Source organism: Manacus candei, unplaced genomic scaffold (genome assembly GCF_025592945.1).
Source record: "Manacus candei isolate 608988 ecotype Guabito, Panama unplaced genomic scaffold, ASM2559294v1 h1tg000050l, whole genome shotgun sequence".
NCBI classification, from domain to species: Eukaryota; Metazoa; Chordata; class Aves; order Passeriformes; family Pipridae; genus Manacus; species Manacus candei.
Window position 1 is genome coordinate 34,722,990 of NW_026138098.1, and position 142,426 is coordinate 34,865,415.

Consider the following 142,426-nt stretch of genomic DNA (forward strand, 5'->3'; position numbering starts at 1 on the left):
GGAGGACCCCTCGCTTCCAGAGCCCCGCACTGACGCGCTGTGCATGAGGAATCCTTGGCCGGCGCAAGATCGGCTGAAGCTGATGACACGGTTTAATCCCAGGACTGTTCCAGCGTCCAGTTGTTGTTGATCTATATAACTGGTTTTAAGCTCCGTTTGCTGGATTCGCAGTGCTCCTGAAGGGACATAAAGCTCCAAGGGCTGGAGCCCCTCTGCTCTGGAGCCAGGCTGGGAGAGCTGGGGATGTTCACCTGGAGAAGGGAAGGATCCAGGGAGACCTGAGAGCCCCTTGCAGGGCCTAAAGGGGCTGCAGGAGAGCTGGAGAGGGACTGGGGACAAGGGAGGGAGGGACAGGACAACGGGGAATGGCTTCCTACTGCCAGAGGGCAGGGTTAGATGTGATATTGGGACAGAATTCTTAGCTGTGAGGGTGGGGAGGCCCTGGCACAGGTTGCCCAGAGAAGCTGTGGCTGCCCCTGGATCCCTGGAAGTGTCCAAGGCCGGGTCTTGGAGCAACCTGGGCTAGTGGAAGGTGTCCCTGCCCATGGCAGGGCGTGAAATGGGATAATTGTTAAGGTCCCTTCCAACCCAAACCATTCTCCAATTTTTTTTGAGGAGAGTTTTTGTTCTGTGCAAAATATAAGGCAGGAGCTACTGGTTGATATAGCATTAAACTCCAGTCTGTTAATCTGTGGATTAAAATCCACTCTGCTCTGGGTGGATCAGGTGGGACCCCATGAGACAAAGGCTGGGTGCCGGGTTTCAAACACAGTAGGCAAAATATTGTTTGGGACCAGCTGCCTACTAGCACAGTGATTTCCAGACATCCATGGGCAAACACCACCTGACAAATATCCAAAGGGCATTTTAGTGGTGGAAAGGAACATTTTGAAGCAATTGCGTTGCAGAACAGTTAGAGCTAGAAAGGAACCTACACCATCATCTAGTAGAACTGCCTGAGCACTTCAGGGCTGACTAAAAGTCGAAGCACGTTATTAAGAGTATTGTCCAGTAAGTGTGAATTCAACAAATACCTCAGCAGCATTTGGCTCATTTCCCAAAAATTAACACACACAGCAACTGCAGCTCACTGTGTTATGGGGTGCTGCCCCTGCCACCTGCCTGACACACTACCCGGAGCAACTGCCCATCTCCATATTAAGACATTATGTTCATTAAAACTAAAATCGAGTATTTCTGGTTAATCTACAGAACACATCCTGGCTTTAGAATTTATAAGTCTGTACATTCTTTTACACACATTCAGGTGTGGCGTTTAAAAATTTTCCTCTTAACCTCCCTCACTTTTGTTTTTACCCTGGTTTGAAGCAGATAGACAAGCATCAGCTCTTGGCACTCGTAGTTTGCTGTGCTACAAGCAGTAACTGTTTGTCTGCTGTCACTGTGCCATCCAAGCTGTCTCCTCACAGGAGATGGCATCTTGAACAAGTCTCCAGACAGAACTTTTATCTCAAGCAAACTGCCCTCGTGGGGTTGTTTTTAGAAGTTTTCCTAGATATCACATGTTCTTTTTAGCAGAAAAGGGAACAAACAGATCTGTTGGTAACCCGCTATCAGCCTCGCAAAATAGGTTTTCTTCCTGCATGTTTGCCAAGGCAGAAAACATCTCTTCAAGACAATCCCAAAAGAGCTGTGTTTTCTGATTATAAAAACCTCTGCAAACACCGAGGACCCCAGTCTTCCAGAAAAATGTTGCTGTTTGGGAAACATCCTTTAAAAACGCATTTATGTCTAAGTAACAACTTGCTCTCGAGAGGGTAAGAGGAAAACTTGTTTGTTCCTTCAACCCTGAAAAGAGCCTCTTTGGATGCATCATTGCAAGCTTTGCTAATCTTCACGTACACCTTCACATAATACCAGGAAACAGAGAGCTTGGTTTGTTTAATATGGCTAAAAACACAGGTAGAAGGGAATATCTTGGTGTAAATATGTGGGCGGGAGAGGAAGAGCCACACCGGGGGGGAGAGGAGCCATTTGAGTGAGAGGACAATGGTGGCATGAGAACAAATGGGTGCAGGTTGGCCCAGAACCCAGTTAGGCTGAGAACTGCAAGAGGGTTTGTAGCTGTGAGAGCAGTAACAGCCTACAAGCCTCAAAAGCCAGAGCCACCCTCCTCAAAACATGTTTTCATCCCAGAATACTTAAGGAGCTGGCTGATGTCATTGCAAGGCCTCTCTTGATTTTTGAGCTGTTTTGGGAATCTGGAGAGGTCCCAGCTGACTGGAAGCTGGAGAACACTGCCCTGATTTTCAAGGTGGGCAAGAAGGGTGACCCTGGAAACTACAGGCTACATCAGGCTGAAAATCCTCAAAAGCATCCATAACTGGTGTGGTGCAGATCAGACTAAGAAATTCGTCAGTCAAGCAGTTAATGTCCAAAACCTGGGGACATAATTACTGAATCATTTTCAGAAAATAATCTGACTGCTATCTAGGAACAAAAAGGAGCAGCAGCAAAACTAAGTAAGTTTAGTGTTTCCCACAAGTGATTCGTGAGGATCAAGACCTATATTTTCCATCCAACATGGGTTTACATAAAGAAACATTATGCCTGGTTAGCCCAAAATTTTCCAGTTGATTTGATTTGTAACTAAACAGCTCAAAAACAGTAGCTGTTTTCTACATGAGCAAGTTCTCTCCTGCAATCTCATCCATGCAACTTTATATTGTGCACGTAGGGGCTCAGCTCCTGAAACAACTGTACACTATTCCTACTTGGCAGGCAGCAGAAGTTCTTGTCTTACAGAAAATTGCCCTGAAATTGAGGGAATTAAAAGGAATCTGATTTCTTTTCTTGTTTCCAAGTTGTTCAGGACAGAAGCTACTCAAAGTGCTGAAATATGAGCCCTCAAAAATAAATATTTATGTTGTGCATCTTGTGTATGTATTAAAGAACTACAGAGATTTGGTTTTATATAAACTCTACAGAAGTTAAAGGACACAGCATAATACATTTTTAACATTTTCCTCCTAGAAACTTCAGAAGTGACTTAGCTTAATAACTGCAGCCCAAGACTGTAAAATGGCAAAACAGTCAAAAAAAAATGGAAGTTCTCTGGAAGAAAAACAGATACAGGGGATTATTTTTCCTCCTTCCTGTCCAGTTTTACTTCCTCATGTGTAGCTCCCCAGAAGAACTTTCAAAAAAAAAAAATGAGCTGTTTGTGTTAGACACCATCTACCACGAGCTGAAAACAGGAAGCTTTCAGCTCCTTGAACCACCCAGGATGCTGAGGAGCAGATTGCAACACTGACACTTCCTGGGCATCCTGAGGGCTTCCTGTCCGTGCTGACCCCACACCAGACATTTCTGACAATGTTTATGGCAAGAACACTTCAAGCTTTCCTTTCCAGGGAACAGTCCTGCTCAAAGGACCCTGAGCTCCATCTTGTCCCAGTTAGCACCCACAGGAGGTGCTTAAGGGCCAGCTGGGAGGTGCCACCTCCTTGCAGCATTCCAGATCTGTTCCAGTGCCACCCTCTGGTCCCCCCAGCCTGTCCCTCCCATCAACACTATTGCTCTGGGAGTCTGCCCTTGTTCCTGTGCAGGTTCTGTGTCTGCTTTCACACCCTTGTGATCTCCATAGGTCTGACAATTGCCATGCTCAAAACACACATTTCTTTCCAAAGTCAGTGGATTTATTAAAGACCAGTGACATAAAAGGACAAGATAGACCAAGCTGCACCAGTGTGAGCACTGTCTTCCCAGGGCATTTGTGTGCATGAGATTCCACCATCAAGTGCCATCTCAACTGCCCCAGGAAACCCTCTAGACATGCACAGAGAGGTACCAAACAAATGTAAGCATCATGTTGCTGCTGGGACGCAGGTCCTGGCATTCCCAGATGCCCTCAGGTGCCACACTGCTGCCCTTTTTATTGAGGATGCTCTGGGTGCAGCAAACTGACAGAGTCCTCACTCAAAGCAGGGGAGTTGTTTGTTTATTACTTTCTTAGTGCCACTCCTTTGAGGCAGCAACGGGACCTGAGACATCCATAGAACCAAAAGACACCTGGGAATCCAACCTAACAAACCCCCTCTTCTACTCCTCCCCTGGCTCACTGGTAGTTCTCAGGTCTCACTGGGGAGCAGGTTACAGGCACCCAGGAGCTGGCAGAGCTCAGATTTTGGGCCTGGACTTTCTTCTATAGCTGCAAGAGTTCAGAGGTCTGGGTTAAGACACCTGTGAGATGATTTCCAGCACCATGACCCTAAAACAGCTTAGGGAATCGAGTGGTTTGGATTCTGGTTTAGCTGCATAGCACATGCTACATGCAAAGGCACCTCAGAGGAGGTTTGAATGAGATCCTCACATTTGCAGCTTTCTTTTTGCTGCCTGCACAAGCATTTTGTCAGTGTTTCACCACCCTGAGCACTGGGATCCAGCCCACTTTGGAGCAATTCCATGTATTACCACATCCTGCTGCGTGCTGGTTTTGGTCAGCAACAGCAGACTAGCATCACTCCAGAATACATTGGGGTGGTTTGTTGTTTGGGGTTTGTTTTATTGCATCAGGTGATGCTCTTGGCAGTTGCAAAACAGACTTTAAAAATTAAGCCAGACTTGTAAAATCAAGAAGATGACAATTCCCAGTGTAATGGCAATGGTTCTACCATTGGACTGCATTAGCCCAATCCATATTAAAAGAGTTGGATACAAGCTTCTTACCACTCCATCAGCTCAGTCCAGTTTGGAAAGCAATGCAAGCTGTTACCAAACATTTAGACCACAACCCAGACAGCTCCTAACACCTTTCCAGCAGAAGCTGTTCAAACTCAAGAGAAAATCCTGCTTGCCAAGGACTAGGTAGAGGCACTGCTCCCTGCCAGAGGCACCTCTCCAACAGGATTTGGATTACTGCAACAAGTACCTCGTGGTGCTGCCTTCATAGTGGCTGTAGTGATGTTTGCAATTTCAACTCTCTCAGTGTTGCAATTGGTTTCCCACTGATTTCTTCAGAGCTGCTTGTCAGTGAAGAACTTTCTAGCTCCACTCTGGAGGCAGGAGAGAGAGGCAATAACCTCTCCCTTCAAAACAGAAACCCCACGGCACAGCAAGCAAGTAAGCAGAAATTAAAAGCCTTGCTTGTTACCAAAGATTGCTTGTTACCAAACAGGCCCCAAATCCTCCCCAATGTCACGTAAATGCCAGAGAATTTCCAGCTTTGTTTCTTTTTTCTTGCACGCTGACAACAAACATATTCACTAACAGAGCAATAAAATATTGGCTATCCCATATTGCACAGTAAATTGAGCCTCAGCATGGGAGAAACCCCCCGAGAAAGCTGATTGCAAGATGGGTGCCTGGAACACAGCTAAGCCCCATCTTGTAAAACCGTATTCTACCATCTTCTGCATGCCCTCACACATACCAGTTTACTGTCTCCAAGCCTCCCAGTGGACCTGGTCCTATAACACAGCCACAGGTGCCACCACTGTGTTGGTGTATGGACATGCAGAAGCACTGGTGGTCCCCTGACAAAGTCTGTTGACAACCAACTACTCTCCACAGCCCCATGGTGGGAATCAGCCTGAGACAACTGCATAATGCTTCTTGCTATCTGTGTGGCACAGAAACCACAGCATGGATTTATGCCACCTCCCTGAAGTGCCTGGGATCAGAGCAGTGATGGAAAAGGTTCAGCAGCAGGATCTTCCTGACCATGAATAGGCTGTGTGGCCTTTGGAGGTGTCCCTCTGCTGCTCCCAGCAGAGCAGCTCAGGGGTGACTGAGCTTCTGAGTGTTTCAATTTAAGCCCCCAAAGCAAGAGAGGAGGAGCTGCTGCCCATGTTACACCTCACAGCTCCGACAAGGAGCATCCAAACCCAGCTGTGCCCAGCAGGTGGGGATGCAAACCCAAAATCCCATCTCCACATCCCTCTGCACTCGGTGCTCTGATCTGGTTGACAAGGCGGGGATGGGTCACAGGTGGGACTCGATCTTGGCAGTCTTTTCCAGCCCAAATGATTGTGTGATTCTGACTGTTCAAAACTCATTTACAAACTCTTTCACATCTCCAGTCACACCTTAGCAGGTGTGTAGGCCCAGACTCATACACTTGAGAGATTTACCACCTCAAGTGGGACCTACACCGCAATTTTAGGAAGAGGCAAGACTTCAACTACTGAACAGAGAGCATCCTCTGTAAAGACATCCTGCAGGAAGGTGTCTCCCCCTCTTTTGACCACAGAGGGAGCTGAGTCTCCAGTGTTAACCCCTAAAAAAGAAAATAGAAAGCGCTCAAGCTCCAAATCTGACTCCCAGAAATTCTATTGGCCCCACTTCCCAGCATGGTACCAAGTCCTCCCACGCAGAGGAAAAAGGCAATGTAGATTAAATAATTAATGCTGCTGGATACTGTTTTCCCCTAAACTACAGATGATCACAGAGGAAAAAAACAAACCCTAAAGATGATTGATTGCTCTTGCTGGCACAATAAGAGAAGGAGAAATCAGACAGGACTGTCCTCCATCATTCTGTAGAGGCTCTGTCAAACACTCTACCTCCTGCATTTCGATGAATAATAAATTGCTTTTAAGAAGTAACTTTTATGTCAGTGAGCATGTTATTATTGATTAATCTCATGCTGGAAAACACTCTTCAACCGCTGCTGCTCTTTGCATCGCCCGAAGAGTTTAGAGGCTGCTGCCTAACAAGCTCTTGAGTCATATCTTCCTTGTCAATCTTATCAACCCCTTGTTTAATTGTAAAAATGTTAATAAAATGCAGCAAGCATTGGCCTAATGCCTCAGGACTCACATATCTCTTCCAAAGAGAGAAACAAGAGATTCTTCAGCTGTGCTTGAGGCTTGTAAAACATCATTCCAGTTCTAAGCAAGTGCTGGTTCTCTCAGAGCCACAACCAGTGGTTTGATGGATAACAAGACACACATGTCAGAGTCAGAAAAGCCTCCATGATTCCCTTATATCTGAGGAATATCAATTTTAATGCCAGTTAAAGAGCAAGACCCCCTGGGACCACTCATGACTTTGTTCTCTATCCTCACTATGAGAGACAGTGATGCTCTTGGTGGCAGCACAGATTAGGAGCAACTGGAAGATGATCCCAGCATTAACTTTTCTGGCCATTTTTGGTGTTTGTTCATGAAGCCTGTCCCCATTTCCAGCTGGCTTTGATCACGCTGGTAAGTGCAATATCTTGCTTTCAACATCAGGATGCTCAGCAAAGTAACAGGACAGCCAACACAGAGGGGAGCCTCTGAGCCAGAGAGGGGATGAGAGCCGGGTACAAGCTTGGGAATTGCCGGGAGGGTTTTTGAAATGAGTGCAGGGGAAAGGGACGTCTAAGAACAAGTCCCTTAGGAGAGGGAAGTGGAGAGGCTGAGTTTTGAGGCCAGCACTAGGGAGTGCAGGGCAGAGCAGAGAATATGCCCACTTAAGATTCTTTTGCGTCCACCTTTGCAGTTCTGACAGGCACTTCTTGTCACGGCCTGAGGAGGAACAAGGATCAGAACGGGAACGGTTTCAGGAATGGAAAAAGACATACAGCGACTGAAAGGACTTTATGATACGGACTTCACAGTTCTTATGTGTTTATAAATATATCGACTTTGCATGATACTTAGTCCACAGTTTTTGGCACTGGTGTCCTAAATGATGTCACCTAAGTGATGTCATCACCCTGTGATGACACGGATGTCCCCAGGAGTGGCACCCATGTCCTCAGTGACGTCACTGCTGTCCCTGTGATGATTTTGGAATATAAATACAGTGATACCTGAAAGACCTCCCCCCTTCACAAGCAATCCACAATTATGTCATGATTTGGGGGGGTCAAAGAGCATCTTGGATTTTATTCCTGGAGCAAGGCTGCCATCTAGCGTCCCTTTCTTCTGGGAGGAGCAGTCAGTTTTGCAGACTGGTCTTCTCACTTGACAGGCATCCCAGAATCTCTGATGGATCCATCTGAGCTCTAACCGCTAAACTAAATGTCCCAGGACCAGCTAAGACACATCTACTCATCGTTGGTTAAAGATAACTAGGACTTCCCATTAGCTTAAACAATATTTAAATGAATTTCTTCTTAACAGAATAATCTCTTATTGAACAAGTTTTCTGAGGCATGTAAGCTAATTTCTTGAAGGTGGGCATACAATACACTCTATTAGTTTCCATGTATCATCTACTTTCTACATCCTGAAACTAATTGTAGCCTTAAAAGAAAAGACCACTACTGTGCCAAGAAAGCAAATCCTTTTGTTGATTAGGATATAATTTTTATCTAAGCTAAAACTTCTGATTTATTGAGTCATTTAGAAAGGAGACCCGCTCCCATTTCAGTGCCTTTGTGACAATACAGGGCCTCATGTAACCAATGGAACACTGAACACTGCAGATTCCCATGGAATCAAGGGGCTATTGTGACACTCTGGGGCCTCATGGAAGAGGGAGGACATGCAGAGAGACCTCAAATGAGAGGTTTGGGCAATCATCAACCATAGGAAGCTCAATAAGGGGGAGAGCTGGATTCTGTCCCTGGGATGGGGCAACCCCAGATGTATGGACAGACTGGAATGACATGCTGCATAGCAGTGCTGGAAAATGGCCTCTGGGGTGCTGGTGGATGGCCAGTTGGCCAAGAGTCAGTGGTGCCCTGACAGGGGCTCACTGCTCGGTCACACAAGGGTTTTCAGGCACACGAGTCCTTCCCTTGCACACAGACACAGACAGTTCATGGCAGCAGGGGCAGTATCTCCTGGGGCTCCTGCTGCCACATCCAGAGCCTGGATGTACCTCAGCCCTGTGGGGTGCCACCTGCTCTGCCACTATCTGAGATGCCCCACGGCCTGAGGGACGGACACGGGGAGCTCTGTCCACAGAAGCACATCCCAGAGCTGCATCCAGGGCTTTGCCAGGGTTTAGTGCTGTAAATGCAAAGTGACACTGAGACACTCTCTGTCTCACATAACTTCAAGGCTCTCCCAGGAGGCTGATGGCATTTGTGCTTGCCCAGGGTCATCTCCCCACACCAACACCAGAGATGTGCTCAAGGCTTGTCTGTGCAATGCAAAGAGAGTCATCCTGTCTAGTCCTTCCATGTCTCTCCCAGGAAGGATAAAGAACCTCTGTGGGCTGGGTGAGAAGCCAGTGCTGAAGTAGTGGTTCTACTGTGAGTGCCAGCCAAGAGTGGTTGGCAGGTCTGTGATGAATGCCCTGGGGAGCTGACCTGGGTTTCCAGTGCACATGGGAATAGATCACACCCTGCCCTGGTGGTCCTTCATGTCTCTCCCAGGAGCCTGGAAGTGCACAGGCACTGCTGAGTTCTTTCCCCTAACACAGTGCCACTCTTGAGAGGTTCACTGGTGTTCTTCTCCTGAATATGTTCTTGAGAGGACTTACCAGAAGACCTAAACCTTCAGGCACTACCCTGAGGAGATCCCTTGGTAGGATGGACATGCTGTTGCAGAGGGCAGCTGTGCCACAGAAGTGCAATTCCCTGTCCCTGCCTGCAGGCCAGAGGCCTGACACCCTGCAGCCCTTAGACTGAACTTCCAGAGCACTCGGGTCTTACAAGGACAGCTCTGGAAAAACCAAATGCTGACGCTCCCTGGCAGTGCTGCTGTGCTGGGGCTCTTTTCCCTCCACCTCTGCACACAGATATTGCAACTGCAGCTCCAGAGGAGGTTTTAAAAGTGGGATACAAAACTTGCTGAAAAAGAGAGAACAGCTCCTCATTTGCACAGTCTGTGGGACACAGGATGGATATGAACTAAAAATGGCACAAATAACGATATTTCTTTGGGGCAGTATTAAATAAATTTAAAAAAGAAAAAGAAAATAAAAGCTCACAGTGATTCTCAGCACAACCCTGAAAATCTGCACCTGGGAAACAAAAATTAAACAAAACACCCAAATACTATACAGACATCAAACACAAGAAGCCCAAATTCCTCCAGGTGGTCGGATTCTGTGCCGGAGATCTTGTCTGGGAGATTTCACAGAAGAACCTGTCCAGGGCATTTCCTTGGCAGAAAGAGATGGAAAATGTACTTGCAGTGTGCAGAGCTGCATGAATTGACACACTGGCCTGTGGGCACAAGCTCTGCTGCCCTGTGGGCAAAAGCTCTGCTGCCCAGGAGGGTCCCATAGTGCAGGACTTTGCAGATGGCAACTCAGTGGTTGTAGGACATGATGGTGAGACAGAAATACTCTGCTGAAATAAAAAAACAAACAGGGGTAGAGCCCTTCCCAGCCATGATATTTCTTGTGCCTGTTATTGAAATGTAGAGCATTTGTCTTCACTACCAATACCACGGAGGGAATAAAACACAGCATCACTAACTCAGATTTCAGCTTTTATTTACAGATTTTAGATGGTAACATTGTAGAGTATTCTTTCTTTTATAAAAAAATATCTTATAAAAGCTGGTTGTTATCTACCATTACTGGAGGGCTGTGCTGATGTCAGTGAGTATCAGTATTCATAGCTTGATTAACTGATTTCTGTTCCAGTTCAGCTTATACCTGCAGTGATTATTTCAGTCAGTTCTGAGAGACAATGACTCCTCTCTTACCTGATCACCTTTCCACTGGACCCTTTCATGGGCTTTTAGGGCTTTCAAATTTCAGTGCTAACACTGACTGCAGCATTAACGTAACAGGACGGAGACATGACAACCAAAAGGGATTAAATATAAAATACTTAACCATTTTACTCTTCTGGTTTTTTCAGCTTTAATTTTGCCTTGGTACCCAAGGAAGTTCTGGCTGTCCCAGCTTGCTTTGCAGTCTCAGCAGGTTTCTTTTTTAGCCTTTTCTTTTTGGAACGCACCAGGTCTTCACGTCCCAGTTCCACCATTTTTGCTTCCCACGACTTCATTTCGTTCTCGTACCGAACCTTATCATCTTCAGCAAGCTGCAGGTATTGCTGGGGGAAAAGAAGGTTACAGAAGGGGCTTTGTCTGGAAAAGTGCCATGACACAAAGGTGACTTAGAACAACACCTGGGCACTGGCACAGCCCAAGTATTTGCGTTCGCCTCCAGATAATTAAAAAAAAATAAAAAAATCAAACTTGCAGAAAAATACAAAACTTTAGCACTAAATTACAGTTATGTCAAGAGCTGCCCACTACTGAAATGGAAGTTTATTCAGTATTGCTACTAGCAGCTAAGGCTTTTTGTCTGAGCACTAGTTTGAGAGAGGTGGATTATGTGATGAACAGGAACAGATATCGCTGCAGAATTATTCCAATTTTTTTCCTACAGTAAGATCATGAACCTAGGGTGTGTCCTAAGCACACTCAAAACTGATCTGGACAAAGGTCATTTGGGAGGAAGAACAGTAAGGTACAGAATACCTAAACTGTGACATTTTCAGATTAGATTTCAGTGTAGCAGCTCTCACTTTTCGTATGGCCACGTGCAGATTTGTATTTCAGTATACTGAGAAAGCTGGCAGAGAATTATCCCCCAGACAACCAAAGTTAATAAATTACCCTATGCACATCATTTGTAGATTTGTTGCTTTTCTCTGTCAAAAGTCTTTCTATGAGCAGCAAATTATTATGATAATGTTTAAAGATATCATGTATTATTAGAAAAAAATCAAATTGTTGCACATTATTTCACCTTTCCCTCTAGATGCTGCTCAGCATCCACTACCAGGCACACTGAGCTTCCATCCTATCCCACTGGCTTACATTTCAACAACACTGTGAATAAAATGGTCACTACTGCAATAAAGGTAACAATCTTTTTCGAGTTGCATGAAGATCTCACAGTATTTTCCTCAGTATTATGTTTTGAGCAACTTAAGTTCAAGATTTTGTATGAATATATCAACTTTGACTCAAGTTTGTCATTTTCTGATCACATCAGAGCCTCATCCAAATCCACTGACATACCTGCTTTTGAGAAGTGGAGAGTTTTTGCCATGCATCAAATAATTTCTTCAGCTTTGCCTACAGGATATAGAACATGCAACACAGGAGGGTTATTTTAGGAACAGACTGATCTCAGAGGGGTACAGATGAATGCCACACAAGTGAAAGTCAAACATAAACCAATGCAAAAAAGCACAAAGTCACACAGGTTTAATCCCCCACCCTTTTAATGTAGGCAAATAATACACTATATGGTTCAGAACAAGCTGCTGGGCATCATCTGAGCCATGTTTACAGCCCAGGCCTCAGCTGAGTGGAGAAGCCTGCCTTGTACATGGAAAACCAAGGAACCAACTAGATCCACCATCCCAATGCACTGATTAAATGTCTAGGGTAAGGAACATATCAGACACACAGGGGAGGTCTCCAACACTGCTGTAACCCACCAGTGTAGTTTACATCACCCCAAAGTGCAGTTTAGTGCAGAACTTGTGAGTCTGCTGAGGAACTCTGGCATATTCTGTAACACCACCCGAGCTAGAGGAGGTACAATGAACTCGTACTGCAGGAACAGGAGCAGACCACCACAACTCTTTGAAAAACTTGTGTATTTCTACACCAAAACAGAGAGAAGAATAATTCTCTCCTTAGAGAGGGAACAGATGAAGTCTGTAAAACTGAAGTGCAAAAAATACTGCAAATATTTAAAGTCTGTGTACCCACACAGCAGTTTATAAAGGCCATGCCAGCAGCAGTATACAGGCAGATCACTGCAGCCCAAAAAAGGTAACCTAAGCAAAGCAACGTGCAGATATTGAACTACTGAACAATTTATTTGAAAATGACAGACTCTAAATCAGATTTTTCTGAACACAGTGGATCTGTTTTAAAAAGCAATCTTTCCTGGCTTACCGCAGGTGAAATTCCCTCACTCTCTTGAAATTTTTCTGCCACAAAAATGTTAAGGCCACTACGAGGTCTTTTGGGTTTTCCAAGCGCAGTCAATTCCTTTAAAAAGAACAAGAAAAGTTATTCCATCTACCAGGCATGCATTTTTTCCAAAACTAAGCTTTCCGTCTGACTTCGTATTTTACACAAAAATCAAACACAAATTCTTTCTCTGGTGTTTTATTCTGTAAACTGGACTGTATGTCATGATGCTCTCTGTGCTTGTCAAGACTAATGCTAAACTAAACTAAGAAAAGCTAACAACTTGAGTTTTCACAGATATAGAAAAAGCATTTTAAGCTGATTCTTACTTCAGCTAAGTCTTCCAGAAACCAAAGACTGTTATTAAATTCCTCTGTAAGAAAATTATGATGACAGGTTTTCTATTATTCTTCATAAGGCTCCTGTTTTTGCTGTGAAATACAGCCTGCTTGCAGAGAGGAGGGCAGGTGGTGGACTGTGGGAGGTGAGAGGGTGGAACAGAACCAATTTCCAGGGAAACAGAACTGGGTTTCTGCTATCAGAACACTTTGCCTGCAGGGATGATGGCACGAGAAGGAAAGTACAGCAAGTTATGAATGCAATTAAACTTCTTGTTTCCTCCAGTCCTGACATTCCCACTGGAGCCTGGGTGCTGCAAATTAACATCTGCCTAGGCATTAAATATGCTAGCTAAATTCCTTGTGCTGCCACACTCTAAAAAAAAGGACCAACACAATCATTTGGATTAAAAACTTCCTCTAAGTAGAGGTCTTTTAAACCAAATTAATTTCACTTTTGCTAGTTAGGGCAATGTCACACCAGCAGTTTAATTCACAGAGATGAGCAAGCAATAGGTGATTTTGCTACTGGACCAACCACAATGTCATACCTTTATAGATGGTTCTGTCTCTCAGGATTTATATATAGACCAGCTAGAAGGGAATAGGGAAGGTGGTCCACTTGAATATGCTAGAAAAGGATACCAGCAAACAGATGCACCTCTGCAGCCCTAATTCACCATGGCAGCAGTGACACAGGTAGCAAAGCCACAGAGTCCAAAGAAAGGAAGGGAAAAAGGCTACTTCAAAGAGCTGCTATCTGGCAGGGGCCAATGAGGTAAGAGATACAAGGCCTTCGTGAAAAGCTATTTCTGGATGTCTTTCCATCCAAAGAAAGTGTTGCTGGTCCAACTGTCTTTTATTACCTATCCTTTCTCTGGCAGCTCGAGGAATGGGGAGAAGAAAAGCACAGAGAAGCCACCTTTAAGCATAAAGATATGTGCCAGTTCTGTGTTCTTCAAGTGCAGGAATGCCACAGCATCAGCAATTACATTTAGTCCATGGCATTTTGGGTTTTTTGTGTTTCTTGTGTGTTTTCTGTTATTCTGAGTTGGTTCTGTATTTCTAAAAACACGCTTCAACTCTGCTCTATATACTGGACAGACTTCAGCTTCCTTGAGAGAAAAGAAACTTGAATTTCAAAATGCTTACTCTTTTTGCCCGGAGCGATCTTCTCCTTGCCAGTTGTTTCCTCCTTTCCTCTTTCAGAGCTGCAGCCTGGGCTGGAGTTAGCTGGGCTTTGTATTTGGCCAGCTGCTCTCCATATCTTTGCCAATCTGTCTTTTTTGCTTCCTCGTAAACCTACAGCACAAACCATCACCAGCCTTAAACAGATGCTTTCAGTCCGAGCCACCTGACCATCAGACAAGCTAACACTTCTGATCTATGGGGGAAAAAATTAAGACTGGAAAAAATTACCCTGGAACATCTGATTTTCATCTGTTTGACTACCCCCTGTTATCCATTTCAGACACAAAAAAGGAAAAGCACACAGAGTGAGCAGTCCAAAAGGGATATGAGAGCACCTCAGTTCTACTGAAAAAAGGATACTACTTTAGCTGGAAAACTGCAATTAGTGACTAGCTGCATTTAATTGCTAACTGTAATCAAGGAAGAACAATCAAGGAAGAACGACCACTACTTTCCTACCAGTGGCACTTAAATTCAGCACTGATTAGCAAGTCCTAGAGTTATTTTACATTATCACATGGAACAGCCACTCTTAGAGAAACTTCACTACTTATGACTAAAAGTTAATTTGATGGCTCTTCAATAAATTTACACGTAGCAAAAGAGAGAGTTGGTCCTTCCATCAAAGTTAACTGAGGTTTCATTTATGCACACGAAATCACAGTAACTTTACAAAATTTATGTTATTATGCACGTAATGCACCGTGTACATAATTACCATTTAAAAAGGAAAAATAACCGGTTCCCAGCCCCACAGCCACGTGGAGTGAGAGCTGTGCCCTTTCTCTGGCAACAGACTAAAATTATGAAAACCCAGGTCGTGCACAAGTATCAAAGTATCTCCCTGTACTGGGTTTGCATGGCCAGCTGTTGGTGGTGAGGGGTACAGGGCTGGCTCCTGTGAGAAGCTGCTGTGTCCATGGAGCCAATGCCAGCCAGCTTCAGGAGGTCCCCACAGCTGGCCAAGGCTGAGCCCACCAGTGACAGTGGTGGTGCCTCTGGGATAAGAGCATTAAGAAGGGGAAAAAGAAAACTGCATAACTGCAGCCTGAGAGAGGAGTCAGATGTGAGACTGTGAGATTATTTCTACAGAGCAGTGGAGAAGGAGGGGAGGAGGTGCTCCAGGTCATGGAAAGGTTCCCCTGCAGCCTGTGGTGTGGCCTGTGGTGCAGCCCACGGTGAGGAAGCTGTGCCCCTGCAGCCATGGAGGTCCACAGGGAGCAGAGACCCACCTGCAGCCCAGGGAGGAATCCCACACTGGAGCAGGGGGATGCCTGAAGGGGGCTGGGACTCCGGGGGGTCCCACACTGGAACAGCCTATTCATGAGGGACTGCACCCCATGGAAAGGGACCAGTGCTGGAGCAGTTCCTGAAGAACTGCAGCGAGTGGGAAAGACTCACACTGGGAGCAGGTCATGGAGGACTGTTTCCTGTAGGAGGGCCCCAGCAGGGGCAGAGTGGGAAGAGCTCTCCCTCTGAGCAGGAAGGAGCAGCAGAGACAAGATGTGATGGACAGACCTTAGGCCCCATTCCCCACCCCCCTGTGCCACTGGAACTAGAGAAACAGAGAATGAAACTGAGTCTGGGAAGAACAGGAGGTGCAGGGAAGGTGTTTTAAGTTTTTATTTCTCATTAGCCTACTCTGATCTGATTGGTAATAAACTGATTTCCCCAGGTGGAGTTTGTTTTGCCCTGACAGTAACTGGTGAGGGTATATTTTCTGTCCTCTGCCCAGCTCAGAGTGGCTTTGCTGGGCACTCAGTGTCCAGACAGGGTCAACCCACCCCACTGTGGTGTACTGATGTCTGAACCTTTGTACACACACACACATGCTTTTAAAACTGTTGATTAAAAACAAACCAACCAATCAAAAAAAATCACCACGCTAAACAAAAAAATCCACAGGGGACACCAAACCAAAGAAAAGAACCACCAAGACTGTACAGAGTTCAAAGAACTCAGGGCAAAGATACACTCTTACCTGCTTCTGTGATGCTGGTAACTCCCTCCAAGCACCTGCTAATTTTTTAGCCAGCTCTATGCTGCTCGCTTCTGTACATTAAAACGAGAGAGCAGGAAAATAAAGATCAACATTGTATCTCTAGTAAGGTTCTTCAGTTTTCCCAAGGAAAGCTGTCACAAGTATCTTTTCCCTGTACAAACATTTTCATCCTTCCATAAAACTACCTTCCTGTGGCAGTTAAAGGGAACTGTAGTATTCTGGGGAGGGGAAAGAGTCACTGCTCTTGGTTCAACCTGGAATGAAACATGCAGTTATAAGACAAAGCACAATTTTAAGGCAGCCATTATCACTCCACAACAATTCAATTTTTTTTCCTTTTGAGATGGATCTTTTTCTATACAGTGCAAGATGGTCTGAATTTGGAGGGAAGAAATCAAAAGTAGAATTTCCAGTTCTCCTTTTTTAGCAAAGAGAGCCTGCTGAATTCTTCAAAGCAAGTATAATGTGACTTTATCCACCTGATATAGCACATATGTCCTTCTCCTGTTTTACAGTGATCCTTCTGGGTCCCTTCCAACTCAGCACATTCTGTGATTCTGTAATCTTTATTAAAGTCCTTCATTTACAATATTATTCAAAAGAAGTAAGGTTAAAAAAAAAGGTAATTTCCTTCTCCCACACACAAAATTGGTGACTTGAGTCTACTTTGTTTTTCAGCTGACTGCCTTTGACTCTGGCTCTTGTACCATGGTCATTTGATGAGGCCTTCAGCCAGACTTGGATTTGTGAAGGGGAAAAGAATAATAATTACATAACAAAACCAAACCAACCAACCAACCAAACCTCAACCAAACTTAAGGGTGGTGCAAAAATCATAAAAGGTGGTCTTTTCTTGAAAAATCCTTTACAGGCTTTTCCTCCACAATTAAGAAACCAAAAACAGATGAGCTTTTCTTCCACCTCAAATGTAAAGCTCAGCCACCTCAATGGTGGGAAAGCAGAACTAAGCTCTTCTCAGTAACCTGACTTCCAGAATTCTGGAAAAAGAAGACAGATGGAGAGGTTTTAGTCCAAGTAGATGAACCTTAAAACCTTTGAAAATATGATGCTTTGGCCAATGATAAAAGAGAACTAATAAATTATCAAGTTTTTTTGACTATTATCTCTACTGGAGCAAGAAACCCAAAATTTCTCAATTTGTATATAAGATCCAGTATATTTATTGGCAGATTATTCAAATTTTGAAAACGTGGAAAACACTGGTGTAGTATGTAACTACAGTAAGCTCTGATAGTTCAGTTCCCAGCCTTTCTGACTGTGGAACTGCTGAACTGCTGAGCGGGGTATCAAATGGTTTTCCCTACTTAAATTTACCTCAGGGCTTGCCCAATATGACCACAGTTTTTTAACCATTTTAACCTTCATTGCAACAGTACTTCAAAACCAGCACAGCTTTCCATTTTGCTGCTTTCTGGTAAGAGTGTCTGCATTGCCTGTAAATAAAGTTTTTTGATAGTAAATTAAACGTATTCACAGAAAACCATTTTCCTCTACATACATTTACTTCTTCTTCCACTTACAGTCAAGACAAGCCAGCACCTATAGTTTTTCAATTACTAAATATCAAAACAAAATCATATGCACCTTGTTATATCAGCAAAAGTATACTTCAAATGCATAGAGGCCCGAAAATAACTGAGAACCACAAATCACTGTTAACATGTATTGCCCAGGTGAGATCTTTCAGCAAACACATGTCATACACACGCTCGGTTTTTTCGAGTTGCGATGCACAGAAGAGGAAGATAACACACGTGCAGGCAGTAAGTACGGCCATGCTGGACTCGCCTGGGGCATGCTATGGATAAACAGATGGGTTGGGTCTCTAAATTCAGGGTAATGTCTAACTAATGACTTCAGTTCCTTCGCGCGGTCGGTTTTGCACACAGAGCTGCTCTGGCTCCCGGCTCAGCCCTGCTCGGGGGGCGCGGGCCGTGTGTGTCCCCGCTCCCGCACAGAGCAAACCGCGGGCCCCGCGGACTCGCCCCCCCTCGTACCTCGTACCTGGGTTCTTTTCCCTGAACGCCGAGCGGTTTTCCATCATAAAACGGAAATAGGCGGTGAGGGGCCGCTTCGGGCGCTGATCCGAGCTGATCCCCCGGGACAGGCACTGCTCCGCCGCGCCACCGGCCCTGCACACAACGGCACCGCCGGTCACCGCCACCCCACCGAGGCGGCCCCCGCTCCCGCAGCCCCGCTCCCCGCAGCCCCGCTCCCCTCCACCCCGCACCTGAGGAGCCGCCGCCCTGCCGTGACCAGGCCCAGCCCCAGGCCCAGGCCCAGCCCCAGCCCCAGCCCCGCGGCCCGGCCCAGCGCCCCCGCCGCCGCCGCCATGCCGGCCCGGCCCTGCCGCGCCTGCGCGGGACGGCCCGAGGGGCGGGGCCGCGGCCCCACACAAGGTGACCGTGAGCGCGGGGCCGGAGACGGGGCTGGGCCCGGGGCCTGCGGGGAAAAAACTAAAATACAGCCCGGCTAAGCGCTAATTCACTAATTCAGCTGATGAGCTGTGGCCAAAAACCGCACGGTCTCACTGGTTTCCTCGTAACTGCAAGCTTTTGGGTACAGGTGTTTCGAAAAACACACCAGAGCACCAACCAGTTCTCGGGGGGAAAAGTTACTTTTTTTTTTTTTCCCCACAGAAGGGAGTAATGTTTCAGCTCCGATTCCCCGCACCCCCCACCCCCTTAAAAGAGCGTTTCTATAAAAAGCATTAACGGAGTTCTGAAGGAGCAGTAGTGATGTTTATCTCCACATTAAACCCAAGGACCTCGCTGAACGAGTGAAGTTTTGAATCGTGTATTTATAATTTCATTCCTATAATCTCAAAAGCAGAAAGGCTGAACTGCTACAAGGATCATAACAATCAAAGACTTGTGATGATGCTGTTTTAGAGGTGTAAAGCTAAGATATTCCTTTTTTAATATCTACATATGCTTACCATGCCTTACCACACGGGTGTTGGGTTTCACATCCTTCTGCTGGTTTTATACTGTGAGGCAAAGTCATTCTCAGAACACATCAGAAATATTACCAATTAAAGTAAAAATGTTTTCAAACCACCCCTAACACAAACTGATAAACCAAAACAAAGTGAGGATCTCAAAACACAAGTCAAACTTCCAATTTTCATACAGTTCAGTACAGGTATTGCAAACATTTAAATAACTTCTAATACAAACAGCTTACTACTGACCTAGAAAAAATAAAAGCTCTGGGAACACACTGGGATAGTTGAAGCTTTTTACCACTATTTGAGTAAGAAGTGTAAACGATGGCTTTGCCTTCCTAGCTACATTGTCCTGGTTCACATATAATGAAGCACTTTATAACAAAAAAAATCCATTTATTCAGTTTGCAAACTGAACAGGGATATTTTAAGATTAATAGAGCCACTCTCGATCAATCTGTTGTTTCAAATGTCATTACATCATAGATAAAACTGTAGCACAGAAATTACATTTTCCCATATGTGACCATTTAGGTCAGTAAATTGGCAAACACAAAGATTAATATTCCACTGGTAGGGAAAAAAGCTCCTGCTGTGCACACTTACCACTCATACCCTAAATTCCAATTTAGCATATATTAGAATAATAAAAAAAACCCAAATCAAATATATTTCTCATCTTAAAAATATATTTTATGTTAACAAATTTCCCAGCTGGAAGTCAGTTTTCTTTCATGTGCAAGGTACAGAGAAAAACAGTTAGTCACCCATTTTTATTTTCGGATAACCAAGAAGAATGCACAGGAGGAAATCAAGAGTTTTTCTGCTCCTAATCTACCCTTTAAGAACAGATTGCCCCTCTCCAGCACTACTGGTTTTCCACATGCATACTCTGAAGCAACTGAAGTGCCAGTTAATGGAAAAGTTACCTTCAAGTGTGAGGAGTTTACTGTAACGTTCTGATATTGCAAATACATCACCTTAACTAAGTGGTTGATGTTGAGACACTTGTGATTACCTCCTCCATAGATGAATATAGGTGTAAAATGGCCTTAAACTACTTGAAATCCTATATTCAGCAATGGGCAGAGCATGCTAAATCCATTAGGCTAAAGCTAGCATAAAAATTAATTGCAACCCAGTTCTAAGCAGTACATGATGCATAGTTTTATTTGTCCTTCTCTTTATAAGACACATGCCCATATACTATTGGTGATTGTCTAATGTTAGAACAAGTACTTTAAAGATACACGAGTTAAAGTAAAATAAAAAAAACCCCAACACAAGAAAAGTAGTAGAAAATGCATTTTATTTATATGGAAAAGGCTACATTTGGATTTGTAAAAGGTCAAAAGGATAGTGTTACATCAAAAATCAGTTGTGAATAGCAACGAAATGGTTACATATCTCTCTACATAGCAGTGCAATTAGTTCTCATTGCAATAAAATTAAGTATGCAACAGAATCAAAACGAAGTGTTTCTCCATAATCAGCATACAAAGAATTACAGTGCAAAGATCATTTTAGGTTTTAAGAAATCTGCAGTCAATCTTTAGAATATCCTAATGTGTGGGATACTCCAATTAATTTCATTACTAGCAGTTGTATCTTGTCAATACTGTGCACACGCAAGTAAGTCTAAAATGAAATTACTGACATTGTAAATAAAATATTTAGTCTATACAGTAAAAAAATACAAATTATTAAGTGAACTAACAAAAAGAAATTTGAATACACTTATGAAACAACAACATACTTCAATGACAAACATACAGTATTCATCACATAAAACCAGCTACTTTTCCCAGCAAAAATAATTCAGTTGCTTTACAACTGCATTACAGATCTTGTAGCCTGAAGATGCAGGTGTCCAGCTCTTAAAAACCATAATAAATGTCTTCTGCAAAGCATACAAAGAGGATAAATATTCTTATCACAGTCATAAGGTTATTTTTGGAAGTTTATTCTCCCTTGCTCCAGAAACACACTTACATGGGTGAAAAAAAATTCAAGGGGAGTCATGTTACATCAAAACCATAAATTGTGCTCCATTTCCTTCTAATTTTGAAAAAAACCTAGAATTTACAGTACTCTGTGGTATATGAAAAAGTCTTCACAAGTTTACATTGCATATTTCTGAGTCCATTCTCTTGCATGTCTGTTGTATCTGTATGTGCAGAAAGAAGGCATTACAGTGAAGAACTGTTAGTGATACATTGACAATGGTCACCTATTTACTTAATACAGGTGTTATTGAGCTTTTCACCTCTGAGCACTGAGTCAAAGAAGTTAAAATAGTCTAAAAGCCAAAAAAAAATACCCACTCTATGTTCAGTTTCTGAGGTTACCTATTACAGCTATTCAGACTCAGAACCAATCTCACAGGTTTGCATTAAAATGCATATCATCGTGCCTACTTAATTTGCATTTCACAACTGGTTCCCTTATTTGTACCTTAACAGGAAATTGTTGTTAATTATTCCTAAATGCAAATGTTATTAACAGTCTGACAGAGTTCACGCATTTTAGTTGCATAAAATTCAGTATAATCAACTGGAGTTTTATTCTCCCTTCTGCCCTGCCATCATCATTTCAGAACTTGAAAGGAAAATTTTCTGAAAAGCATTTTTTACTAGATTTTAAGTCTTTTCCTTCTGGTATGAGGCTGCTTAGCAATCCCAAAGATAAACGACCTTAGAGAGTTCACAACTTCCCCTCTGATCTTTCTGTTTGCTACATTCTGCTTTTCAGACTAGATTCACTTTCTCCTGGGTCATCCAGAGAAAAATGCTGACAAAATTTTAAATCTGTTTCTTAAGATCAGTATAACAACTCATGAACTAACTGGTTTTCTTCTTAAGAACATGCTACCATACAAGTCTTAGGATCTTTACTTACACTGAAATATTCATAGATAAATGCTATGGGGTAACCAGCCATATAATTAATTTCCTAAATTCAAGATGAGATAAAAGTAATTTAATAGGTGATCAGCTATAGTCAAGACTACACATTGTCTCACTTTCTCTAGCAACGATTAAATTTTGAGTTTTGGAGAGAAAACACCTTCACGAACAGGAGGCACAATAGCTGAAATCACTAGTAAGCAGGTAGGTAGACAAAAGTTGAGACTCAAATGGGGAGAAGCTGATGCATAACATCCTCAATTTTAACACTGTCTGCTTTGCAGAACAAGCTACAGAGTTCAAGTGGTCCAAAAGTGAGTTACATGATTTGACTGTGCCAGACAGTGAACTGTCAGAAAGAGGCCATTTTAATAATTCTTACTCTAGGGAGAGAAATACTAGACCACAGACTTCCATGTAACTTCTACATCACTCTTTTTTTATCCACTGCTCAAGGTAAAAACAATACTTAGATCTTCCTGAACCTGTGACATGTGATGAGCCACAGGCCACTGGCATAACGCTGCAAGAAGTCTTCATGGCTCAGTACTGAAGACAATACAAAAAATAGGTACCAAAAAAACTCAGCTAACCAAAAAGTCAAAAATTCTTCTGTACAGGTTTTACAAACAGAGGATTGCAGTAGCAAGAAACAACTCATGTTTGGGAAATGTTTTTTCATGCAGTGAATATAAGATGACACACAGAAGTGTGATGGTTTTATGTAACTAAGTACAAAAAATTAGGTACTCAGCAACACCTATGTAGGCATACACAATACCTACAAGTTTTCTACTTGCCATAGCTATTTTCAAGATTTGAAAATCTAATCCTAATCCTGTAGAAATCTATGAAGAAAGTATTGCTAAAGTTAAGATAGAAGGAGCTTAGCAGGTAACCATCTGCAAGTACCACATTCACAATTATATATATGTTATACTCACTTTTCCTTGTCTGACTTGTAGATCTGTGCAATATCTGGTACTAAAGGATCATCTGGATTAGGATCACAAAGTAAGGAGCATATCGACAATAAAACTAAATAAAAGAGACACTAGATTAAACAAGTTAGTTTGCTTTATTCCTATAATACATTAATATATTCCAGCACACTGAAGGAAAGTGGTGGAAGATTGGAAAAAGAATGCATATTAGTATTAAGCTGTCATACAGCAATTCTGTTCAGAAATGTTTATACAGCATCATTTTTTTTATGGCCTAAGTAAACAACACCTGATACTAGCCTAGAGAATTTGCAACCCATGCACTTGCACCTTTTGTAATGATCTCTCTCCCACATTTTAACCTAGGAACATTAAACAAACTACAGACCACACAGTTGCATATAAATATTTGCTCAAACTAAGCATTTCATCTGCAGTTATTTAAGATAACTAATATTGTTAATATTACATTGTCATGCAGTACTCTATACGTGCACATGCTTCTCCACTCCTGTGCTGACAGTTGTTCTCTCAATCATATGAATACTTTACTTAAGTATGACTTCCATTTTGAGAAAGTGCTTAATCAGCATTATATGCAGGTATTCACTTACAATTCATATTCACTTCCTGGTATTGAACCAAGGATGTTTGATGTTTTTCAGGAAATTTCTATTTTTATACTCAGAACTAAAAGCATACAAGAGTACCCAGTTAAACCATTCTAAATGTGTTGTGAAAGGGAACTTAATGCTACCATAAGAACCTGCTGTAGAATATCTTTTTCCCCCCCCTGCTTTGTCTTGTTACCCAAGAGCCCATACCTATTTTCAGCAGTAGCAAGTTTGGCCACTTCAATACTGACATATTTATTAAGTGCCAGTAATATTAGAAAATCGGGTTAGAATACACAGTCACACCAATCAGAGGTGCTCTCAGTATGTTTTAAACCTTTCATTCAGTAAAACAAGGACTAGAAAGGAGAAACTTCCACGAGTCCCTGAAATTTTCAGTTTATAAAATATTAATTTTCAGTTAATAAAATATATAACATGGAAGCAGGTTAAAGGCATGTCACATCAGAACATGAGACCAGCAGACTGCTCCGCTTTATAACCGAAAGAAGTGCCCAACAAGATAGAAAGGTGCTGAAGATCTAAAAACTGAGAGTTTTCAGTTGTACATGCCAAGTGTTAAACCTGAACGCCAACTTTCACTTGCTAAATAATTAGAAGCAAGAAAATTTTTGCATATCTACAGAACAACTAATTTCTGTGAAAAGTTGATCCCAAGGACACACAAGAGTAACTCAGCAAGACACAAGAGTAATTGAGCAATGACTTCAGGAAACAGTGTTAGACTTGGATTTTATACAGCTTGTCAGATTACTGCACCAGGCTGTGTGCATGAGAAGTTGCTTTTCCAAGAAGGGATGGCAACTGGACTTGCACAGACCAATTTCCATTGGATAAAGACTAACATTTTTTTTTCTCTGCTTGTACACCCAATGCAATGACACTGTTCTAAAAAAAGACAGGGTTTGGAGAGCTCCCAAGCACAGAACAAGATGTGATACTGTTTAACCTTTTGAGTCACATGGGAAATTCTGTAATGACTTAAGTGTGCCTTAGCATTTTGAAGGTGGGTGAGAAAAAAACAACAGCACCCACATTTTAAGCAGCTTTTGAAGTGACACAAAATGCCTGCAACAAAAGAACTGCTTAACTATTAATTCAGTGTTCCAAAAAACTACAGTGTTTAACTAGAGAAAGTTTAACTACAGGACAAGAATATTTGAATAAATCTTTTACTGATGACTTTGAAAGGAGCTACATTTTAAAATATTCACCTTACGGAGGAACGCAAACCAGAACAATTTATCTCATTTTAAAATAAAGTGTAATTAAGACCTTAGCCCACACAAGGGTGCTCAGGCCACCCAAAGAGTCATCCCAGGCAATCACCTAAGCCCACACTTGTCACTATCAGGGTTTTCCATTTACATCCAAAATCATTTGACTTTGAAGCCCTGCTCACCAGTGTCTCCTCAGTTCTGTGTGACTGTCAGCTATAATACAGAAGTTGCATTTCAGGCTGATTGGACATTTATTACCTTACTCAACTTGTTTTAGAACATTTCTTTGCCATGCACATGTTTTTCTGTAATGTGACACTCCCAATAAGCTGTTCAAGATTTTGGATCATAAAAAGAATTCCAGTGGAATTTGCCCTTTCTGAAATGTGCAGGATAAACGAGTCCCCACTGCCACCTTTAAGACAGTGCAGTAATACAAGAAAAAAATGCCATGGCAATTTCATAAATGCATTATCAAATCAGTGAGCTTACCTTTAGATACAGTCAGAGCTGGTGACCATTGTGATCTCAGGATATCAAGACAAATACTCCCATTACTGTTTATGTTTGGGTGATATATTTTTGTTGTAAAAGCAATCTGTAATAAAAAAAATAAAACCAAACCAACTAACATAAAATTATGTTTGTTACATTTGGAATCCTTAACATCATCCCTCCCTTTCCAGTCATACTAGATCTGCCAACACAACTTTTTTACAGTCTTATCTGTCATCCACAATGAACATGTGGATTGCTCACCTTTCTGGTTTTAACTTCCAAAATTAAGCCTCAAAGAACTAAGACACAGAAACAAAGTTTTGATCAAAAAAACTGTGATAAGTTCAAAGAAAGGACTTACTTTTGGTGGTTTGAAAGGATAGTCTGTTGGAAAGTGTACTGTGAGAAAAAATACACCCCCTTGATATGCACTATCAGGCTGGGGAAAAAAACAAAACAAATAAAACACATTAACATATTTCAGCCATTTTAGAGCTTCCCTTTTCAATGCAGATAACCTTCCAGAGCAAATCTGGTTTTTCCCCAGTACACAGCCCACTGTGGGCCGTATCCTGGGAAGGCACTGAGGGAATGGAACCCTCCCACTGGCCTGCAGAGCTAAAGTAGAGCCAGTCGTGGCTACTACTGCAGAGGCACAACACAGCTCCTGAGCCCTGCCCTGCTGGGCAGAGAAAAGGAGGGAGCAGTGTTCCACTGGGGAAGCTACAAATCTGCAGAGCAATAGCTTCACTGCACTGAGGGGAACACAAAAACCACAGCAAGTCCTCCAAATCCTGTCGCTGTGCAAGAACCACAGCTGCTCCGATCCTCCTCCAGCCTTAAGCTACAAATATACTTACCTTAAGAAGTGGTTTCTCTTTGCAGAGGCAAAGAGTAGGATTTTCCAACATAATTCAGTTCATCATGATGACATCGGGGAGTTTTAAAACACACAACATCTTTGTGACCTGTACAAATCTGTGAACATGCATTTTGTTAGAAAACATGTGCACAGGTTTACGTCCAGGTTGCACAGAGCTAATACAATTAACTCAGTTGTAGTCATCTGGTGAAGAACTCTCATTTTTATTAACAAAAAAGAAAAAAAAAAGAGTGGGAAAGTCTTGATGCTGAATGATAGAGAGCAGTTCTGCCATTTCTGATTAAGGGAAAGAAGAAAACCACTCTCATTACATGGTAAGTTTAAAACAGCAACATAGGAAGTCAGTCTCAGGAAAGCTGCAGGAAGATTGAGGTTTGGGGTTCTCTTATGGAAACAAAGGCAGACTGTTTCTAAAAATCTTTACCTTGGAAATTAATGGTTTTAGAGATGACTATATGACTGTAAGAGGTAGAGCCACAAATGGTCCACTAAGACATGTTTTCTTACACCTTAAAGTGCAGACAGTGTTGCAGTGTAAGGCAGGTTATATATAGTCATGCTAAGTCAGCATTAGGTAACATCAGAAGAGGTTGCCACAGTAATTCCAATTAGGTTTGAAAGGACTGCTTGCTTGAATACTAAATGGATTTTTCAAAGTTAAAATAAGCTGAAGATGAGACAAGTTCAGTGTCAGAGAGGAGGCAAAGCGAAGTCACACTGTTTTATGAGCAAGGTATATACAACAAATTGATGACATCCATAGGCAGAAGAGGTTACCCTACTTCCACATAGAGGAAACGAATTCTGAAGGTAAGCTTTAGTCCTATGTTTCCATCAGGAAACATAGAGGATGCACATCCCTAATTTCCTTTTGTTATCACAATAAAGGATTAATATTTTGAGATATTCTCTTCCTGTATCTCTGCAGACAGGGCTGAGAAAGGTTGGCAAGAGATGCTCATTCTTATCCTTAACTAGAGACATCTGAGTAAACTGAAGCAAAGAAAAGAATACTTTCCACTACAGAATAGGAAAGGTAAACTGCAAGCTGGAGAAGAAAATAGAATTTAAGCCAAAATTTATGTTCTAGTATTTCCCCTCACTCATGTCATCAGAGTTATTCAGGACAGAGACATTACTGATGGCAATCAGCACATAAGCTTTATTAACTCTTCTTTGCTGCTTTGCTGTTGACCCTTTATCTCAGTGCAAAATGGCAAGGGTCAGAAGGATTTTATATGTGAAAGAACAAGGTTGTTCAAGAAAAATAGCAAAAGCATTAGTATAGTGCAGAAAAACAGTTGCTGCTGGGCCACTGACAAGTAGGACAACAGATTCCAGCACACCACTGGCAAATTAGTGACTGATCTTTCACTGCTTCAGAACAGCTGTGCTGAAAATGAAGAAATAGTCTTAAAGGAGACACAATTCAACTTTTCTACAGCATGCAATGCTGCATCTTAATGGATTAAGTATTATCTCAAAATTTCACCTCGCACAGCAACTCAGCTCAGCATCTGAAGCAGAGACATGTCTTTCCAAATGAGTAAGTCCAAAAGGAAAACACTAGGAATACAAATTCCTTACCAGGATATTGAGAAACACACCTTCTGTCCGATCATGTTGTTCTTTATTCTTTTTTTGCTAAAATTCTTTTCAATTTTCCTTTAAAACTTTCTGGGTTTAAGTTTTATTGTCCTTTCTTATGTCATTTCCTTGACAAGGGTCATAATTAGGGTCTTTACAGAGCTCCCTCAACCCAAGGAAAGCACCTTTCTCTCACAGAAACCAGCAAAAGCACCCACGACTGCTGGCCTGTAATTTGCAGAAGTCACCTGCTTTTGCCAGAGCCACATCACAGCCAATAATTAAAATAAGCTCTATCTAAAAGCCCCCAAATCACCCTGTGCAACTCCACTCTTGGGGTTACCAACTTTAATAGTGGATTTCACCTACTCTTTGTCCTTTCAGATGGATGAATCTCCCAGAATTGATCTGATCATCTTTGAAAAGCCAGCTCTTTGCTTTGTAGCCCCCCCTACAGAATCCACCACCACAGCACGGATTTCTGAAGGTACAGAAAGCAACTAGTACCAGACTACCACGAACAACATCACCCTAAATCTTCAATCTATACACAGCACTGCTGAATGTGACTGCTAGATTTATAGAAACCCAGGTGAATTCTTCCACAACAAAAAGAGAAGCAAGGTCTTACATTCTAAGGGGCACAAATTATATACTTACAGGACCCATAATAGTTGCTTGCCAATGAAACACTGAAAGTAAAAAAAGATAAAAAATTAGAGATTTTTCCAAGCTTTTTCATAACTGAAAAAAAAGGTAAAAATCTGACTATGTGCTATGAAAAGCTTACAGTCATCTCCAACAGGTCCAGCAGAACAGTGGGCTGGTGGGTCTCGCTGCAGGTCACTCAGTTCCTGTAAGAAACACAAAAATTTGAAAGACACCTGTGTGAAAATACACACACCTGGCAGCATCCCTTCAAAAGTAAGAACACAAACCCATTTTATTGAACCTGTGAGGTTTTTCTCGTGGCATTTTGATAAAACAATCAACACTTGAAATGCACATTGGGACTGAAAAAGTTCTTTTGCCAGATGGTCTGCAGCTAATGCTATGCTAGAAATTAATATCTGAAAGCATTCAAGAGCTGCAACCAGGTTCATAGTAAGGAGGATATACTTAAGTAGACAGAAAAAAAAGAAAAGGATTTATTAATTTGTCTGTAAATACACTGTTTAATTTAGAGTTATGTGCTAATCTGATTATTCCTTTATCTTTTGATTTTACAAAAGTTTCTGCATTGGCCTAGTCTATGTACATTAGCTAAGCCTGCCTGGAGATTATAACATAAAGGTCCTAACTAAACTAGAAACTAAAGGGAAAATATTAGTTCTTACAGCTTTTTTATTATACTTTGATTTAATTCCCTGAATGCCTTTTTTTTTTTAAATGACTACTAAATCACTCCAAAAGGAATTGGAAACTTAAGCACTCACAGAAGCTTTTGTGGGCCAACTGATTTATTTTTCTAGCAGGAGTCCACACAATGGACTAAATTCTTAGTGAATAATTTAAATTTAAAATTATTATTTGATTACAAAACCAGCTCAGTTTTTCATCTATCATTGCTATTATCAAATAGAAAACAAGCCATGCATTAATGTTAGTTCATTTTCCTTGTTTAATTCAATATACTACGTTTGATGTCTGAACTTTTACTGTACTAAGGATGAACAACTTTTTCCAATTCTAGGCTGACAGGAATTGTGCTGGGGTAAGTTAATGACTACGTGTAAATACTTCCTTTGAAATAAGTTAAAAGATAAGTGCTAAATCAGTGTTTGTAAGTAATTCAATTCATTACTCAAAACATATGCATTTAAGTCAACAGTGGACATAAGCAGACCTGCAAATACCTCGAATTTACTTTAAAGAGTAACAATTCCTACTCAAAAAAACATTAGTCAAGGCAACTATTAGTCAAGGCAACAAAATCAAGGTTTAAATTGAAACTACGTTTAACTCAAGTGTAGAATTTGTGTATTTAGTGCAATCGGACCTTACAAATAATTTGAGGCATTAAAAATCTGCACTTCTCAACTTCTGTGATATATTTTTACATTTATGACAGCTGGTAAATATTTTAACTCAGTCTGCCATGCATCTGGCACCTAAATTCAGCCAGACTTCACAAGTCCACTCTTGGCCATGAATTCAAAGAAAGGCACTGCACCATATCTTACTACGTCTCTGCAGTCACTTCTAAAATCTCTGTGATTTAAAACGAGAGACACTTCTTTCATATACTGAAATAGCTCAAGTTGCCAACTAGCATTACTTGTCTGCACTTTAACTTTATTCTCTTGGTGAAACTGTATGTTGGTCCAGAAACAACACTAGACTTTAACTAATAAAGGCAATAGAAAAATGTGCAGTTCCTGTTCTAATCAGAGGATTCAGATTTTGTTGAGGAGTGATCCAGAGCACCAGCCATCTGTGCAGAGCCAAGCCACTGCCAGTACACACAGGGAGTCAACCAGTGTCAAGTTTCCAGCAGTCACCAGTCCTCACAAACACGACCAGCAGCAGTGCTGTTACAGCCACTGTCTTCTCTAATTTGCAACTCAAGATATAACCTAACAAGAGAAGATGAAGTCTTGCATACACACTAAAAAAAAGGGTTAAAATAAATAAATAAATAAATAAAAATCAAACAGCTACATGAAACTGTCTGCCAAAACAGAGAACTCAGACTAAAAACCATGCATTTTATAATGGTCATTGTTGATTACTAGATTCAAGGCAATGATGGGGAAAAATATGTAGCTTAAACTCATCACAAATCCTCTAAAGTATATGCAAACATTCTCTATACAGATGCAAACATCCAGGCAAGCACTTTAAATTTAGAGTCCCAAGTCTGTAACAGCACTCTCATTTGCTAGATGTTCTCCTTGAGATCTTTACATACCCCAAAACCCACACAAATTGGCTTTCTTTCAGATATACGTGTGTACTTCAGAATTGGCAGAACTGGGGAAGGCTTCTCTGGTATACACTTTCAATTTGCTCAGGCTAAAGGCCTGATTTTGTTCATGATAAAAAACCCCCATCTTTAATCATACCTTGATGAGACCCAGAACTATCAACTCCTGTTATTAACATTTCCTAATAACAATGAAGAAAAGCCTCTCTTCAACCAACTTCACTAAATGAGAGCAATGTTCACAAACACATTCAGAGACCTTTTGCAGCTAGGAAGCAAAGCCAGAGCAAACTTCAAAACCTTCATAGTGAAAATTCAAGCCTTATTTTGCAACCATATGAAATTACATACTGAAGCTAATGTGGTTTAAAAATATAAGTGGTAATATGATCAAATTTGCAAATTGAAATGGACCGTATGAACAGTTTGAATCCTTACATTCAGAAATTCCAGATCAAGCTGTGATAAAAAAATAACTATTCAGCTTTACATTGTAAATAATGCTGTTTAAGCTTCAGAATCAAATCAAAATTATCTAAGATTTAGCCTTCGAGCTTCCCTACACCTTTTGAAATGATGCAAGGAGATAGAATGCCCCTGAACCAAACTGACTTGCCAGAGTTGAACACTGCAGAACAAGTGTGAGGACTCTCTGAAGTAGATGTAAAAAACTGCTTCACGACTTCACATATTCACAAAAGAATTATTTGTACAGGGAATTCTTGTATTCAGCGTCTCAAAAATGCTCTTCACGAGAACCCCAAAACTTTGCTTTGTCAAAGGACAAGGCTGAAGATTTACAAAGCTTCATGTGCTGAAACCTCACCAAGGAGGGCAAGAGAACTGCATGTGAGGCACTACACAGTCAACACTAGAGTGTAATTTTAAGTTAATTGCTTAGAGCAGCTTTGTCCATACTTTATGGATTATCATCATGTAGCTGCATGATGCAGGTCTTGTCGCTTCAAGGCCTGGTCTACATGAATATTTTTAGTCACTAGTATAGAAAATGCTGGTGCAAGACTTTGATGTACACATGCTAACAAAGGGGATCTATAGCTCAAAGATTCACCTTCAGAAGAGAAAGTCACCACTATAAATTACAGTGTACACTGGTGCAACATGTTTTGTCAGAATACACAAACCCGAAGTTCTGCCTGCAGGAGGTGCATCAGAAGTATCAGTTATTTTAAACACTGGTGAGTATCACAGCATAAAAGCATCTGTCAAGAGCTCCAACACAGGCTACACTGTCCCAGAACAGCCAGGATAAACTATACAGAGAAAAACAGCTAAGCTGGGAACTTGAAGGAATAAGTCTTCTGATCCTCTCAAACATACAAAATAATACACGGTAGAATAGAATACTGTTGGCTAGAATACTCCTGGGGATGGACACAGCAAAGCTTCCAAACTGTCACCTTTCCTTGCACCACACACACTCCAGAACACCCGTGTAGCAGCACGAGACAAAAGTTTAATATTCATGTTTAATAGCTGTGAAACACAGGCTACAGTACACGATAAATGCTGGAGACATTTCTGACTGTGCAGACCAGTGTTCATGGTCAAAGAATAATACAGGATGTATTTCATAACAGTATAAAGTTGAAGACTGCAAGGGCAATTTAACACTTACATTCTTGATTAGCAGCCAGGCTTCTCTCCCAAAAAGCTGCTAGAACAACATTGTGAAGGATACTTCGATAACAAGGAGATAAAGCTTTTCCACATAGTACTCAGGGATACTCAGTGACTATGAGCATGAGTAGTAAGAACAGCAAAAAAACCCCTAAAAGTGTCTTTTTTTCCAGTTTAAAATAATCAGAAAAAAGACTGCAGATTATCAGAGCCCAAAATAAACTGCACACAGCATCACTTGAAGTTGTTTTCATTCTCTAATCAACACAAAACCACAAGCAGAACCTTTTGCCACATCATTATTTAAAATATAGAGGTTTATCTTTGTCAGCTATGTTCTTCATTTCTTGCACAAAATGCACTGTAGAATGCACTGTAGACCACAGACTCATTTCCTACCAACTCCATGCATACACCACTGCTTGGAACCATTTGTTCCACAAAAAGTTCCACAGTGGTCATACTTAAGACTACTTTAAGAATTCTCTGCTCTTTATAAATTTGGTAACTGTAGAGCACATATTTATCAGAGCATTTATTGATATAATTGTTAGTCAGTAATAAAGTATGTATTCTATTTCCATACATGGTTTTAATGCAAAAAAAAAAAATTGCTGTGATATCACAGCTGATATTTTGAAAGCAAATTAAAACACGTTATGTTACAGCCAAAAAAACCTGTCTCAGTATGTTTATTACCATCTAAAGACAGCATGTTTAAAATAAAAATCTAAACCACAAATATCAATAAATTTTGAGTCAATTTACAATAGCAAAAGTTATTTGCAACATAAATTTTAAAGTCTCTATGTCCTGTTAGCCTACACATCTACGAAACACACGTTGAAGCAGATACATATAACTAAATGTTTGAGTGCTTCTGTTCTTACTGAGTTGTGGCAGAAAAACAATCAAGCAGTATGTACCAATAAGATAAAACAGCTATTTTTAAACCAGTCTTCGAATCTATGGTTTCTAACAGGTTTCAAAATCTCTTCCAAAATCTCCTTAAGTCCAATTTTTTCATGCCTGTGACAAAAGTACATACGTATTTGTTTTGTAAGTATTGCAAGCCAGCCTGAGCATTAACAAGCACAACATCAACTGCCCATTCACACTGGAACCCCAGAAAAATGGCTCTGCATAAGACAGATGGGCAGAACAGCCCTACACACTAACTTGCATAACCTGCCAGCCTGAATTATTTTCCACCTCACACAAAAGCCACGGCGTCTCAACTTCCAGAGGTGAGAAGAATAAAGGCTTCTTTGCACAATACCCCTTCTCAACTAAAGATGACACGATTTGTTTTGTTTTCAGCATTTGCAACACCTGGAATTTAAAATGCCCACAAAACCACGCATTATTCTTTCAGTGGTGCATCACAGACCACAGAGAAGCAACTCCTGCCCCAAGGAGCATCTATTCTACCCCACACAGAGCACAGCGTAGAAATACAGTGCCTCTGTAATGCAATGGCAAAGCAAAGCACTGTCAAGGTAAATGAATTCAGGTTCCTCAGCTTAAGATGAGTAAGAAGCCCCCAACCTAAGCTTCTCTGAGGGACTCCAAGATGAATCTGTCATGGAGGCAGCGCTGATGGCAGGGCCTGCAGAGCAAGGCTTCATGTCCTCATTGTTCTTCCACCCACAGGACTAAGATCAACACACTTCCATGTGCAGTTATCAGCTTGTTCATTGGTTACTCAGTTGCCCACTTTTTAAGGAAGCTCCCAAGTGAAATACATTGTTCTGTGACTAATGTATAGTCTTGAAGTCCATGTGCTGTCCTCCTTTGAGGAGTCACTCAAGGCCGATCAACCGATGGCAGGATGCAATGAAACACATCCCAGTGGCAAAAGACTCAGAAATCAGAATCCCAACCAGTAGGAGAAAAAATATGCTTACTAACATGTCTGCATATTATAGCCTTGCCTCCTCTGTAGGAGTTATCATACTGAACACACCAGTTATTAAAATTACTGTGAACAAACAATCAGGCTTGCCACCCAAATCCCTTAGTTGTGTTCAGGCACAATTCTGCACCACCCTAAATCCACCCAAGCTTAACTTCAGACAGTATGTCTAGACTGACAAGCTCCCAAGCAACACCACTGTTTTCTAACAGGACTTTGTTCTCCAAAGAATTCCTCTAGGCACTCTGTGAAACTATGAAGTTCTTACAGCATTTCCTCTACTCCAGATCTTATCCCTTCCTACCCCTTAGGATACAACATAGCTGTCAGCCTTTATAGCCAGTCTGAAACATCAGGAAGTCAGACAGGATAAACACACCATCATACAAATACATTTCATCTAGCATTAAACTTCCAGTTTCGTGATTTTCAGGAAAGCTCTATTTATTACAGGGACATCAAAACAGTTTGCCTTTTTGAACTTCTCCCCTTCATTTTAACTTTCTATTTGAAACAATCCTATTTCCTTGCCACTCTCTCTCCTCTTCTAGTATTCCAGAGACAGGCTGCTGGCCAAATCCCTGTAGTAGAATGTTTTTCTTCCCCTGGAAAGGCAGCAGAGAGTGATGAGGGTAGTTAATGAAAAAAAAAAAAAAAAAAAGAAAACCAGCAGTAGTCAATTCTGCAGCAAACTAGAAGTAAGTAGTAACTAGCTCTGAATTTAAATCTCTACTCTTCTGGGAGGTCCTTACCCGGTATCTCTTCATGTTCTGTGCAGAAGTTACTGCATAACCAGGACATTTCATACTACCTTGCAGTCAGCACGTTGGAAAGCATTGCTTCATTTGGAAAGAGTAGAAACAGAATCTAATAAGGCTAACAGGATGAAAGATACTTTCATAAACAGTGTAACCATAATGTCACATGTATCAAATGCAAAGTTCTTAAATGCCACACTAAAGAAAACTGTGGGTTTCCAAATCATATGGAAGTCTCTAAAGCAGAAAGAAAAGTTACACAGGGAACATCATAAAAGTATGAAGAACAATCCCATTCTAGCAGAACCTCATTTGGAAAGCCACAAACAACCACTCCAGCTCAAAAAATACCAGATGATCAGACTTTCTTTTGTCTGTTTACCTCAGAAGAACGGAACTGAACAAGAAGAGATGGTATTCAGAACAGAGGTGGGAAATTAAAATGGCAACAAATGGTAGGCCATTCCCATAATAACTAGAAGCATGACAGAGTTACTGCTAGAGAAAAATCACTGTAGTTATTTATTAATATTTGAGAAAATGGTCAAATGGAATGTTCTCAACAAGTGATATGAAGTAACAAAAATCTCCCTTAATTGCACTACCTGTAAAAGTGTAAGCTCTGTAGCTCGAGTCATGACTACCAACTTCTGGTAGAAATCCATCCAAGTAACTTGGTACCTATTGTAGGGTGTCCTAAATCTGCTTGCTGTGGGGTTAACCGGTCACTGTAGAATCCTACTTCTGCAATACCAATGGCTTCAGGAGCAAAAGGGAAGCCTGAACAGGAAACTGGAGGAATGTCACAGAGCCAGGACAGCACCAATGCCGACTAAACACGGCACGTCAACAGCAACCAAACACCGCAGATTCTTCATCAGGGCCACAGCACCAACCTTAACTCCACTGCTGTGCTGGCCACCCGCGGTGCTCTTTTTGTCTGCACTGTACAGCGACCAGCTCGGCCTTGCAAAACAAAAGGGAGCTAGGGACTTACTCCACAACTCGAACCTGGCCATTTTAAAATATCAGCCCGAAACACTACAGCCGAGATACATTCCAGCGTCACACCAAACACCGTGCTGACAGCACCGCTTAGCCTGGAACACAGCTCGGGCACAGGGCTGACCCAGCCGTGCACAAAGGGAGCCCGGAGTCCGGACGAGAGATACACCTGCACCTCTGCTGGAGACACCCCCTCAGCACCGCCCCGGCTCCCCCACTCCCCAGAACGGCAGGTTACAGCACCGACTCGGGGTGCGGGGCCTCTAAGGAGGGCGAAGAGCCCCGACACCGTGAGGAGGCCGCCGAGAGGCCTCACGCCCGCTCCCCCTCCCCGGCTGCCGGCGACGGAGAGGGAAGGACGGGTCCCGGCGGAGACCGTGCGGGACAGCTGAGCCGAGCCGAGCCCGGCCCTGCCCGGCCGCCGCCACCCCCGGCAACAACGGGACGGTTCGGACGGCTCCCCCAGGGCGGGGAGCCGCGACCTCCCGCAGCCTCCCGCGGCTCGGCCCCACTCACTTTCTGTATCCGCTTCAGCGCCATGGGAGCGCGCGGCGGGAGCGCGCGGCGGGAGCGCGCGGCCGGGGGAGGCGGGGAGGGGCGGGCGCGCTCTCGCCGAGCCCTTTGTGTCCGCCTGCGCCTGCGCAGCCCCGCCCGGCGCGGGGGGCGCCGGGAAGCGCAGTCCGCGGGGAGAGCGGGGCGCGCCCCCTGCCGGGCCGGCGGTGCGAGCGGCGGGGCCGCGGGGCGAGCGGGGAACAGCGGGGGTTTGCGGGGAACCGGGAGGGCTCTGCGAGCGGGGAACAGCGGGGCTTTGCGGGGAACCGGGAGGGCTCTGCGAGCGGGGAACAGCGGGGGTTTGCGGGGAACCGGGAGGGCTCTGCGAGCGGGGAACAGCGGGGGTTTGCGGGGAACCGGGAGGGCTCTGCGAGCGGGGAACAGCGGGGCTTTGCGGGGAACCGGGAGGGCTCTGCGAGCGGGGAACAGCGGGGCTTTGCGGGGAACCGGGAGGGCTCTGCGAGCGGGGAACAGCGGGGCTTTGCGGGGAACCGGGAGGGCTCTGCGAGCGGGGAACAGCGGGGCTTTGCGGGGAACCGGGAGGGCTCTGCGAGCGGCACGGCACAGGCAGGCACGCGGAGGAGTGAGGGAGAAGAAAGTAACCGTGTGGAGCTTCAGAACTGCATCCAAGGAAAAGCTGTGACGCGCGATGCTGTGCGAGAGCAGCAGGAAACGTGTGTTACCGTAAATCGGCAAATAAAACACCCCTAATGCTCGATTTGTGGGCGTTAGTGGGTAGGCATTCTTTTATTATCAGCGCTGGACACACAGGAGGATAGCTCCTCTAGTCGTGTGTGCCCCGTTCTCGGGTCAGCGCAGCTAATATTTACTTACGATTTTACATAGTTAGTAAATGTCTTACATACTCACTGCTTCTTATAAAGTCCATACATTTGTTATTAGTTCTTAGAAGTTCTTCGGAAGTCCTTATTTGGTCACTAAGGCGTCTTCTGGTGGTCTCTTGGTGGTCTCTGATGGTCGTTTGGAGCTTTAATTTCACTTGAACTTGCCCCGTTGAGCAGTGTATTTACAGCTGGTTATAGAAAGCCTTTTTCAGCATCTCCTATAAAAAAAACTGGATACTTATGTTACTGCTACTTTAAGTAAAGCATTCAGAAACCTGCTTATTCCACAACTGCCTTAACAGAAACTTACATTGTAAAGGCCAGTAGAAAATTACTGAACAGTGGAGAATTATTGCTCTCACGTTGCTCTCACTCTACTCATATTTTGAGTAGGTCATATAATCATGAAGGTTGGAAGAGACCTCTAAGATCGAGTCAAACCATAAACTAGTTCCCAGACCGGCAAGTCCCTAATCAGGTACAGTACTCCGATAACAATTTTTTAAAGTAAAGACCAGTAATTCTCACATCAGTACCCAAGCTTGCGAGGTTCGAGGTGGCTATTGCTGGGAGGAGATCACTCTTTAGGTCATCTCTCCACAACTACAGCGGAGAGGGCTCACAGAGCGATCTGTCTTAAGCGGTTCGCAGAGCTGCTGGGCCCTCACAGCATCAGCGGCAGAGGGAATGCGAGGCTGCGGGGAGCCTGTGTCTGCTCAGAACGCGCAGCGGTGCCCAACAGCCATTTCACAGCTGCCGAGGCCTCACTGGGGGCGCTGTTCTGAGCATGAGGCCAGCGATAACTCTCGTTCGCTCCTCCCTCCCTCTGTCCGCACCACTCGTAGCTGCCCTCCCCGACCTCCTCGTCTTTATGGGGCGGCCCCGCCGCCATCTTGGGGGAAGCTGCGCCTGCGCGGCGCGTGCGCGGTGTAGCGTGGGAGCAGGAGCGATGGGGCCGGGGCAGAACAGCATGGTGCGGGGTACGGCCGGCCGGGGGTGCGGGGAACAGCACAGCACAGCACGGCTGGGCTGGGCTGGGCTGGGCGCGCGGGATGGGGTCGGCCGGCGGTGCGGGGTACGGGCCGGTCGGGGGTGCGGGATTGAAGTAGGGCAGGACGGGGCCACCCCGCGGGGGTGGGGTGGGGTGGGGGGGGGGCGGCTCCGCCCCGCGTCTCGCGCCCCGCCGGACCCCCGGGACAAAATGGCGGCACCGCTTTTATCCCTGCCCGGCCCCCCCCGCGGGACGCGCTGCGCCCGGGCAGGGCTGGGAGCGGCCGGGCCATCCGCACAAACATAAAATGCCCTCTGCGGTGTGGGGGCCCGGCCCGCGGGCCTTGAGTAACCTCCCTGGCCCCTTGTGAGAGCCCGGACCCGCCGAGCTACTCGCCGGGCCCTTGCGGGCACTTAAGCCCTCGGAGCGGACCCGGCCGCTCGCCAGGTTTTATCTGTGCTAGAGACAGCCCGTTTCAGGCACCTTTGTTTTATTTCTGCCTTTCCACGCGTTTGAGTGTAAATGTCATGAAAACCTGTAAATTTCAGGAGGTTTGCCTGGCTCTCAAAGGCCGATACTGTACAACAGAGGTAACGGTGGCATTTGCGCTGCGTAATTATTGACCCGAACCGTGCCTGAGATAGCGTTACTTGTTTTAAATGCTGTTGCACAACCGAATGGGATGAAAGAGTTGGGGTGGTTGGAGGGCAGAATAGAGTCCCAATTACCTAATGTTTTCTAAGAAGTGAGCTTCACCTGCTTGACTGTGGTTTCCGCTTGCAAAGCTGCTCGTGGTTTATGTGCTTCATTCAGTGGGCCGATAGTTTTGGCTTGTTTTTCTTTTGGAGTGGAGGGCGTACGCTGCTGGTACAGAGGATGTTGGCAAAGGCATTAATCAAAAATGGGTTGTAGTGATGGAAGGCCGTGCTTATTAAAACAATGAAAGCACTGAGGATGACTTGGGTAATAGTTTGCATCCAGGTTGTGTTCCTAAGGGCAGCTTGCTGTCATTTATAAGCTTGCAAGAATTAGAACAGTTCCTATACATTAGGAATTGAGAAGAAAAACTTTGTGAGGATGGGAGAAGAGCATGCTCCTAATCAGACTGCAAATATCCTTCTTGTCTCAGGGAAGCAGGGGGAACAACTGATGGGAGCAGTCCTAGAAGCTTCTGTGTTTAGGAGGAGACAAGGTTAGGTTATTGTGATTTCTGACAAGATTAAACTTGAAAAGTGCCTGGTGACTGGCCGGTCACAGTTCTTTCTCCAATTTGCGTGTATCTCAGGCTGATGAAATTTTGAAATCGTTTATTCCACTACTAAAAACTAGACGCCAGAACTTTACTGTATTTTTGTGAGATTTAATTCCTGGTAGTAATTTTGGAGTTAATTACTTCTGTGCATTTGTGCCCCTTGGAAGGCAGTGAGTAGCGCAGCTAATGCTTTTTGTTGTGAGAGGTGTGGGTGGTTGCAGGTGTGACCCCACATCGACTATAGACCTGATCACAATGACTTGTCTTGTGCTGCTAACTGGCAAAATCCGACATTCTTTCTCCCTCAGGTGGCCTCTTTATGGCTTCAGTTAAGTTAAACTTGCCAGTCATAATCCCATGTTTTGTGGATGCTGTGGAGTGGTAGAAGTGATTTTTGTCAGCTTGACTGCTTGGCTTTTGCTGTTAGGCTTTTTGCACAGCCAGTTGTCCTGGATAACTCTTCAGCATGGCTTTTTGTTGTGGACAGTGACACTACTGGACTATCATAAACAACTCTTCTGCAATAGTATCCTCTTAATTGGCAGCAAAATGAGGAGAAAAATGCTTGAAAGTTACAAGCACTTCTGGAGACATAAAGCAGGGGTTTTCATGTTTGGAGTTATTACTCTGTCACTTTTGAATAATATAAATATTTTCTAAGCAGCAGAGGTAACGAGAAAATTGCTTCTTAAGACTGTCTTGGACTAACTTTTTGGGATGAAGCTCTCTCTCATATTGCCAGTTCCTGGAATGTAAATTGATCTGTGTCCTAACAAGGATCTTGTACTCCAGGTGGACGTAAGACCACCTCAGTTTCTTCTTGTGCTTCTCAGTGCAGATGGCAAATGCCTGTTCTTCCTGCAGATAAAATCTGTCTGAGCTCTCTGGCAGATCCAAAAACTACCTCTGTAACCTGGATCTGGAAACACCCAGAGCAGTGTTCTAGATGTTTAGAGAAGAGGGGAGAAACTGATCTAAATAAATCTCTTTTCCATTAGGATATATCCAAAGAATACAGAAGAGAAAAAATTTCTATCATTGGCTTGTTGCTGTTCTCATCTTCTGATTTTTTGTTTACTTCTGTGTGCTGCCTCCTGGGACTTCCCTTCTCTTCTCTTTGCCTGTTAATTTTCCTGGAGTTTTAGCCGAACTGTTTTCCATTGTTTAGTGATTATGACATGGAAACAATTTTTCTGTCATGTTACACAAGCCTGTAGTGTCTTGTTTTGTAGTCACTTGTATCACTGTGTTTTTGTATTATACTAGAATTGGGAATTCTTTAATAGTGACTCAAAAGTTGCTCCTACCGCTTTTTTTTTTAAAGAAATAAAAAAACCTTGACTTCCACACCAGTTTCACTCCGTTAACAGATGGCTTGTGCGTGACCTTGTGAGTTTGGCAGCAAACTGTTGAATTGGCACCAGAGATCTCTTGAAACAGCATTTAAAATCATCTGAAAAGTGTTCTCCTTCCAGGTGCATTTTATGGTTGACTTAGATGAAATGAGCATTCAGCTTTTCCAGATCTGTTTGTGAAACAAGAGAACAGTTGAGGACAAAACTTACTGCCTCTGAAACCCTGCAGATGATTTAAGGGAGAGTCTTTTGATTAAGTTAAAAAACTTCTCCTAAAATTTTATGATGTTTATTAAGGCAGTGCTAGAATTTAAAAAATAGACTGCTTTAAATGTATTATCAGTTGATATAATTTTCTACCCTGACACAGCTCCAGAGAAGCAGTGAAAAAAAGCTAATACAGTGGAGAAGACGTTGCTCTGTTATGAGAAAAAATACCTGAAGCTGTTTGTATGTATACAAGTTGCCCGAGTGTGTAACAGATGACTCTGGCCCTTGGCAGAAGAGGTAGAGGATCACAGCAATACAAGATAACAAATTAATCATCTCTGCTTGTTGTATTTCTATGTGAGGGCTGGCCCAAGGGATGGTCAGAAGGATCTGGGTTAGCTGCAGATGTGCAGAACAGCTCTTCTGACTGTGCTGCTGGATTTTAGTACAGACTTTTCCTACTTGCTGTGTGAGTCACAGAAATATCATCAAATGTGTTTTTTTTTTTCTCTTCTGGTTTGCTGAGTTGACCTGGACTTTTGGAGAGGTGCAAGAAAAGATCACCTTCCTTAAGGTGCAGCACCTTAAAAGGGTGCTTCAGTTTCAGGAGTCATCCTTGGTCTTCATTAAAGTCCCTCCCTCCCCTGAGATTCCATAGGGAAATGGATACAGTCTACACCGTCCCTTCAGCACTTATTTAAAGTTGTAGGTGAAGGTTTTTTCCATCGGCAGTGCATTGGCTAGCAGCCTGGGCAGTCCTTGTAATTGCTGCTTTCCTGAAAGCCCCAGAGTGGGCAGTGCCTTGGTTTTGCCTGCTGCTGTTGTAGCTGCATGTGACATTTCATCAGGGATCACTAAACTTGTCGGGCTCAGCTTGTCCCTGAGCTTGCTGAGTACCTCCTCCCTGCCACAGCCCTGCTCAGGTGAGACAGGCAAAGGGTGCTGCAGTGGCTTTCCTTGCTGCCTTGAATTTAAACTTCGGCTGTTTTTTTTGATTAGTTTGGGCTGTTGTGCTAAATTAAAGCAGATTTTCATAGAACCCCTTCTTTAATTTCACCTCCTCGCTTCTTTACCTTATTAAAAATCTGCATTACTCTGGCTAGTTTGTAAGGGGGAGATAAAGGGTGAGGACTCACTGGATGGGTATAAAACACAGAATTCGCCACATGATCTCTGGGGCTTTTATTGTTTTAGGGATTTTGGAAGCAGGGAAATATGCACAAAATTCTTCCATGTTAACGATGGTTTTCTGTATCTTAATATCACCTTGTTACAGGGAGGGTTTGTCACTCATTTGCAGGGGAAGTCTCAGTGTATGTTGGTCTCTTCTGCATCATTTACTAAAGAAAGGAACTCTGAAGAATTTCTGCATCTTTTACCCTTTAGTAAGACCCTAAAGGAATGCCTGCCTTCCCTGATCTTAAATGACTGCAGACACTGTGCAGATATTTGTCTGATTCCACATACTGCTACCTCCAGGCCCTTGGGGATCAGCATGGTGCCTATGAACTAACACAGTGTTTTAGCTGAGGAAGGGGCTTGGCATGGCTTCTAGAAAAGTCTATGGGCAGGGGCAGAAAACCTTGATCCTTTTAGACCAATCTCACCTTGGCAATACAGCAACTCAGTTGCTCATGGAAAGTAGCAAGAACTAACAAAGGGTTCTTGTCTCTAAAAAATAAATGTGTGCTATGATTCTTAAATATAATCTTCTTGGACCTTTGTTCTTTCCTCTCCACAACAGTAGGATTTAATCTAAGATGGCTTTTATTACTGGAAGCGATATATTTAATAATTTTTCTGTTGCCAAACAGCTGGTTTTAGTTGTTTTTAGTTACAAGATGCATTATATTAAAAGCTACTCGTTGCCTCTGCCTTGGGGGCATCCTGCTTGAGTTGTTGGTGCTGGCTGTTGTTCTTCAGTGACTTTCCTGCAACTCAAACAGACAATACAAGTTTTTTCCTGCTACAGAGTGTACTTACAGCTGGTTTAATATGCTGAACTTTGAAACAATATACTACCCATGTTGATATCAGTTTCCCAAATAAAAGGTTAAAAAAAAAACCCCAAAAACAACCAACCCAAAAAAAACCCCAAAACCCTGCCAAGCTAATCCTCACCCTTGTGTAGAAGGGACTTGGGTGAAGTAGAACTCTGATTGGTAGAAAGGAGTAGATTAACTAGGTGAGTGTCAAAGGAAAATATTCTTCTGAAGTACAGAGTTACTACTACAGAACAAAAACATTTATTGGAAAGTAAAGATGTTGCTGCAAGCATGAAGACTTTTACTATTGAGTAGTTTTAATAGGCCATTGTGGTCAAAAAATTGACAGTCTCTCGTTTTTTTTCTTTTATTCTAGTTGAATGGATTGCTGCAGTCTCCTTAGCTGCTGGAGCAGCTGCTGTTGGGTATCTAGCTTACAAAAAATTTCTCTCTAAAGACAAGTGCTGCAAAGCAATGGTGAATCCCCATATCCAGAAGGATAACCCCAAGGTAGTCCATGCTTTTGACATGGAAGATCTGGGAGACAAGGCTGTGTACTGTCGTTGTTGGAGGTCTAAGAAGGTAAGAGACGACTGAATGGTCCAATGTAGTTCATGTGCATGCATCTTTCAGCAAAACTATTTTTAAACTGCTTTATTTAGAGGAAACTAACTTCTTTTTCACCTAAACTATTCTGCAGTGAGATGTAGCAGTATTTTAATCCATAAAACTATGCAGATTTATGCTGGTGCTCAGAGTAAAGACTGCAGATCAGTGCTAATAGTGGAAGAATGTTTCTGTAGCTCTGCAGAAGAAGATCTCTTGAAAGGAGAGCCACTGTCTCGAGCACGATCATGAATGACAGATAACATTTCATGTGACATTTTGTGTGCTACCTGTGCTAATACTGTGGCTTATCCAAAACTATTGGCCTGTTGGCAGTAGGAGCTCAGGAACCACAGTCTGAGAGGACCTTAAATACCTTTTTTTTGGAGAAAGTTGGAAGCTTACTCAGTCATAAGGTACCTTGCTACTAGTACATAGTGCATGGCAGTGCAATCACAATGGCATAGTTTAAACTTCTGTTTTTAAGCAATTAAAACTCTGGCCTAGACACTGGTCCAGCTTACTTGCATTTGAAGTTGAATTGCCTCAGTTGCCTAAAATTATTGGTAACCTAGCCTTTCAATAACACTCCCTCAGATTTAAATCTGACCTTAGAGATGTGTGACTCTTGATGTAGCTGAGATGTGTACAGTTTATCTATAGTGGGAGTTCTGGGATGTGCAATGAGAGAAAGCGAATTGCACAATTAGCCCTGTCTGTTTATCTCTAGTGCATGTTTGAAAGGTTCCTTAGAATGTGCTAATGTGTGGAGACTGAAATCATACAGGCCTTCGAAGCCAGATAACTGCCTTGAAATTTAGCTCTCTGTACATCAGTGAACTGAATAATAGACTTGTCAAGTCTTAGACACTGGTCTAATCAGGCCATACTCGGCTGTTTTCCAGGTGCTATAACTTCTGGTTCTTGCTGTTGTCAGATCTGACTTCATTACCTTGTGGGTAACTCAGGAGCTTGCACATTTGTAGCAGGATTTGGTTTAACAGTAAAATACTGCTAAGAATTAAGCAGCATCATGACTCGATTCTGAAATAATCCTGTGGAGATGGTCTGGTCTTCTCTGTTCTGTCTAGGGTCTGAACTGAAAAACATACAAAACTAACTTGAACCTTGGCATTTGTGCTTTCTGCTTCCTACTCGATTTTCTGAACAGAAGTAGAAGATAGTGTCTGGTTATAGTGGTTGCATTGCAGCTCCTGCCAGTTATTTGCCATTGTTTGATATTATCTTTTTTTGTGTGAAATAAAAACCTTAAGAAGTACATTTTTGCACAGTTCAGGAACATATTGTCCTACTGAATTAGGGCTCTAATCACACAAAAGGAAGTAGATGGGGCTATAATGTGAGCGTTCTTAGAACTCTGATCTGAAAAGTCTTGTAAAGGCATTAAGGAAGTCAGTGAAAATTTTGGGAAGCATTTGTTTTCTTTTACTGGTGTTTAATGATGAGTATTTGAGTCAGAATGTTCTGTTCCAAAGAGAGCAGTTTACAGTTTTGCTGCCTTCCTCTTGCCCTGATGGCCTGACCTCGAAGGATGGGTAGCATAATCTTTAAGATGGTGTATGTGCTTCTTCTCATGTTCCAGTATTGCCAAGCAGTAATCAAATACATCATTCTCACATACTTGTCATCTTTGGAAATTGTCAGATAGCATTATCTGGTTCTTACAGTTCTCAAACTGTTAAAATTTGTAATAATATGGTGTCAAAATGTGGAATGTGTGTGCTTCCAGTGTGGGAAATCAAAATTATTTCAAATGCATGAAGTACCTGCTGTGTTTTTGTTACATAAGTGGTGTGTAAAATTTAGAAGAGATGTCCTTTTGTATCAAGGTGTGTACTTCTCATCAGATTTCACCTCACCTGAGGCATGAAGCTGTTAATAGAGCCACTAGTGTTAGGAACCATAGGCTACTCTGCTGCCCTTACACCTCAGAGTGTTCCTCCTCTACAGGGAATAACAAAACAGTTGGACTATACCAGGGTGTTTTGGAGTAACTCTTGAAAAAGAGCAGGATTATTTGCAGTTGGGATTTTTTGGTTTTGTTTTTTTTTTTTCCAAAATAGTGTACTTCAGAGGCTTTTGTGCTGGCCAGTGTCTTTGTGGAGTGTATGTGTTTAAAAAACCCCCACATATGGCATCGTCAAATAAATCTGTCTTGGGGTGTAATTATCTGTTAATAATAGGTTAATAAATGACCCTTTTCTGTTCAACGGAGTTGTCAAGTTTTGTGAAGAAACTCAGTGTTCAAATTTATCAGTGTAGAGGCAGTAGTTTTGTCTTGAAACTAAACTGTAATTAAAGTTAGAACACTTGTTTTCTTCCTTGTCTTCATTTTTAACTGTGTGAATTAGGGGAGGGGAGACTTAATTTCCTTTCTTTTACAATGACCTGCAGCCTCTGTGTCTTCCAGAGAAGTGTTAGTCCCCAGTCTGTGGGTTGAGGAATATTGCTGCAGACTATCAGCAGAAATAGAGGTAGAGAATCCAAGTCTGTTTGGTGTGAAGGGAAATCAGCTGAGCTGTCCAGATCAGTGCACAATTCCCTCAGGGTTTGAGCTTTGGCCACTATTGCTGGCCTGCTTTATGTTAATCAGGGATGAACACGTTGTGTCAGGCCAGGGATTCATCTATTCCGTACCTGGGCTTCAAGGTGACCACCAAGCAGGTGCTCCAGAAAAGGGTGTTTGGTTTGGTCTCTTTCCTGAGAAACTGAAATCTGGTGTTCCAGCCCCTGGGAGCCAGTGTTTCTGGGCCCAGCTGACCAGCAGGATGAATTCAGAGCAGTCAGCATTGGTAGCTGTTAAAGATGTCTTGATGCTATCTGAAGCCTATGAATCCTGCTATTTTTGTCACCTGCACAGTTGAAGTGATGATGTTGCTGTAGCTGGACCTTGGGCTTGCCTCCTTGGAGCTTGCAAATGTTAATGTCTGATGGAAGCTGTGTTGATGCTTCTGTGAAGACCAGTGTGCTGCAGTGTTGCATGGAAAAACAACTGGCCCAGGAACTTCTGGGTTGGAAGCTGGTCAGTGTCTCATGAACATAAATTCCTGTTTGCTCAGATTTTGTCCAAGTATCTGTCACTATTTACTCATTGAGTCACAAATGACTGATGGGATGATAAAGTTTCTGCATGGATCAGCTTACATGAGCATTCTCTGAATTCAAGGTTTCTTTATTCATAAACATCACCTGAGACTTTTGGTGTAGGTTTTAACATTTTGTAACTGAAAAAACAAAAAACCCCACCTGACCTCTCCTTCCCTTCCAACACTACCCTACAGAGCAGGTGAGGTTATTTTTAAAGCTCTGTATATTGTTTCATTATATTGGTTTTGTGCAGTACTTTGAAATTTTTTATTCTAAGCATGGGTGATAGGGTATTAATGTTTTAAAAGGCTGTGACTCAGGCATGAACATTGGGATTGGTGGAGCACTGAAGACCAACTGTGATGGTACTGCAAGGGAATACTGCTGTTGCAAAGGCAAAAATGAAGTAGTGCCCAACTTCGATTCCCATTGCTTCTAAGCAAACAAAATAGTAACTGAATGCAAAATATCAGTGTGTGATTTCTGTGATTGTCTCCAGAGTTTCCTATAAGAGGAGGCATAGCCCTGAAATACATCCTTGAGAAGTGATGGGATCTAACCTCATTCTTGCTACCTCACAGAATGTCTTTTGGCTCTTGTATGTGAAAAGGGCTGCCCAGAAACAGAGTGGTTGTCACCAGTCTGGGACTTGGGCAGTTACAGCTGGCTAGAGTTGTCCCTGTAGTTCTTGCTCTGACCAGCCTGTTCTAGGGTGGGGTTTGGCTTTTTTTTTTTTTTTTTAAAAGGAACAAACATTTCTTGAAATTACTTCCAACTGACATGGCTGTTCAGGGCAGCACTGAGGAAGTGCAGCTTATTTCCCTTAGCCAGTCAGAGTATAATGTGGAAGCCAGGGACGGTGCAAAGGGACGGTTGTGTGGATGAGATAAGCTGGGTCAGGATGGAGCAAAGCTGGCTCACCACTCCAGCTGGCTGGAGTCAGGACTAGTATGTACCTGTGTCTCTCATTTAAGAGGTGAACTAAGGAAACTGTCCTTTTTCTTATCATATGCTATGGAAAAACAGGGAAACAATGGAGCTAAGGATCTCTTCGTGTTTCTCTTTCTCACCCCACTTACCATCTGGTACTGCACTCAACTCTGGCTGTCACCTGGGAAAATGGAGTGTGGGGCAAGGTTGAGAGCAAGGTGCTCCAGGTAGGTTATAGTTGAAGGTCTGCTCAGGCTGCACTTTCCTTATGCTGGCCTGAGGCAGGAACACCAAACAGAGTACAGGTTAGTGGCTGCTTTTCTAGAATGAGCCTCTTGTCCACTCTGTAGTAACAAGGGTAAAACCAACATTCAGCCAAAACTCTGGGACACCTGAATTGCCAGCACAAAAGTTGCAGTCTGTGGTCACAGTGGATTTAATGAGAAAATGTCTAACAAACTTTCAGTCTAGGTTCTTAATTCTGTCTCTGGATGTACTTTAGATGTGTTTATATTTTCTTTTTTCAGTTCCCACTTTGTGATGGCTCTCACACAAAGCACAACGAGGAAACTGGCGACAACGTTGGGCCTCTGATCATCAAGAGGAAGGAGGCGTAGAGTGGACAGTAGAAGCTACAAAATGAATGTCTGACAAATCCTCTGCTCACTTGTAATTGGGGGAAAAAAAACCCCACAAATCCTTTGTCGTGTCACTGAAGACTTCCCAATGTAGTATATACATTAGGCTTCAGCATGTGTATTTTCTCTGGTGCTTGTTGTCCTTCAATCACTACAATGCATAATTTACTAAATAGTCATGGTTTAAATTTTTGGTCCTGTAAAGTGTGTGTACCCCTCTCACTGAGTATGAAACTAAAATGACGCACAGAATGTACTTCGTTGGGAAATGGGTATTAAATTATTTTCAAATACATGTATATCGAAAGGTAGATCCTAAAATCTTGGAGAGGATCTAAAGTCACAAAGGTGGGTAGAGTTCCATGTAAAATAGGGAAATAGGTATTAAATTATTATTGGGAAATAGGTATTAAATTATTTTCAAATACGTGTATATTGAAAGGTAGATCCTAAAATCTTGGAGAGGTTCTAAAGTCACAAAGCTGGGTAGATTTCCATGTAAAAGGCAGTGGCAGGGAAGAAATCATGGTCTCAAAATGCAGCTTAATCTCTGATTATGCTGCCTTTTCTGCAGGTGTCATGTTTGGCCTGTTACACTACTGTGCTGTGTGGCTTCCGTAGAAGAATGAATTCAAAATTGCTAGCTATGAACAGGCAACAGAAAAGGCTGATAGTAAGATTGGGTTAGAGGGCAACTTTACCTTTGATTTTACAGCAGTGTTGAAACTTGACCCTACTTCCATATGGTATCAAGAACATGTTATCCAAACCTGTATTTAGAATAGGATTAGGAAAATGGTCTCTGCGAGAGCTTTCTTAATAGACTAGGGAATGACACAAAGTGCACTAAGGGGGGTGGCAGGGTTGTCTTTGCTGCCAGAAAACCTTAGTTTCACCTGCAGTCTCAGAGTGAAGCCAACTTCCCCAGACCACAGGACACTTCTGTGGGGAGGCTATGCCAATTGAGTCCAGAATCTAAAAAAAAAACCTAAACCCCCACACATTATCACCAGAGCTGGAGAGCTCTTCCCGCTGTGGAGGGAGGAGGCATACCTTTCTTACTATGTGGCCTTAGGCTCTATGTGTCTTAAATAACTCCTGCCTCCTGGGCTGTTAATGTGGTTTAGCTGATTTTGCCAAAAAAAACCTGGCATGGACAAGGAAAGGCTTTGGGAACAGATAGAAACAGAAAAGGAAGGAAGGAAAAGACAGAGCTCTTACCCTCCTTTCCTATGGCACTTGTCTGCTTGTCTGGCAGGGTTGCATTAATGGCTGTCATGTTGGTTTCCTTAAATTAAATAGCTTTGATTAATTAACATGAAAATGACTACAAAGCAAAACCCAAAGAGTGGGGTGGCAGAATGCAGTTTTTTAATAAACCCAGTCTGTTTAACTGCGGCCTTTGCAAGATTGAGCACTTGATGTCCTGGGACAGAAACTACCTCAGGGCTGGATGAAAGGCCTTGCTAAGAAGCTGACATTTTAACCTGCACCCTTAAGGGTTCTTCAGATGATTGGAGCAGTAAAGGTGTTTTTTTTTTTTAAGGGTTGTTGGTATGACTGGTTAATACTGAGGATGATGTTTTGCATATTCTCGATGTGAAGCTTTCAGAGGCTCAGGTCTTGGCCAGCTGGTCTGCACTTGGGCAGAAGGCTCAAAAAGTAGAAAAGGTGGCATAGGTAGAGAAAGGATTTGTAGATGGAGTATTGTAGTAGGGGCACCTCTACTTGAAGTTGCAGTCAAATATGTTAGTTTGTCTTTTCTGCCTGTCTTGAGTGTAAAGGTACTGGATATTTTTTTTACTTGGCCAAGTACCAATGCGTATGGAGAGTTGTTTTAACCTTAAATTATTGAATACCTTGCTTTTATCCAAAGCAAAGTAACTTCTGTATTATTATGACACTGAATATTTCTGTATTTTTGTCAAATACACATTTGAGCTCATCTTAATCTCGAGGCTGTAATGTCTGTGTTCTCATGGGTGTCCATTCTTTCAACAGTTACACTGTGAGTAGTGCTGTACACCAGTGCTGCTGTAGTCATAAACCCATGTCTGGGGTGGGTTTTCCTTTTGAGACTCCTTTTTCTGTCAGCAGCAAAGCCTGGCTGCATCTGAAGGAATAGAAGTTCACTGAAAACTGCATTAATGGTCTGAGAGATGAAGTCTTGTAGTTTCAGATGAGTCTCCCGAGTCAAAACAATTTTCCTGGAGTTTGGGCATCAAGGAAGTGGGCCCCGTGGGAAGTTTTTATTCCTGGGAAGCAAAGTTGTAGAAGCTGAGTCTGTGTTGACTTACACCCTGGTGACTTTTGTTTTGGGTGTCACATTTTTGAATGTTGATTTGAAGTGGTCAGATCTTATTTTGAGGTATGTACTATTTCCTGTACTGTACCTAAAAATTCTCATTATGTATGTGATCTGTTTGAACATGATAATGGGAAGAGATACTTGGATTTGAGTAAACAAACTTGCCAGCAGTCTCGATGAGCATCACAGAGCACACTTCATTTTTTCCCTTAGTACCATAATAGGGTACCATGTTCTGATAGGCTGAGTGCTTGCCTGTTCTGGTGTTTTCTGAAATCTCTTTAGTGCTTTCCTCACATAATCTCTGGAGTATGAAGTGAGTTGGTTACATTTCTACAAAGTTTTAACCATTTAAAAAATTCTGCACATGTGCAATTTTGACCTTACATTGGAACTCCTACTGGAAATGTGGTACAAATCCTCTTGAAAACAGTGAAGAATTCCTCCCCCAGAGTAAAACTTTCTGTTCCTCAACATGTAAGTGGTTCTTGGGAAGGTGAACAAATTAAAATACCGATTCTTGAGTAACTGAGTGTGACTCATCAGTCTAAATGTCAAATATTTGAGTGCTTCTATAGTCAGCATCCTTAAAGAGGAGAGGCTGAGCATTGTTAACCTGAAGGCTAATGATGTGGTGGAGGCCAGCACTGCAGTCACACGCTGCTCTGCTGGGAGGAAAGAGATGCTGTGCAGTGGGGCCTCCATGAGGGCAGTGCTGCTTTAGGAGCTTTCCCTGCAGCCATATATTTAGGGGGTTTCAGCAGCAGTGCTGGCTGGCTGAGTCCAGGCATCTAGACGTGCTGCATAAGTGTGTTAGGGACTGAGCAGCTTTTCATGCACAGAGACTCCTGCACTTTGAGTCCAGGAGTTGTATCCCCAACAGCTGGCTTCAGAGCTGACTGCAGGCCTTGCTAAAGTCACCATACTGTTGCAGTTCTGGCACTGCTGGGGTCTGTAAAAACTTTGGGCAGTTGTGCAGCAGTTAGACTGGGATTTTCCTTTCAGTGCAACACTGCTAAAGACATGGAAACATGAGTTCAGTGCTGTATGACAGTTGCTCAGTCCAACAAATTGAAAAACATTGTATAATAGCAGGAAGGATAAGAACATAGGCATGAAACTAAACATTGGTGTTGCAAAGAAACTTTGTCAGCTGGCTTTTGTTTCAAGTCCTGAAGCTTCGAGGCTGACAAAACCCACCCTGAGCCCTGGCTGGATTAGACAGAGGAGTACAGTCTCCTGTCTGCATGTGGGCAGAGAGGGGATGTCCAACACCACTGCCAGCAGGCTGAGTTTATTGGTGGTCAACATCTCTATTTCATGCAGGCCTACTGAAAAGACTAAATGCCTTTTCCTTGTTGCTGACACACATTCAGCCCAGCAGGGTTAGATACCTGTTCCCTTAATTGCTTTCTGCACCCAGACTTGTCTGCTCCAGTTTTCCTGCATGGATGAGCAGCTTCTCTGCACTGTCAGGTGAATAATCATTTTCCTAGAGCCATGATTAATTTAGGATGGGTACCAGGGGCTGCTGTTTGAAGCTCTCAACTGCTTGTTTTCTGTAGCTGCGCTGCCAGCAGTGTGTGGTGCATTTCTAGGTACGCTGATTTCCAAGCTGCCTAATGCTGAGACTAATGCAGAGATCAGCTGAATAAACTCTAATAAACATATAAAGAAAGAAAGAAGAAGAGGAAAAATGAGAAAAAAAAAGGTGGCAGATGGGAGGAGAGCATAAGCTAGAAGATTTATCATGTACAAGCACTATGTGGTAGCAAAAAGGGCTAAATCAAGTGACAAAATGGTGTGTTGCATTTCATTATACACCTTACCAGAGCCAAGTGTAAGATGTACAAAGTGTCTATTCATTAGTGTCTGGCACTAGGCAGTTCTATTAGCCAAAATTCTTGCTCCTCAGAGTTGAAGGTGTTACGTGCTCCAGCAAACATCTGTGGTTTTTCTTTCTGAATTGTTTGTGAAATCCCACAGTACTGGACAGAAAGCAACACACACCTGTGCCATGAGTCCTGCTAATGGTCTAATGTTCCTCCACACCCCCCTTTGTAAACTGTTTAATTAGATATGCAATTAGAATAAATAGAAGGGAGTATTTAACAGTATGGTCACAGAAGTCAGTAAAATCACAGTAGGTTTACATGATGCAGTCCACCTTTGCCATGTACAGTTTGGACTCGTAAGAAAGGATTTATCAGGCTTCTCAAGCAACGTCTGTTTCCTTTGATACACAGAAGCTGAAGGTCTCACATAAGCACATAGAGATCATGTGTCTTGTTATGTTTTTCCCAGCTGAAGACTGAACAGTCTCTCCTGTCCAATTTGATACTGCACTGCCCTTAATCCACTCTGCTCTGCATCCTTTTTGTTATGCAGACTGCAGTTTTCTTTTGCTGTGGCCTTAATGTGTGGCACATTTATACAAAAAAAAAAGTGCCTTCTGCTCTCTGGGAGAAGCCTGTGCAAAAGAAAAAGGAGCTTTCTGAGTGTCCCAGAAATTACAACTTTTATGTGTGAAACATTCAAAATTCAGTGTACTGCAAGGGTCTGCTCAGTAACTGCAACGTTTGTTCCATTCAGTCAAGTCAGCTGGCAACAGAAAGGCAGTAAAATGAATTATAAGGTAACTGACTGCATAACTTTTCTCAAATTCATTCTGCAACTGGCAAATATCACCAGACATGGGTATGACACGGTCAAGATGCACTGTCTGTTCACCGCTGAGGCTCTTGCTCAAGACTCGGGTACCAAAACAGTGGTCAGTGCAGACTTTCACTGAAGTAATTAAATCTGTTGCTCTTCTCAAACAGTGTGATCTTGCTTTTTCAATCTCATTCTTGGGTCCAACAGCTGTGCGGGTTAAATTACTTTTTAAGGGTTGTGATTCTGTTGCTTTGCAGATAAATTTTGGCAGTAGAATGCCATTTAATAGAAGAGACTTTTAATGCCAGTGGGTTTAAACAATAAATAGGTGTTTAATTTTGCTGCACGGGGAGGCAATGTAAGTCCCCTCTAGGGAAAGACAAACAGGCATTTTAAATAAACCTCTTGGCCTGTTAATAACCTTAAATCAAGTCCTGGGGTTATCCTAAAGCGTTAGGATGTGACTCATAAAATATCATCATGCATTTGTAAACCCTGAGCCAACTCCCTGATAGTGATACAACACTACTTGGAAAATCTTTAGAAGGACAAAGGGAGTATCTGTACCTACCTGTAAGCCACAAAATCAGGAGATGGTACCAAAGACTTTGATCTAATGTCTCTGTTTCAGACAGAACCACAACTTCCTACTCAAGGATGTCAAAGCACACACATTTCTCATTGCCATTTTGTAGGGCTGGAGGCAGCTACAACATGTTGCATCTACATAGACTCCACAAATCATGTTTTAATTCCATCCTCCACCGATAATTAACGGTATATTCCTATTCACTGTGAGAGACCGAGTGTGGAAACTGGACTCATTTTGTGGCATGCTGAGGATACACAGAGCAACAAAATGCTGTCTTTTTCCCTCACCAACCTTCCTGCTGCTGCCCAATGTTTTGTTGGCTGCAGATGCACGCTGGGCCGATGATCTCAGACAACTGTTAACAGCGACTTCAGGATCTCTTTCTTGGGCCGTGACAGCCAGTTCCAGTGTCAGCATCAAAGAGCTTTGCTTTGGATTGTTTTCCTCCAAGTGCACTTTCCTCCAACCACTTAGAGGTTTATCCACACTAAAGCTCCTATGCCAATATTGTGCCTTTTGTTCAGTTTTTTGAGATCCTGCAGGACTTCACTGTCATTGGCATGGTATTTGACTGCCCCAAGGAGGTCAGGAATATCCACAGACCCTGAGACTTTGTGCACACTGCCTTCTGCGGGTTTTACGTGAAGATGTTGAATAAAAGCAGTCTCAGCAAACATCCACTGCAGCATCCTCTACCACAAAAGCCTTTCCATTTGCTTTACATCCCTTAACCTCCTCTCTTTTCAAAAATGAACCTTTCCTCCAAATACTCTGCTTAGTTTCTTCAAGAAAATAAAGAAAAAAAAAATAAACCCCAAGAAAATAAAATCCAAGGATTCTGAGGAAGAAAAGAACTATTGAAATGAGCTTCTCACTTTTATAGTCCTTTTATCTTTCTAATTCAAAACAGACATCCCAAAATTTACAGCTGCGGTTCTGATTGTAGAAAAGGTGATCCAGAAATTACACAACTGCCATGAGTTAACCTCACAGTAATTTTTAAAATGTACTATATTATTCCCAGAGAATGTAGGTTGGCTTTTGACAGCATCCTTTTGTTTCCATTCTGGAAAACCCCAGATGTACCAGTTGCCAGGGAGGACGGTAGTGTCAGTGAGTTTGCATCAGTTTGCCAAGTAAAATATTAATCATTGTGGGACCTGATGCTTAAGTGACAAGGCCATAACTAGGAAAGAAAGCAAGACAGCAACATTGAGTTTTACAGCCACAGAAGACAAGGGTAAGTTTAGATTTTCCTTTACTGAACAAGCACAAAACAGCACAGAACTTCTGTGAATTTACCAAAGGATTAAAAGCCCTGAGCGATTTTAAGAGGGCAACACTTCTGCTGTGAAAGGGCCAAGAAAAAAAACTGCAGCGCAGCTACAACTTCCACGCTGCTGTGACAGTGTCTGCCTTGAGCTGGATGAGTGGGACAGGCCCTCCTGCCTGCAGGAGCCCCACTGCAAATGCTCTTGCCTGTCCAGCTGTTTTTGCTGATGGACATTTGTTCTCAGGTCCACATGTATGGTCCAGGCCAGCTCTGTTACAATCTGATGGGCCAGCAGAAGCTGCACGGACGTGGCCGCCCACTGCAGGAAGTGGCTTTGTGGGGGCAGCAGGGTCGACCTCTCTGGCACAGACATTGCACAGAAAACACAAAAGCAGTTATTTTTGGTGAGGTGGGGATGAATTGGCTGTGAACCATGCGAAGGGACAGTGAAAAACCCAGCAGTGCTTGCTGTCAGCGTACCTCTGGAGTACCAATATTTTGGCCAAGACCCAGCCCCACTATTTTGTTTACCTAATGTCCTCCTGCACTTCCACTGAAGTATGAGCTTATTTCCTGTACTAAACGACTGTGCATCTTGCAGTTAGTTATTAACTAGCTGTTGTGTTTGAAAAAGGGCTTTATTTCAGCAGAAAGTGATTCTTTTGTAATCCTCGGTCAGTTCAGGGGAGCTGTGCAACCTGCCAGTGAGACATCCTCTGGCAGCACAAACACACACCTGGTATTTTTTAGGCATTGTTAATCTGCACGTTTTCATCAGACTGAGTGAGGCAACATTGATTTCCAGCAACAGTGAGAAAGAGTAATCCAGAATTAAACACAATTTTGCCAAATGCATTTTGGGGGGGGATGACTTGGAGGAGGTTCCCAATCAAATGCCCCTCCTTCAGGAGCTGTTTGCAGCCCCTCTTGCTTTCCCTTGGAGTGCAGTTGCACAGCCATGAGAAGTTTCTTTGGGAATCCTGCTGGTAGGTTCAGCTTTCAGTGCAAACTCTTACAGTATCACACTCAGTGGGGAAATGAGTTATTTGCCTTTTCTGGTATTCTCTCTGTTTCATTTAGGAGAAGTTCCCAGATAAGATTAGTGAACTCTGTGTGCTGAGCTGTGAGGGTGGAATGAGTGAGCAGAGGCTGGTCTCGCGTCACTTGATTTCTATATGCATGAATCTGACTAAAGCAAATATCAGGGGAAAGGAAAGAGTTAGTGTTTGCTTATTCCAATTACTCATGCTTTATTATTTCTTTTAATCCTCTCCAGGCCTACTTCTGTTAGCTGCAAGGATATCTAGCAGCTATCTGTTGAGGACTAGGTGCTTGAATAGTCTTTAAATTCCAATTTTATTGCCTTTTAATTCTGTTCTTTTTTCCATTAAGATTTTGAGTTCAGGTAGATTGCAGGTTTAGAGGGGCAAGTTTGAAATGCCATCTCTCTTTTTCTCTCTGAGTTTAGACCCAGATTAGCTGAAGTATCTTGCATCTCTGCAGGGGGAAATATCTTTCTGTAAGGCTCAGGTTGGCATCCAAACCTTGCAGCAGCTGTTGCCACCGAGACCAGGAGCCTTCCCTCTGCCAAATGCATGCTACTTGTGGGTTTTTTTCACTGTACTCCTCAGTAATTCTTGTGCAAGGGTTGGCCAGCTGTGCTATTTCTCTCCTGTGCCAGCAATCCCCTGGGAAAATTCAGTGTTGGGGATCTGAAGATAGGAGCTTACTCTTGCAGCCATCTGACGCCTAATCTTTAGAGCTGGACAGTAATGACTGACAAGAAGGGGATATTCATGAGGGAAAAACATTTCCTGATCAGCCTTGTTACTTCAGAAAGGATCTTGCTGAGTTGTTACCCGCCTCCCCCATCTTACCTAATTAAGAGTGTAAAACAAACTGTTTCATGAACAATGAACTAATATATTTTGATAGATTTATATATTTTGCTCCTTCCTCTCACTCTTCAATACTCTAATTTCCCCTGTGACCTTCCTGCTCCTGTGATACTTTAATTTCCCCACTAAATCCCTCAAATTGCCATCCACTTCTCCAGACCATGTGCCACGTCTCCCAACTATGGGATAGGGAAGAGGTGGTAAGTAATAGCTGAGCTCACCACATCATCATTTCTCTGATGTCAGCACCAATTCCTGAATATGCATCAGCCCATTTTATAAAACCTGGGCAAACAATATATATCTGCTGAAATTCATTTTCCTGTCTCTGGTCTTGTTTTCCTGTCCTGTGTCATACTAATGCTAAACACAACTTGATACTGGCAGATACCACAGCAAAAGTGCAGATCTAATGTTCACAGAGGTCTCCTAATTTTACAAAGGAATGAAACGGCAAAAAGAAAAGGCAGTAATTACAGGCTGATAAATAAAGCTGATATGTGCCATAGTGAAATGTTAATAAAACCTCCCTAGCCAGGCAGTGGGTTTTGGGGTCCTGAGAGTGAATGCAGGGCCATGCACACCTTCCTCTGCCCAAGGGGAGGTAAAATTCAGATTAGATATTAATCCCTTATCCAGTTTTGATCTGGCGTTGGGCCAAGTGCGCTAACCTTCTAATCCAAGACCAGCACCTACGCTGGTAAGGCGTGGTAAGGCTCTGGTTCGGGCTCCTGTAAATATTTATACTGTTCACATGCTTCGGCTGGCTCTCACTTGCAGTCCCTCCGATCTACCGGAGAGAAATTAAACCTCGGGGTGACGGCGAATTGCTAAAAAAACGTAGATGATTTGGGGGGTGTTTCAGGTTACCGAGAACCGCGGGAGGAAACGACCCCTGCCCACCACCGCACGGCTGCGGCCGCTGTCCCGCGGGGTTGGGGTGCCCGCGGGGTTGGGGGGTGCCGGTGGGGTTGGGGTGCCCGCGGGGTTGGGGGTGCCGGTGGGGTTGGGGTGCCCGCGGGGTTGGGGTGCCCGCGGGGCTGGGGGTGCCCGCGGGGTTGGCGTTCCCGGCCGCTCTGCGGGTCGGGGCCGGCTCGGCGGGCCGGCTCGGCTCCTGCTGCCTCCGCCGGCGGCCGCTGAACCGGCGCTGCTCGGCTCGGCCTCCGCCCGGAGCCGCGTCCGCTCGGCGCCGCCGCTGTCACCACAACGGCACAGAGCCCTCGCCGCGCCGCGGGCCGGGCCGGGCCGGGCCTGCCGGCGGAGGCGGAGCCCCGCCCGGGGCGGGGCGGCGGCGGTCGCTGCCCCGGCGCGGGGTGGGCGGGCGGCGCGGCGCGGAGCGGCGCGGGGTGATGGAGCCGCGGGCCCTCGCCGTCCGCTCCCCGGCTCGCAGCGCCTGCTGAGGCCCGGCCGGCCCCGCCGCCGCAGCGTGGCCGCCCCTCGCCCGCCGCCGCCGCCACCCTCCCACCGTCGGGACATGGCCACGGAGCCCCCGCGGCCGGCGGGGCGCCCCGAGGGCGGGTGCGGGCGTTGCGCGGGCGGCGGGCGCGGCGAGGCGGAGGAGGAGGAGGAGGAGGAGGCCGCGGCCCAGCCGGTGCTCGGCGCCTCCCCGGGCCCCGCTGCGGCGGGGGGCGGCCGGCGGCGGGCGCTGAACGGCTGCGTGCCGCTGTCGCACCAGGTGGCCGGGCACATGTACGGCAAGGATAAAGGCGGTGAGCGGCGGCGGGCGCGGGGAGCGGGCGGGGTCGGGGTCGGGCCACCTGTGAGGGGGTTCCCCCCCACCGCGCCCTCCGCTGATCTGAGCTCTCGCAGACCGGCCGTGCCAGGGCGGCGGGGCGAGGCTGGCTTCGATTCTCCTCACGCCCCGCCGGCGGGGCGGCAGCTTCGCAGCTGGCGGGGCGAGGGTCGGTGCGGGCGGGAGGGGCCCCGGCGGCGCCGGGCAGGGCAGGCAGGGCAGGCAGGGCTCGCCGCCGCCGGCTCCGCCGCACCTGTCCGCCCGCGGGTGCCGGGGTGTCTGTGCTGGGGCCCGGGGCCATCGCAGGGCCGAGGGGCCGAGGCCTCCCTGCGAGGGGAGGGAGTGGTAATTCAAGTAACCAGCATGCTAGCACCCCCAGAACATATATAATGGGAAACATATATAAAGGGAACCCCCAAACCTGTGGCCACCAGAAACTTCAGCTAAAATATTAGTAAGCAATTATTAGTTGCTGATTTGGCGATCAGTCTGAAGCAACGGATAGTAAGCAGTCTAATAATACAAATACCCTGAGGATAGAGCATTTTTGGGTATACCTCCACTAGCTTTAAATTTATATTTTAATTTATTTCCACCTTGAGGAATGAGGTGTTGGCCGTCCTCGTGAAGGGGCCTTTTGAAATAGGCAGTGGTCAGTGCCGAAGCGAGCAGTCAAGTTGATGTTGCCAAATGGCATTTCTCACCCTTCCAGGACATCACATTTGCTGTACTCTGAGCCGGGTGGAAGGTACACAATCATTCAACTCCCGGTGTGCACTTTGAGAGTAGCTGTAACGAGTACCTGCTGTCATATTGCCTTTGAACCCTGTCAGTAGGAACCACCCCTGCTGAATAGGCTAAGGGCTGAATTTCAGAACCCTTTCAACCATCAGTGGGTGATATTACAGCACTAATGGTACTGTGAGTTTGTCTTATCTACAGCCTGCATCCATGGTGTGTCTTGCTGCTGATAATCTGGACAGAAAAGTCATTCTTCTCCTTGACCCTGCCAAGGGCTGAACTTCAGAACCCTTTCAGTCATCAGTGAATGGAATTACAGCACTGAGGGCACTGTGAGTTTGTCTTATCTACAGCCCGTGCCCATGGCATGTCTTGCTGCTGATAACCTCCACAGAAAAGTAATTCTTTTACCTTGCCCCTGCTGCAGCTGGTGGATTAAAATGTTGATGGAAGTGCGTTGGGTCCTTGAAGCTGTATGTCTGTCTTATTCATATATCGTAACATGAGGTGGGATCAGGCAAAAAAGGCTCGCTTTCAGGGGGAGCTTTGTCTTTTGCACATCAGTTTTATCGCTGTTGGATTGAGCAGTGCAGGTGGTCATATCGCGAGTGCCAGCTCGAATGGGTTAGGTAAAGCTAACTCCACTACATCTCATGGCCAAGACCAAGATTTTCCTGCAGAGGTACCACCATGGTTGATGATCTCATCTTAGAAATTTTATGTTGGAGACCAGAGCTGCTCTGGTACTCACAGCTCTCTCATTTTTGTAACTTGACGTTCCCTTCTATCCCCGCACACAAACACTCAGAGGACTTAAAGGTATCCAAAGTATTTTTAACTGTTTTATTTATTTTTTTTTAGTTAAAGTACACTTTAATTATTTTTTTACCATAGGGTTTCCTCCTCCTGAATAACCTTTCCGTTTTTCCTTTGTTCTCTGTGAGTGTTACTGCCTTGCAAAGAAAGGCCTCTCACAGCCTCCCTGCATGCACATTTGGCTTTTGAGCACTCTGACTGGCCTTTTGTTGAATGCTGTGTGCAGTAGCACTTCCCCCAGATAAATTGTGTGTATTAAGTAAAGTAACCACCTTGGGTTGTGGCTTAATTCCATAGGTGAGTAGGAATTAAGAGCCAGCACCTGATGGGATATGCCACCTTACAGGACCTCCCACTGCGGTTTGGTGCCTGTAACTTCACAGTGCTGAGGGTTCCCAAGCCATTAGTGGGATTCTGTAGGTAAAGGAGCCATTCTCCTTCAGAGTTACTTGCTCATGCAGATCACAGACCTAACTCTGGCTGCTGTTTTCCTGATGCTCAGGTTAAGATGGCTCATACATACTGGTCTGCCCTTATTAGATACCCTTAGAGGACAGAGGATCTTCTCTAAAGTAAATGTTTGATGTATTTGTGCAAGCAGGTTTTGTCTATAGCTCAGTGAAGCAGGTGGATTGGATGAGATTGTTTTGTTTAGAAGAGTGCATACAACTGCACTGGTTATTTTTGCAGCAGCTTTGTGTTTCAGAATGGTAGCAAGCTTTGCAGGCACAGTCAAAGAGAAATGTTAGTGAGATATTTCAGGATTTTATTTTCTGTACAGTTCTGCTGCTTCTTTAGAAATGTTAAGTTGCTTATCCATGTACAATAGTACTTCCTATCTGTGCTGAAAAACCCCAGGAAGCCTACGACCAACCCATGGCCAGCATTGTTATGTTACTGTGATCTGTAGGTGATGGTATCTCTGCTTGTTGTTATTGTGGATCACAGGGAAGGTTATGGAGTTTACATCTTGGTGGTGAATGTTGTAATGTGACTCTGGTTTCTGGGCCTGCCCTGGTCACAGTGACTGAGTAGGTGCTCGAGTCTCTTAAGAAATGCAGAGAGTGAGGAAACTTTTACATCAGTTTATATTAAACTCTTCAAGTAATATGGATCAGTGCAATAGTGTATGGATTCTATTTCCAGGAATCTTTATCTGGTCTTTCTATCTTGTAAGTTGTCTGCTTGTCTTATCATCAAAGCCAAAACGCGGACTTTGAAGAGTATGTGTCATAAAACCTGTTTTAATGTTGTGATTGTTAGCAGTTTGCATGCACAACACGTGCCATTCAAGTACTTGGTGCACTTTGCAGAGTGGTTTCCAGCACATGCAAAAGGGTGGTGGTGGGGGGGACACAAACTTATTGTGTCTTGAAGATGTTGTGGTCCTCAGCACATTATTATGTGGCAGTATTTTTCTAGTTTTGGAAAGTGTACAAAATCCAGCTTTGAGCAAGAAACATGACTTGAGAGCTGTTTTATGCAAACTTTAAAAGCCAGTCTTAGGTATAGCCAGCTACTGAAACAATTATTCTACATCTGGTGGTTGTTTTAACGTAAATATCTTGGTCTCTGAAGATTTTATTTAGTTTCCAGGGCTGCACAACAAGAGCCCATTCATAGATAATGGTTTTTAAAAGATGAAAACACAATTGCTGTTACAACTGCAGACTCTGTTTGGGACACAAAGCTCCTGGCTCGTTTTTCTGTGTTTTCTCAAGCAGTAAGCTGAAAGTGCAACCTCTTTTGGATACGGATGACATTTTTGCTTCCCTTCTAAACAAAACAGATTACTGTCTGAAAAGCTCCAAATAAATCCTAGGAAAAAAAAAATTTCCAGAAGTGGCTTTTCCTTCTTCCCTTGCATGTTGATGATGTTGAAACTTGGGGCACATTTCAGAGGATTGTAGTTACTTTTCTCCATTCTTGCCTGCATCCATCTCTTCAGTACCCTTGGATCCTCAGTTGCATTTCTTATGAGCTACTTAGAAATACTGATGACTGGAAGGTCATTAAAGCTGTTCCAGGAGGATATTTTCGAGGGTTTTTTTGTGCAGGCATGATGAAGGTATTGCCTGGCTGAGGTGAAATTCTGTACTGTAATTATGGGTGATACAAATAGCATGGGGTGCTGTAGGGGCACTACTTCTAGTAATAAAGACATACTCTTTCCATGCCGCTAGTATAGATGTACATCAACACAACATTTATTTCTGTTTTAATAGTAAGAAATGCATTAAATGTGATACTCTCTTTAGCTTCCTGACATTGTTGGAAAAATAATTTATGAGTTATTTTAGAAGGGAGTGTTTATGCATTCTTAGTGGTGGGTTTTTGGGGGTGGAACTTTTAATGTCAAATTCCATTACTGTGTTGGCCTTGAGCGGAATAAGACCCAGAAAATCATCCAATGGCTAGAAATAGAGGAATGCAAGCAAACCTCTGCAAAGGGTCACCTGTAGGAACTGACAGTTTTGACTCTACTGTCTGTGCACTGGAAGCAGTACAGCTTTGCACATGGGCTGTCCTTGATGGTGAATTCACTATTCCTGGGGGAGGGGGGGGGAAGAAAGGCCTTACCTCTTGAAACTAAGCCCTGAAGGAAATGCTTCTCTTCTAGGCATACTGCAGCATCCAGATGGGACTGTCCTGAAGCAGTTGCAGCCTCCACCTCGTGGTCCCAGGGAACAGGAGTTCTACAATAAGGTGAGGGTCCTGCAGTGAAGAGGGGGGTGGCTTGCTGCAGGTGAAATGCTGGGTGTGCTTCCTGTACATCCTTATCATTGCAGTTGGGAAAGTGCAACCTAAATATTGGAATGGTATGCTACCAACAGCCCTGCCATGGTATCTGTGTGCTGTCTAGAGCTTTCTCCTCTTTGCATCTCAGTCCCCATGCCAGACCTACTTCACTCTCGGATTTAAGCTTGCTTATTTGTTCATGGGACAGCGGAGTTTTCACAGCATCTAAGATGTTATTGAAAAGCCTTGTCTTCCATCTGTGATTAAAGGGATGTATGTTTGATCTCAACTTTCTCGTATAGCTGAGTGTCTCAATTGCTGACATCTAAATTTAGATGTTTTCTACTTTTGTCTAGTCTGGCTTAACTGCTAGCAGTATTGTTCTCATCACTGCATTAAAACTGTTCACTGTGTTAAAGCTCAGCTCCTTCAAAATTAAATGAAAAGCAGAACTCTCCAGTTGTTTTAACTTTAGTTGTTGTGTTTTTCCTATTGCTCATCTTCAAGTTGCTTTATCAGTAACTTTAACAACACCAGACCAGGAAAGCTGTTGCTTGTTGTCTTGTGGAAGTAAACTATTTTTAGAACCTGTACTGTCCTACCTGCCTGTGATAGTCTGTCACATGTTTTTTTCTGTATCAGATTTATATGCCATCTCTCTCCATGGCTTACTAGGTATGAAGAACTGTAGAAATCTTCATGCAGGGTGAGAGAGGACCCTTGAGACCCTCTGTTTATTGCTGGTTTTGGTTTGGGTTTTGTTTGGGTTTTTTTTCTGTAAAAGGGTATTAATTTAAGTTATCAAAAGATCTTGCATATTCTGTGGAAATGAGAACAAACTAAGCAAGGTGCTTTAAGCAAACTGTGTGTTTGAGTTAGTAGGAGCCAGTTAAATCTAAATGTAAATATATTTCTGAGGTTTCTCAATGACTGTCATTGAGTTGAGGTTAAGAGAGATGCCGTCCAGCCTGAATGGTTACCCTTCAGTAAAAGGAGAAAGAAAGCTTGAACAAACTTCTTTGGGCACCAGGCTGTTCTCTGAAATCCTGAGGCACAGACAGTAATGTGCTAACCCTGTCTAAAGCCAGCAGGTGAGAGGGGTGAGCTCAGGCTTTGCTTGGACATACACCTTTCACAGCAGAGACTTTATCATTTTGCCTGTTTAAGCTTAGACTCACGTGACAAGCTGTGAGCAAGTCTTTGAGAAAGTGGTCTGTGTTAGTGCCCTTGTTACTGCTCTGTGAAGAAGTCAGGTCTCAATGCCTGTAACTTGCAAAGTTAACTTCAGTTCTTCTGAAGCTGGGTTGCTTCTAACACTGAATTTTTTTGGTTATAAGCCGTCTTGGAGAGGAGTTGGGCAACTCTTGAAAAGTAACAGAGAAAGGGATGATGAGCTTTGCATGGACTAGAATGCATTTTTGTGGGAGGAGGGAAGGAGAGCAGATGCATGTGTGTGTGTAGGTGTAGGTGAACACAGGAGAAAGGTCTTGGGGATTTGTTGCTTCTCAACGATTAACTGCAGTCATGTTTACTCTCAGACAAGAACCATGTGATGTGGGCTATAGACAGCTGATCACTACATGTGGTTGTTACAGGACGAGGTTAACTGTGGATTGGGAGGTTTAGGGTAAGGTACAGTTTCATATACAGCTTGAGCTGATCCACTGCCAAGATGGAAATGCCTTCCTTCCCATTCCTGCCGTTTAACCTTGTACTGTGATGGTGCTTTTTGGACATCGATGAACTGATCTGACCTATTTAAAAGATGGCAAACTTCCTTGTCTTGGTAGTCTTCTGCCAGTTTCTGTGACTAAACTGATAAGCAATGGGAACAATAGGGAGGCTGTCCTGCTTTGGTGACTGAGTTTCACCCAGTTGTGGGCTATAATCAAAAAGAGGTTATCACCTTGGAGTAGGCTGATGAGCCTCCAGAGAAGGGGAGAAGGAGAATATTACCACTGCTCGAGGCAGGGAGTTGTTTACAAGGTGGTCAGTTCAGGAGATGGTGAGAAACAGTGCAGAAATGAAGTAAGTGAAACAAGACTGAGTCCCAGGCTCTCACTTTGTCAGGGCTAGACAGCAGGTCAGTTGATAAGATCAAACTAGAAGGTTGTCCAGTAGTATATGTGGATTAATTGTGATTTTTTTTTTCTTTTTCCATTTCTGCCTCTGTTTTTTCATATGTCTTAGAACTGTTTTGTCTGTAGTGGTAGGTCGGTCACTGCTCCCTTTGTATGCCACCTCACACTGTCCTGAATGAAGATTAGACCCCCAATACCTGGGTCAGAAACAAGTGGGGTACCTTTACTTACAGTAAAGCAAACCTTGTCTGAAGTCACTGAGAAGCTCTGTAGTTTGTGGTAGCAAGAAGACGAGCGTGTCTCAGTTTCAGCTGCATGAGTCAGCTGGAGAGCAGCTATCACAGATCTGAAGCAGAAGTGTCTTCCAGGAACCAGGAAGTGGTATTTCAGTGCTTGTGAGCTGGAGGCTGCAGGGAATGTGTCATCAGAGAAGATAATGAGGCATTAAGAGACAGCTTTGACTAGAACTCTGATATATTTAATGTGATACCAGGTAGATATTATCTTCTGTTTGGACCAAGAAAATCTTCTCTTCTGAAACTGCTGGATTTGCTTGCAGCTGGACGTGTGAACATGACAGAGGTAAAAGTCTGCATCAGTGAATCAGCAGAAGTTTTTCCCATGGTTATTGATGGGTTATTTTCTGTTGAACATGAAGCTGAGTACTTACTGCTAGAGCCCAAACAAAATGGGCTTCCATTTGGAATGGAAACTTGAGCAAGACACTGTAGTGCAAATACTAATAGTGATCTGAAACCTGCTAAGAAGAGGGTGGCAGCTGGAAGTTTGAAAGAATTTCACAGGACTCTATCTATTTCTTGGGAAGTCTCTCAAGTAATTCCTACTCAGTCTGCTGCCAGGTTACCTTTCCGATTTTGTCATGGTATATTTTCAGTTTAGCAGTTAAAAAACCAAACCAAGTAACCAGCCCACCCTCTAAATACAGGTCTTTTTTCTTAAGAGATTAATTCCCTGAGTAAATCAAACTTTTACCTCTACTACAGCAGTTCTGTACTGATGGGGAAGGGGCTTGCCATGACTCTGTGTTATGAGGGAGGGGAAGAATGACAAGATTATTGTGAATACCTTCTATGATAAAATGTAGTAGAACAATGAGCTGTTTGTAGTTGTTGTTAATAACTTACTGTGCATTGCTTAATTTATCATTGGAGTGTGACTTTCTAGCCGCAATGTCCACTTGCTATTGAGTTCTGTAAATCTGAGTAATTATAAAATTATAAAAAAATTATTAAAAATTATATTATTATAATTTTAATTTTGTTCTTGCAAACTCCCTTCCTGTACCTGAGGGCATGAACCCCTTACAAACATTGCCTGCATAAACACAGAGTGTTTTACCAGGTATTCTAGTACCCTTATCTGGGTGAAAAAAAATTGCAGTTTTTTTAAGCTTGAATAGCTACAAAATGCTTTGTTTTCAATAGGTCTGAGCAGCAAGAGAACAAAACAAATTGAAGTAAAAGGGTTGTGGTTTGTTAAGGACTATCTACACTGCTGATCAGTTGTTTCTATCTAATGTCAGTGCCCTGTGAGAACATGTAGGTGGAGACAGTCCACCTTTGAAAGGGGCTTCAGGGGGGAGCAGTATACAGAGGTGTGGGAACAGGGAAATAGTGTTGTTTGAAAATGGAGTAGACACCCTTTTCAATTAAAGGGAATAAATTGGTAAAAGGCAGTTGTGTGTTTATGGTAGGCTGCCTACACAAGCGTGCAAAGAAATCCATGGAAGTGGGCTGCTCCTCAGTGTGTTTTGGGATTTGACTTCAGTGTGCTTTATGCCAGGGCCCATTTATCTGTGCTGAAATGGTCTGATTTAGTTCAGCAGTGCTGGGAGAGGGAGGAAGCCTATTGGGCCTCCTACAGCGATCTGGTGGCAGATGAGTTGGAACTGTGAGAACAGCATCCTTTGGAAAGGTTAGTACAAGTGAAGGAGGTAAACCCCCTGCCTAGCTGGGTATGGAGCTCCTGTCTCAGCCATGCTGGGCTGTGCCCAAGAGCACTCTGTGCTAGCACAGCTCTCCCTGTCTAAAAGGCTGTCCTCTTCAGCACAGGGCTCTCTCCTTAGTTTATGGTGTCAAAAATGTGGCATTGCAGAAACTGCTCTCCTGTTGGTGCTCTGCAGAGGGGGAGGAAGCTGGAATGTCAGGCTTTAGAGAGGGGCAGCTGCTTTTGTGGCACGAAAGGAAAGGGTTTGGGCTGCAAGGAGGGCTTGCCCTTCTGCCCTGCTCTGTTGAGACCCTGCCTGCAGTGCTGCATTCAACCCTGGAGTCCCCAGTGCAGGAAGGACCTGTTGGACCGAGGCCACCAAAATGATTAGAGGAGCACCTCTGCTATGAGGAAAGGCTTAGAGAATTGGGATTGTTCAACCTTTGGAGTCACCTTAGAGCCTCTTCCAGTGCTTAAAGAGGTTCCAAGAGAGCTGGAGAGGGACTTTGGATAAGGGCATGGAGTGACAGGACAAGGGGAATGGCTTCACACTGGCCGAGGGCAGGGTTAGATTCAATACTGGGAGGAAATTTTTCCCTGTGAGAGTGGTTATTCTGTGAAAACTGATGAAGGGGGAATTTACAGTGGTTGAGGTTACCTTTGTGACTACATTTTCCTACAAGCTGTTAAGCACTGCAAGATGGAGTGTTTCTTATGTTCAACAGAACAAGAGAAGGTGGCTGAAGTGTTTTGAAGTGGCAGCTCTTCTGATCCTGGCTTCGGTGGGGCTGTAAACCTTTTACTGTGTGTAGCTGATCTGAGCGTGGCCTACTGAAGTTTTCGAGGTTGCTAATGCAACAGCTAATAAACTGAGATTTAATGCTTCACAGATCCATAAATGTTCCTGTAAACTTTTATTTGAATTGCCCTTCTGCTCTCCTGTGGTGACTGTATGATACTTGGGGTATGAGTAGTACACCTTTCCCCCTTATGCTGCCTGCCAAAAACTGTCCTGAGAAAGCTCTTGCAGCATGGACAACTTCCAGTGCTTACCTTTTTCTTTCTTTCCCTGCCATCCCACAACCCCCAGCCCCCACCCCGCTCCTGTTTGCTGCCTGTCAGAATTGTCATAGCTGGTTTTAGTGGTGTTGCCATGTCATGGCTCCAAATAATGTATGGTTGCAATAGTGTAAGGTTTCCAAGGCTGTTGTAATGCAAGTCTTACCTGAATTCTCAGATACTCTTGTCCCAGGTGCAAGGGTAATTTTGGGGGATTGGAATAAAAAGGTGGACAGGGTTTTCCTAGTCCCAGCTCAACTCTGGCAACCTCCTGCCTCTGGCCAGTGCTTGTAAACCAAGGGAGCTGGTTGACCCCGTGTAGCATTGTGAAAAGATAATTGAGCTAATCACCTGGCCCTTCTGGATAACAGATCTTCCACCCTTTGCCATTAAGTAATGGATCTGTTAACTGCTGTAGTGGTATTCCAAGTTCAGGGTTTGAGCCCTGCTGACATGGAATGTGAATGCAAGGAAGCTGTTGCCACTGGAGATAACAGAAAATGTTTTTCACTTTTGTTACATGTCCTGAAAACAAAGCCAGGATGTAAGAGACACAAATAGCTCCAGCATGTAAAAGAGATTTACACTGGTTAGGTGAGAGTTAGGCACTTGAAAGCTAGGAACGAATGGTTTCGTGGTTGCCTGTGCAATTGTTCTGAACTTTTTTTGGATGCATTGTAATGCAGCTTTCAATAGGGCCACGGCCTGTCTTTCTGTTTTGCTTCCCCTAAAGAATGCACTAACTCATTTTACAGCCTGACATAAGGCAGAATGAATATTGTTTGTGAAACTTTTGCTGACTCCTTTGTAACAGTTAGTCTTTGAGTTTGTGACTGGAGACTAATGTGTTGGACCCAGTTATGTTAATGTTCCTGAAGCCACAGTTCCTTGTGCTCCTGTGGTTACAGAGAAGAAATGTTCTTTTCTACAGTGTCTAATTTTAATTAGTATTCCAGCAGCTTCAGGCAGTACAGAAGACTTGTGGTGACTTCCCTCCCCCTCCATGGCAAAAAATCAAGCCAGCAGCCTGAAAGATGGATTTTGGCCTAGAAGCTTTTGCACAGAGTTGCAGGAACTGACTCCTGAGGCTCAGCTCCCTTTCAGCCTACATAGCACAAATCACAATCAGGCAGCCTGTGTTCTGCTCTGCTAGTGACGGAAAAGGAAAGGGATTGGGGAGGAAAAATACATCTTGTGTCAGGTTGAGTTACCCTATTTTGTAAACTCAGTTAACTGATTTTATAGTCTTGATTTAGATGCTTATCCTTGGCTGAAAAAGGAGTGGATGATGGAATCATGCTGCTATTGTGTACTAAAATATCATTATCATGTGATCATGTCTCCAGCTAAGGTTCTGATTTTCAGTCTTGTATGGACAAAAAAATAGGATGCACGATTTTCTTACCATCTTATTTTGGAGATGCAGTGCCTCGCCCATGCCTTTTATTACTACCACATTCAGAGCTGTAGCTCAGGCTCCCAAAAGGTCATCTTCAGCCTTGCCTCATTCTGGTACATCCAGATCTGCCTCATTGTCAGCAGAGATAGTGGTGCTGAAGTGTACAAATTACCCATTGGCAAGCATAGCAAGCATGTCCTGATACAGTCCATTCCTGCACTTGGCATTGGTCCTCCTGCTGGGAAACTGTCTAGAAGTGATCCTGTTTTGCTGGGGAAATGGGCAACCTGAAATAGGCAACCTGAAGTTCCCAAATGAGCACGTGAAGTTGCCTCACACTCTAAACCATGAGCCTGGGCAGAAGTATTGTAGTAAAAGGAAGGGCACACAGTATTTCTTAACTAATGAGAAGAAAATGGCTTTTTGACCAAGTTGTGAAATACTACCAGCTGGTATTCAGATCTTTTTCATATGAGGAGTTGTCTAAGAGAGATGAAGCATGGGGTGTAACTGTAAGAATCTGCTGAGTTCGTACTATTGTCTTATAAACATGTTTTTTGTTCTTCACTATTAAGTGACTGAAAGCTGACTGTGCCAGGGCAGTAAGACTTAAAAAGTATGACATTTTTTTGATTCTTGCACTCTGCAGCAAAAACGATGCAGTAGAAGGTTAACCTAGAAGGGTATGGTGAGCTCCTTGAGGATTGTGTATCACAGAATAAACTACAACTTGCTTTAATATATCAAAGAAACCCTCATAAATGGAGACAGTAAAAGGCCATTATTGCAATTTGATGCTATTGATGGGTGGGGTTAGTAGCAGACTGAGTAACTTACAGTCCATGTCATTCAAGTAAGCAGGGAAGAAAATCCAGTTCTCTTACCAACCTCATTTTGAGGAAGATTTGTCATTCCTGAAAGTAGACCTGGCTGAAAGTTAAGCAAAAATGCAATTTTAAAGTGCACAATATGTTAAATTGAATTAAGATACAGTGCAGTGCTCCTGCTGTGCTGGAGGGTCATGTACATGTGCAAGTACTTTTTTGGACTGGATCAAATATCGTTTAGACTTCATTTATGAATGTGTCAGAATATGGATCCACTTACTAAATACACGTTAGTGTTACACAGAAAAAACTGTGTTCATTATAAGTTCATTTAAAGGTAAGATACAGTTGGTGAGCTGCCAGTATGGGATTGAGGAAAGTGTAGGTTGCCTCCTTGAAAGAAAAGCAAAATAAATTTAGTCTCCAAAAAGAGTTCTAGTTTCCAGATTTAAATAAAACCAAACCTAAAAACCCAGGCTTGTAATATGAGAATGTTGTCTGATGACATGCTGGAGGGAACAGATGCCATCCAGAGGGACCTCGACAGGCTTGAGAGGTAAAACCTCAGGAAGTTCAACAGAGCAAAGCACAGGGTCCTATGCCTGGATCATGGCAATCCCAGGCACACCTACAGGTTGGGTAGTGTAGTAACTGAGATCAGCCCTGCAGAGAAGGACTTGGGGGTGATGATGATGAAAAACTCACTGTGAGCCGGCAGTGTGCGCTCACAGCCCAGAAAGCCAAGGGAATCCTGGGCTGCATCCAAAGGAACGTGGCCAGCAGTCAAAGGAGGTGATTTTCCCCCTCTGCTCTTGTGAGAACCCCACCTGGAGCACTGCATACATTTCTGGTGTCCCCAACACAAGAAAGATATGGAACTGGTGGAGCAAGGCCAGAGGAGACCACCAAGTTACTAAGGGGACTGGAGCACTTCCCCTACAAAGACAGGCTTTGAGAGTTGGGGCTGTTCAGCCTGGAGAAGAGAAGGTTGCATGGAGACCTCAAAGCAACCTTCCAGTATCTGAAGGAGCCTGCAGGGAAGCTGGAGAGGGACTCTTCATTAGGAAGGGTGATAGGACAAGGAGTAATGGCTACAAGCTGAAAGAGGGAACATTAAGGTTAGATATTAAGAAGAAATTCTCTGCTGTGAAGGTGATGAGACACTGTAACAGGATGCTCAGGGAGGTTCCCCAACCCTGGCTGTGTTCAAGGCCAGGTTGGACATGGACAAGGCCTTGAGCAGCCTGGTCTAGTGGGAGGTGTTCCTGCCCATGGCATGGGAGGTTGGGACTAGGTGAGCTTTAAGGTCCCTTCCAACTCTTAACATTCTATGTTCTATAAATGGCAGTTTAAATGGAGTGCCTTGGCCTGGCACTTAGGCAGTGAGCCATCTTAAGGTGCTCAGCAGGCTGTGGGACCAGCTGTATGCTGGCATTGCTGCCAGGGAGGGGATGGAAATGTGTGTGGACTGTGATAGTGCTGTCTCTGAGTGACTGAACTTACCATCAGTCTGCACCAGCAGGGTAGTGCTACAGTGCATTCCTTCTGAGGGCTGCCTCTTACAGTCCTAGGAAAAACAACCCAACATATTTCTGTTAGGACTTGGATCCCATTTCTGTCTCTTTGAAATGTAAAATTAAATTTTGCTTTTCTGAGTGTAACTGCTTCAGGATTTCTCCCAACCCTTGTTCTCTCTCACTTCTATCTGGGAATCTTCAGCTGGGATCATGCTGCTTTCCAGAAACAAAGAGTAAGGCTGAATGTTCTCACAAAGTGAAACAGCCGTGTTGGCTTCTTTCCCCTTTTGTCCTAATGTTCTACCATTCCACTTTCAGTAATTTCAGTGATAATTTAAGCTTGAATAGTTGGAGTTGCTTAAAAAAATTATTCTTAGGGCAGAAAATTTGTATGAAAACACTCTGGCTGCTGGCTTTATTCAACTCGCTTTTGCATCTGTGAGCTCAGATGTGTCAAGGTAGCGGTTTCTGACCAGGTCCATGTCTTCCCTCAAAATCCTGAGCACTATTCATGCTGCACCACTTTGTGCATTGCAGTAACAATGTGCTTTTGGCGCAGTAGTTGTGAAGACAGATGAGAAAACTGGTTGAACTGTACTCCTGCGAGACCAAGTACTTGACTTTCTGCCTTGAAATTTGCTGGGTCTCTCTCTGGGTGCTGGTAGCTTGAGTTTTGCAGTGGGTAACTTCAGGTCAGCGTCTCTCCAGCTCTGTTGGGTAAGCATTATCAAAGAAGTAAGAAATAAGTAAGAATGGGAGAAGTATTTAGTATGTTAAAATTGAAAATTCCTTATCAGAAGACCAATGATAGTATGTCTTAACCATTTTTTTAGGCTATGTTCTCTTTTTTTAGGCCTCTAGTGGATAGTGCCATATGTGAACTCTACTCCAGTTTGCTGTATGTGCACGTTGGCATATCTGAAGAGAATTCTGATTAGATTGTGGAGCAGAGACTTTGATCTGCAATGTGCCATGTACTTTTGGACTATCCACCTAAAACTTTCATAACCTACTTAAGAGGCTGCGTAACCAGTGTTAGAGCTGGTAACATAAGTACAATCACCTACACTTTCCTGGGTATCATCTTTAAGACCTTTCTGTGTTTGTAAGAAAACAATCAGATAGTGCTACCTGAGGGATCAGACTTTGTTGAGCATCCTGAAAGAAGTATTGTCTTCGACTTCGGAGTGCTCTCAGGTTCATTGAGAGCTGAAGCTGACTGTAATATCTGATGGTGCTAGTGACTTGTAAACACAGGAGAGACTGAAGGGCAAGAGAAAGCCTGGTTCTGTGGCAAGAGATTGGTGATGAAACATGATCTTTAATTTTGCAATTTTGACCAAGAAGGCTGTAGCAGCCACTACCCCGCTCTGTGCTCAGCTGGGTGACTTGCAGCAATTGTAGGGAAATGTGGATAAAGTAAGCAATTAAAGCTTGCTTTGTTGTTAATATTTAGTTGCCCAGGAATCGTGTGGGATGAAAGATGAGATGGGAGTTTGTTGTCTTGCGAAGGGGGAAACAACACTTCTCTGCTTCTGATGGGGTAGGGCCAGATGTCTGCTTATGCCTTTCGAAGTCCTTTGCTTCCTTGCCTCTACAGTAAATGTTTATTGGAAAGAAAGAGGGCCTGGAGGATCTGTCTCTCCCCAGTTTACCCTGAGCCATTTGAAGGGACCTGCTGTGGGTGCTGGCTGCTGTTCTTCGCTCGTGGCTCACCCCGGAGTATTTGTTCAGCATTGTGGTGGTGGCTGTGCCTGACCCCAGCCTTTTGGGTGGTTCTTCTGACTGCTCTGCCACATCCTGAGAAATGGGTCAGGGTTTGCTTTGCCTCTTGTAAAGATGGTTCTGTGCCTGGGGCTTCAAATCTTGCTAGAGTCAGCCTAAATTTGACTATGTAAAATGTGAAAGTGGATGAAATGAGACCTGCTGGTTTTTTTGGCATTGTAGAGAATGAGTGGTTGATAAACATGATCAAATAAGTGTCTCTTTGGGAGATTTTTGAAGCTTATTTTCACAGCCTTCATTTTTTGGAAGGTAAGATGGCCAACCCCTTGCTATAATGTAGATTTTTTTCCTGACTCTTGGAAGAAGGGCATGGTTGTCACAAGTGTGTACCGTCTTTATTCGAAAATCCATTTATGTGGTCAGATTGTAGGAATAGATCCTGCTTTGTTCTAAACTTTCTTTCTTTCTGTAGGTATCTTCATTGAGAATGATTGCATTCTCATTAGTATACCTGTATATTGGATAGTAAAATAAGCAGTTTGGTATAATAGCATTTAATATGACATCACTCACAAATACTTAACTTTTGAAATTATTCTGGTGTCAGATATTTTCAATACAAGCAGAGCTGGCTCAATGCCAGTCGTATTTATGGAAACAAATACTGCTGACCATGATGGTACCACTTTGAAAAGAAGCCAGGGCTGTCTGAGCTGTAAAGCCAAGCAGATACGAATTGCTGAAGTCAGAGGTGCTGTTTCAACCTCAGTTTTTTGGCCCTTGCACTTGCTTGGTGTAACTGGGTGAGGTAGGAGTCCTGAGGGAAATGTGGTGTGCGCTCAAGTAATTAAAATCTGTGATATAATACATACCCAGGGGGAGAGGGAATTAAGCTTGCACTGTCACCTGTAAATCTTGCATTTGCTAATTTAAGCACATGACTGAGCTGCATTAACTGCTCATAAAACCCCGAAAAAACCACACTGGACACTGAACTGTCTGCCTGATGTTGGCAGCTGGTTGTGTATCCTGAGACTGCAGGCTGTAGTGCTGCTACCTTTTGGGATAGGTTATGATAGCTGGCAACAAAGGAAGGTGATGGTTCAGACTGATATGCCCACTCTGGCATTTAAAGTTTCCTACTCAAATAGCTTTACAATAAATGTGAGTTTAAAAAATATATATATTCTTTTAAATTAACTCCTGAATACTTTGGAAGATTCTCTACAGATTACTTTCCTGTCAAAGTGGTATTCTTTTCATCAGAACAATTTAAGACAGGTCTGTACTGCCAGAACTAGTTTCCTGCTGAAGTTTAAACATTTATTTTACCCTCCCTCTGTCGTTTATGTCATTAACTAGTCTTTAGAAAACAAAAAAAACCCCAAATGTCATGTTGCATTAAATAAGAGAAAAGAACATTCCCGTGGTCCCAAGCCGCCCCTGTTTGCATTAAAAAACAGATGAATCTGTTTGAAACACACCAAAACAGAGTGTATTTTGGATTAAAATCTTAGGGATGGTAAATTTGCCTCGGAATTAAAAACTCCTGAGTGACTGGAAATTATGACTTCATGAGGTCTGTTAGACTATCTGAGCTGCCACAGGACATGTGTGGGGTGTATTCTTCCCATGAGTTAGTGGCTGTAATTTGCAGTGGTGATGTTGTGAGCCCTCCAAATGTCAGCATCCTGTTTACTTGCTTTTAAGTCCAGCAGTTACTACATTTTCTGTCTCCAGCTTGTGCTATCAGAGGAATGTAGCCTATGATACATAGAAGGGATACCTCCCCAAGATGAGCTGGCAGAATTATTTTGCAGTTCTCAATTTGTCGAAGACATTATGTACTGGTAGTGGAGAAATTGCTTCTATTTGTCAGTATATGCTGGAGAAATGGAACTATTGTTGCATTAAAAAGAAAAAAAACATTATTGCTGAAAGTGAAATATTACTGAAAGTGGAATATTGCTGATGTGAGTAAAAATTTAATGGTTTATTTATAAAGGTTGTTGTGGGGTAAGTGATAACCTGCATTTTTCACGAGTCTTTCAACAGTATTGGTAGCAACTCCTTTTGGTGTATGAGGTACACTGTTTATTTCTCATGTGGTCTTAGGGATGATGTTGTTATGTATACATCTGTATTTGGCATTCTGATTGACATCTAAGTGTATAGCTTGCTGACAGGTTGTATGAACTGAGAAGAAAAGCCCATGACACGTGTGCTGCTTACAAGGCCCTGCTCTAATGTCCTGCATAATTCCTGAAATATCTGGTTTTATAGCTTTGCCTACACCAAGTGACTTCCTCTAATCTCTATTCAGAGTAAATGCTTATTCTTGTGTGACATGCCAATACATTACAGGGTAAGATTGAAGTTTATCTTAAGGTTCATATAATATAGAAGTCTCCATATTAGAAGTGCTTTGTGTACATTAGGTCAGACTTACGAAGGGAGTTTATTACTGGTTCTGGGAGTGAGGCAGCTTCTTGAGAGACAGAAGTAATGCACTTAGATCTGTTATATCAGAGTAACGATACTGAAAAATGCATTACTTGGGAGTTCTGTCTCCATTTAAAATGTCATATATCACTATATTAAGGAATGGACTACTTGGAAGACATGGCTTCTGGAGCTCTTTTCTTCATTTGGCCTTGACTTTGGGCTAAAAGACCCCATTATAAATTATCTGACTATCTGTGTTGTATCCTGATGTTTGGAATACACAGGAGTATACTCATAATTACTTGCTTAGTTGCTAAGTTCAATTGCCTAAAGTTGATGATAAAAAGTAAGTCAAGGGTACTGTCTCTTTAAAAAACAGAAGTGGTTTCCTGACATTTCACTTTCTCAGAATCTTTTGCCAATAGATTAAGTAATTGAGTTACTGTGTTTGCCTGTTTTTTCAGTTGCATTCAGTGTTTCTTCTCCTTGTCTGCTGCACTTTTGGTTTCCATCTCTCTCCTCTTGGTCATGACCTAAATATATGTACTTACTCACATGTAAGGGCTGTGACACTGCACGATGGACACTGCCTCTCAGATCTGCTTAAATTCACCTGGGAAAAGAGCATTTGTGCAGGGCCAACGCGGGTCCCTACCTTGGCTGTGAAGTGCTGTGATCATAGACTACCACAGTAAACAAAAATTGGGTTTGTACTATTGGTCTGAAAATGCTTACAGCATGAAGTAATGCCACCTGTCAGTGCTTGGAGTCGTGGCCCAGGAACAGCTGTCTCTACAGTGGGGAACACTAAACTGTTATAAAAGAGAGCAGTAGTCCGGGCTGTGCCTCAGCATCTCCCTGGTGCTAATCTTTCTGTCTGTTCTCTCCCACCCTTAACTTCTTTTTTCCTTACTTAAACTAGTAAGATCAAGCTAGATCTCTCTTCTGGAGAAAGCGCTGTCTTTGCTGGTGATACCCGAGGCTCGGTGAAGAAATGTTGCATAAATACACAGCAGGCACTGATCCTGGGAGCAGGCAAGGCTTTTTGCCTTAGAGCACAATATACCAGCGTGTCAGCTTGTGTTAACATGGAGGAAAACTGGGCCTAGATGTACAGTTATGTGTCATCCTCAGAGGTCATGCCAGCTTGTTGAATCATGACGTGTGAAGAGAGATCAGTGCCCTGTGAGGTGACTGTGACTTGTGAGATACGCACCCAGCAACTTCTGTATGCTTAAGATAGCAGCAGTAGTGGCAGAGGGTGCGGTGGGGGGTGTGCCAACGTTTTGCAACACGCTGTGCACATGTTCTTGTGGTCTGAGCTTTGAGGTTTCAGCCCCTTCCCTTAGGATCTTGAAAATGGGGCATATCCCGTGAACTAGTTAAAGGAACAGGTCAAATTCATTACCCTGGCGTGCAGTCGGCGTGGATTCGGGTTTATCGTGTTTTTGATCGCTGCCCAGTAATGCTGCTGGCATGAAGGTGTCAGAATTGTGGCTGGTGCAAGCCCAGGAGAACCCCGTGTTAGCTGTGGAGCAGCCCCTGTGTCAGAAACACACAGGTGATTTGAGTTTGATGTTTCTGCAATGAAACCTGAATTTAGCACAAACGCACATTAACTTATTTAGTTAATATTAACTTATTTAGTGTCCTGCTGCTGCATGAGGTTCTGTCTAGAGTTACCTGGCACTGGTGAGGATAGCCGAGGCTTGCCTTGATTCTCAAAAATTGCAGCTGGACTTCAGGTTTGTTTTTTTTCTCCCTAGTTGTATAAACATTGCAACAAACATAGGCATGTATTTTGCAATACCTCCCCACTGGAGTTGCCATCACAAGGTATTCCCCTACTGAGGTTAAATGTGGTCTGACACGGTGAGCTGAGCCAACTCTGCAGAGCTGTTAACACTTGACTTTTTTTGCCTTGCTTCTGACTTTGCAGTGGGCTCTGGCTGCACTGAAGTGAAAGCAGAACCTTTAGCATGGTTTGGTCACTGTGCAGCATCCATGGGTATTGCTGTGCAGCCACTGTGGGGCTGAGGGGCAGGACAGTACTCTGATGGCATCACAGCTAGGAGAACTGTAGGGGGATTGGGATGAGAGGGCTCCTAAATGCAGTAGCTGTCACTGTAACCTGTACTGGAGTGGATATAGATCATTTAGTCTGCAAAGCACATGGAAACCTATAGGCAATCCCCTGTGTCTGGAACTACATCTTTGGGTGGGATAGGAGTGAATGTGGGCAAGGGAATGGTTTTGAAACCACAAACTGGTGACAGTCGTGATTCCATAGGCTTTGTTTTCACTCTGCAGGGAATTGTTCCTTCAGGAATATAAACCAGCTGCTATTTCCAAACTGTTCGTGTTTTTCCTACAGAAGTTAAAAAAAAAGTTGAAAGCGTTAAATGAAAAGAAATATATTTGAATTGTGTATAATCTCTGTGATGTACCTACAGCATGAATTGTTTTGGAGGAGACAAGAAAATACTATCTAGTCTGAGCCTATGTACTTTACCTGATATAATTTAAAAAGCTTTGGATACATGATACAATGCAGTAATCCTCTACAGTCTCACATCCAGGATGCGAGAACACCCTTTTTACTAAATTGCCTTTGAAGTTAACAATTATAGTTTAGATTTTTATTCAAGTTAAACCATAAATTATTCTTGGAGTTGATGTATCTTTTCTACTTCAAAATTTGAAAGAAAGGATACTACTTCTTTATGTTGGACTGTGATAATTATCATCGTTGTCTTGTATGTTTTTTAAATGTACAGTAGAAATCTTAAACTTATGAAAACAAAGACTGTAAGAAAGTATATCTGTGGGACAATCGGAAGTATAAAATTGAGTGTTTTTAAAGTGATGATCTTTCCAACCCTCCCTAATTTATTTCAGGTTTATGACCCTGACTGTTGTGACAGCATTCTTCTGGAGCTGCGGAAATATCTGCCAAAATACTTCGGTGTCTGGTCACCACCTACTGCACCAAATGGTACTGTTCTAATTTTATCTGTTAATCCAGGCGTTCTGGAAATATTTTCTGGAGACTGATCTTTGGCAGTTGTGAGCTCCGTAGGTTTTTTTTATTGGTCTTGTTTTGTAACCCACTAATGTTCCCTCTGACAGCTGGTTTCAGTTTGCAGTCCTGGGGCTGGATTAGGTCTTTGGGGTCTTCCTCCCAGGGAAGATGGGGCGCGGCTGTTTGTACAGCAAAGGTTTCCTGAGTAGCTGGGCCTGATGCATGTTGCCTCAGAGCTGCTGGTCTGGTTTGTGTTGTGTTGGAGGAGTGGGCTGGTTTCATGGCTGTGTCCAGTCAGGCCATCAGAGCAAGAGGCAGGCACCTTGTGGGTGTGGAAGGAAGGAAAGGCTGGGGCTGAAACGGAAGCATTCAAACTGGAATCTGCTCCTGGATCTCCAGAGGCTGGATCCCATCATCATGCCTTTTCACACAAAGCAGTTATTCCAGCAGGTACCATGCTGGTGAGCTCCACTTGTCATCCTCTGTCGTTGGTTTGAATGGAACAAAGATCTAGTGTCTTAAATTCTGTGTTCATCTAACACTGGGAGTCAGGAAGAAAAAGGTATTTTGGTAGAGCAACTGGGAGATTGTCTCTTCAAGGGAAAATGGGTATTATTGTTGTATTTAAAACAGAAACTAGCTTTTCTCCTGGGGACTTTTCTTATTCACACTGGGGAAATAGAACTTCTGGAACATACCAAAGCAAAGGGCTGCTGTCGAGTCTATTTAAATACATGGGCACCAAAACTAGATGCTGTGCTCCTTTAAAATAACTCTGTCTTCTTTTGCTTATGCTGTCACTTGATAGACTTGTTTTCCAAAGACAGTAGTGAGACAGAGTCCAAAGACATGGTCTAATCTCTGCAAGAAAAAATCCAAGGAAGATTGTGGTAACACTGCCACTTTCTTGGCTCAGATTTGCTTTCATGCTTTCCTGTTTGGCACTAACTCAAATAGCTCTACCAGAGCTATATTTTTCCTTCCCTCACTATGTTCTGTGTGTCATGGAGCCCACTTAATATCCATCCCCTTCCAATTGCAAATAGTTTTTTTCTATTTGCAGTGTGATCTTAAGATGTAAAAATAAAAATAAAAATCTAGCCAAGATATAGTAATTCAACACAACCCTCATTTGCTTTGGGAATTCACTAGCACTCTGCACCATGGGACTGAATTTTGGCAGGTCTCCACCAGTCATCCAGACATAGGAATAATGGCTTAAAGGAAGAGTAACTTTTGATTTTGTTTGTTTTTCTTCTTGGAAAGACTGTGCACTAACAGGAGCCCTCTTCATAGAAAGCTATGGCAGTGGTTCAACCAAAACACTGCACTGCCAACTCTGTTATCTGTAGTATTAATGAGCTTTGTGTAGTCTTGATAGAAATCACAGATGCTGGAGATGATGAAGCTTAGCAGAATGCATGTGTATCTTGTTCTTAATTGTAGATTAAGGATATATTTGTAGGTTTTTTGCAGTCCTGACATTGGAAGCCTGACCTTTCCATTGGCTATTGCTGTTCTACAGGCTCTGGGGACACAGCTCTGTACAGCCTCTGAGCCATGAACCCAGTAATTCCCTGTTGTTGCTAATAGGGACATAGGTGACTTCTGAAAAAACAAAACTTAGTTTAGGACCACTCTGAACTTGATTTGTGACCCTCTCTCATGTGAGTTTCCACATGACAAGTAAGCAGGAACTGCAGTGGGTAGGGTGAAGAACACAAGGAATTTGTTTCCTTACAGAAATATTTAGGAAGAACTGTCAGTCTTCTATGCTGAAAAGGTAGATAAGTGGATTAAATAGCTATCTAAAAAGAGTGGAATGTATGAAATGTAGATGAAAATGTAGAAAGTATGATGGAAAAGATGAACTCCCAGTATCAATACAATTTGTAAAAACACTGTCCTGTTCTGCTGAAATCACATACCCAGTGCTACTGCAAAGGAAATGGAGGTAGAGGTGGGTGAAATTCTGTCTCCTTAAGCTCATCTAAAATTGGTTGGATTTGAACTTTATCTTCACTGGCATTGTGGGCTTTTGGAGTTTATTCACAAAGAAGTGGAAAAGTAGTTATAAAGATGTAGGAGCCATCTGCTGCTGAGTTTTCTGGGTTTGGCTACCTACTTGTTGCCCATGCTTTTATTTATATTTTTTTTAAGTGACTTTACTGCTTCATACCATTGTCTAATTTGGTTGCCTAACTTAAGAATAGGGTAGATAAATATAACCCAGTTTCAAATCTTTCTTCATTTGTTGCTGTGGGCAGTTGAGGCTTTTCTCTGCTTATTTCTATGTTTTGAGGGATGTCTTCTAAGTTATGAGAAGGAATCAGATGCCTGAAGTGATTTTATCACTTCTGTCTGCAGTGTGCACTGAATACACTGGCATGTTTTGGTGGTCTTTTGGTTTGTCTCCTTTGGAACTGTAATAAAATATGTAAATAATATGTCAAGGCACATCTTCCTACCACTAGTAAATAGAAGTGGGCAGGGCAAGTCTGTGATGAATGATTTATTTAAGTCCTCATAATGTATGGTCAGGACTACTGCTAGCAAAGCAAGGTACAGAAATCGTTATGAATTCTTCTCTCTTTGAGGTTTTTTAATTTCATCTGAATTTAGATGGCGAATGCATGACTTCCAGAAGTACACTGGGTTAGCAGGGCACTATGTAATAATTTAGAAAGTCTTAATTGCTTCAAAAATCTGCAGGTTGTTGTTTTAACAAAACAAGAAGAGGAGAGCACCCTAGTTCCTTGGGCTCACATTCAGACTCAGTGATGCTCTTGAGAAGGACACTTAGGGTTTGCCAACAAACCAATGTGAACTCTTGATCTGTTTTTCTGAAGCTGTGATGAGGGAAAAATAACTCGTTGTGATGCTTTATCCGGGGTGGCATTGCTCTGCCCACAAGGCCAGACAGCTTTGTGTGAGCAGAGATCTGTATTGAACGAATGTAAAAGTCCTGATTCTGAGCTAGCAGTTAACTAATGAGAAGGACTTAAATAACTCCAAAAAGTGCGAGAGAGATGAGTAATTTCTGGATAATTCACAGGCTTTGCCAAATAATTAGTATTTCCCAGGGTTAGCGTTAGCTATGGAGTTATTTTAATGCTTAATTTTTTAAAAATAGCTATTGTTACATTTTTAGGAGGTCTAGTTTAACAAATCTGAAATGAATAGGGAACTAAGTGGTGACAGATATTTAGGACTTTTAAATATTTGGGAGGTGCTGAATGTTGTATGGTTAAAAAGAGGGAATTGGACCAGTGGAGTAGTGGACAGCAGATACCCATGGGTGCTCATGGAAGTAGATGTTTTACACTACTGTCTATATGGTTATATTTTAGAGTTGATGAAAACATTTTATGTAAATCATTTGTATCATTTGTGGTAACTTGCAATTTGTATAATTTTGTATTTGTAACAGTTTGAGTCCAGAGTGCTCACAACACGATCCAAAGTATTTTGGGGTTGGTGTTGAAGGACTGCAGCCCTTTTTTGAGATATTTTTGTGTTTATTGTCTTTCTTCACCTCCCAAGGCAAACCTGTGGCTCTATGCTTTTTGAGAGCTAAGTACTGAAAACATTTGAACTTCATTTAGTTTTAGAATGGTGACACAAATCTGTCATTTTCAGTGATTTCTGTAGCATGCAAAAAGGATTGGTGTTAAGGATGACAGATTTTTACAGTTTTTAATAACAGGTAGCTAACAGGTTTTATGGACTCCCCAGGTTTTGGTGGTGGTTCCCCAAAGTCCCACAAAAGCTGTGCTGATATCTGACTGAATTAGATCTCTGTATGTCAAGTAGTAAAAGTGGCACCTGCCTGATACAGAATACACTGCCTGGTGTGGAGAGTATTTGTCCTGCTTCTTCCTTGGGGATATTCACTGAGCAAATACCAAGCATGTTTGCTGCCTGGGGCTCCTCAGAATTAACTACAAGTTATTTAAGCTTGGATGTATTCTGCAGTTGTTAGTGGGTGAGCTAGTCTAAAATGAAACTCCTTTTGCTGTAGATCCTGCAGCCCAATGCAAATTGAAAGCTGATACAGTGAGTTAGTAGAAAAGTGGATTCTTTTTTTTAAATAGTGTGTTGATTTGACAGGTTTTCCTGAGAATGACTTTCCCTTGACAAGATGCCTGGTCCCATTCATACATAAAGCAGGCATCTAAGGCTTGAATTAAACCTATTTCAGATCGATAAATACACACTTCGGGAAATTGGAACATTTCATGATGGTGTAAATTGGGACATTTCATGATGGTGATCATGATGGTGTCAAAATTGAAGCTCTCATAGGCCTTAAAGTAATAAAAGTCTGTGTAATTTCTTTTTCTTAAGAAAGTGTTTCTTCTTATTAGGGGAAATGAAACGTTGCTTGTTCACTTTGTCTTGACCCCGACTGGTTTTGTTACCTGTCTGTACAGCTTTCCAACAAAACACTTTGTGCCTTTGCTCTTTTTAAATTTGAACTGGTTTTGCTTTCTTTGGCAATTTCATTTTAGATCATGCTGCAGGAATGGGGAATAATGCAATGTTTATGTATTTGGGCTACATTAAGTCAAAGAAATACATGCATGGAATAGAAAACCAGACTTTAGGTTTGTGCCTGGTGACAGGTGGATTTGAAGAAGCAGATGTAAAGAATGAAACCTGTGTTCAGACTGTGTATTGTCTTGGTGCATGCCATGTCCTGGTGTCCTGGCAAGGGCTGGAGATGGGTGCAGGCATCTCCCAAGCAGAGTCGAGCCAGGGGGTTACTGAAGTTCATTTCCTTGTGTTCTGCCAGTCAGTGCTGGGGATCATGCTGGTAATAGCCTCTTACCTGCCCTGGAGGAAAGCATAAGCCATTTTCATGAGGTTTTAGATACTCCTTTAAATCTTCAGACACTCCAAGTACTTTTGGGGTTTTTTGGTCCAGCCACCCTCCCAAAGGGACTGTCGGAAATGGATGAAAGGCATTCATTTAAAGGATTTGAAGAGTTTTCTCCCCAAAAGATGTGCCATGAGAAATGAGTACAGATGGGAGTGGGATAAAAAGAAGCCAAATGAGCTGCACTTCAGCCCCTGAAGGGTAGGACTAAATGTTCACTTCGTTTTTAAAATGACAGTAAACACTGTCTGCATTGCAAAACCATTCCTGCAGTAACCTGCATTTGAATGTGCTCAGTAATGCTCTTTGAGATATGTTACTGAACTAATAAAAGCCACTCACTGATTTTTATCTGGGCAATAATTTGAATTTAAATGCTAGGTTAGCATAAGTTAATTGTATACAATTTTCTAAACAGTAAAGCCTTTAGAATTTCATACCAACAGAATTTGTGGGTGTCAGCGTTTGGAGACAAATTCGACTCTTAAAAAACTTATGTGATGTTAAGTCTTAAGCTGTTCAGCTTCCTCCAAAGGAGCTTGGCTAAAGCTATGCAATTATTTTGCTCTGACCCATCGTTTACAAAAGTTTTGGTTTTTTTGACAGATACGTATCTAAAACTGGAAGATGTGACCCGCAAGTTTAATAAGCCTTGCATAATGGATGTAAAAATAGGTCAGAAAAGTTATGATCCGTATGCTTCGGTGGAGAAGATACAGCAGCAGGTCAGCAAGTACCCGCTGATGGAAGAGATTGGCTTTTTGGTGCTCGGCATGAGGGTAAGAACTTGTTTTGTCTTCAGTTTCAGCTTGTGCTCAGGCATCTCGTTCCACACAGGTACAGGGGCTGGTTTTCCTTGCAAAGGACAGTCCTCCTGTGTTTTAGGTAAATGAAGCATTATCTGAATGTGTTGGGAATACTGGTATTAACTGCTGTGTGAAATCTGTTCCAAAACACTGCCCTGGTTCCCAACAAGTGTTTAACTTGGCCGGGTCCCTTACAGGAAGCTATTTACAGCCTGGGCACTGTATATGTGTACAAGAGAGGGGCTGGGTATTTAGAACTGAATATAGTTGCAATTAATACTTCACCACCACAGCAGGTATTTAAAATTATCAAGGGTTTTTTTGTGGTTTTGTTTTTTTTTTTTTCTTTTAGGCTTATTATTTACATACTGAACCAGTCATTCTAATAATTTAATAATGAACTGTAACCTCTCCACATTTTTCATCTTGATGTTCTTTCGTAAATATATTTTTTACATATTTTTTCTATTTAGGGAAGAGTAAGTAAGCTCTCAGAGGTGATGCATGTAGCTATAAACAGCTGCTTATGTTCTACATTTTAAAAAGCTTTCCATCAGGAGGAAACCTCTTTTGATGCTTACACACTCAAGGAACAGCTGTGAGGGAAGGTTAGCTGGGCATGGATGAGGCCATGCAGATGTCTACATTAATTCTTAATTACTCTTAGAAATACTAAGATTCAGTGTTTGTGTGTTGGCTACTTTAAAACTTTCTGTACAGAAAAGCTGTACAGAACATTTGTGGCTTAGTAACAGACGTGTGTTGATGTCAGTACTGAGTTCCTGATGCAATCCAAAAGTATTTTTTCCTACTGTGGTTGGTGCAGAAGTAATTTTCTTTTTGATGTGAGATTTTTGTCTTCCTTCTCACATACACAAAGCCAGGGGTCCTAAAGCTCTGCATCAAGATGCATAAATAGCTGAAGACTTTGATAAGCTTCCTCCTTGCTGTTCAATAGCACCCAGATTGCACCATTGTTTGAGCTAATTCTGATATCTCTGTAATGTTTTGTGTGGAATTGCCTAAGCTCCCAGCCTTAACTCTGCCTTGAGATAAGCTGCTACAGCTATAAATTATAGTGGTCATGTGTAGTAATTATGTAAGCCTGTGAGCAAGAACGTGGGAGTCGACTCAAAAACCAGCCAAACAGCTAGGATGGAAAAGGAAGGTTAGAGATTATAGCTTTGGATTTGATTTGTGTCATTACATAACCTTTCTTATCTCATGTGTAAAACAATGTACTTCATGTCCTTTGTTTTGTGACAGTGCAAAAGAAATGATTGATTGCTTCCGTGGTATGCTTGTGACCATTGTCCCTAACATGTCAGTTATTTTTATCTTTGTCCTGTTGCAGAAATTTTTTCAATCCCCTAATTCAGATTGGATGTATACTGATGATTCCCCCAAGCAGTGCAGTTTTCCATCCAGTGTTTAACTAGATGAGATTTGGTTTTGTGCCTCTGGCACCAAATTGCATGTTGGAAGTTGTTTTCCAAAGAGAATTGAAAAGGTTCCTCCTCCCCTCTTGCAACACTTGGCAAAGTCTGAATTCACAAGGCAGTTTCTCTGCCTCTTGATTATGGCCTGTCTGCTTGCTTTATTTTTGCAAGATTCCAGCCATAGTATAAAACATTTTCCTGAATGGATATGTACTGCCCAGAACAGCTCACATGGTGGATGAAGTTTGCTCATGTTTACTGGACAAAACACGGTGTAACATGATTCAGGAATTAGTCCATTCAGTGTTATTTTTAACATGGAAGGGGCTTGCCTCATAAGTTTCTATTTTAGAAGGGCAAGAAAGAGAGGGCTGGGAGAAACAGAATGTAGCTAATGTTTTTTCTAAAGCAGCTGTGCTCTAAGTTGTCATAAAGAGATAAAAACAACAAAAAGTGTTACAGGTGGGGGTTTTACCCCAAAACTTACTTTTAGAGTGTATTTTTATCTCAAAAGCTATTGATACAGCTTTTTTTGGTGCACTGGTAAATAAGCAATCATCTGTTCATATATCAACTATGTATGGTTTGCCCTTAAAAAGTGAGTCTCCTGTCTGGCACAGCATAGTACATAGTACACAGTTCTGGCATTTGACATGCTAACCTGTATTTATCTTACACACTGCATAGACAGAACAAATGCATGGAAATGCATTTAGAAGATAAAGTTACCGGAATAACATTGGCTAAAACCACAATCCCATGTTTAGTGGAGAGGTTCCTTTCTTTAACAGATGCCCCATCCCTGAAAATGTCCAGGGCCAGGTTGGACAGGGCAGCCTGGTCTAGTGGAAGGTGTCCCTGGCCATGGCAGGGGATTGGAACTGGATTGTCTTTAAGGTCCCTTCAAAACCAGACCATTCTGAGATTCTGTGAGATGGGACATGTTTTGTTATTGCAGTGGTGAGAGTTTAAATGTAAGCTGGATGCAATAGCAAAACCACAAATTGTAATATGGTTTCAGTAGTAGACACACATATAGATAAGAAATCTCTTCACAGCACGGGCAGTGTTAAATACAGAGCATTTTGCATGCTGTTGAGCAGAAGCAGAATGTGTGGGCTGTGCTCTCATTTCAGATTGGCAGTCCATTTGGAATCCACAGTTCCCAGTTTCTGCAGGTTTTCTTTTTTCCAGAAGATCCTGATTGCAATCTATTCCATAATATTTCCGAAACACTTTTTTGAAGCAGTATAACCCATCATTGACCCCTGTTGTTTGTACCTATGAACATGCAGGCAGTAAAGTTTAATAATCAAAGCTGGGTTTAGAAGTGAATTTCCTAATCTACAGCACATGTTTCTGCAGGGTGTTTTCAAACTGACTGTAGCTGAGTCTGCTTTATGAGTTCTTCATGAACTCTTTCTAGTATTGTGGTAAGTTTCATAAGCTCTGATCTGTGAATAGCAAGATTTAGGAAGGAAGGAGTAACAAAGTTAGTAAATACCAAATCTAGTGTTCAGATTCTTCCACAGTAAAAAATTACCAGAACTAGGGTTTTTTTACATTTTTAAGTCTCATTCAAGCTTTGATGTTTAAGAAAACAGGAAGACAAAGCAAACCAAAAACTAAAAGCCAAACAAACAAACCACCCCCCAACCAACAAACCACAAAAACCCCATAGCAATCGAAAGAAACTAGCCAAAAGCTCTGAAAAAAAACTCCTCCAAACCCCAGAGCAGATATTTTTTTATTATATGAAAAGGAGGCATGAAAGAAGTGTATTCTAATGAGATGCTTCATGGAAGTTCTGGGAGTCCAAAATTCTGTATTAAGCTATTTTTAATATGGTTCATGATTGAACTGCAGCATCGTTGTTTCTTTTATTTAGGAGATTATTAGTCTGCTTTTTCACTGAATAAATTTCGACATAATTTCAATTCTACAACTTACTTATGTAAGGACTTCACTAAAATGTTATATTGTCTGTCAGAGCATTTGGGGGTACACTTAGTCTTTGAAGCACTCTGATTTTGTTATGTGGTTTAACACAAGGACTCGGTATCTTGTATTTTTTTATAAGGATATATTTTTTCCTCTTGGTACTGATTGCCATTGAAATGGTGAAAGACATGTCACAATGGGCAGATTATTGTCTAAGCATAGTCTTGGAAACAGGGGAGCAGGGATGCATCCTTCCTGTGCTGAATTTTCAAGGCAGCAGCAATCAGGGATGGGATGTGTGTACTTTCATCACGTGTGGTCTAGCAACAACAACATAAGTTTAAAAAAACAAAAGTCAAAATTATGGGAGGTGTTGTTTAAATAAATAGTTTTGGATAACTGGGCATGCTCTCAGCAGCAGTGATAGTTGACAACATTACTGTAAAGCAGAGATATCAAATAAGAGAATGTATTTTTTTTTAAAAAAAATTTTCCTTTTGTTATTTTTTCTTTAAATCCTTGCTTTACTTCCGTTTTCGGAAAAGAAAAAATTAAGGCTTTTCGTTGAAGCTCTGTTCAAATCTTGCACTGTGGCAGGTTTATGGGCCTGCAGAGAACCTGGGGTCACTGAGGCGTGAAGGAAACCTGTGTATTTACATTTGGACAGGCAGAGGTACAGGCAGAAGGTGGCCAGGTGTGTGTGTGGGTCTGGGCCTGCTGCTGGAGGTGCCCCCTGCAGATGTGCCTGGGTAAGCCCTGCTTACCCCTTGCTTTCAGCTTGACTCCAGTTTTGGCAGCAGGCTGGGGACTGATGTTCAGATGCCAGTCAGGAGTGCAGTAAAGTAAAGTAAAAGTAGTTTCTTTGTTGTAAACAGAAACCTCTGTGTAATGTCAGAACATTGGCTCCCTCCTGCCTGTGTGTGTGTAACATAGGGGTGACTATCAGGTGTATTTATGGAAAAACCTGAGGGGTGGGCAGCTCTGAGGGTGCCCAGGGAAGGCTGGATGCCGTGGCATCAGAGCACGGATCTCTAATCTCCGTGTCCTTGCTTAGGACAGCAGATCCCAGGCTGCTGTTGGGGAGCAGGGATGGACATCAGGAGCTCTGCAGGAAGCTGCTTCCCGGGCACCAGCTGGGGCATGGCAATGTCAGCAGTGCACAGGTCCATGTCATGTGTGCCACTGAGGTGGCCTTCACTCCTGCAGGTGCCCTCTGTAGTGCTCTACAGGGCTGCTCAAAATAGGTTGGGGTTATTTTCCTGACTTTCAGTAACGTGGATTAGTAGATTATTTTTTGCGGATGTGAAACAGCTCTGCAAGTTACTGACTAGAGATTTTTATTTGTGCTAGCAGTATCTCCCCCAAACAGGAAATAATACTCTTAATGTGTATTTAAATTGTACTTTCTGAAAGTCAGGGAGTTGCCACAGTTAAGTGTTTGAACAGTGTGTATATTTTTCTGCCTCACCATGGAAGTTGGTTATCATAATTAACATTACATGACATTTGATACCTATTTTCCTCAGTTTAATATCCTAAAGCTGAAGTCACAAGGTTTCCAAACTGTGTATCTCTGCTGAGACCTCGCAAGGGTTGTACTTTTTTTAAAGACCTCACTGTACCAACTTTTTATTTTAACTCAAGGTTTTCATCAGTCCAGGAACATCAGATGAACTACCTGTAACTGAAAAAAAGGGTATAATAAGCTGCGTGGGCATGCAAGCAGCAATGACCCAACACCTCACAGGGAAACAAAAGCCAAGTGCAGGTTAAGAACATCCAAAGATAATTTCCCTCGACAGTTAATGGTCTGATTTTTTTGATGTGCTGCCCATACAGAGTCACTGCTACTGCCAGTTGAAATCCTGAACCTGTTAACATACTGGATTCCAGAGCTGTTTGTGCAGTGGGAGCTGCTTGTAGGCACAAGGAGGAGCCTTCACATTGTCAGCCAGAACAGCTCTGATCTTGCATACTAAGAATATATAAAAATGACTGATGAAGCAGGAGGCAGTGTTTTGCAACTCATAGAGTTTTCTTTGTCTTGCACTCTGCAATGAACCTCCCTGTGACTAGAGAGCAAACACATAACAAGCTGTGACATATGGATAAGAAATGAGATTTTCCTGTCTAATAATTTCTTAGCTGTTGGTAAGGATCTGACTTGTCATTGTTCTGACAGAAATGGGCTGGTACAGGCAGCAGCAACAACAGGGATACAGAAAAGGCTTGGTTCAAAGACAAATATCATTTTGGGAAGGGTTAGTAAAGCAGATTAGCAGTGGTGACAGCGTGAACAAAAGCACAGTGAAGCAAGAGGTCTGTCTAATAGGAAGTTGATATTAGTCTGCTGCTCCTTGTGTTTGAGGGGTAGGTGAGGGTGGAGCAAGAACTGATGAGAGATTATTTCTGTTTGAGCTCGGGTTTCTGTTCCCTTGCTTTCAGAATGGGGTTTAATGTATTTGTATTTGAGTGAGGTTTTCCAGAAATGTTTCTTCTAGACTCTTCCCTGCAGTTGAGCAAAGGCTCGAGGCAGTGTTAGCTCTTTAGCTCTTTTGTCCATATTGTACAAGCTTAAGAACTTAATTCAAAAATGTTTTATATGTAGACACATTTTCTCTCTAACTGAAATAATTTCCATAGCAGAAACATGCCAGGCAGATAGACCCAAGTATAATTTGTTTATGAGAGCTTTAGCTAACATGGAGAACACTTTTGTGATTCCCCAGATCTCTTGTCCTTTAATGCCACTGTCTGCAGCCAAGCCTGCTGGTGACTGAGAGTGTTCTGCGTGCATAAGGCAGTTACATACATACATAAATAAATACTCGTGGTGTGGGTGTGGGACATGGTATTTTATCACTGACCATTTTGTGTAGTTAAAAATGCACTGTTAGTGCCAAACATGCACATCTGCCTGGGTGTTTGTAAACTGTATAGAAAGACATTTGGGGGAATGGTTTTGTGCAAATTTTGAGGAGAGGTGGGGTGACTTCTTGGGAAACCCAGCTCAGAAGCCCAGGGGCTGAGGTACTGCTTCAGCATTCCTCTGGAAAACAAGATGAGTTTGCAGATCTTAATCAGCATTTTTGAGCTAGTGCCCATGTCGCAAAAACTGTAGCTCCTACGGGAAGAGATAAAGTTCTGGTCCTGGTAAACAAGATGATTTGGTCAGGAACTGCTGCAGTGCTGATGTCTGTGGGAAGCTGCCTCTGGGCTGACTACATGAAAATGTTTAATCTCATTTTACTCATTTTAATCTCAGGAAACAGCTAGTGAGAACTTAGATGTTGTCATCAGATTCTTTATTCTCTTTCTAAGCAATATTTTTTTTCTTCATTTTTTAATTTACCTGCCTTTGACTTGTAGCTCTTTAAAAGGTTTTTGAAACTTCTCATATGTTTCTGAAAGTTACTTTGGTATCTGAAGTGTTAACATAAGTAATCTTTGAGTTCCTGTGTAGTATGCTATACTTCTTCCATGGGCTTTGGAAAAAAAAACCCAGAAAAACCTAAGTGGAGAAAAATTAATGATTTTGTGAACCCAAAATCACATTGGTCAAATGCAGTTTTAGAATAATTATTCATCTCTGCTATGGCTTTCTGCAGTTCATACACGTCAAGGCCTCAGTTTCTCCAAATATCATAACACTGAAAATAGGGATCACAGCAGTGGGAAGTGTCTCTGCTACCAAGTGAGTTTAAACATTCAGGCTTACAGCTCTTATTTCTTTAGAATAACCAGAATTATTTACTGACCCTTTGCTTCATGGTTGGTGACTTAAATCAGTTTCCACAAACTATGGTTTAAGTTCTTTGGGGACTTTGAATTTAATTACTTCTGTCCTTTTGTCAAAATAAGAGCTGTTTGGGCTATTGAGAGTTCTTCCCAGCTACTTTGCAAAGCAGGAGGTGGGGACCTGTGTATTAATGGATTTGTTGTGGTTGGGACGGGGAGAGAGGTTTTGAGGTGAAGGGCTGCAATGAAAACAGGGAATTTTGTTTTCTTTATTGCTCCTGTACCACTTTGTGCTGCTGTTTCACTGTCCTGGGCTTCACTTGTTGGCTGCAGCAAGGACAAGCCCCCAAAGGAGGGATCAGGAGCAGGCACTTCACCAGTGTGCCCTGACTTGCTTTCCATGGGATCCTCTCTTTATGGGGGGTGAAGGGAATGGTGTGGCCGGGATGGGTGCCATGGAGTTGGGTGGTCTGAACAAGTGCCAAGCATGAAGTTCCTGCCAGAGAAAACTGCCTGCTTGGTAACACCATTATTTTGGCAAATAAGAATTGTCTACACTCTCATAAACAAATTATACTTGGGCCTATCTGCCTGGCATGTTTCTGCTATAGAAATTATTTCAGTCAGAGAGAAAATGTGTCTACACATAAAACATTTTTGAATTAAGTTCTTAAGCTTGTACAATATGGACAAAACTGTACCTGTGTGAGTTGCCTCCCTTTCAGATGAGAGCTGATGTACTGCTGTCAAGGCTGGAACCCAGCTTTTGCTCAGCTGCTGTCATTTATTCAGTGTGACCTCATTTGTGCTGACAATTACAATTTTGCATGGGTTTTGCAAGCTGGGCCTTGGTGGTAATTCTGTTTTGCTCTCATGCTAATAGTTTTATAGTTCTAAGAACTCAAAATAATTGCGTTGCAATTTTTGCTTGTTATGTCTTACTGATTTAACATCCACAGTTACACCTGTGGGAGTGTGATAGATTCAGGTCTCATCTTTGATTTGCAAGGCAGGGGCCATATAAAACAGTTCCCTGTGATGGTTACATTGCTGTACCTTGGAGCCCAAGGGCTGAAGAGAGGGTTTTGGAGAGCACTAGAGGGCAGTGCTGGCCACTGCAGGAAACTTAAAAACTGCGAGGGCTAAACGGTGCCCAGGGTTTTGTGGCCTGTCTGTGAGTCTCTCTTGCTCTGCAGAAATACTGATGTTTCAAAGTACCCATGGAGCCTCCTCCTTGCCTCTTTCAGGTGTACCATGTCTCCTCAGACAGCTACGAGACACAAAACCAACACTATGGAAGGAGCTTGACCAAGGAAACAGTAAAGGACGGTAAGGGAATTCAGATGTCAGAATTCAGTGCACTTGGGTATTTTTCATTTATTTACTTACTTATAGAACTCTATGGAAAAAGTAGTCTGTGCGTTCCCATTTTAGAAGTCCTTTTTTGTCCTCATGCCAGGTGGGTCTTTAGCTGTTCCCTGTGTAATTTGAGCTCCCTGTCAATCTGAAATTAAGAGTGCAGTTGGCTGTAACAGTAGTGCAGACTATAGGAATTTCCTCCTCACGTCTCTTTTACTACTAATAAGGAGGTGATAGTTGTAGAATTGAATTTTTTTTGCAGCTTTGAAACTGTAATGAAATAGAAACCTTTTAAAAGTATTAAATGCTTTTATAATATATTTTTTTTAATCTCTAGTTGTCTTCTGTGAATATCTAAGTGTCTTTTATATTAGAAAGCTGCTACCAGTGAATCTTTCAGTTCAAGGGACCTTCTCAGTGGAAGTCAATCCACATGTTGCTCTGCATTAACCATAAATAAAAATGCTGCCATCATATGGCTGTTTGGTGATAACTAATGCAAACTACTTATTAGTTGACACCTGTTCATCTGTCCCCCAGCAAAGGTCAGAAGGGTGCACACACCAACACACTCATGATAACAAGCTGCTTGAGACTGTTTATCTGTGGAAAATTTAATGGATTTAACATTTGCCAAAACTGTCCAGGCACTTACTAAATTACTTGGGGAGCAGGAACCATGTTCTTTTACTGTTTGCTTGATACATTTAGTTTTACTTACAATCCAAGCCCAAGCAGTAGTAGTATACAGCAGGTGAGGTGACTGATGGTGTCAGAATTCCTTGGTCCACTTTAGGTTTAGTTAATAATTGCCTGAAAGGGAACTACCTGAGTGCTGTCTGTTCCTTCAAATAAGAACTATGAAGATTGTTTGTTTTCCTTTCGGAGGTGAAAACAATCCCAAAATGTATCTTATTTCTTGCAGGCATCTCAAAGTTTTTCCACAGTGGGTACTGCTTGAGAAAAGACGTGGTAGCTGCCAGCATTCAGAAGATTGAAAAGATTTTGGAGTGGTTTGAGGGCCAGACACAACTCAACTTTTATGCAAGCTCGTTGCTTTTTGTCTACGAAGGTTTGTGTCAGGCAACAACTGTGCGGTTGAGTGATGTCACCTTGGTGGAGAAGAGAGGAATGCCCAAAGGCCTGTTATCAGGTGGAGATGTATTGGAGTGTAATAATAATATTCATGTAATAAATTCTACAGAGAATGGAAAAATTGAAGCCTCTGTAAGTAAAGGCTTGTCCAAATTTTATGCACTTCACAAAAAGTCGTGCTCAAAGAGGCACCACAGTCAGCTCTCACTAAAGGTTGAAAACTTGGAGCAAGACAACGTGTGGAAAAGCAGCACGTGCATTGCACAGGAGCACCTGAATGGAAATGTTCTACCCCAACTGGAAAAGGTTTTCTATCACATGCCAGCAGAGACCAAGGAAAGTGCAAACGTTGAGGTCCGAATGATCGATTTTGCTCACGTGTTTCCCAGCAACGCAAAGGATGAGGGCTACATTTATGGTCTGAAAAATCTAATCACAGTACTTCAGAGTATTTTGGATAACTAAATTCTTTGCTATGTTTTTTTTATCGGGGCCAATGATAAAGAGCAACAACATGAAGAATTTCTGCACTTGTAATGCTGTATACTGGGTTTGTATTGTTCTATATTTTATTTGTCTTTGTACTTTTGGTAGAAGGGTTTAACTTTTTATAATTTCACTCAGGAAAATAATTGATAGTTAATTAGGGAGTGTGAAAGGATGAAGATACTTGAGATATAAAGCAGGATAGGTAAATGAATAGAATGAAGTGTATGTGGTTGTCTTAAGTCCAAGGACAACCAGAAGCAAGGGTTATGTTAGTTCCTGTAATGACTTTAGCATAGGTGACATTTGCCCACTTAGCCTTGACACTGAGCCGCATCTCCATTAACAAATGTTTAGAAAATAGACTGAAAGCTGTAAGGTAGGTGCAGGATGGATGTCCTCAGCACTGCCTTTGTGTTTACTGTATTTGAATAACTGGAGTAACCCTGCTTGGAGAGAAATCCCATGCTGAGTCAGCAGTCTTGCTTGGAGCATCGAAAAGTGCTTTTCCGTGTCACGGGAAGACATTGCTGTTCTTTCAGCTCTCATGGGGGCCTTTTCTTCCCCCACTGTGGGTGTCTGTAGCCAATGTTCACCACTGATGATCAACCACATAATTTGTGTTGAGGTGCTAAGAAAATGCTGGAGTAAAATACCATAACAGGCTTAAACTGCACAATTTCTAGAGAAACTGTTAGTTCCTAAGAGAGAGCAAAAGTACGCAGATGCAAAATGTTCCAGCAAGTAATTTGGTTTAGGAGATTTAAGTCAGTCTGTTAACGGAGTGTCTGATGCTTTGATTAAGGGAAATGCCTCACTGTTGTTCTCATGGCCCTTCTCCAAAAACATTGCTTCAAGAAGCAAACTAATGGAGCAGAGGAACAGAGCGTTCTCAGTAAGCCCACAGAGATCTCTGCTGGCCACTGGCCGCCGGCGTTTCTGCAACAGGCATTTCACGCTTCTGCTGCTGGGGAGCACGGATTGGAGCCCTGAGCAGTACAGGCAAAGGACTCTCCTGTGGAGATCGTTGGGCCCTGGAGCCACCAGCTGAGCCACCACTTGTGCCAGTGGAGCTGGGGCTCTCCCACCCTGGGCTGCAGCTGCCACTGGTTTCTTCTAATGACACACAGGCAAGCTGCGCGATTTGAGAGCTGTCCCGTTTCTTTCTTCTTCATGGGAAAAAAAAATCGAGCTGTTTTATGGAATGCTTGAGGTCAGGATGATGTATCCAAAGCGTTTTTGGTGTGTCTCTTCCATATGCTGTGCTGCCATGTGTATACAGCGAGCTGTTTGAAAAGTGGAAACGGCCAAGCCTTGCCATCTGTAGAGCAAGATTTTAATGCTTAAAGCAAAGCCCCGGGACGAAAACGTTTTAGAGTGGTCCTTGGAAATGTATGTCTTTTCCACCTGGGCTTACCTGACCCTGTGACCTCGCTGCTCTCTCTGTACAACGTTCTGCAGTGTGCACTCAGCTGTGTACATGTCTTGGCAAGTTCTTCATTTCACACCTGTGATCTGTATGAGAAGGAAACACATAGTTTTTCAAGCAAATAAGCTGTTTTAGATAAAGCTGAAATTTTATCTGAGGACTTGGGTCGATTGAAGAAACAGGGTATTGCTGGGTGTGGAACTACATTGTTTTAACTTCAGAGTTCATTTTGGCCAAAGCATTCAAGAATGAAACCAACTGTTAGTAACAGTGTTTTTGAAGTGTGGGAAAAGGGGCTTGCAGAGGAGGGGCAGTACCATTTTGTTGACAATTTCATGTGAATTAAGGTGAAGGCTGAGGGGAAAGTACAAGAAACAAAGAGACTTTTTTTTTTTCTACCTGGTATTTCTCTTGCACCATATAGTTATAGTGTATTTCCAAATCTCTGTGAATTAATTTAAGCCATATTCTAGAAAGAGTTTGTGGGTTTGTTTGCTTTGATGCTGATTTCTCTGTTATGATTTTGTTGTTCTGTTCCATAACACTAGAGTACTCCAGGCTTAAGTGGCCTTGTATGATAAATTTACAAGGTTTTATAGAAAATATGGGCAACATCATAATTTTTTGTCCTCAGTAATTCATCTCTTCTGGATTTTAATCCATTTTGTGCCAGAGAAATCAGACATTTGCCTCAAAGAAGTCAGTTATTAGAAAATTATCTGTATGCTCTTGGTATGCATCACTCACTGTCCTGTCTCTGCTTTAAGATATACTTCCTCAGTGTTTGAATGCTCTTTAATTATGGATTGTTTTGTTGGCTATGGCAGTGTTTGTAATGCACCTGGAATATTGTCAACCTGTCAGAATATTTTGAATAAAAAAATAATTTTATCATGGTGTTTGTACCGGTAGTTATTATGAATGTATTTCTGTTAATTTAAAATGTAGCTTGAGAGACAGTAGTATTTTTTTGTTGGAAGTTCTGTAAATAAAGCTTACTGTAGAGGTGTTGGAGCATAGTACCAGCTGTGAGTCTTAAGCCTGCAAAGCCCTTATACTGACATTGTTGTCGCACCTTTTAGACTTGGTGGCTCTGGTGTCTTGTATCTGATCTGATTGTTTTCAGTTACAGCTGGAGATGTATTCACAGAAATCATTCAACAGAATATGGAATTAATCAGGAGATGAAGAGGGAGACACTGGTCACTGAGCTGGTACACTGCCATCAGTCTCCCTTCCTGACAGCAATGCCCCTTTTGTTCTCTGGCTGAAGTGTACAGGACAGGCAACCATTGTGTGGAAATCTTCATGGGAATGGTGACAAGGCTTGTAGGTATTTCTCTCCCAAAAAATGGAGGGTTGGTCCCTGCCCTGGACTGGTGTGGTGTAGCTGGGTGCTGGGGATGCTGAGGAAACCTGTCATTTGATTTTAAGCAATAAGACTTGGGTTTAGCAAAGCTGACTGTCAAAAGGGAAGACTCATGCAGCATTGTCACTCTTGGAACTCTGAGAATATATGCTTTTGAAGCCTTTCTACCTAGGTGACATGAGAAGTGTGTATAGGCTTACTTAAGGAGAGCTTGATTTGTATAAAATTTTATAAAAAAGTATATACATATATGGTATTTTTGGATATGGGTGAAATTTGTTGCATAAATTACATTGGAATTTATTATATCGCTATGAAATGTTTAAAATATTTTAATCAATTTGTTTTATGAACTAAACTGGAGACTTGGCTTGTGGTTGTGATTCTCATGAAACTTGTACTGTTTTTTTTTCTGCTGTAATGTGTAGCCAGTGTTCTTTTCCATAACCTCACAATTTTATGGAGGACTTTTAAAGTACTCAGTAGATTAGGAAATCACTAATTCCCCGTAATTTGATTAACAGAGTGCATACGTTCTTGAAATATTTCAGTGCACATGATATTTTAAGTGATGTTAACATGTTACACACCTAGAGACCCTGTAAAACTTCCTCCCCTGCATAGAGCTCCTGATTGTGCAGAGTTTAAAATGGGCCTTTTCAGGTGTAACAGCAGCAGCGGTGAAGGGAATGGAATTACTTGCTCACTTCATGATGTGAAGAACTGTCAAATGTAGGAAGCATCCACAAATCTGCTGTTTAAAGTTATGAATACCTGTTCATCCCTCCTCATTTCTTCTGGGTTTTTTTTTCCTCAAGTGAGCTTTCCTCCTGAGTGCCTTCTTTGCCCTTGCCCTTCTACCTTCTGTAGCATCAGGGTGGAATATTTTAATGGAAATTCTTATTTCCTGAAAAGCTCATGCCCCATAACTGCTCTTAAAGTGCCAATATTTCCAAACACCATTAAAATGCCTCAGATACTGCGTGAATGCACACTCCTGTGAAAGAGGAGGAGTGGGTGCTGGTGGGAGGTGACAGTGGGAGGTGGGAGTGGATGCTGGTGAGGGTGCTTGGAAACATCTTCACCTGGGGTTCGAAGAGGACATTTTGAGGGCAAGGTGAGTGACAGTGGAACTGCATGGAGTTTTCCTTCCCTTCCTGCAGGTGGTGTTGAGCTTTGGAGCGGGGAATGGGGAGAGTTCCTAAGGAGGACTGAGCAGGTGTCTTGCAGGGAGGATATGCTGTGATTATTGCTTGGGTTACAGTAGGATGTGATCTGGGAAGTGCATTTGTCTCTCCATAGCCACAGGCCAAACCCTGCCTATCCTTCACGTTCACAGCAGTGTGTAATGGGTGCTGCAGAAGAAGATTATCATCCAAAGGGCAAATGTGTTTGAAAGGGGAAAATTAACAAAGCTAAAGGTTGTACAGCAGAAAACATGTTTGAGTAAGTATCTTTTACTCTGGTCTCACTTAGTGGACGTGGGCCCTGTGGATTTGGAGTTTGTTACATGACATTTAGTAGCAGATGGTCAGAACAAAGGTGTTTCTAAACCACCTTAGTTTGAGTTGTGGACATTGGTTCAAATAGTTACTTTATTTTTTTTTTTTAAAAGTGACCTGTGAAGTAACTTCCAAATACAACATGTGTCACATCTGATTCTAAATGAAACTAGAGTGCACAAAGGCACTTTAATCCTCTGGGAACTGTACTGGAAAGTAGATGAAAGCATGTGAAACTGCACCTGATGCTGTGTTGTTAATTGTTTTTAAACTCTTAAAATTCTACATGCTTGATGGATGAATGTATCTAGTCTAGTCTGGTCTCAGTTTCTTTGATTCAAGTGTCTAAAGCCACCCTCAATCTTCTCTAATCTGTATATGTTTGTAATTTCATTTGCTGTTTTCTGCCATTCTTGGACCATAGGAGGTATTGTTAATATTACCTGTGTTTATTTTATAGAACATTGTACTATGCTATCTACCAACTTTTGTAACTTAAGAAGTGATATTTGGGGTCATTCTGATAGCTGTATATTTGGCAAATTATTAAAATTTTCTGCAAGTGACTTGCAAGTATAACTGGTTTCTTTTTAATACAGGAAGATTGTTGAGAAAAAGTTTTCCTGAATATATGTGCACTCTCTCTCCCTCTTTCTCTCCCTCTTTCTCTCCCTCTTTCTCTCCCTCTTTCTCTCCCTCTTTCTCTCCCTCTTTCTCTCCCTCTTTCTCTCCCTCTTTCTCTCCCTCTTTCTCTCCCTCTTTCTCTCCCTCTTTCTCTCCCTCTTTCTCTCCCTCTTTCTCTCCCTCTTTCTCTCCCTCTTTCTCTCCCTCTTTCTCTCCCTCTTTCTCTCCCTCTTTCTCTCCCTCTTTCTCTCCCTCTTTCTCTCCCTCTTTCTCTCCCTCTTTCTCTCCCTCTTTCTCTCCCTCTTTCTCTCCCTCTTTCTCTCCCTCTTTCTCTCCCTCTTTCTCTCCCTCTTTCTCTCCCTCTTTCTCTCCCTCTTTCTCTCCCTCTCTCTCTCCTTCTTTCTCTCCCTCTCTCTCCCTCTCTCTCTCCCTCTCTCTCTCCCTCTTTCTCTCCCTCTTTCTCTCCCTCTTTCTCTCCCTCTTTCTCTCCCTCCCTCTCTCCCTCCCTCTCTCCCTCCCTCCCTCTCTCCCTCTCTCCCTCTCTCCCTCTCTCCCTCTCTCCCTCTCTCCCTCTCTCCCTCTCTCCCTCTCTCCCTCTCTCCCTCTCTCCCTCTCTCCCTCCCTCCCTCTCTCCCTCCCTCTCTCTCTTTCTCCTCTTTTTTATGCACTCTATAATGGGTATTTCCATTGGATTTACCAGTTTTGCTTTACCATCATAGTTTTGTGACAGCATCCATTGCCATTTTTTGTTGAGAATGCCTGGTTGTATACAAGAGTCATCTCTATAAAATTAAAAAAAAAAATCTGTATACCATAAAAAAAAACCCCAGTACATAACTTGTTTTTTGAACAAAACCCCTCTCTCCTTGTAGGAGGTACTTCTCTGAATGAAAAGAGTATGGGAGAAGACAAAGCCATCCCTCTAATTGGGACACAGGGAAAAATAATCATAAATTTGAGACAAGTCAGGGCTCAATGAACACGTAGAAAATGGCAGTTTTCCTCCAGAAGGATCAAACCTGCAGGTTCTCTTTAATGTTTGATTGAAAGTCATGAAAACTGCAGCTTAAGGGTTTTGGGGCTGACTTGATTTTTCTCCTTGTCCTTTCACTTGTTGCTTTGCAGCTGTGAATGAAAATGAAATTAAACAACTGATGGGCATCATGGTTGTAATTACATTGGAACATTTGGTGACAATTAATAGTTATTTTCAGATAAGGGGTACTTAAGCACTATGCCTGCATTTACTTTGGAGTATAGAGCATAGCACTCATATTTTACATAAAGTTTTGAGTAAATGAATTAAATTCTCTATGCAGGGCATCTGTATCTAAAATTCCCATAATCCTTTAAATTTATCCTGGAAAACATTTAACAGGACCACTGGAGGCTGTGTGTGTTGTTGATTACAAGCTGTTTTGCATCCACCATCAGGTCCTGAATTCTGAAAGCCTGCAGGAATTGTCTTACTGCTTCATCGTAAGTTGGTTTGGAGGGGTAGGGTGGTTTTGGGGGGGGTTTTTTGATTTTTGAATGTGTTGTCTTGCTCATGTACCAAAAGCTTTATAAATGTGTTCAGTAGTCTTAAATACTGTCCCATGGCTCTGCATAGCCTTCCTTGTCATGCTCTGGAATTGAAGAAATATGGAAAACTGGGGGTGAGGCTGTGACTGGCAAAAAGCACAGTTTCGTGAGGATCTAGCTTTGAGTTTTAGAATTAAGAAATGAATAGTGTTATATATTGAAGAATCTTCTAAAAAAAAATCCCCATTTCCTTGGTTTAAAGTGAAGGAGGAATGGTGCTCCTTCACTGCTGTTTCCCATCACTTGTCAGCGGGGTGTCACCCAGCTGGGGTCACCCTGTTGTCAGGGGGTAACCCTGTCTCTCTGCTGTCTCCTTCCTTATGCACACATGCATGTTGGAATAGCTGCACAGTGAAACGTGTCAGGGGAGCTGATGTGGCTGAGAACTGCCTCAGACAAAAGAAAATACCATATGGGGAGGTGTGTTTCACTGGGATCCCATCTGATACATAAATTACTAATCTTCTGCTGTCCTGGCTTCCTCAACTTGGCTTGTTTTGAGGGAGATGAGTGCCTCTTTTGGGCAGTGGAGGCAGTAAAAGACTGGTGCTGTACAATGGGAATGGGTGTTAAAGAATCCATTCAGTGGATGGTTGAGCTCTGATGGGTCTGTAGCCCAAGGCAAGAGGCTGACTCTGTGCACAATAAAGGGCCTGGGGACCTTTTGGGCACTGGCCACAGGACCAGACACTCAGAGACACAGCAGGAGCTGACAACCCCCAGACTTTTCCCATGCTTAGACCATGAGGGGATAAAAGCCCAGGGGTTCCTTTGTTCCGGGTCCCTCCTTGGAGGAACCAGCTTGAACTGTTATTTTGTTATTTAGTTATTGCATCATTATTAAATTATCTTAAGGATATGGACATCCGAGGCTCTGCTCTGGGAAACCTGGGGTGGAGGTGGTGAGGAAACCTGGTCTGACTGTGTGAGTGTGGGGGGAGCAGCTGCAGAGGGGCCTGGGTTCCAGCTCAGGTGGTGTGAGAGTGACTGCCAGAGTGGCTCCTGGATGGTCAGACAGGGATGTTTCCTTAACAATGGGGTTGCTAGAGAGCCATTGAAGAGACTCGCCTTTAATATCAGACATTTCATCCCCTGTTACTGCTCTGCTGTCTTGGCTTGTACTTTTCATCCTTCTTGCCATCCCCAAATGTAGACTTCCTCTCAAAGTAACTTAGTGTAATTTGTGATTGAAGTCAGCACATGATTTGAGGGTAAATTTCATCTAGAATATGAAGTGTAAAATACCTGCTGTATATACACATTTTCCTCTGGCCATCTCTATGCTTACTTTGACCTTGAGCTGAGAAAATAAATCCACCTGTTTATTGTGCAGTCTATCTGAAAGGGCCTCCTGCCCTGGATGTCATTGCTGCCCTGGATGTGCCCGTTGCTGGTGGGGATTAGTGTCAGCACAAACTTTTTGGTTGATGAAATATAAGGAGAAACTGAGTGTAGCCCATTTTCCCACAGCTTTATAAGCTTTGCAGTGTGGCTAGCAATAAGAACTTGATTTTGTTGGCAGATTCAGTGGCTATAAATTGGGCCAGCAGATGGGAGCTGTCTAATAGGTACTGTGCCAAAGTACCAATTTTTGCAAAGTTACTTCTTAAAGGAAAAGCCAGAAACAAACCAGGAATAGCTACAAAGAAAATGCTGACAAGCTGGGCTTTGGACAATATGAACCTTTTGTTCTCAAATACTCTAATACCCAAATACTGGTGTCTTGTCTAGGATATGCCCTTGGGCTTCCCCAATACCTGTTCATGTATGTTTGTGGGTAGGAAGGATTAATTCCTGAAAAACATCACTTTCAGTAGCAATCAGAAACCTTTGGGATTTTGTATTGGATTTCTCTTCAAGCAGAAAACAGTGTTATGCTACAATGTAAGTCTGTAAAAGCAATGGTCCTTCATTGAATACAGTCGACTTCTAGTTTGAATACTTAAGTGTGGTTTCAAAATACGGATGGAAAGCAGAGCAGGCTGGGCCCTCATGGAGGATCAGACAGCCTTGTCATAGGTCTTGCTCTGTTTAAATCTCACTGTGGTCTCACCTGTGGATGGTGCATCTCCTGAGACACTTCTCAGGTCACCCAGGGTGCGTTTCATCTCCAGCTCAGGCTGCTGGAGCATCTGCCTCCTTCCTCCTCTGCCTATGCCACAAAATGCTGAGCTCAGGCACTCCCTGTCCTCTTTCCAAGTTTTATTCCAAGTTCTTTACTGTTGGTTTTTTTGTTTGTTTGTTTGTTTGTATGTTTGTATGTATGTTTCTTGGTTTTTGTTTTGTTTTCCTTTTAAATCCCATCTGGAAAATTCCCTCCACCCAAAAAAGCAGTATTTTTCACCTGTGCCATGTGATGCTCAGGAGTGTAGGCAGCTTTGCTTATCAAAGCCCAGCCCGCTTCCAGCAGCACACTGCTCTCCTTAGCATGTAACAAAAATCCAGAATAACCCATTACAGTACAGTTATTGCCATGGGCTGAAGTAATAGTTATTAATACTGAGTTGTACAACTTTCTTCATAAAGAAAAACAGTGTTCTTGTGAATAAACAGCATGGCCTCAGGCTGCCTGCTTTCTTCTCTTTTAAATCTGATTTTTTACTAAACTTGAGTATCAAACCCGTAATTTAAAAATTAAGTAAGAGACATATCATAATGGCTTTTTATCAGTTTTAACTGTTTAACTGTTTTGTGGTCTGTGTGAGGAAAATGACAGCAGTGTAAAGGTTATATGCACACAGGTACCCCCAAAATACCAGACAGTGGAAAGATTTTGGTGAATTTATTTCCAAAAGTTGAGAACACTTAATATCCTTGTACAAGAGCTGCACTGGACCTAAGAAAGGCACACCTTCTGTTCTTAGGGCTTTTATCATCCTCAGCCCCCTTGCTTCGGGGCCTTCAAACATACCTGCAAGAACTTACCTTCTCTTGTGTCAGCTCCTCTGGAATTCAGGAGGAGAAAACATCTAAAACTGTCTCTGGGAGAGAGACCTTCTTCCAGGCAGGAAAGCTGTCTTAAGTGAAAAGAACTCATCTCCTTGTAAAAACTCTTCTGGAAGGTTTTTCTGTATTTACAAGCAGTAAAATGGATAAAGAGCAATCCAGGCATCAAAGCAATAGTTACTGTTTGTCTGGGTCAAGGGCTGCATTTTGATGAGTTTGGAATTATCACTGGAGAGCTGGGCAGCTCTCACAAGCACTTCTCTTTCCTTTGTGGTGTTCAACAAATGAAACCAAAACCATGGCCCATACATATCTTTCGATTAAATTACAGTCATCCTTAAAACTAATCAAAAGGCATATAACAGGGTTTTTCAGTCTAATTAAAGCCCAGCAGCTCACACAGGCTGTGAGGTGCTTCTGAAACAACCTGAAGGTTTTCAGCATCTTTGCTCGAGCTGTCTCTGAAATCTTGGAGCTGACATAACACAAAGTTAGTGCTAATGGCAGTTTCTGAGTTTGACCCAAGCTTAGCATTTGCTTGCCCATACCTGAAAAGGAATATAACTGCAAAGCCTTAACTTGTGTTAGACCTTCATGCAGGCCCTGAAGGAGAGGTACCCTTGGGGAATGTAAAATATATCCCTTTTTGGGCCGGCTATCCTTTGTTCAGTGGCCTTTTCAGCTGAATTGTGCAGTGGGAGAGGTAGGCAAGTGTCCAGTGCTGCATTTCCCCTGCACTCCTCCTCAGTCAGGGCTCCTGCAGAATTCAGCCCATTGACTGGAACCACACACTGGCATTTAATTAGCTGGGATTGGCAACTTCTCCTTACCCTGCCTGAAAGCTTTTTAGGTCCATTTTCAACATTGGTACTCCAGCATTTGAAGCAAGGAGGCTCCAGGTCTCTCCCCCAGAGTGGTGGTGCCCTTTAGGAGGCTGTTAACCAGCCTGGCTTTGTCACAGCCTCAGCTTTCACATCCTCTTGGAGCATGACTGTTTTAACACTATTAAGCACCAGCGTTTTAACACCATTAAAACTCTGCCTGGAGAAGTAAAATGATTAATTGTTTGGTCCACGAAAGTTGGCGTGCCTCTAGGAAAACAGGAGAGACACAGATATCCTGAGTATGCCCTTGATTTTTGCTTCTTTGCTTCAAGCCTTTCTCCTCACCTGGTACTTACCAGTACCAAAGCAGCTGTGCTGCAGGTTGGAGCAGTCAGCAGGACAGCCACCAAGAAGAGAATCAAGAGGTGTTTATAATGCAAAACTTTTTTGCCAAGCAGGAAAGGAAGGTTCCACTTTTAGTCCTCAGTTATTCATAGCTTTGTCTAAATGGAAGTAGCTACCAGGGCATAGAACCCCAGGCAGAATAGACAATCAGTTAAAGAAAGGGCAGGGAGAGAGAACCAGGCTGAAGAAGAGGAATGCATTTGAAAGGAACTGGGAGTCCTCCCTTAAAGAAAAGTGCGTAGAAATAAAAGAAGTTTAACAAAAAGAAGAGTTTGTTGCTATGTAGAACACCAGAATAATGGGCTGGTAGTAGAAATTGCTGATTTCATCCCAGTAAAGTAGAGCCCAAGAATTGCAGAAGGGCTCCCTTAACATCACCTGTGTTATCCTTAAATCCCAATGCAGGATCTGTGCAAGGCCACTGCAGGTATCCCACGTGACTCTTAATGAAGTGGAAAACTGAATTCAGTTTTTTGCACTAAAGTGGCCTTATCATTTGGTACAGAAAACTCGAGCTGTTGCATTTTGGTTGGTATTGGTTTGGTCTGCTTTTCTTGGGACGTGAATTGGGGCTTTCCTCTTGGAGTACAGGTTGCACACCACCCCCCTTACTACAGAGTACTGCCAAATACCCTCACAGTCTGCAGTCTGGTACAGTGGTCTGTAGCATCTTATATTTCTTCCATACCTCAATAGGAGTATCCTGTTTGTTTGTGGCCAGTGTCCTGAATTCTGGTCCTATTTTGGCTCTGTGTCCCTCAGTTTGTCTGGTTCCAGTGACCTTTCCGAGATTCTTCTCTTGCTTCAGGGTTTTTTTTTTCTCTTTCCCTGCCTTTCCTTTAGCAGGAGCTAAAGTCACCACCAACAGACAGTGTTGAATTCTACCACTGGCACATTTTTTTTCCAAAACGTGTTAACAGCCATTCAGGTTTGTGCACCCCATCTGTCTCAAACGTGGCACATTTATCTTGCAGCTTTCTTAAACACACAGAATGACTGGGTTTTTTGGGCAGAGATAGTATCTGCTGTATTTTCCCTGCCTGCAGTGGGGAGGCCCTGGACCCTCCCAGGTCCCCTTGCACTTTCTGGCACTGTTGTACCAATGAGGGTGTTCATACCTCACCAGCATGGGGTGAGAAACCCTAGAATGGTTCTGGATGATGACCTGCAAAATTCATGGCAGAGATGGCTACTCCCCATGGGGCTTTTAGCTTTTGACCTGCAATTATTTTAATTAAAAATTATCAGAACATAATTTTTATTCCATGCTGGGATCATCTGTGGGCAGTGATTTCTCTTTTTTATTTTTTTTTCACTCAGATGCAAGGCAGCATGAGCTGGGCTCTGCATCCTCCAGGAGCTTTGTATTTGTGTTTCAGCTGTGGGATGTCTTTAGGTGCCAGGTGAGACGTTCTAAAGTCAGTGTTCCAGTTACCTGGGGAGGAAGTGACAACGCTTGTCAGTCCTTTTATAGCACTTAGGTTAAGGTGGAGATTTGGTAAAATAAGGCTAAAATTCTGTATTGTCAATAGTGAGAGTATTTTGTGGAGCTCCCATGGCACTGGAGATGCTTTGTGTCTTATATAGAGGCAGGTGAGGATAAGGGGAATTTACTGGGTGGGCTGCTGAAAACCTCCCTGAATAGACAACAATATTATAGACAACAACTGTTGAAAACCTCCCTGAATTTTGCTGCCCTGCTTGGAGATCTACAGCTATTTTCTTTGGAGGCAGCAGCTGAGATACTGCTGACAATAAAGAGAGCTGGTCTGCCTCAATAAAATGCTGGAGACAGTGCATTAAACCTGACCCTGACAGGTTTACTACTGCTTATCTGTTGGCTTTATAAATATCTATTAGAGAAACCAGTCCATACAGTGTTCTGAAAAATATATTTGTTTCTGTATTAAGAGCCTCAAAAATATCCAAGAGACAGAGGATACTTTTATTCGAATAAAAGGGAGAGTCCACTGGACAATCCCCAGTGAGGTCTCTCCACTTGATAGAGCTCACAGCCTCTTTTATCCCTTGCCTGAAATGCAGGTCCCTCCCCACTGGCTGAGCCACCCCGGGGTTACAGCCTTCCCAACATGCCTGCAGTGTGTCCCTCATTCTGTGCTCATTAGGGGGAAGGTCCCCAGCATTTTCAAAATGCAGGTTCCTGATCCTTTGCTGCTGACAGATCCTCTTGTTTCTTGGGCAAACTGCACTTTTCTGTAGCTGACAACTGAACAACCAGGAACTTGTCACTTCCCACCACCAAATGCAACCACACTACAAATTTTCCTATTTATTCCTAAATAACAGGAATGGGATTATCTCATAAGATGTGGCTAAGTCATAGAGCTCTTCCATCAGTGGAGTTGTGGTAGTCTTAGGACTAATTACTGAAAATAAGCAGGAGCATTTTCCCAAGGGAAGCTGTTGTACATGCTTAGTGCAATGTGTTACTGACAAATATGAAGAGGGGCTTGGATCCCAGCAGGGGTAATCTGGGCTGGTGAGAGTGTTACTGCCAGAGCAGCTGCTGGATGATCAGACAGGGAAGTTTACTTAGCACAGCAAAGCTGGGAATTGCTGGGAGAACTTTCTGCTACCTGGTGAAAAGTTAAGGGAGCCACTCAGCTCTGCCAGTCCTTGCAGCAGGGTTTCCAAGTTGGCCTCAGCAGCAGAAACTCTGGAGGGAACTGTAAGCTAAATGTTTCAGCACAGCTTTGGGTTGTGGTGGTTTTTTTTCTTTTTTTTTTGGTTGGTTGGCTTTTTGTTTGTTTGTTTTTTCCTCTCAGCCAAAATTGAGATTTAAAGAGGTGGCATGTTGGGCATTTGAATTTTGAGTGATAAGAAATTGCTTTACTTACCCCTGCATCTATAAGCTGCAAGTGTAGTTACTGGGGTCTTTGCAAACACTATTCACCTGTGCCTTTGCTGGTCAAATTTTGGTGGTTTTCATGAATGTATGAGGCCAGCTGTGTTTTCTGTACTGGCTATCAACTTCCTCTGGAATAGAGAAAGGGGTTGGTAAAACTACGAACTACATCCAGCAGGTGTGGATTTTTTTGGGGGGGGGGGAGTGTAAAGGATTTTCATGACTTTTGAGTGTTATTGCTGTTTTTGAGATAGTGATTAGAGAAGGGGATAGGGAAACTCAAAACCCTGAGATGTCAAAAACCAAAGCTGACCAAAGGCAGCACTTAGCTATGCAATGCTTTGCAGTGCTTATCAGTTAACTACTGGGAGGCCTTTTTTTTGCGAGAAAAAGACTGCTGAGAAGTTACTAACCTGAAAAAACATGGGTTGAGAAACACTAAAAAATGCCTTGTCAGAGGCTGACCTGGAGGTTGTGGAGCTCTCCTTGCCCATGGGGGCTGTTCCCAGCCCTGGGAACTGTTGGCTCTCCCTGCTGATGTTTTAGGTGTACTGTGAGGAGTGCCTGAGCAGCAACTCCTATTTTTTTTTGTTGATTTTGGGACAGTTGTTTCTTCCAAGGTGTCCTGTCCGCTCAGGAAGACTCTTCTTTCCTCGTGAGTGAAGGAATAATTTAGGTTTTTGGTCAGGCTTGAACCAGGGCTCAGGAGCCCTGGTCTGGAGCAGAAATCCCCCCTGGCAAGCCGTGTACCATTTCTCCTAGTGAAGTAGCACTTACTTTCATCAAAGACCATTGCAGTAAAAATGACAACCCTTTTTTTTTGAAGGAAAACCCACTTTTGCGGAATTTTTGGTCCCCCCTCCCTCCCCCCTCCCGCAGCGGTGCTTATGGCACCAATGCTGAGGTCCTTGTCTTCACCACGGCCTTGGGGCCTGGCTCATGAGGAGTTTATTTTCCCCCTTGGAGCCTTGCTCATGAGGAGTTTATTTTCCCCCTTGGGACCTGGCTCATGAGGAGTTTATTTTCCCCCTTGGGGCCTGGCTCACGGGGAGTTTATTTTCCCCCTTGGGACCTGGCTCATGAGGAGTTTATTTTCCCCCTTGGGGCCTGGCTCATGAGGAGTTTATTTTCCCCCTTGGAACCTGGCTCACAGGGCATTTGTTTTCTCCCAAGCTGAGGGGAGCTGTGGGCTGACAGGACTGGCTGTCTGCCAGTCACACATGCAGGGTTTTGGGGGTCAAACCACCATCAGGGTCCTGAGGGATCCCACTCTGGTGGCATCAGAAGGTGCAGATTGCTGTGTCAGTGTATTGCACGCTGTGTGCAGGTCATCTTGGCCCGTGTGGCAGAAAACTGGAAATGAAGTGGAAAGGGAACGTGCACCATTATATATGTAAGCTTTGGGATGCCTGATACCCTTGGGTCTGCAAAAGCTGAGGATGAGCCAATATCCACGCACAGGGAACCATCCCAAAGCCTTGTGTGCCATGTGAGCACTGCCTGCTGCAGAAAGGTGGCTCTGGCTCAGCTGCTGCTTGGGCAGGGAGCTGTTGAGTACCTGCACTCCTGATGCCACCTCCTGCTTCCCCTGGGGGTCCTTGGCATGGGCTCACTTTGGGAAGAAATGGTTTTTTATGTTCTTGGTCAAATCTAGTCAAACCAATGATATTTGGCAGGTGTCTTGAGGTGTCACGTCACACAAATTTAAAAAAAAAACAAACACACCAAAACCCCAACACAAAACCCCAAAAAGACAGCAGTCTGCACTACATGTATCATGTGTAGGAATGCAAAATCTGTAAGAAGAATAATCATCTCTCCTATGAGTCACTGTGAATAAAGTGATATTCATGTTCAAAGGAAAAATTAAAAAAACCCTGAACAGGACTTGTTGAGGTGTGGGGGAACCAAGTCTGACCCAGCTTCATTCCTAAACAACAGGTTTTCGAGGCTCTATTCAGTTGTTTTCGAGGATGTCAACCTTGATGGCAGGAGCCAGACAGCTCTAATTTGGTGTTTGTAAGTTGCCTGTTGTTATCCTATTGGGTAGAAAGCAGGAGCAGGGCAACAGCAAAGCTCTGGAGGATTCTGGAGGTGTAATACTGCTCTGCAAAAATAACCCTTGTCTCAAGGATGTAATTTTTTTTTACATCAAGGGTTTCTCTTTTTTTTTTGTGTGGGAGGGGGGTGTTACTTTTTTTTGATGTTTTCAAAGTGCAAAAAAGTGGAGCTCATCACATCAGTGTCCTGTTGGCAAAGCCAGCATTCATCCAAGCTCAGATCTGCTTTGAAGTCGTGTAGTGAAATCCTGTCCCACTGCTGCCAGTGGGAGTGATGCTATTGAATTAGGTAAGTTGAGGGCTCAATTCTTGGTGTTGATCAGGGAGACTTTGTCTGCACTTTGTCACCTCCTTCCCTGCTATCATCTGTTGCTGTAGACTGAGGAAGGTCAAACACAGGTAAAACTTGGGTTCACGACTATAAGCAAGCTGCTGCCTGCTGTCCTCCTGAGCTTTTGTGCTGAAACAATATCAGGTGAGACAACACCTTGCAGAAGCAAAGATTTCCAAATTCTAGTGGGTACTGCAACTCCTTTTAGTCCATGACTATGAAATGGTGCTTCAGGTCTTTGTCAAGACGGGGAAAGAAAAGTCCGAACCTGTTGTTCTTAAAAATCTTAACTATCAAAATGTTATTTTAGTGTTATCTCAAATGTAGCTTCGAGTTCTCTTTTTGGATTAGAAAGAAATAGGTGCTCCTGCAGAGCATCAGTTTAATGATGACAAGCTGTGGTGTAGCACTAGATGTCAGTAGTGCTTCACAAGTATCTGTGTCAGCCCTTGCACACTTTATTTGCTGCCAGCTTTTGGTACATGATGCCCTTTCCTTATTCCATATTTTCCAGAATAAGCACAGACAAGCATGCTGTCCTTCAAAACTATATTTTCTCTTACTTTGCTGTCCGTGGTGAATAACTATCTTAGGTCACTGACTTCCAAAAATAACATGTTTTGTGACATTTCCCTAGATCATGCTTTTTTATTCTTGTTTGCCAGTGTATAAAAGTTGTATCTGGCCTTGTAACTGGGCACTCTTCTGGCAGTTGCTCATTAAAATTCAGATGTGAAAGTTTCAAAAGTGGTTCAAACACTACCAAAACACTTTTATTTGTAAAAACATACCCCAGGTCTAAAAGGTCTGGTTCTTTATCACACTTAGGAAAGCAAACATAAACAGGTGACGGCATAATTGGCTGAAGGACTCAGATTTTTCTTCTGAAAATACTGTAAAGCAGAAAACACTTTTTCATGGTGATCCTGGCTGTTTCCTGATTCATAATACGTAATAAAAAAATACTGTGGCTAATGATGTGACAGAAGGCAGATAATACAGACACTTCCCATCTCTGGAAGTGTTCAAGCCCAGGCTGGACAGGGCTTGGAGCAACCTGGTCTAGTGGAAGATGTCCCTGCCCATTGCAGGGGAATTGGAATGGGATGGTGTTTAAGGTCCCTTCCAAACCAAGCCATTCTTGCTTCTCCTTCATAAGAAATATTAAATAGATTAACATAAAATTTCTGAAAACAAATTTCTGTTATTGGAAGAATTTCTGGAGATTGTGGTTATTTCTCAAGGATGTGCTGTTGTAAAAATTCAACCTGTGCCATATAGTTATGGTGTTTGACTTCAGAATGGAGTTAAAAATGTGGGTATGCCTCATGTTTACTCTTGTTTTGTTTTCTTTCTCTCAGTGTCACTGTAGCCTCTCAGAGCAGTTGCTGTCCTTGTGTAGTTGGATGCTGGGCAGTCTATTGGGTTCAGATCCCAGCCCTGCCTCTTGGATACAGCTCTTTCACAGTGTGGGGAGGAGAGAAAAGGGAAAAAGGAAGCTGTATGTAGAGGGAGTTTGCTAATTTTCCCAATATACCAAGAGCAGTAATTTTTACAATAATCTGTGCATGCATTGAATTTAATGAGATGGAAGGATATTACTCATTTTGCCTAATACAAGAGCTGGGAATATAACGTGAAATAGCTGTCAGGTTCAGGGTAAACAAAGTTCAGTGAAACTGCAGAGTTCATTCCTAGGGGGGACTGCAAAAGTTTATGTGCTGGAAAGGGGAATAAAATTGATGTTAAATCAAGACTGATCAGGGACAAGAAGTCCAGGTATGGAACAGGATGCAAAGTCATGCACAGCAGAGACTGTGCATGAGGATAAACAGATGCTTGTCTGGTATTTGGAGGGGTATCAAGCCTGGGAAATGAGGCAGCATGTCCCTCTGTCCCTACTACTAGTCTTGCTTTCTGTCTTCATGTAAAGTAACAACAAAAATTTTGTGAGAGTAAGCATCAGGAAAGATATTTCTACTGGGAAAAACAAGTTATTCCTTCCTTATTGGAGATCAGAGAAAAATAACAACCTCGGACACAAGTTCAGGGAAAGCTGTCCTGCATGGGGAACTTCTTATTTTTAATAGGGCTAGTAAATCCTTAATGCAAACATAAAAAGAAGAAATTAACAGTTCTGTGTAAGGCAATGCTACAGTTTAGAGAAGTGTTACCTGTGCAGTGTAGGTATGTGCATCTTATCTACTCTCCCTATACTATTGATTTTAAGATGGAAGATGAACTGTAATATTTGCCTTTGTGGCATCTCCTTGCCTTCCCTTTGGGAGCTGTTTTATTGTGGTTGGATACAGCTGTTACTCCATGAGTTTCCAGCCCAGAGAGCAAATTTCCTTCTACTGGAATACATGTGAGCAACATAAGATTTTTAATTCATTTATCCCTGTTCCTGAGATTTCTTTTTGAAATGTGTACTAGGCTTGCTTAGGTCTTTGAATTGTGTAGGCTAATGTCTTTCTGTTTATTCTGGGTTGATATCTGTTATGGTCTGAAAACCACTTGAATGTCTGGGTATAGTGTGCAGCCTCAGGTGAAAGAGTAATTAATCCAGGAATGGGTGTTTCCCCTTCCCCAAGCAGCTTTAGGCATCCTCAGAAAATATTTCTCTAAGGACAGAAATAATTCATGTGAATATAATGCAAAATGTCTGCAGAAGCCCCTTAACAGATTAACTTATTCTTTCAGCAACTTTAGTGCATAAAATGTTTTTTTGAGTACTTCATCACTAGGGTATGAGGCAGTTTCTTTTCCTTTTTCCTCTCCTCCCTTCCTGAAGAGGTCATGACTCTTCTGAGGTGTGTGGTCTCAGATCTGCAGGGGACTGACAAAACTATGTTTTAAGACTTTAGGATCTCCTTGCTGCCTGCTTGCCCCGTAGTTGTACAGCAGCTCTGTCAGTGACAAAAGGGAGACCGTGATTCTGCCCTGTGTAAATTTTGGGCCAGGATTTGCACCTCTTGTCAAAGACAGCTCTGTGGGTTGTTTGTAGCTGCTGTTGTGTTTAAGATCAACAAGAGCCTGTGATCTAGAAGAGAAGCTTTTAGCTTCTCTCTCTGTGCTGAAGCCCAATGCAAACTCAGTCTGTCTTCTGGGGAACAGGCAAGGTGATTTGTGATGTAAGCTGGGTGCAGTTCTTAGGAACTTGTTATTAACTTCTTCTCCTATTAAACACTTGCTCTGTTTATAGAAGTCTGCACACAGATTGATCATGCAAACAATACCAGAAGTGGTTTTTTGTAGTGGAAAAGGGCTGAGAAACAAACTACTAAGTACAAATAGTGTAAGGCAGCTGGAATAAACTAGTCATAAAATAACCTTAAATGAAATGTGAGGCCTGCAGTCCATTACAGACCAGGTGTATGTGACATGCAGAATACATGGGTATGTTTCTGTATGTTGTATGCACAGTCTATTGCAATTCAAATAGGAGTATGCAGGAGAAGTGGCTGCTACCCAGAGTCACTGTCCTCTGAACAGCTGTGACCATAAGCCTGCTAAAGGTTCAGGTTTACACCAGGGGAGCAGAAGCTGGAGAGATGTACTCTGTTATTGCCTGGCACCAAAGGTGGGTGCTCTTCATCCCTGAGGAGAAATATCCTGTCACTTTGAAAGACACCTCTGTTTGAGCGATGGGAACGCTTGTGCAATCTTAATGTCCAGTGACAGTGGACATTGCTGTCCAGCTGCTGTGAATTACTGTCAGATACCAACCCAAACTGAAGACAAAGGTTAGAAAAGCCTTTCCAAGAGTGAATCTGTGCAAAGCAATGTCCACTTTGGGATCACACTCTTTTAAATATAATCTGGTGTTGCTCTGTTTAAGGTGCTCTTATGCAAACCTGAGTGTGTTGTGTGGTTCTGCTTGGTGGTATCAGCTAAACCAAGACTACCCCTAAAACAAGTACAGTTGGCTTATTCTGTGTGATTATTTCCAGTGCTGGGAATTGGGTCAGGTGTTACTCTTAAACTAAGGCTTTTCAGCTTTTTATTCCTCCTAATGCAAAGGCTACTGACTCTCTCATCCTCGAAAATAAATAGTAGAATTTCCAGTTAAGAATAGTAAAAAGTTGTGAAGTGATAACATTGTCATGGGTTAAGATTGGCCCCCCTGAGAGTTGGGGGGCTCAGAGGTGATTGGGTGCCAGGGCAGTGTTCCCTGGAGGGCCAGTCACCATTCATCTTGTTTGCTTCTGCTGAAACAAAAATCATATATACACAGCCACTGGAAGCTGTTGGCTTATATATAATGATATATATATAGTTGCTTTTAGCTTGTATAGTATTTATTTGTGTAAAGTAAATGTAAATACTTCCCCTTTCCCCTACAGAAGCCTCTTGCCTGAAATTTTTCTCTTCGGTGTTGAGATAAATTGTGGGAAGGGGTGGGGGGAAGCCTGGAAATTGGATTTTGGGTTTATAATGTGGCTCAAACTGCCACAAACATATATGATATTGGTGTCAAAAGCTTATAAGGACAGACAAGCATTGCAGATACGAAGAAGATATATATACTTGAATTGATCTGTACAAACAGTTTTGTAATTAACTTGTGCAAAGTTATATTTTACAATAAGATATTGTTAGCTCTACAGGTTGCTAGTGTGAGTATCTGTTTGCCTGATGCTAATGAAGTAGATTCTATAAATGTAAGTATGTGAGTAAGGATTTAATGTACTTGAAAGTGATTTCAGTGAAGTTGTTCACTTATTCTTCTCACTTTTTTTTCTCGTGTCCCCATATATCAAACAGCAGACTGGAGCTGAAGCAACCAGACAGATGAATTTTTAAAACAGGAAATGAAAATAGAACTCCTGTATGATTTCTTAAATTGTTTTCTGAAAGCTGAGCTTCATTCTGTCCTCCAAAACAGGATTGTGAATTTTAAAGGGTTAAGTGATCTCGTTTCAAATCGCTTAGTGAGCTGAGGTTAGTTCGAGTTTATTTTTTTCTTGAGTCTTGCTAAATAACTGCAAAGGAAAGAATCTTTCTGATTTGTGATGGAAAGAATCTTTCTGATTTGTGATGGAAAGAATCTTTCTGATTTGTGATGGTAAAACCTTCTGATGGACTGGTCTGGCCATTATGGACCCATTGTGGTCCAAGCAGGTGCAGTCAATACCACTGGGGTCTCCCTGATGTTGCCATACTTTTGAGATCCCATCTCACCTGTTGCCATGGTGGATTATTTCCCACTGATAGCTGAAAGCTGATGGGTTGTATTTCACTGAACTGGTGCTTGGTGTTTGTTGGGTGATTTAGTGTAATGCTCCTCTTTGGTTGTTTGTTACTCCTGTAAAACTCTTTTCCCAAAACACTTACTTTCTCACTAAATTAAAATAAGCTCTCTTGGGGAAAAAATGTGTAGCTTTTTCTCTTTATTATGCAGTTCAAGGTATCAAAGAATTAAGACTTTGCAGAAGTTTTGCCTGGGCAGAGAACTGGGAGTCTAAATAAAACTCCTGGTAAAGCTTGAGGCTTTGGGACCTGGGCTTTACAGCTTTCTTAGAGCTACACCAGAAGGAGGACCAGGTCCTCAACTAATAGGACATTCCCCTGGCTCTACATAGGACCATTTTCAAGAAGGGCTAAAAAAATCTCTGTCATCACTTCTGCATCTAGGAGAGGTTGAGGGATCTTTGTCCCTGGAGGAGTCTTTCACCAGAGGGGGGCAATTTGCCAGTGACCTCCTGCACGTAGTTTCAGAGCTGAGTGTCTGATGGTGTCCTAGAAATAACCCCTCAGCACACACAGCTTGTCCCAGAAGGCTCTAGTGAACACTGAAACACTCTACAGCACAGCAAAAGGCTTGGTGGGATTTACACCAAGCACTGTTTAGTTGTTTGTGCAAACTTAATGCTTATGGAAGACTAAGCATGGTATCAGCACATAGGTATCACACACACAGTGTGTGCTCCTTTCCAAACCTGTATGAGTTTTGTTGGGAAGGGGCTAAAAGTTTCAGGCACCTTTTCCTGTGGCTGGTCTCAGGACAGTTTGCAAGTGTAGGTTCTCAAATCTGTAGAAATCCATAAGGTATCTGAAACTTTCCATTAGCCTTCAAACAGTGTTTACAAATTCTATTGTGAATTTTCCTTAACTTGGTCACAAAGTATTTCAGTATCTGATATGGAATTTAGTAAACTGCAATGTTAAAGTAAAATTGCTGGGATGGAAAAAACTAGATCCAGGTGCTCCTGAAGGAGGATAATCTGGCAGTACTGAGGGAGACAAGAGGTCTCATGGGAGACCTCATGGGAGGAAATTGGGTGGATTGAGGAGGAGGAGATTTTTGTAACATGAAACCAGTACTTGTTTTTGAAGTGAAGGGCAGGAAGAGGTTAGTGATATAAGAACTGTGGCAGAATGGAATGTAGAAAGAAGTAAGTGAATTCTCTGAGCAGTAGAACATGTGCAGTCCAGAGAGGCCTTTGATTCACGAGGCAAAGGAGGGCTGTGCTGATAAGGGCACTTGTGCCTGACTTAGGAGAGGTGGCTTTGTCCTCGATTTTGCTGTTGACCTCACACTTCTGTGTTTTCCTCCTTTCATCCTCTGCCTTGGGTATTTAGTCTGTATTTCTTTGGTTCGAATCCAGCCTGCTGGGGAGAGTGTGTTAATTCAAGGCCTTGGCTTGGGACAGCAGACACTTCTTTCACAGCAATAGATAATCTTTAAAATGCATAGGGAAGCTGCAGAGGATGTGATGGAGGTGACACCCTTTGGTGCCATTTTTGGTGAGCTGACAGGAGTGTTCTGCACATAAAGATTATGTTTTTGAAGAGCAGCCTGCTATGCAGTGGGGACATTGAGGGCAGCAGCAGTAGAGACTTGGAAAGGCTTGATGGTGTGGTGTCTTTTGGGAGAGGGTTGTGAACCAGCCTGAACGTTCCTGCAGCCAGGAGGACTACGAGACTGTGCTAAGTTTAAGTTTCTAAATTCACTCCTGTGGATGAATGCAAGTGTGGAAAGACTCACTCATAAACCGTGCTGTTTTAAGCAGGTTTAGATATGCTAATTGCTAGATATGAGTGAAGAAGGCTGGAGTCTTTGTTAGATTCAAGCCTACTTCTCTATTGTGATCTACTAACATAACTAAACTTGAAGACTTTTATTTATAGGTAAAAGAAAACTAGCTACCTCACCAGAAGTGGCTTTTGAAAAGAAAAATTTTAAAAGCTAGTTTGTTGTAACTTAAAATACCTGTGGGTAAGGAACGAAGCAAGTGTATTAAGATGTTATGAAAAGAAAAATGAAATCTGTATTCCTTGAAGAAGAGATTTTTAACTTGAAAAGAATGCTTTGTTTGGAACAGAAAAAGGAGAAGAGGATGAGCCTGGTGTGGGCAATCTCCTGCACTCAGAGGTATACCCACGTTCAGGTGGTCGTGTGGGCCAGGTGGAGCTTCCTTACCTGGGATGAACACATGTGGAGGATGTGGCTTTAGCAAGGGGCATGTGAGTGATTCCCCAGCCCCTGTGGAATTCGTGTTTTCCCAAGGAGAGAAAATGGGCACAGAAAAAAAATAATACAAGTTCTTGTATTAAGACTGAAAATGTTCACCCAGCAGCTAGTGGTCATCTGCTGGCTGTGACCAGCCCTTTCCTGCTGTGGGAGCCTGAGATTTTAAAGCCCTTTTACTGTTGGGGCTTTTTTGTACAGCAGAACAGGCTCTCCATAAAGCACAGAACAGGCTTTCTGACAGCTACTCTAGGAAATATCGCTAGGAAAAGTAGCCTGAGGGTCTGAGTGCTCTGGGAGTTTTTCATAACCGTGTTCTTCCCAGAATAAAGCCACGAATTTTGACTCTTGGCTCTGCTCATGTTCATTAGGCAGATTTTGTGCCTTGAAATGTGTGCTGTTGAGTAAAAGAAGAGTAGGAAATGTTGGTGGGGAAAAACCTGAGAGGACTGAAAAAAAGTGAAACAGGCAAAAGCAGAAAAGTAATGCTGAGGTGGGGGAGCTGGCTGCTGTTTTCCCAGCTGAGGTGGTCAGGCTGGACAGTGTGGAACAACTGGGCATCAGCAGTGAGTCAGCTGAGAATGGCAGTAGGCAAATCCCTCTGTGAAGTCCCTGACAGAGGGTGTGCAGGGGGTGACAGTGGTGGGAAATGTAACCTGCCTCGAGATGAAGGACTAAAAGCAAGTGTTTGGAGCTCTGTGAGCAGGCTAGGAAAACAACCTTTCCCCCCTACCTCCTGTGCCAGCTTTTGTCATTTCCAGCTTACTGTGGATGGTCTGAGAGATGTGAGTGTGCTGGAACTGTCAGAGCACCTTAGTAGAAAAATGCAGTTCCTCTCTGCCCTTGTGGGCTTTATCTATGGTTTGAGTCAGTCTGTGAGGCAGCCTGTTAAAGAGAGGCTGTGCACAACATTCTTTGCTTTTTCTTGTTTTCCTGACTTTTTTAATCCATATGGAAATGTGGACAGCAGACTTAAGAAAACAGTAACCCAAAGCAATTAAACTATTTTAAGGTTTGTGGCTTGAACTTCTCAGCCAGATTGTGTTGTCACTGACTGCATCAAGTTGTTTTTTTCATTTTAGTGGTGGGCACTTGGCTCTTCAGCCATTAATGCAAGGATGAAAGTTACTGGTATTGCTTTGTGGCCCTGTGGGGAATCGTAGAAAGTTCTCTGAAGGGGTGCTTTACAAGCATCAAGTCAAGCACTGCTGAATGTGTGCCATATGTCAATTATTTCTAAAGGATGCACATGTTGTTCACTTAAAAACACCATGATCTTAGCACAGAATAAATTTTTAGTGGTAGCCCCTTTCAGAAAGGTGTAGATGCCTAGTGTTTAATAACAGCTGTCACTGCTGTCCTTGGAGCTGGGTCCAAAACCAAGTTGCTGTGTGTGCTGTGTCTTATCTGGCACAGGGCAGTGTGGCCTTGCAATGCCCCTACCTGGTGTCCATTTTTTGTAATAATACTAGCAGGAAATAATATTTTTCATCATTTTATTGATTAAAAAAAAAAAAGCGTTCAGTCTTTGAGGGAAAAAAAAAAATCTAGAATTCTTGAAGAACTCCCTAGAAAGTTTTTGGTTCAAAGAACATGAAATCCTGAACTGGAACATATTAGACACAGGATGTTAGAAAAATTTATTAAGATTTCAGCAGTAAATACAAAATGAAAGGTATTAATCAGACTGTGACAGAAATATATTTATCAGAAACTCCTGCCTTATTTCATTAAAGCTTTCCCTAACATGCCATCCTGGTAGACTAGATACTGATTTCCTTTGATTAACAAATCTAGTTGAATTGGTATTCTAACTAGTTCTGAGTGAGCCACAGCACATATTCACCATTGCTCCTGGTAGTAATGTGGGATCCTGTTTGCACATAACGTGTGGGGAGATGATTCATTCCAAATTTATGGAGTGGCTGTTTAGAGAGAATCAGAATCGATGTTCCCCCTGACCAGTGTTTATTATAAATCTGGGTCTCTCAACGGCAGTAACAAGGTATTGGAAGCACTTCCTGAGCAGCTCTGTGTTAACTGTGTGTCTTGTGGGAGATGTTATATCACATTCCAGTCCCAAAACTGGGGACAGTTTTTCACTTTGTGGGATTCCCTGAATGCATCTCTCTCTCTGCTTCCAAAGCTGCGATGGTAATAGCTATGAGAAATAAAAATATGAGTTTATAGGCATATCTTTGGGCTAAGAACAAAGGAAGATCCATCACTTTTGACAGGGGATGGCCAGTGGCCAATTAAAAAGAAGGGAAAGCCCCTTTTCAGAGAAAAGAAACCCTTTTAGGTAAAAGTGAATATATTAAACTTATCTGAAAAAGGGGGGATTTTTGTAAAACTATAAAATGCAAGAAATTTAAACCCAAGGGGTCTTTTCTCCCCGAAGAACTCGGTGTGAGACTAGACCCAGTGTGCTGAATAAATTCTTTCTTTTTGTTTCATAAGTTTTTGCCATCCTTCTGTATTCAAGGGAGAAGGTTTTCTCACAATAGCATTCCCTGTGTCACAGGTCTGTGCCTACTAGTTATGTTGATAGCAGTAAAACAGAGGGGGGGTTTTTTTGACTTAAAGTTTTTGGAATATGTAAGTGTAGCTCACTGAGACTGTTTTCCACAAAGGTGCACATGTATTTCAGGTGCTTTTGTGTTTCACCAAAGTTTGTATTGTCCTAGAAGCTGTTTAGGTATGAAGAATCCCTAAATCCCACAAGTAAATCCTAGTGATTTTTGATGATTTGTGGCTGCTGGATATATTGACTATTGATATATCTGTTCCACAAACTACTCCAGCAAAAACCATGGTGAAAAACACTGCTGGAATGCAGCAGAGATGGTGAATATGTGTTTCAGAGCAATAGCACCTCAGGGCTGTCTCATCTGCAACACTTACCAGGTAAAAAGGGTGATTAGGTGACAGATACACCCTGTGCCCTTACATGTAAAGAAGAGGATGTTACAGAGCAAAGTTTTCCTTCTTGAGATATCAAATGAATTTCTTCTCAGCCCCCTCTGTACTATGCACGGGCATGATCAGGAATTTGATTAGTTCTTGGGGCATTGAACAACTCTGGGTGCTTGAGGAGCAAACTTATGCAGAGGAAAAAAGGGTCTGCAGTCTGGTGTACTCAGCCTTTGCCTGCCTCTGGGGACCTGTTGGGTTTGAATGTCTTACCTTTGGTGTCCTTTGGTTCTTAAAGGGGGCAGTGATGAATGTGAAGTGGCTGCTGTGGCTTTAGTGTTTAGAGGGAAACTGCTCGTTGGGAGAAAAAGAATTACAAGTCAGAACCTCGCAGAAAATCTTATGTCGTTCCTCAAAACCTGAGTACATATTATAGGTGCTTCTGGGTATGTGTGACACTGCTGTCTGTGTCTCAGTGCATTTCCTGTTAGCTAGTGAAAAGAATAATGTCAGAGAAACTGTGTTTGTTGCTCTTACAGAATTTCTTGCTGAAAGAAAAGTAACTAAAATTGAGTATTTAAAGGTAAGAATCAGTCCAGTGTTTGGAGAGATACATAAACCTGGGTAACTTTGTTAGGAAAAATACTGCTGTAATATCTTGAACAAGATAATATTGAGTATGGCTTCTCTAACAACCTTGTAGAGAGTTCCAAGAGCTACTTTGAAAAAAGTCAAACCGAAAAAACCATGAGAATGTCAAAGGAATAGGGACAGCATTGTTCTGGAAGTTCAGCTTTGGATAGTAGGATTTACAAGTGCAGTTCCATAAATGTTATATCTGTTTCTCCTCTGATCTGGAGCTTCAGTGGGTTTTATTCTCCATACCATAAGGGTTACTGAAGCACTTTTCTTTGCATTAGTGTTTCGTTTTTCATACATAGCCTAAAGTCTCACTGAGATTGGGTGGAAGCTGGGAAGTCTCCCTCCAACATGTTGAGGCTCTAAGTATGTTAAGAAGTGTCACTGCATGCAGCAGAGGCCATGCTCATACCAGAAAGCATAATTTTTATGTCAACAGAAAGATTTGTGATTCTGAGTACATGGTGGCAGTCTTAGAATAATGTGTGTCAGCAGAATCTGGCTTGAATTGTACTTTGCCTTACAAAGAACCATAAAAAAAAAAGAAACTAAGATGCTCAAAAAATACCTTTTCTCATGTGAATATTTTAAGTCATTTTATTACTAGGAAGCTAGTCCATGCCAGTGCTGGAAATGCACTGCTGTAAATGACTATCCCTCTGGACTGACCACCAGGAATTATTTTTTTTAGCAATCAATTCAGTGTCAATGGTAGGAGTTTGCAGACAAAACCATGTGTTTATTTCCCTTTTTCTCACCTGTCCTATAATAATGAGCAGGCATTGATTATCCTGCTATAAAGATGAAGGGAGCGTTTTATGCCTTTACTTTTTAATTTGGGAAAGGAAAAAAGACCACCACCAAAACACAACAAACAAACCCAAACCACTTAGAAAGGTACAAGTCCAGCTTGGTTACTTGGAGACACACTGCTATTCATGCTGATATAACTTCAAGAGATATCTGTCTTAATTGTCCATCTGTCAGCTGACCTTTGGCTCCCTGTGGACATCCCAAGGGAGATGAAATGGCCTTCAGGAGGCTCTCCTTGGACTGCACAGGGCACACTCAGAGCCATGTGCCAGCTCTGTGTCTTTTCAGCTGAGGATTAAAGCAGAATGAGCCAACCTGCTTCTTCCACATCACCTGCTGGGACCTGGCTTTCATCTCTCCCAAAGGGAGCTGCAGAACTTTCCCTGTGAAGGGCAGGCTTGTGTTCACAGCTGTGTTTTGCAGCTGGACAAGCCCGAAGAAGAGCAGCTTAGAGCTCAAAGTTGTGAGGAACTTACGTGAGGCATCTGCTTGTGGAAGAGATCTCAGAGGAAACACTTCTCACACCGTGTTTCAGAAAAGGTCTCTCATCTCTGAGCCAAGAATGAAACTACTTCATAGCAGGAGGCTCTGTGTTACTGTTCCTCAGGTAACCTGACACATGCATCTTTATTTCTGCATCACTTTGCTAGCTCTTTGCTTACACGTGCTTTCAGGACAGAGCATTGGTTATTTCTGCTCTGTTATGTGTCTACACCCAAAAAATAACAGGAAGCTCTAGAATCCAAATGGTCCATGTTCTTACAGCATAACATGGTGATTAGGTCAAGTGTGCTTTGAAGCAGTTAATGTGAATTGCCTGTTAACACTGCAAGGGGGACCCAGTATGAACCTTTTGGCTGTGCAGACTTCTGCTATTTTTGGCAACAATGGCATTTTCAGATATTCTGGTGGAATTGTGGCCGGCACTTGGTGTTTCTGTCAAAGACTAATTTTAAAAGAATATTGTCCTGCAATGCAAGATTTTACCCTCTTATTAGGCTAATATATCAGGTGTACCACTATGCCCAAGAACTCTATTTTAGTGTGAGGAGATCCAAGTGCTCCACTTAACAATTAAAAGGGGAAAACTGATACAGGCTAACTTCTGTGCATGTGTTGGATACTTTACCACACTCTTACAGACACTTTGTCTGCGAGCTCTAGTTTCCTTGTTACATTGCCATTGTACTAATACCCAAACTTTGTATTTCTGGAGTTGCAAATCTTCTTCAACACTTCTCATCCATTCCCGACTGCGACAAAAAGCATCTGGTTTCCAAAGGTTGCAAAGCTAGTGACTGTGAGCTGCTGCTTCTTGCTTTCTAAAGTTTGTGTTTTGTTGTTCACTTTTTGTGTGGGCAGGTTGGCTCGTTTCCACTCCTGGAAATAGGAAGTGTGGGTCCTGTGCAGCTGCCTGTTACTCTGAAGATTCGGACCTGCTTGAAAATTGACCCAAGCTGAAATTAGATTGGAAGGATTTGTTAGAGCTCATGCAAATGGGTGAGCTGCCTGGGTGCAAATAGGCTATTCTGTGAGCTACACCAGGGTTGCTGTCAGAAAGTTGTGGCCCTTGGACTGAAGCCCTGGCACATCTTGAACAATTTCCTATATTAAGACCATCGGAGAATTTTACTGCATGCATGGCTGTTTCAAGAAGAGAGCTGTGTACATCTACTTACTGCAGTGAGCATTCTGCATGTTTGTATGTTTGGAAAACACCCTGGAAGGGCTGTTACTGAGCTGCAGGTTTGCACTGGCTTCATGCTGCTCAGAAGCCACAGATGTCTGTTCTGTGCACAGTTATGTCCTTATTATGCCTTGCCTGAAGGATGCACAGCCTAGTTATGAATCTCTTGAAACACTAACTCCTGCTTATCTGCCTGGGACCTACCAAGCCCCAGTTGTAGCTACATAACTGGTAAGTTCTCAAGACAATGAACTTAATTTTTTCAGGAGTTAGTTTCTGGTAGTTTGGAACAAAGTTTTTTTTTGGTTGTTTTGCTTAAATTGCTGCTGCCCCTAAGACTCATCCCATCTGCTAGTGATGTTTTGGATGTTAGTGCACTTGTCCTTAGTACATCATTATTATGATAATGGTTGCAGTGCAAATCTGTTGATTCATTGTGATTTCACTAGAGAGGCTATGCCATCATTTAAAATAAATATCTTGCTGAGAAATTATTTTAATATAACTTTGGGGTTTGATCAGCACCAGAGGAGTTGAAGGCTGTGAGTTGCTATGGTGTTTGTAGGACTGTGTCAGTCTTGTGTGTAGCAGCCTTAAGTTCTTGGAGTTTCAAAACAATACTTTTATTTATATGTGTGTTAGTGCAATGCTGCAGTTGGAATTTGGGTTTTCTGCTCAGTCATTTGCCTCACAGGCATAATAAAATAGCATAGATGCCTGAGCTCAGCAGCAGAGCTGACCAGCCCTCCTCAACATGTGAGAAGGCAGGAGCACACGTTAAAGGCATGGAAATTGGCTTTAAGAGAGGAAAAAAGTGATGGGTTTGAGCTGCAGACAGAGCACTAAGGGTAGATGGGAAAAGAGCCTTGAGAACTGAGGACAGTGGAACTGATGCAGTGCAGCCTCTGCTGACCTCCAGGGCAGGTTTCTTTGCCCTTCTCTTTGTGTCTTGTCTGTTTTCTTCCACCAGTTTGTGGGAACAAGCTGAGTCAGTCTGCACCTGCATTCTGTTAACTGGAATCAAAAAAGAGGACCAACCTCTGTTTTGACAGAGAGAATGTTGTGTTTCTCAAAGTGGAAAACCACTTAATGGGCTGCATGATAGTGTGTGTTTTTGCTCAGCCACCACATGATGTGAGTGTGAATGTGTGGGATCAAAACACTGATTTAGGACTATCCTGAGAATTCCAGTTCACTAAAGGACACCACCAGGTGCTGTTTACAAGAGAATATGAATAAAAAAGGGGAACACCAAAAAAGATTGGTGGAGAAATCCTGAAATCGAATTCTCTGTGTGTGTGCAGCTTTGTCTTTTCAGCACCCATACCAGTTCATCCATTTCTGCCTCTGACACTTCTCCTTGGATATTCCTCTGTCAGATTAAATTTAACACGGATAAGGCTGACCACATGAACACCCCTCCTGCTCTCTGGCACAGGTGACATCATTGCTACTTTACCTGTCCTGTCATCAGGATGGCAAGCCATGGGTTACTTGTGTTCCTCCCTGTTGTGCTCTACAGATATTTAAACTATTTCTTAAACCTCTTCCTTTTTCTATAAACCTTCTGCAATCTGCCCCATTTTCTGCCCCTATGTGGCCAGAAATGTTGTGTTTTGGTAAGGTTAACTGGCTGCAGGAAACTTGCTTGAGACCTGCTGTCCTTCCTCCTCTGACACCTGCCTACCTCCCCATCCTTCTCCACCTTATTTCTTTTTCCCTTTGGCTTTTTTTGACTTCATTCAAAAACCTTCAGGTGACTTCTTTTAATGCTGCTATGAGCCTGTGACCACAAAGCAGCTAAACAGTACAAGTTGTCCAGGTTTTGTACCTTCTAGCCTCTGGAAAGGAAGCTGAATGTAAGAAAGTAGCTTGCCTCAAGCAGAAACTCATTTTCCTTTTGCTTTTGCTTTTTGATGTTTCATTTTTCGTTTGTAGTGTCTTTCTTTGAAGAAACAGGTGTGGACTGTCATAACAGCAGATTTATTCCATCTCAACTACATTTTTGCCTTCCTTCAAAAAATAAAGATAGCTGCTGCTGTCTCTTACTGTCTTAAAGATTATTGAGAGGGTCTGTTTCCATAAAAGAAGAAAGATATCCACGAAACAACATCATCTATTGCTATAGTAAAAAGAATGTTTCCATGAGAAATTTTTTCACTTTTCCTGCTTTTTTTTTATCTTTAAGTTTTTGTGTGGTTCTTCACCATTCCCCCCACCCCCCCAGGTCTCTGCCTGTAGTAAAATATAACTGCCATGAGGGTCAGTCTAAGATTTCTGACATCTGAAGGCCGTTTCTTCCATTAAAATTAAGGTGACACTTTTTGTATTTTAGTGTTAACACTCTTCCAAATGATATTATGGAATATCCAACACATTAACAACATTCCAGTCTCTTACAATGTGTGAAGCCTGGATAATGCAGGAATGGAATCACCAGGAATGAGATCTGAATGCACTGTCCTCTTGCCAAGGCAACCTTAGAGAGAAGGCACTATCTTGGCAATTTTGCTACTAATAATCTTGGAAGGGCAAATTTGGGATGGATGTGGTTTAAAAGAGAACAGAAAGGTGGCTGTTATACACAGGTTACTGTTGTGAAGTGCCTGAGCAGAAAAAGGACCCAAATGTCCCCTCATGTTGGAAACAGTTTTGGCAACTGTATTAGAGGAGAGGAGGAGGCTGTGGGGCAAGAGGATGGCTGCAGGCTCAGCCACTGCCAGTGTGAGAAATAAAACTATGGGTTTTATTAAAACAAAATTATAGGCTTATTGTGAAGTTGTAAGGTATCCAGTTCCCAACTGGGCCTTTTGCAGGGAAATATAAAATTCCCCAAAATGAAAACCTCTTTGGGCCATTTGGCCAACTTTGGACACAGGGTGTTTTGTTTTTTTTTTCTTTTTTTCTCCATGGGCTAAGAACCAAGGAAGATCCATCATTTTTGACAGAGGACAGCCAAAAAGGAAACAGAGACCCTTCCCCAGTGGAAGAAGGGCAGAAGGAAAAGCAGTTCACCCCCACAGGACTCACTTGAACCTTATCCTGGGTTGCAGCAGGTGGAGAAGCACTTCTCTCTGCTGAAGGGGACCAGACTGATGGCAGAGTTTGACATTGCCTGACCTATCACTGACCCCTCCTCAGGAAAATGTGTTCAGACATGGGCTGGTTTCAAGTTTGTGTTTCAGAAAGCAAATTGTGCTGCAATTTGCAGATGGCAGTAGGTAACAATTTGCAGAGAAACTGCAAAATAAGTGATTATTGCATTGCTGTGTGTTTGCTTTCGCTTGTATAAGAAGCACTAGGCTTGCTTAAAAAAGATGGAGAGATGGTTTAAATGATTTGGGATGGAGATGAGGTGGTGATTTTCTGAAAAAGTCTTCCAGATACTCAAAAACAAATAAACTTGAAAATTGGTGAAAGTAGTTTGACGTTTCACCCCTGATCAAGTGGCAAAATGCACGTCCTTTTGCTCTATACAAGCCTGTTCACCTGCAGAATGTACAATATTCCAATTAAGAGCTCAGTGAGGAACCTGACCTGCAGTTTGGAGGTGCTTATTAAATTCCTTTGGTTTCAGTCATTTGCTGTGATAACACAGGATAAAAATTTTACTCAGGGGCTAGTAAGAAACCATTCTTGTTGAGGGCTTTGATGCAATATCTTCAGAGCAGAGATGAAATTTCTAATTTAATGCATAATGAATAATCTAGTTTTTGTTTGAAACTTCAGACTTCCCCTCCATCTGTTTCATGCACTAGCTGCCTGTGGTGCCTCTCTTGGGGCAAATACAAAAACAAAGTCTATTGGTAGTTGAAGAAAACTAAGAAATGCCAGGGGGGGAAGGTCAGGGGAGTGCCAACATGGGTAATGAATAAAATCAAGAAGATGAGAGGGTAGGCAGAATATCAGATGTCTTAAGGCTGTATGGGGCCCTCTGAAGATGGCTGGTGGAGGCTGGTACCTCCATGGGGATGTGGGGAAGGATGGAAGTAGCTGAGGGCCAAAGAGGGAAACCCCTACAGGCAGGGTTGCCTGTGCTGTGTGTTAGCAGAATGTTGTGAATAAACTGGTATGCTGAGTTTAGCAAAAGAGGAGGAAACAAATCATAGGCAGAGTTAAGAATTAAGTGAAAAGGAGTAAAAAATATTTCTGCTTTCAAAGTGCTGGCACTTTCAGTTTTGAGGTGAGATGCGATTTAAAATGAAAGGGTTTTGTTTAGGCACACAGTTAGTTATTGGATACTTTTAGAAAAGAAAAAACATTTTATTTTTAATTCTCAAATTTTAAAACTCACAATGGGATTTCTTCTCAATTCAGTGAAATATAGAAGAGTACAATTGTGAATAATTTCAGTTGAGCTGATTCCTTCAGAAAGGATTTGATCAAAATGTTCTGCTCATCTGACTCAGTGAACCAGAACAAGTCAAATATCTTCATGTGCCTAAACGTGGACTTACCACGCTGTTTTGTCACACAATTATTGATGAAATCCTTTTAATATTTGTCATCTTGATGTTGTGTATCACCCAGTTTCTTCCACCCCCAGGGAAGGAAAGTGTCTGATTATTTTGAGCGGATTAATTAGAGCACCAGTAATAATTAGTTCTACCACCTCTGGACAGTACAAAGTGTTTGTTATTTTTCACATAGATAGGAAAAAAAGAGAAGAAATTTCTGGAAAATTATTTCTGAAATGAGCATGATAATGAGTCATTAACAGCTCAAATAGCAGTGTCAGGGATGCTTGTTCCAATTGGCTCGTAGTAAAATGAATTCTACACTTAAGAGAAGAATTAATGGTGTAAGCTGATGTTATGATGATGTTTTAATGACTGGAGCAAAATTTATTAGAAAACAACTATTTTACCAAGTGTGGTCCAAACCCAACAGGAGACTGAATATAGCCTATAAGACTGAATGTGTTATACAAAGCTGTTGCATTTAGCTTTTATTTTTTAACTAACATTTTAATTTATCATCACCAAGTATTTGATTAAGCTCCCTTACTGATACATTATCACTCTGGGTGAGCTGCATTGCAAAGTATAACCTTTAGTGACATGATCACTGGACTTTCAAGTTTGCTTATGAAAATGTAAGGCTCTTGTTGGGTTTTCTTTTAGGATCAGGAAAACTTTGCACAGCAAGTGGTTCACTTTGGGTTTTGTATGCTGCTGCTCAACTCTGCATAAAAGTGTGATTTGCTTGCTGAGAACTTGAGAAGCAAAGAGGTGTTTAAATCAGATAAATGGCATAATAGATATGCCCAGTTTTTTAGCTGCTTGTTATAGTCTTCAGATTAAATAGTACACATACACAGTTTAGAAAGAAACTGCTGACCAAGCACAGGAACTACTTACTGTGAAGTTTCTTGCTGCTACTATTGTTAATTTATAATGTGAAATCTAATGATGTAGAACCCTAACAGCATATTTACAGGTGAGTGGTACATGACAAGGCATGCACAGTTCTTCATAAGGAAACAGACTTCATATTTATTTAATCCTTTCTGTCACCAAAGTCTTTTATTTAACTGGGGGGGGGGGAGAGAGGTATGAACTAAGTACTTAAATTCTCATTAATGAGCAAATAAACTAAATCATCCCTAGAGTTTCACTTCAATAAGCTACTTACCCTCTGCACCTCATTCACATGGAGAGCAGTTGATAAAGTGACTCTGTGTCTCACCAGCTAGTGGTACTGTGGTTAGGAGGAGGATCCTGTTTGGAAGCAGTTCTGCCTCTTGATCCAGGTGTAATATGGCCTAATATAGGCTTCATTGCACCTAGTAAACTTGACCTGCTTTTTGAATGCTGATGTGATGTTACAGTTTAGATTTGCTTGTTGAATTTTTTCATGTCATTACGTGGGTTTGGAGATTGGGAAGGGCACCTCACCTCTTTTCCCCCCATGCAGGTTGTGGGGTGGGGCAGAGAGTGGGTGGAGATGGAGATCCCTGTGAAAGATACCGGGTGAAGAGATGCCACAGGAGTTTTAGAAAGGTTAAAAGTGGCTAGCAGGATGGGAAATGTCTCTCTTTGTCCTCGGGCTGCAGCTGGGAGGGCGTTGCCATCCTGTGTGCCCCTGGAGCCACCTCCCACCCCGGCTTTTTATTGCCATTTTTGTACTGGGCAGGAGCCAGGTGAGTCCCCTCATAATTTCAAAAAACCCTCGAAACTTAGGGGGAGGGGTTTCTGTTCCATCAGAGGTCCCTCCTCCCAGGACACATTGTCAGTAAACTAAGACATCTGAAAAGAAAAGGAATGAAAAAGGACTAAAGCTGAAGCCTGTGTCTTGTTTTTCTTCAAATGATATGAGGTGTTCGAGAATATGCACACAGTAAATTTTGAGATCATTTTAAGACCTTCAGTGGCTTACAGTTAGGATTTTATTACCCTGTGTTTAGAAGAGAGAGGGAAATGGTGTTCAACTGCCTCTAAAAGCGTTGCCACCACAAAATCATTAAATACCACTGTGTCTGACCTGATGTTGAAGTCAGTAACGTGCCAAACACATCAGTCCTGTGCAGAGTGCATCACCCATGTGAAGGGTGTTTGCTAATGCACTAGCTGGCACAGAACTTGACTTGAGATGGGAGCACGTGGTTTAATGATGAGGTGTTATGTCTCTGAGGAAAGCTGCATACTCTTTTGCATATGAGGAAATAAAAGGCGTGTCAGTAGAAGGGATGTAATCTGTCCTGACTCCTTAGTTTGACTCTAAAACAGCGTGTTAAGGAGAAATAAAAAGTGTTAAGAGCTTAGGCCTTCACCCCAAGGTATGAAAGGAGACCTGGGACCTGAATGTACCCTGATGAAAAGTGTGCAGAAAACAGGTTTGGGAGAATAATGCAGGAGAGAAAAGATTCAACTCTAAATTTGGCTTATTTCTCTTATTTAACAGGTCTGTTTTCTGCACACAGTTATAATGACACTGTCTGGTTTGCATGTTGTGAGTAAAGGTTTTTTGTTCATGTATAACTAACTCAATGAGATGATAAAGGTGATTTTTTTATTTTTTTTTTAGCAACTTCAGTATCAAGAAGACATTCTTCAACCCATGTGGTGATGAATCTGGAAACAGTGCCTGTGTTCCTCTCAGCTCACATCCATGGTAGTAGTGTCAGGTAATGCAGTGAAGTCCCTCCCCATATCAGAAGGGAAGGAGATGGTCTGGGAATAAAGCATAGAATCATTTAGGTGGGAAAATACCTTTAAGATCTAGTCCAACTGTTAACTTAGCATTCTACCTTTATTTAATGGATTTAAGATCTCTAACAGCTCTTCTTGTGTAGTTAATATGGTTCTGAAACATTTAATAAGGGTAAACAAAATCCACAAATGTCTGCAGCATCTTCTGTGTTGCTGTCTGCTAATGACTTATGATTCTATAGCCATGAGAGAGCTGTCAGGAAGTGAAGCCAGCCATTTCTGATGTTAATTGCAGATAATGGGGCTTTGGAGGGTTCTAACTTACTAAAGGAAGTGGCTGTCAGTGGCCCTCCTCTCCCAGGTTTCACTGTTCATCACTGGTAGAGGTGTTGTTGATAATTCTCTCTAGGAGCAGTGGGTGTCTGTCACTCCCAGAGTGTGGCCAGTTCATGTGCTGTGTTGATAACTGTTAACAGTGAGTTTACCCTAATGAATTGCTGTGCCCCTTTGGGGTTTCTGGTGCCCAAATCTGTTAATCAGCAAAAGGGGAAAAGATGGATTGTATTAATAGGGAGTGATAGTATTGTACCTTCTTGTTGTGGCACAGCAAGTAAAAGACTTTGAGGAGTCTGGTTTTGGAACATTTTCAAGTTTACCATAATACCAGATCAAAACTTTAGGTCCCAGAAATCTGGTGTTTAGAAGGCTGGTGCCAAGAGCTGCTATAATGAAGTGTGTGTTGATATTGTTTTGCTTTTAACTCTGTCAGAAAACTAAAACTTTATTGTGCATACAGCACATCTGAAGAGCTGATGGTGCCTTGCAAGCTGAGAACTTTCAGGCTTTCTATGTGTCCTGCTCTTCTGTCTGTCTCTTTTCTATATACCTTTTGAAAATAGAAAGAGAAAATAAGCATGTGCATGTTTAGGTTTCTTTTAATGGCACTAAACCAATTTGCTGTCTCTGCCTTCCACTTTCAATTGCACAGTGCTGGAAGCATCTGCTTTGATGTTGCTTCTTGGTGCTATGGAGTTTGGTATGTGTGTGCTGGGACTTTCTCCAGGATTGATCTCCATAAGGGCTTTTTTATCAGTGCCAAAACACTGCACAGAAGCATCCCTGTTCTACATCCCTTATCAGGAAGACTGCCTAGGCTGGGGAAGGCATTTCTGGATTAATGGGACAGGACTATGTTGGGGCCCAGGTTAGTCCCTCTGTTGCCCACTGAGGTAGTGACCTTCTTCGAGAGACGATGCAAAAAAGTTACTCAGAGGAAATTATTTCAAATGGGGAGGGAAGAAGATATTATTATTGAAGATACCCTACGGGTAGTAGAGTCCTCAAATAAAAAGGAAACTTGATGCTGTAGCTGTACCCACAGTTCTGTGAATAAGAAAGAAAGATAATCTTTTGCTGATTTTAATTCAGTATAAATACTCAAGTTTATTAATATATAGTTGGCATCTGGCAAAAAATGTGTATGGGGAAAGAAAAGAACTACTGGAATTATGTTTGTGTGTACAGGTGATAGTCAGTGAGTCACTAACAACAAATCTTGTGAGAAATGGTAAAGAAGAGGTGATTATTACTATTACAAGAGAGAAATCCTTGGCTCTAGTGAAAGGCTGTTGAAAAAAAAAAGAAACATGTAAATGGTGCCAGAGGATCACTAGCTGGTGGTGATAAATATAAGAGGAAGCATTAGTGCAGAAATAGCAACACTAGCTATTTGTATGTGTTAAATTTTTCACAAGGCCTGTCGTGGTTCAGTGAAAGGGAAAATGATGGCATGGGACCAGAAGACAATGCTATTCCTTGGTATGTGCAGTATAACTCCAACATCCCCTTATAATACCTTGGTTGGACCTCTAGTTAAAGTTTAGATGGAAATAGTTAGATGTTTTAAGTATGAAGACAACACTGTTAACAATAAGCTTGAAGAATAAAATTGCAGAGAAGTGTGGTAAAGGGGATCTGCAGAAAAATAGAGGATAGTGAAACATGGAAGAAAAATTTTCATGTAACAACAAGATGTAGCATGCTCATATTTGAGTCCTGATTTCAGCTACCTATATCATGAATGGATCTAGCAAAAATGGGCCTGTGTGCCAAACTAGATTAAATAGGTGTGCACACAAAGGAGGGAATGGACTTGTGTGCAAATAAGCTCCTCCATACACAGCCAAAGATCACTCTGCTAACAGATGAGCTTTTGTGTCCTGTCTAGTTACCTTTCCTTTGAAAGTGTCCTAGACAGAAAATCCCTCATTAGGAACCCATTCAGGGAAGGAGTTTTGCATACTCTTGGGGTTGGATATGTTAAATGAAACACCCCCTGTTTATATTATTATTTGGTACGACATTGCTTTTTGTTCCCTATATATTTTATATTGTGGGTTTTTTTCTGAAATAATGTTGATATACTTTGCAGCTCTGATGCAAATGGTAGTGCAATCTCACCTGGAGTTTTCTTAGCTGGGCTTTGGACTCTCACCTAATTTTAAGTGTGTTTCTTGCTTCTAAGTACAGAAAGGGTAAGATTTGCTTTTGGAAAGCAGAATATGAAGGTAAATGTAAGTGTGGGGAGGTCCTTAGGTTGCAGCCTCTGATGAAGACTTGAAATCATGGTGCTTTTCATAGGTGTGTTGAAATTGCTTCCAGCTCTTGCCAAGGTGGGACCTGCAGCTGCTGTCAGTTTTAGTCCTGCTGATTTTTCTAAGTGTCACCTTTGGGTTGTTCCTCAGCCCTCCTGTGTTAACCATCAGTTTTAGATTAAGTTACTGAGCCTCTGAGTTTGAAGGCAGTGGCAGGGACACAACGTCTCATGTTACATAACATAAAGTTATTCAAGTCAAAACTGCTTCAATTCTGCTAAATATGAATCTTGAAACAACAGGAGCAAGGTATATGTCAGATTTTTATCATTAGAAGCATTGTGACTGTCTTCAAGTTCAGTGTCAGATAATATGTTTAATAACATTTATTGATGGAAGATAATAGTCTTTTCTGTGTTCCTTCCTATTTTGAAAAATGTCCTTTATTTCTTTCGAGTTTGGCTTTCTCCTAGAAATCAAAGACACACGAATGAGTTTTCTGACAGAAACACAACAAGGTTGTAGTCAGAATCACTGTCTAATCTATTCTAGCAAGACAAAAAGTTATTATTTTTTTACCATTATTTTACATTAACGAGGATAACAAATGTAAGTTGTAGCATGAACTTACAGAGACAGTATATTTCAGACAGCCCATTTTACACTTTTATTACAGTGATTTTAATATTCATATATTTTTTGAGGCATTTGAAAGGAGCACAAGCTCTGCATTCAAGAATAACATTGCAACTAAATTGCTGAGTATGTTCATTGGACTTGAATTTTCTGCACAATACCTGGGTAAAATTTTGTAAATCAAGAATATTTATGGTGTGAGATTATAAGTCATGATCCAGTTGAAGAATTTTGCTTGCAGTGAGAAGAAAAAGTCCATCCATATAACATGTGATGAAATATTCTGCACTTACTGAAGTCTGTGGAAACAGAAGAGAGGAGTAAGTAGAAGTTTTGATGTATGATAGCCATTTTAACATCTTCAGTGTTATGCTTTATTGTAAGCTACAGGGACTGTGACTGTTTTTAGGTTTGGTCGTTTTTGTCAAAGTTTTGTTGTAGTTGTAGTGGTAGTTGTTGTTGGTTTAGGGTTCATTTGGTTGGTGAATTTTTGGTGTTTGGAGTAGCAGTTTTAATGGATAACAAAAGTGTGTTGGTTGAAGGAAGCATGATGGAGTAGGTGTTGGTGGGCTAGCGAGGTTAATATTAAAGGTGTGGGGAGAAGCTCAGTTGTTGTATTGGGTTAGGGTATTTGTTGAAGTTGAAGGTTCTCGTAGTTAAAAATACAACGGTGGTTTTTCAGACCATAGGTTTTGGCTAGAAACCAAGCAGGAATTATTATGACATACTTCATACTTTTTTTAAGTGTTTGCTTTATTTTGGGGGGGCTAGCAGTTGCTTCTAACCCTTCTCCTTATTATGCAGTGGTAGGGCTGGTGTTAGCACCTATTGTAGGGTGTGGGTGGTTAATGAGTTTGGGGGTGTCTTTTGTGTCATTGGTATTATTTTTGGTGTATTTAGGTGGGATGTTGGTGGTTTTTGTATATTTGGTATCACTAGCAGCAGACCCTTTTCCTGAGGCTTGAGACCGATGAGTTGTTGGGTATGGTGTTGGGCTGGTTTTAGTGTTGGGTGGAGGGGTGTTTGTTGTAGGGTTGTCTGAGTCTCTGTGGTTGGGGATGGATAGGGCAGATAGTGGGGACGTGTCTTCTGTCTGGTTAGATTTTGAGGGTGCAGCTATGTTTTATTCTTGGGGAGTGGGGCAAGTTTTAGTTGCAGGTTGGGGTTTGTTGTTGGCGTTTGTCGTGCTAGAGCTTGTACGAGGGTTGTCTCGGGGGGCAATTCGGGCAGTTTAAGTTCAGAAAGTAGTTTAATAAAAATACCAGCTTTGGGAGCTGGTGATAAAGGTTTGATTCCTTTTTTTCTGAGGGCTAGGGGGAAAAGGTTTGAGGTTTATTGATTGGTAGGGTATATTTCAGAAGAGTTGAAATATTTGAGGTTGCAAAAAGGGAAAATCGGGTCAGGTTGTCTTAACTGTAGGGTGGAATTAGGAAGATAAAGAATGGCTGTGTAGAAGGTCAGTTTGAGTTGGTTGTTGTTTTAGGGTTTTTGTAGTTTATATAAATTCCAATCTGGAAAGGAATCTGACTTTCAAAGTCTTTTCTAAGAAAGCAAGTTCTGAAGGACCAAATATGAAAGGTAGTCTTTTGGATCAGGTGAAACATTTTCTTTCAGTTTTAACTCTGTCAACTACAAATGTTATGAATACTACACTTTATAGCTTGAACAGAACCATTTTGGTTCTTGTTAGCTCTGCCTCAACCCTGCCTTTAGAATCCAGCATATAAAAGGGAATTGTACTGCTGACAAGGATCTCATGATAGATAAGGTAAAAAGAAGTCAAGTCTGGAGCAGCTTCCTGTGTGAAATGCTGAGTATCACAGATGTTAATTACATCTCAAATATAAAAGTGCACAGCAAATGGCAAAGGATGTGCTCCATGCTCTCTGGAAGCAGGGCTGTCCCTTGAGTCAGGAGTCTCTAGATACAACATCTGTATGATGCATTGTTGGAGACCTTCTACTCCCTCTGTGACTAGAAGCACCAGTGAGGTCAAAATTCCGTGGTTGCTGTATGTGAGTAGAGGGAGTCCATCCCAAAGGGAGAGCTGAATGTGTGTGACATGCTGTCTGATTTTCTTGGTGTACTCGGGTGACACAAAGTGCAGGAATCATCTGGCATCAGTTGCTGTTCTTTATAGTTTCCTCCTCTGTATGACTTTGAGAAAACTGCCTTTTCCCCCTTCATTTAACAATCAACACTGCTGAGAACGATCTTTCTCCTGCACAGACCAGTCAGTTTGCTTGCCTTGTTCGTTTTCACTTGTCATTTCTTGATTCCCCATGAAATGAGCCTTTTCCAGCCCTTCTTCTGGCTGCTGCTGGAGGAGAAAGAGACCATTCCCATGACCATCTCCTGGAGAGGCTGGTATCTCCATCTTCTGGTTTTTTCTCTTCCCTGAAAGACGTTTATAAGTGCTTCCTCAGCTGCTTGGTAGTCTCCTGCTTCTCTAAAAAGCACATGAAACTTAAGGGAGTGTTTGCCCATAGAGCCAGATCACATATTCCTTTCTGGAGCTGACCTGTGAAGTCTGACATGCTGCCTGCTTACCTCCCACTGCTTGGTGGCTCTTGTTTCCATGCCAGGCACAGAGCCCATCAGTCCACTGCCTTTTGAACCCAGCTTCAAGGTAATCGATGACCAGTTTGCTGTGACTGATAATCCATTTATTGTGCTCTGCTGGGTGGTGCTCTGGCCTCACGGTGCCATGAGGGGGCACACTAGGGACAGAGGATGCTTTACTGTGCCTGAGCACACCTTGGCATCCCATGGCCTGTTTCACTGTCTGTGTGTGTGTCTCTCTCTCTGTTCTACGCCATGCACTGACATGGACACAGTGGACTGACATATTGTAACAAACTTCAGGGGTTGTTCTTCACTGATTCTGAGCCGTGCAACTCTTCCTGCCTCAGGTGCTTTTTCGAAAAATCTTAATTTTTCAGCTGGGTCTCTGTTACCATGGTGTTGAACAGCTTCCATTAGCAGCCTGTCTTTGGAGAGATTTCCACTGTAAGCCAATCTTGAAATCCCTTGTCAGTGGCAATTTAGATGCTCCTCTGTACCATCTTCTTCTTCAGTTGTTTTCTTTTCCTTCTCAGAGAAAAGAACATGTAAAGATGTAAAGTCAAACACAATTTGCACATTCCTAATAGCTATTTTTCATGTAATGTAAGATTTCAGATGACAGTACTGCTGTTAGTGATTTTTGTGTACTGTGGGAGCCAAAAAAAAATACAAGAAGTCTATCCATCTCTGTTATATTTAGCTCCTGGGTATCTGGTTTTATCTGTAAAAGTTTTATTGGGGAAAAAAAAAGAGAAAAAACCTAGAGTACCATCACTCCTGTGACTCTATCTAGACTTTCTTATCTTTGTTACAAGAGCTACTTCTGCTACAGTGCTGAGAGACAGGAATGGTGGGCACTGGTTTAATTTCCAGAACTCAATCCAAACATTTAATGTTAATTGTTATTAGTGTGATGCCAGGCCCATCTTGGGCATCTGTGCTGTGGAGGTATTGAGTCATCACCTTCCTTTGCAGCACCAGGAAGTACTTGGAGATAGCAGGAAACTACTTATGTTTAAGTAGTGCACTAGAAAGCATCTGCAGCTAAAAATGTCTTTAGTATAGAGGGTAATGCTTCTATTTTTAGTACTGAGTCAAAAGAGAAATCACTTAATTGTGTGCCAGAACAAATAGAAAGAAGATAAAATTCTGTTATGCTGGAAATTTTTTTTTTTTTTGACTGGAATGTTGGAAGACTGTGTTGTCACAGGTGCTAAATAGGGGAGGGGGTTTAGTTGTAAACTGGGCAGATGAAAGGGCTGTGAACCTAGTACACTCTGCCAACCTCTTGGTTTTTTTTTCTCTTGAAAGCGTACTTTGATATTTTGAAAAGCATGTGGGAGGATTTTGTGATTTGAAATCATAAGTCCCAGTTAAAGAGCTCTGATTTATGCAGTTAAGTAACTCTTTCCGTGCTCCTTTTTGGTAAGGAATACCCTGCCCTGCCTGCTGTGTTGCCACTCCCAGTGAGTACTGGCTGGGAATTTTCTGGTTGACTTCTGCCCTGCTTGACTTCTGGATCTTCACACAGGCAGGTGCTGGGTGTGTTACAGCTCTCCAAAGGTGATTGCTGAGCTGATGCTCACCTGTTTGGCCTGGCAAAGGCTCTTAGTAGGGGCTTTTGCTGTCAAGTCAGGGAATACTTGGGTTTTCAGCCTGTGCATGTGCTGAAACTTGTGTTTCTCTGCCTCAGACTTAAGCAAAACTCTGTAGGTCTGCTGATGCTGTTAATCACACCTTTGATCTGCAGTGTCAGACTCCTCCTGCAGTACTCTGGATAAAGCCCCTTTAGTAGCTGCTACCTTTCAAGAGAGATTTAAATGGCTGATTTCCTCCCAGCCATGGTTTCTTTTGTATTTTGTGTTGGAATTTTCTTAGTGGGCTGATAGGAGATCCTAAGGGACTGCAGCTTGATGATGCCAGTATGACTGGTTTTGGAGACAAATGTAGAGACCCATAGTGGCAAAAATAGATGCCATCTTTTGTCTCCCTTCCAGGATCAGCTGCACCTGAGTCCCTCTGTGATAAATTTTTGCCCTGCTCTGCTTCTTCACAGCATCTCCCAAGTCAGAGATTTCAAGGTTTGCTTAGGAAGCCTAACCCAGTACTACCCTGACCTTAATTTTTAAAAGTTTCACTTCTTACCTGACTGAGATTTTCTTTGCCCCAGTTGAAGTGGGTTATCTCTGTCTCTATCCACAAGGACACAGAACAGATTATTCCTTGCCTTTGTGCAACAACCTTTTTTTGTAGTTTGTCCTTTTGTTCCACTTTCATCTCCTTTTCTTGGGGCTAAGCAATGCCAAATTATTCAGTCTCTACTCCTGTGTGATCTTTTAAACATCTCCAAAGGGAAAAAGTACATTTCAGTTGAATTATCTCAAATAATATTTCACGTATAGCTTATTAAATAAAAGTTTATATAAACTTTTCTCTGCATAGTGGTATTTTGCAAATTATACTTGCAGTGAAGATTTATATGGAGTATTTTTGTATGTATTTTTTATTTAGCATCAAATTGGAAAGTGATTTGAAGCTTAATGGGCTTAATGGGATATACTTTGAAAATCCATTATGGAAACTTATAACTCAGGTGGGTTATTAAATCCACTTATGTACCAGGTAGTCCAAAGAACTGTCATCAGCCACTTCTGCAGTGCTTGCTTTATCCTGCATTTCAAATTGCTTTTTTTAAAAGCTGGCTTATTAAAAAAACCCAAAAAACTCCTAAGTGATCTTCCTAAAATATTCTTACCTTGTTGTACTGCATGAGCAGGAGCTTGCCATGAAGTTTAGAGCAGTTTGGATTAAGGGTTTGGAGGAGGGGAAAAAAGTTTGAAGTACTCTTAGAGAAATCACTCAAATACATGCAGGGAAGATGTTGAAGAGATGATCTTACAACCATCAGTCTTCACTGCCTTTAGTCCTCCATCTGTGTGTCACAGAAGGACTTCCACCCCTCCTGCTGTTGTGACTGGGGCCACACACCTGAGCCTTTCCCAGTGCTGCTTTCATAAGTAATCCCTAATTAGGTACATGCTGGGCTTGATTATTTTTTTGATAATGAAATATTTCATTCTGTCTTCCAAATGGAATTATCTCTTGCAGTTCCATGGTAATTTATTCAAATAACTTGCATTAAACGGAAACCCAGAAATTGAGGTTTTTTCTATGTCGTTTTTCAAAACCTTTATTAGCAATGTCTTCATTTTCAGTCTAATGCAGTGCTGCTTATAAATGCATTTGGGAAGGCTAACATTCAAAAATAATGAGTCTTTCTTCATTTATAGCAGTGACCAGGAGATTGTGTAGTAATAATGGCTCCTACTGCAATAAAAAATTCTTTTGTTTTGAGGGCCTTTGTAATTCAAGGTTAAAGAAGCTAAGTCAAACTAGACTTAGTGATTTTTAGTATTATAAGAAGAGGTCCTTGTAGTTTGGAAAAGCCATTGGTTCAAAGTGATGTGTCTTTCTTCGTCAGCTGATCAGCTTGTTAGATGAAGGATTAATGAGAAAACAAGCGTTTCTAATGATTTCTGTTGTATTTTTTGATTGGCAGAAGTAGTATCTACTCATTAGGATCAAATTACTAATGTTCTGTACTCCAGTCCAAATTCATTCTTGTATTATCCCCGTTAGAGGAAATATTGTACTGTTACACTCCATGCATCATAGAAGTGACAGAAGTGGAGATAGACCAGGTCACCAGGGATGTTCCCCACCCCAGGGCTCAGTTTTGGGGCCAGTCCTGTTTAACATCTTTATTGATGAAGTGCATGAGGCGATCGAGTGCACCCTCAGTAATTTTACATGACACCAGGCTGGGTGGGAGTGTTGATCTGCTGGAGGGCAGGAAGGCTCTGCAGAGGGATCTGCAGAGGGATCTGGATCAATGGGCCAAGGACAGTTGTATGAGGTTTGATAAGGCCAAGTGCCAGGTCCTGCACTTGGGTCACAACAACCCCCTGCTCCAGGCTGGGGGAGGAGTGGCTTGAGAACTGTTTGGCAGAAAGGGACTTGGGGGTGCTGGTTGACAGCAGCTGAACACGAGCCAGAGTGTGCCCAGGTGGCCCAGAAGGCCAAGGGCATCCTGGCCTGGATCAGGAACAGGGTGGCAGCAGGACCAGGGCAGAGATCATCCCCCTGTACTCGGCACTGGTGAGGCCACACCTCGAGTGCTGTGTCCAGTTCTGGGCCCCTCAATTTAAAAAGGACATTGAGGTCCTGGAGGGTGTCCAGTGAAGGGCAACAAGGTGGGTGAAGGGTCTAGAGAACATGTCTTATGAGGAAGGACTGAGGGAGATGGGTTTGTTTAGTCTGGAGAGGAGGAGGCTCAGGCAGGACCTCATTGCTCTCTACAATTCCCTGACAGGAGGGTGCAGTGAGGAGAGGACTGGTCTCTTCTGCCAAGCCTACAGTGAGAGGAAATGGCCTTAATCTGAGACGGGGAGATTCAGAGTAGATATTAGATATTAGACTGTTAGGGTTGTCAGGCATTGGAATAGCTTGTCAAGGCAGGTGATGGAGTCACCATCCCTGGAGGTGTTCAAGAGGTGCCTGGATCTGCTGCTGGATGATGTGGCTTAGGGGTTACAGTGGTAATGCTGGGTGGACAGTTGGACTGGATGATCTTGAAGGTCTCTTCCAACCTTGATGATTCTATGATTTTTATTCTCCTTTGATCCCTAAACCAGCTCAGCCTTTACACAGGATTTAACATGAACAGGGATCCAGGTTGCCTCTGTGCAACTGGCTCTGTAAGATGCCTGCAGGAATTCAGCTTGGGGGTTTAATGTACTCTGCACTGTTCAT

The 142,426-nt window shown here is 42.5% G+C and overlaps 4 protein-coding genes across 14 annotated transcripts; 2 read left to right on the forward strand and 2 right to left on the reverse strand.

Annotated features, from left to right (window-relative positions):
- Nucleotides 1-10,324: 10,324 nt before the first annotated feature.
- TFAM (transcription factor A, mitochondrial) lies at nt 10,325-18,696 on the reverse strand. Its single transcript, XM_051799857.1, has 7 exons — nt 18,577-18,696; nt 18,351-18,478; nt 16,305-16,375; nt 14,285-14,434; nt 12,777-12,872; nt 11,886-11,942; nt 10,325-10,909 (listed from the first exon to the last, which is right to left on the reverse strand). The coding sequence occupies exons 1-7, from the start codon at nt 18,678-18,680 to the stop codon at nt 10,694-10,696; spliced, it is 822 nt and encodes a 273-aa protein (XP_051655817.1). The 5' UTR covers nt 18,681-18,696; the 3' UTR covers nt 10,325-10,693.
- Nucleotides 18,697-20,585: 1,889 nt separating this feature from the next.
- UBE2D1 (ubiquitin conjugating enzyme E2 D1) lies at nt 20,586-38,037 on the reverse strand. 9 transcript variants are annotated; one of them, XM_051799757.1, is made up of 8 exons: nt 37,919-38,037; nt 37,626-37,838; nt 28,757-28,820; nt 28,627-28,658; nt 25,858-25,935; nt 25,491-25,596; nt 23,144-23,237; nt 20,586-21,460 (listed from the first exon to the last, which is right to left on the reverse strand). In XM_051799757.1, the coding sequence occupies exons 2-8, from the start codon at nt 37,650-37,652 to the stop codon at nt 21,415-21,417; spliced, it is 447 nt and encodes a 148-aa protein (XP_051655717.1). In that variant the 5' UTR covers nt 37,653-37,838; nt 37,919-38,037; the 3' UTR covers nt 20,586-21,414. The 9 variants fall into 9 exon arrangements, with proteins under 9 accessions (XP_051655717.1, XP_051655716.1, XP_051655718.1 ...); XM_051799756.1 differs by having other exon boundaries at nt 37,626-37,826; nt 37,919-38,033; XM_051799758.1 differs by having other exon boundaries at nt 37,626-37,823; nt 37,915-38,020.
- Nucleotides 38,038-38,429: 392 nt separating this feature from the next.
- Nucleotides 38,430-53,810, forward strand: CISD1 (CDGSH iron sulfur domain 1). Of its 3 annotated transcripts, none has more exons than XR_007906681.1 (4): nt 38,430-38,588; nt 43,778-43,983; nt 48,573-48,991; nt 49,126-53,810. XR_007906681.1 is itself a non-coding variant. In XM_051799764.1 (3 exons), exons 1-3 carry the CDS (start codon nt 38,480-38,482, stop codon nt 48,660-48,662), a joined length of 405 nt encoding a protein of 134 aa, XP_051655724.1. In that variant the 5' UTR covers nt 38,430-38,479; the 3' UTR covers nt 48,663-53,810. The 3 variants fall into 3 exon arrangements, 1 of the variants encoding a protein (XP_051655724.1); XR_007906682.1 differs by having other exon boundaries at nt 48,573-48,955; nt 49,090-53,810; XM_051799764.1 differs by having other exon boundaries at nt 48,573-53,810.
- A 4,907-nt stretch (nt 53,811-58,717) lies between these two features.
- IPMK (inositol polyphosphate multikinase) lies at nt 58,718-97,522 on the forward strand. Its single transcript, XM_051799690.1, has 6 exons — nt 58,718-59,118; nt 63,319-63,404; nt 79,336-79,432; nt 84,945-85,117; nt 93,510-93,591; nt 94,547-97,522. Exons 1-6 carry the CDS (start codon nt 58,884-58,886, stop codon nt 95,179-95,181), a joined length of 1,308 nt encoding a protein of 435 aa, XP_051655650.1. The 5' UTR covers nt 58,718-58,883; the 3' UTR covers nt 95,182-97,522.
- Nucleotides 97,523-142,426: the final 44,904 nt, after the last annotated feature.

What these genes read in the sequence shown, in the direction of transcription:
- UBE2D1 (XM_051799754.1), bottom strand. Translation starts at nt 36,225, where the DNA reads ATGGCCAGGTTCGAGTTGTGGAGTAAGTCCCTAGCTCCCTTTTGTTTT. An exon ending in TGGACCTGTTGGAGATGACT is followed by an intron (nt 28,659 to 28,756) that starts GTAAGCTTTTCA and finishes TTTTACTTTCAG; the next exon opens with TGTTTCATTGGCAAGCAACT. An exon ending in ATCCTTTCAAACCACCAAAA is followed by an intron (nt 25,597 to 25,857) that starts GTAAGTCCTTTC and finishes TTTTTATTACAG; the next exon opens with ATTGCTTTTACAACAAAAAT.
- IPMK (XM_051799690.1), top strand. Translation starts at nt 58,884, where the DNA reads ATGGCCACGGAGCCCCCGCGGCCGGCGGGGCGCCCCGAGGGCGGGTGC. An exon ending in TTTTGGTGCTCGGCATGAGG is followed by an intron (nt 85,118 to 93,509) that starts GTAAGAACTTGT and finishes TGCCTCTTTCAG; the next exon opens with GTGTACCATGTCTCCTCAGA. An exon ending in CAAGGAAACAGTAAAGGACG is followed by an intron (nt 93,592 to 94,546) that starts GTAAGGGAATTC and finishes TATTTCTTGCAG; the next exon opens with GCATCTCAAAGTTTTTCCAC.
- CISD1 (XM_051799764.1), top strand. Translation starts at nt 38,480, where the DNA reads ATGGGGCGGCCCCGCCGCCATCTTGGGGGAAGCTGCGCCTGCGCGGCG. An exon ending in GCAGAACAGCATGGTGCGGG is followed by an intron (nt 38,589 to 43,777) that starts GTACGGCCGGCC and finishes CTTTTATTCTAG; the next exon opens with TTGAATGGATTGCTGCAGTC. An exon ending in GTTGTTGGAGGTCTAAGAAG is followed by an intron (nt 43,984 to 48,572) that starts GTAAGAGACGAC and finishes TTCTTTTTTCAG; the next exon opens with TTCCCACTTTGTGATGGCTC.
- TFAM (XM_051799857.1), bottom strand. Translation starts at nt 18,680, where the DNA reads ATGGCGGCGGCGGCGGGGGCGCTGGGCCGGGCCGCGGGGCTGGGGCTG. An exon ending in GCAGGGCGGCGGCTCCTCAG is followed by an intron (nt 18,479 to 18,576) that starts GTGCGGGGTGGA and finishes CGTTGTGTGCAG; the next exon opens with GGCCGGTGGCGCGGCGGAGC. An exon ending in GTTCAGGGAAAAGAACCCAG is followed by an intron (nt 16,376 to 18,350) that starts GTACGAGGTACG and finishes TTTAATGTACAG; the next exon opens with AAGCGAGCAGCATAGAGCTG.